At 36.1% G+C, this 144,179-nt stretch overlaps 10 protein-coding genes, 3 long non-coding RNA genes and 2 pseudogenes across 20 annotated transcripts; 9 read left to right on the top strand and 6 right to left on the bottom strand.

Annotated features, from left to right (window-relative positions):
* Positions 1-1,901: 1,901 nt before the first annotated feature.
* Positions 1,902-3,644, top strand: LOC123920203. 2 transcript variants are annotated; one of them, XR_006813584.1, is made up of 4 exons: positions 1,902-2,010; positions 2,103-2,512; positions 2,878-3,080; positions 3,184-3,641. It is a non-coding gene; the product is annotated as an uncharacterized LOC123920203 (long non-coding RNA). The 2 variants fall into 2 exon arrangements; XR_006813583.1 differs by having other exon boundaries at positions 2,103-3,080; positions 3,184-3,644.
* An 8,789-nt stretch (positions 3,645-12,433) lies between these two features.
* LOC123920202 lies at positions 12,434-14,618 on the bottom strand. The gene is made up of 2 exons (XR_006813582.1): positions 14,443-14,618; positions 12,434-13,572 (listed from the first exon to the last, which is right to left on the bottom strand). It is a non-coding gene; the product is annotated as an uncharacterized LOC123920202 (long non-coding RNA).
* Positions 14,619-15,893: 1,275 nt separating this feature from the next.
* On the top strand, positions 15,894-17,871 carry LOC123920204. The gene is made up of 2 exons (XR_006813585.1): positions 15,894-16,017; positions 17,593-17,871. It is a non-coding gene; the product is annotated as an uncharacterized LOC123920204 (long non-coding RNA).
* Positions 17,872-24,860: 6,989 nt separating this feature from the next.
* Positions 24,861-34,607, bottom strand: LOC123920198 (E3 ubiquitin-protein ligase RNFT1-like). The gene is made up of 9 exons (XM_045972397.1): positions 34,315-34,607; positions 33,347-34,198; positions 32,472-32,548; positions 32,185-32,350; positions 30,748-30,836; positions 30,503-30,667; positions 30,351-30,428; positions 27,009-27,112; positions 24,861-25,406 (listed from the first exon to the last, which is right to left on the bottom strand). The coding sequence occupies exons 2-9, from the start codon at positions 34,038-34,040 to the stop codon at positions 25,301-25,303; spliced, it is 1,479 nt and encodes a 492-aa protein (XP_045828353.1). The 5' UTR covers positions 34,041-34,198; positions 34,315-34,607; the 3' UTR covers positions 24,861-25,300.
* A 1,215-nt stretch (positions 34,608-35,822) lies between these two features.
* On the bottom strand, positions 35,823-41,485 carry LOC123920199 (hydroxyacylglutathione hydrolase cytoplasmic). The gene is made up of 7 exons (XM_045972398.1): positions 41,185-41,485; positions 40,974-41,096; positions 40,047-40,208; positions 39,195-39,273; positions 38,852-38,965; positions 37,412-37,588; positions 35,823-36,198 (listed from the first exon to the last, which is right to left on the bottom strand). Exons 1-7 carry the CDS (start codon positions 41,229-41,231, stop codon positions 36,124-36,126), a joined length of 777 nt encoding a protein of 258 aa, XP_045828354.1. The 5' UTR covers positions 41,232-41,485; the 3' UTR covers positions 35,823-36,123.
* Positions 41,486-54,774: 13,289 nt separating this feature from the next.
* LOC123922414 lies at positions 54,775-55,995 on the bottom strand. Its single transcript, XM_045975133.1, has one exon. The coding sequence runs from the start codon at positions 55,993-55,995 to the stop codon at positions 54,775-54,777; it is 1,221 nt and encodes a 406-aa protein (XP_045831089.1).
* Positions 55,996-58,691: 2,696 nt separating this feature from the next.
* LOC123920200 (60S ribosomal protein L10-like) lies at positions 58,692-61,206 on the top strand. Its single transcript, XM_045972399.1, has 4 exons — positions 58,692-58,844; positions 59,969-60,470; positions 60,655-60,736; positions 60,934-61,206. The coding sequence occupies exons 1-4, from the start codon at positions 58,835-58,837 to the stop codon at positions 61,012-61,014; spliced, it is 675 nt and encodes a 224-aa protein (XP_045828355.1). The 5' UTR covers positions 58,692-58,834; the 3' UTR covers positions 61,015-61,206.
* A 2,274-nt stretch (positions 61,207-63,480) lies between these two features.
* Positions 63,481-63,850, top strand: LOC123922413 (annotated as a pseudogene).
* Positions 63,851-73,648: 9,798 nt separating this feature from the next.
* LOC123920197 (cysteine-rich receptor-like protein kinase 26) lies at positions 73,649-80,137 on the top strand. 2 transcript variants are annotated; one of them, XM_045972396.1, is made up of 7 exons: positions 73,649-74,548; positions 75,091-75,216; positions 75,364-75,497; positions 78,579-78,789; positions 78,906-79,143; positions 79,247-79,397; positions 79,500-80,137. In XM_045972396.1, exons 1-7 carry the CDS (start codon positions 73,750-73,752, stop codon positions 79,848-79,850), a joined length of 2,010 nt encoding a protein of 669 aa, XP_045828352.1. In that variant the 5' UTR covers positions 73,649-73,749; the 3' UTR covers positions 79,851-80,137. The 2 variants fall into 2 exon arrangements, with proteins under 2 accessions (XP_045828352.1, XP_045828350.1); XM_045972394.1 differs by having other exon boundaries at positions 79,247-79,955.
* Positions 80,138-84,615: 4,478 nt separating this feature from the next.
* On the top strand, positions 84,616-87,035 carry LOC123922412 (PKS-NRPS hybrid synthetase cheA-like). The gene is made up of 2 exons (XM_045975131.1): positions 84,616-86,014; positions 86,118-87,035. The coding sequence occupies exons 1-2, from the start codon at positions 84,620-84,622 to the stop codon at positions 87,033-87,035; spliced, it is 2,313 nt and encodes a 770-aa protein (XP_045831087.1). The 5' UTR covers positions 84,616-84,619.
* A 1,744-nt stretch (positions 87,036-88,779) lies between these two features.
* Positions 88,780-89,172, top strand: LOC123922411. Its single transcript, XM_045975130.1, has one exon. The coding sequence runs from the start codon at positions 88,780-88,782 to the stop codon at positions 89,170-89,172; it is 393 nt and encodes a 130-aa protein (XP_045831086.1).
* Positions 89,173-99,022: 9,850 nt separating this feature from the next.
* Positions 99,023-101,983, bottom strand: LOC123922410. The gene is made up of 3 exons (XM_045975129.1): positions 101,951-101,983; positions 100,319-100,828; positions 99,023-100,239 (listed from the first exon to the last, which is right to left on the bottom strand). Exons 1-3 carry the CDS (start codon positions 101,981-101,983, stop codon positions 99,112-99,114), a joined length of 1,671 nt encoding a protein of 556 aa, XP_045831085.1. The 3' UTR covers positions 99,023-99,111.
* Positions 101,984-102,006: 23 nt separating this feature from the next.
* LOC123920201 lies at positions 102,007-109,837 on the top strand (annotated as a pseudogene).
* A 462-nt stretch (positions 109,838-110,299) lies between these two features.
* Positions 110,300-130,202, bottom strand: LOC123920195 (probable inactive receptor kinase At5g58300). 6 transcript variants are annotated; one of them, XM_045972390.1, is made up of 6 exons: positions 129,861-130,202; positions 129,338-129,599; positions 128,937-129,144; positions 128,762-128,833; positions 122,778-124,061; positions 110,300-111,096 (listed from the first exon to the last, which is right to left on the bottom strand). In XM_045972390.1, the coding sequence occupies exons 5-6, from the start codon at positions 123,979-123,981 to the stop codon at positions 110,471-110,473; spliced, it is 1,830 nt and encodes a 609-aa protein (XP_045828346.1). In that variant the 5' UTR covers positions 123,982-124,061; positions 128,762-128,833; positions 128,937-129,144; positions 129,338-129,599; positions 129,861-130,202; the 3' UTR covers positions 110,300-110,470. The 6 variants fall into 6 exon arrangements, with proteins under 6 accessions (XP_045828346.1, XP_045828345.1, XP_045828344.1 ...); XM_045972389.1 differs by having other exon boundaries at positions 129,238-130,202; XM_045972388.1 differs by having other exon boundaries at positions 129,338-130,202.
* Positions 130,203-131,494: 1,292 nt separating this feature from the next.
* LOC123922409 (PKS-NRPS hybrid synthetase cheA-like) lies at positions 131,495-134,168 on the top strand. The gene is made up of 2 exons (XM_045975128.1): positions 131,495-133,159; positions 133,296-134,168. Exons 1-2 carry the CDS (start codon positions 131,495-131,497, stop codon positions 134,166-134,168), a joined length of 2,538 nt encoding a protein of 845 aa, XP_045831084.1.
* The last annotated feature ends 10,011 nt before the right edge of the window (positions 134,169-144,179 follow it).

Here is a 144,179-nt window from a genome sequence, read left to right as displayed (position 1 = left end):
GGGGGAGTGTCAGTCTTTACTTCTCACCATTTCCTTGCAGGATAATTCTTCTGATAGGTGGCAGTGGCGTCCTGACCCTGACACAGGTTATTCTGTTAGGGGAGCATATCAGCTTCTGACGTCTCATGATTTGGTTACTATGGATGTTGCGGATAATCTCATTTGGCATTCTCATGTTCCGTTGAAGGTTTCTATCTTCGCGTGGTGTTTATTGCGTGACAGGTTGCCCACAAAAGTAAATCTGGTTCATCGAGGCGTTTTATCTTCTACAGCTCATAGTTGTGTTTTTGGTTATGGAGAGGCAGAGACGGTTTCTCACCTTTTCCTCTCGTGCAGCTCTGTTGGTTCTATTTGGGATTTAGTGAGTTCGTGGATTGACATTCTTTTGGTGGAGTCCACTACTTTGCGTGATCATTTTGTCCAGTTTATATCTTTAGCAGGTGGATCTCGAGCGCGTCGATCTTTTTTGCAGCTTATTTGGCTTGTATGCATTTGGGTTGTTTGGACGGAAAGAAATCATCGTCTGTATAAAGGCTCAACAGATACGACTTATATTTTGTTGGATAAGATCAAGCTTTTCTCTTTTAGGTGGTTGAAGTCGACGAGTTTTACGTTAGCTTCAAACTACCATAGCTGGTGGTCTCGTCCTTTGCACTGTTTGGGCCTTGTTTGATCTATTTTATATGTGGTTTTGGATTTTTGACTCTATGTAAACATTTGTAGTCTACCTTGGTACGTCTTGTGCTGGGGGGACTGTTTTATATTAATATATCTCATTTTAGTTTGTTCAAAAAAAATTGATAAAGGTAACTTTAATTGGTTTGTATTTGTCTGTTACATTCCACACATGAACTATTCAAACTTTCAACTTTAGATTTGTTTTTCCGGCTACTATAGTGGACATAAGAGTGTAGATAGCAGCCATGTTTTGAAACAGTGATTATTTTTTAACCAAGAATTAAACTCAATAGAAATGTATGCATGCCTAAAGAACCAACTATTATTTATATACATGAATACATGGAGAGGCAATAAAATCACATAATTATAATTTAGAAAATATTAAATGAATAATGGTTACCAATCCCCTAGTCAATATAAAAAAAAATCGTTACCAATCCTAATCATATGATAATATAATAGTGAGACTAATCATATACCAATCCCATAATCTCTCATATAAAATCAATGGTGTAATCTGTTTAATTCTCTTGTTGAAAACCGTAACATCCAAATGCCAACATTAAGATGTTATTTAAAACTAAGTTTGAAAATTTACAAAAAAAAAAAAAAAACTGAAAAATTATCTATATAAATGTTATTGATGTAGGTATATGAAGAATGCATAGAAGAGTACATAAATATGACAATGATATAAGGAAGTGATGTGACATTGTTAAGTGATTTAATTGGATTAAGTAGCTGACGTGGATTAAGATTAGAGTAATGGTTCCACAACTATTTAGGAATTATATATATATATGGGGAGAGATCAAATTACACCGGTGTAACATTTGAGTAATATTACACCGCTCAATAACGCTTTAACGAATTCAAATTTTACAAAATCCATCGTTGGATTGAAAGCTTATATCGTATAGATCATCCATGTTGAGTTTTACAAAAATCTAAAATCGTTTGATATGTTATTGAGACCGATGAAGATTAATGGTTTATGCGTTTTTATTGAATACCGTTAATCTTGATCTATCTCAAAAACATATCAAACGATTTTAGATTTTTGTAAAATTCAACATATATGATCTATACGATATAAGCTTTCAATCCAACAGTGGATTTTGTAAAATTTGTATTCGTTAAAGCGTTATTGAGCGGTGTAACATTACTCAAATGTTACACCGGTGTAATTTGATCCCTCCCCTATATATATAATCAACACTTCAGGTCTTCATCTTTGTTGTTGAATCATGATTTTTGGTATATGATCTCTGCAAACAGCTCTAACGATAAATGATCAGTTTCACCAAACACAGAAATATTTCAACCAAGGTAACAAAATTCTAAAGATGGCTTTTTTGAATATAATTTTACCAGCTCAATGGATATTATTCATGTTTTTTGTCCATTATCTCTTCAACCAGCTCAAATTACATGTTTGAATGGACCAGCTTAGAGTTCGCTATATCAAGTGGGACATTTGCTTCAAGTCTTGATGCATCGTCGCAACTGATGGCCAATCTTCTGGACGGTCGCAGTACACTTCTGAGCAAAAATTCGGTCACAATGCTGAAATAATGCCGCTGTAAAAAATGATCTTTCTTACAATGGTAAATTTTTTTAACTATTTCTAATTAACAATGTATTGAGGTGCAGTAAAAAAAACAATGTATTGAGGTCCCCCATTGGATTTCTTAAATTGAATTGGATTTGTTATTATGTGATCCAATCAAACTTATCTACATGTGTCTTATAGAGTACAAGATGTCGCTGAGTTGCTAGGCATGATGGTCGAAGATCATAAGCTCATCCAGCCAAATGTGAAGACCCATGCGTAAGACACATTATTTATATTTTTCTTTTACAAATTGGCCATTTTAGCATATTGAATGTCAAATAATCTAAATTCATTGGTATATAATTTGAAATTTTTATTGGATGTATTCTTTAGTATTTGTAGCTTAAGATATGTTATACACAACCTCATCCAAGAAGTAGAAAAATTCAAGTGAACTTTAATCTTATAGGCCTTAGGTATGGTCTGTATATGCTTCTTATGGGTCCTAAAGAGTTATATAAAGGCTGACATGATTAACATGCTTTTATTTATGTACTTTAAATCTCAAAATTATACACTCTGTATATGCTTAATTTACTTTGATGTCACAAACTCAACTATATTTCTTTAAACCAAAACAGACAGACATAAATGACCCACTTGATTATCCGTTGATCATTGACACCATTGAGGGTAGAACTTTAGTAGCAAAAGTTAAGTGGCAGCCTAAATGGGAAATGCATCTGTTAATGATGTTCATGAGGGTAAAACCTTCATTGAAGATATTAAAGGTCAAATTCAGGAATCCAAATCAGTTGTTCAAGTTCTATCTCCTGTTGTTGAGGTTTATTTTTGTTCTATTTGTGTGCATTTCTTTTCAATCTTACTTCACATACTGATAATTGAATAATAACTTAACTTATGTCTTTTAATTTTGTCTGCTACAGATGAGATTGACCCTGATCACGTGTCATTAAAGACACCTTCTAACAAAACTGGAGCTTCTCTTATTTCTCATTCTCAAAGTGATGAAGTTGAAGATGTCATTGATTCGAAGTTATCTTCCACCAAAATTATGAAGTGCCCAAAAAAGGAGTAAACCAACCTGACCAACTATTTTTAAGCTTTGATTTTCTATGTTTCAATCGGTGGTTTCTTATATGAATCACTTAGAATGTTGCTTTAAGTATGGTTGTTCTTAAAACAAAAATACACTTTTGGTGTGCTTAAAATCTGTTATTATGTCTTAATTGTGTTCCAGTACTTTAACACAATTTGAGTTCTTTATGTCTTAAAACCTATAATGTTCAATATAATGCAATCTCTACCATCTTATCTACTACCATGTTTATTTTTAATGCAACTTACATACAAATGAGGTTACCATGTTTATTGGAAGATTATAAAAACTGAAGGAACAAGTGGATTCATCAAAATTGAACATGGTTGGAAATAGAAAATTGTTTTTACTCATGGGGATGTTCTGATGTTCTGAATTGCAAATAGAAAGTTTAGAGTAAATGTTAATAGAGTTTTTAATTTAAATTACCATAAAGTCATTTGTCTTAATATGTTCAAGTCAGATCATGTCAATATACAAATTTTTCTTCCTTCCTAATTGTAGATTTTTGGAAAAACATCATCACCGTTACTAATAAGTTTTTATATCTTACTAATAAGTTTTTAGAAACCTCTATTGTCTACCGGTACAAAAACGTCATCATTGTTACTTTCAAACTCATCTTTATCCCTTTGATATAGTTGTTTTGCTTTGGCTACTTCCATTCATTTCAATTAAAGTATTGCTAAACAATTGAACAAATACAGAAGCATTAAATGCAAATCTTTCTTCTTTTTTGACAGCAAATGCAAAGCTTTCTAAGCAAGTCAAAATGCCACTTTAGAAAGTTGAAAGACATAAGTAGATGTGCATTAAATGCTACAAGACCTTAACACCAATTTTTCATTCATTTCCCTAGAAAGAAACTGACATTACTTGCACAAGGAAAAGAAAATCATCATCATCCAGCTGCATCCAACCAACACTTTCAATATAGCTCCTATTAATATTAATATAATTACTTCTGATTCATTGTTTAAAAATGAAATTCGAACATTCCACTCAATTTGAAAATTTGAATTTGGTATATGTTTTCAAAATTTTCCCACCATTGGTCTCCTATTTTGATGGAATGAGAATTTCAGCAGCAACTGGATTTCCAGATATATTTACAATTTTCTCAAGCAATCTATTGTCAATGTCTTTCTTTATTTATCATGTTGTTTGTAACAACGTGTTGTACGAATCTTTATTTATTTTAATTTTGTTTATTATTTTAAAGAATCTAACTTCAAACTATTTTTTTTTCAAATTTATTTAGCAAGGTGTAACTTCTTTAAATATCGGCATAACGTTACGACCCGTGCGATATGCTACTGCTATTCTTGGAACTCATAACAATCTCAAAATAACTATCATATATACTAAATAAATCATATATGAAATAAATTATGCTACTGATTCATATAACTGGTTAAATAAATTTAACTTCAATAAGCAATTTTTTAATTTTAATTAACAAAGTGTAACTGAGTTACATCTGTTTAGGTGTGGAGTGGTTAGTTTTTTTATATTTATTTTATGGGTTGGGCTGGTCATTAAGCCCAAATTAAGGCATGCATTTTTTGTCTCAAAGTACAAGTTTGATTGTATTTTTATACCGGGAACAAATTGTTGGTGATGAAAAATTTAAATTAACTATTATACGGGGAACAATGTATTTGCTGATGAAAAACTTAAATTAACTATAATATACGGGGAACAAGTTGTTGATGAAAAAATTATTAACTATTATATAACAAGTTATTGTTGATAAAATTTTTTAATTAACTATTATATACGAGGAACGAATTGTTGCTCATGAAAATTTTAAATGATTCGAGGAACAAGTTGTTGTTCATAAAAAAAATTATTAACCATTATATACGGAAAATAAATTGTTGTTGATGAAATTTTTTAATTAACTCTTATATACAGAGAAGTTGGGAAAAAATTAAATTATGCGGAGAACAATTATTGTTGATGAAACTTTTTAACAAAATATTATACACCAAGAACAAGTTGTTACTCAAAACCTTTAATTACAATGGTACGCGGGGAAGCTAATAAGAAAATTAAATAATCCGGAGAACAAATTGATGTTAATAAAAAATTTACGGAGAACAAATTGCTCAAAACTTATAGGGGGAAATTATTCTATTGTTTCATAATACTGATTAAATAAATCTAACTTCAAAGATTAATTTTTTTCAATTTTAATCAACAAAGTGTAACTTCAAAGATTGTTATGTTACTGATTCATATAACTCATAACAATTTTAAAATAACTATTATATATACTAAATAAATCATCAATGAGACAAATTATGCTACTCATTCGTGAAACTCATAACAATGTCAAAATAATTGTCATAAAATCTTAACTTATTTGGAAATCTTTGTATTAACCATGATTTGTGTCTATGTTGTAATTGGTATTCACGGTTAAATTACTATTAATGTTAATCATTTTTGAAATAATTATATTACTTAATATATACATGAATATATAATTTGATTACTTTTGGAATGTTGACTTAGGAAAGTGTAACTTAAAAAAAAAAAAAAATACGCGTAACGTCGCACGGGTCTATTACTAGTTTCTATAAACTCTCCACAAAATATGTCTGTATTCAATATGAATATTAATATTTATTGTAAAAAAAATATATGAATTTTAAAATAACTACAATCAAAATCAATCATTCATACCCCAAAATATATGCTACTTACCGATACACTCCAATAACACAAAAAACTGAAATTTCATACCTAAAATTTGCCTCTAACTACCAACATAGTGTGACACAAGTGGTTGATATTTGAGCTCCTTAACTATTTGGTCACGTGTTCAATTCTCGGTCGGTGCATATAGAGAAGCATCTGTTAGGAGAGGTCAATCCCTTAAATGAATCTTAGTTACTTCGAAGGAATTAGTCTCTGCAATTGCGTGCGGAAGATATATAGCTTCAGTTTACCCAAAAAAATTTTTGCCTCTAAATATGTTTGACATCACATGATTCCCACCCAACATTCTATTTTCTAACACCATGAAGGCATCAACAAAGAAAACAACGTAAACTCATGTAATTTAATCATAAACTCCCTCATATGACCCTATGTATGTACGTCTTCTTTATTAAGTACAGTTAGCTATGGCCAGAGTTTTAGAGAGAAATAAAAAGGGTTTTTTCTTTGTACAACTCTAGGAGTTTGACAAATTAACTTTGTGGTTTATCTTGGTAGTCTAAATCATTGAGTCTCTTGGTCACCGGAAAAAATTCGGAAAAATGGTAGAATTAGTATTGAAGACTAATTCTTGTAATCGCCTTTGAATCTTGTTGTAACGAAACTCATTGATATAGTGGAGCAGAGGGCTACTCTCTCCCCCAGAGTAGGTCATCTTTTGACCGAACGGGATAAACAAATATTGTGTGTTCTTTCTTTTCTTTTAATGTTTTTTTCTCTTGTGATTATTATTGTTATTCCATTGTATTTGATTGTTTAGCTCCACACATCAAAGTATTATTCGTGTGATTATCAAGAATTCACGACATCTTCCATATGATGGAAAATCATTCCTTCAAACTCTCCCTAGTGTATTTTGTTGCTCTTCACAAAATTAAATGAAAAATGATGTTGTTTGAGCCTCTACTTATAGGTGAGAAAAACCATTTCCTCGTTGGGCGAGCTCCCGTTTTCTGAACGAACTTAGCTTTCTTCAAAGGACGGAAAGGACAACTCAGAGACAACTTGCCAACTTGTGTTGTTGCCTCCCTTGCTCGCTCAACGAGTGATATGCTTGTCGGGCAAAGACTGTTGATACTCCGACCTAGGACTTATGACGTGGTTCGCTTTTTGGTTGCTGGAGCAAAGTCATGGCAAGTAGAACTGGGTTGTTCCTGACATGGTTCGCTCTTTGGTTGCTTTGGCAAAGCTCAAGGGAGTGAAACAGCGCAAGTTCGCTTCAAGTTCGCTTCATGCTTGGTTGAGCGAAAGGTTCTTTGTATAGATTTTCTTATTCTTTTTGCTTCAAGTCCTTCCAACTTCTGTTTTCATATAAAAAAATGATGGGATTTAGGTAGAAATGCATAGAAATGACTGATTTAACATTTCAAACCAATATTTACATTTAGTTGGGTTTTTCAAATGAATTACTTAAAAACAAGTTAATAAGTACGAAAAATGGGGAATGGTTATGATGCATAAGCTTTTTCCTTATGCACCATGCGCATAAATAATGAAAATTGTTTAACGCGACCCCAGATTGCTTAGTGCGCCCCCCAGATTATCTCGCACGCCCCCTCCCCCAGTTTTCTTTTTTCGTTCCCTAGTTTTTTTTTTTCATCCCCCAATTTTTTTTTCTAGTGCACCCCAAAGTTTTTTTTCCTCCCCAGATTTCTAGCGCGCCCCCCAGTTTTTTTTCCTCCCCCAGATTTCTAGCGCGCCCCCCAGGTTTTTTTCCTCCCCCATATTTCTAGCGCGCCCCCCATTTCCAATTAAATAATTACTTTTGTTCCTTTGAAGTACATATTATAATAACTCATTTTAAATTAATTGTGTTGGATGATTATATAGCCATATTTTAATTTAAAATTACATACTAAAACATGTATTGTAATTATGGTTTAATTTATCACAATTAACATAAAAATTATTAAGTACATCTAATGGTTTTGAAATACAAACCTCTGAAACTATTTCACAGCAAAATGATTTTGGCATGATTAACTACATCTAATGGTTTTGGAGTACATATCTCTGAAACCATTCCACAGCACAATGGTTTTGACATAATTTTAGTTTAAAACTAACTACTAAAACATTTAACCATACATAATACTCTGAAAATTATCCATAGTCAATAAACTAAAATTCAAATTAATCAAAATTAATAAAAAAAAATTAAAAAAAATAATTTGGGGGGCACGCTAAGTAATCTGGGGGCGCTAAATAATCTGGGGGGTACGCTAAGCAATCTGGGGTATTTATGCATGATGCATAAGACTATGCACCATAACTTTGCCCCCAAAAATGTATATGAAAATTAACACTCCTTTTATACTTAGGAGTTATGAAGAGTAGTCTATAACATGCTCTCTTGTTCATTTCTTTTATGTTTTGGTTAATTAGGATTAGTTCTATTCATAGTATAATATGTTATCATTTTCATTTTAGGACAAAAAGATGAAACACCAAGGTGAGAAGTCAATGACTCAATGTATGTCCATAACATGCCCTCGTCTTGATAATCTCTTGTTTTGTGTTTTTATATATTTTTCTTTTCTTAATAATAAGTGTCGAAAAAATCTTTTATATTATAAGCTTGTATACACAAGTAAATCCTAAACTTAATTTGTTTTTCCTCCATTTTTATCTTGCAATTTTTATTAAAAAAATAATACAATTTTGTATTGACTGAGATTCGAACCCGAGACCTTCAATTCAAGGCAATATTTTCAACCACTATGGCAAGTATACCAATTGTGATCTCTTATATATTATAAGCTTGTATACACAAGCAAACTCTAAACCTAATTTGTTTTCCCTCCACTTTTATCTTGCAATTTTTATTAAAAAATAATACAATTTTGTCTTGACTATGATTCAAACCCACAACCCTTCAACACGTACAAAGCAATATTTTCAACCACTATGGCAAGTATACCAATTGTGATTAAAATTATGTGCAATAATTGATAAGCACCATCGATTTTCATGGGAAAGATTTCATACAACAATTAAATGCCATCAAATTACATTGCACAGTTTAAACAATTAAAAGCCGGTAATTCGAAATCTAGCAAATCATAAAATCATACATTTTCTTAGTGTTTTATTTTTCGAAAAAATTTACATTTTTTTATCCTAATTCAATATATTTTACTAATTAACTAAACATGTTAACCATTTTCTTAGTATTTTTCCTAATTCAACGTGACTATATTATTAATTACGAAAAAAATCACTGATTCGCATTTGTTTCTTTTGCTAACAATGTATCTTAACCTTTCCGGATCAAAGAAGATTGTTTTCTGAATGAGTTTTGGCGATGGAGAAATTGAAGATGACAACGACGATGATTTAGAACTTGACATTCCATCAGATTTGTTGATTTCAAATTCATGTGATCCTCTTGCTTTTATCGTTGAAAGCACATATCCCAAACTTTTATAAAACATGAACGATATAGCGTGTTTCCAAAATAGAGTTATATTAGCTCCTAAAAATTCAATAGTCGACACAATAAATGATTATATGTTGGATTTAATTCCTAGTAAAGAAAAAATATATTTGAGTTATGATATTCCACTCGCACAAAATGTAGATGGTCAAACAGTGGATGATGTTCATATTCCCGAATTTTTTAACACGATTTGTACATCGGGACTCCCAAATCACAAGTTGAGACTTAAAGTTGGAGTTTCTGTTATGCTATTAAAGAATTTGAATAAAAAAATAGGATTATGCAATGGATCAACAAGACTTATTATTACAAGATTGGGAAAACCTGATCTTGAAGGAAAAATTATTTCATGAAGTAATATTGATGATCAAGTTTTCATACCTAGATTTTCTCTGACATCATCTGACGTAAGAATTCCTTTTAAATTTCAACGGAGACAATTTCCTTTAATGATTTCTTTGCGATGACTATTAATAAGAGTCAAGGACAATCTTTAAAGCATGTTGGGATATATATCTTCCGTCGCCAGTGTTTTCACATGGTCAGCTGTATGTTACGATTTCAAGAGTTACTTCTAGAGAATGATTAAAAATATTGATCATCGACGATGACGGCGAAGATACGACTAAAACTTCGAATGTGGTTTATAAGGAAGTGTTCCGTAATATATCTTCCTTTGTATGAATATTTATTTAAAATTATTATTGAACTATCGTTTAATGTCACTCAAAATTTTTCATATATCTTATATTATTGCAAGTATCATATCGTAATTTATAATTACATATTTTACAGCTAATTAGACCCGTGCACCGCACGGGTCGATGTTCTAGTTTACTTATAATTTCAGACGAGAGATTAACATTAACTAACTGATGAGTTTGGGTTTCCTCCATTTGTTATCCATTCATTTATTCTCCATTTAGAGAGATGGACACAAGTGAAGATTAATGAGATCCACAAATTAGTAGAACCCACTTTTAATTAATGAGTCTCACTAATTCTTAATGTGTCTATCTCTCTAAATGAAGAATAAATGGAGATAACAAATGGAGAAACCCAAATCCAACTAACTGATACCTTGGAAATTGGAAGCGTTGGTACTTGGTTCATAGAAACAAGATACTACACTGTCACTTCTTTTAAGTTGGCTCCATGGAAATATGCATACATGTTCCCAACGACATATTTCTCCCAACGACATATTTCTGAATTGGGTCATGCTAACCGGTGCCTCCGGGGTACTGGTTAAGGAAACCAAAAAAGGAAATTTTAAAAGGGTTATGTTAACTTGTGCCCTAAGGGCACATGTTAAGCTACCTAAAAATAGAAATATAGCATTTAATGATACAAATAATTTAATGTTTAGAAAATTGAATACATCACAAGTTCAATAAATTTTTTCTACATTTATCTCCTTAAAATGTGCCCTTAAGGGCACAAGTTAACATTCTCCATTTTAAAATTGAAAATAACACTTTTTAGACTTTTGAGGCGTTGATTGCACAAATTTCAATATAATATTACTATATTTGGTTCCTTAAATTGATTTAGCATTTTCCTTCTGATTATATAATTGATTATGAATTAACTTGATTTGGCATGTTATTATGTAGTGGCATGGTACTTAATTTGGGATGGAACAAATTGACACACGCAAGTATTACCGTTGTTCATAAACTCTATTAAAAAAGAAATATGCTCAACACTAATTTTTCGTAAAAATATCTTATAACTAAAATATCTTATAAGTAAGCCATAAATTGTAAAGTATGCATGCATCTAACCATATATCACCATATAATATATTTATTCTTTCGTGTATTAAACTTTTAATAATTAATGAAATGCAGTAAGTTTGTTTAGTTCAAACAAAAAAAAACATAACAAATTGAAGGGGTCTAATTCCGGACACTTGCATGCATACAGAGAAAATCAGTTTGAAAGATGAGAATTTATTTTTCTGTACAACAAATTTTTCGACGAAAATTAATTACCATTGAGAGATGTTTACCGAGTAGATTTATCCTTCTTTTTTTTTGAAACCCGAGTAGGTTTATCCTTGATGGGCTATCATGGCAGTTTTTGACTCTCCTATACTTTGCTTTTGTTTCGGTTGTATAGTCTTGTTGGCGGTACTCCCATCCCATTAATATATTTGCTATTTGCCTTTAAAAAAAACAATTGTGATTCATATACTTTGTAATTTATTTTTTTAACGGCAAAAATATAATATATATATATATATATATATAACAAAAGGAAAAAACAACTGCAAGGGGACACACTGCCAACAAAACCAATAAATTAACTTATAATTGTACTTTGTACTTGTACTTATAATTGTACTTATAACATAGTTATAAAATAAACACAATAAATTGAGATTACAATACAATTTGATCAGGTATATGTTAAAAAAAAGTCTTACACTTGTGAATTATAGCAATTAACCTCTAAACCCTAATTTCATGAATCTATGAATTTTAATGTAGCACTTTGTATAGGTGACATATATAATTTTTGCATCCTTAGAAGAAAAGTGATAGCTTATACAATTTATTATGTATCTACATCGGATACAAGTAGTGTTTTTGGGATTGAGATTCACTATACGGTAAAAAATCACAGAATTTTCATGCAGTTTTTAATCTCGGCCGTCAATTATTGATCAAACAGTTCTAAAATCATTTAAAATAATCTTATCTATACGTGTCAGATCGGACGGTCTAAAATACTACCGTAGAAAAACTGTATCAATGTTTATAACGGGATATCTGCTCGGTGTTTTAGTATGTGTATTATAAGAATAAGAATATAAATTTATATTTATTTATTTATACAAAAAAAAAGAAATTTTTGAATAGGGCTAAACTTCTGGCAAATAAGTAAAAAAAAAAAAGTACGAAAGTTGGTCAAGAAAGTATTAAATTCACATGGAAACTGTTCAGATATATGTTTCCTGAATCTTGTGCAGCAATAGTAAAAAGAGTAAATACTTACAAAGAGCTAGAAGACGATATGTAATGTAACATCAACAACAGTACCTGTACTGTCTTTACCTTTTATATGCTAAAGCTTACTATATAGAAGGCAATAAGCTGAGACATGCATATTAAAGCCATTTCATCATACATAATGCTTACACAAATGGTGCCAACAGAAAGAAAGAAAGAAAGAAAGAAGGAGCTCCCTTCAGTCCAACCCACCATAGAGAAAAAGTGGGTGCAAAAATTACTATCTTCATCTTCAATTCATTCACATAATTAATTACTATACCAAATTATAATATTGCTTGCTTGGTCACTCTGCAGCTAATGACTTGTTAAAATTGACTTATTTGAGTTTATATGTAGGATAAATAATTGAGATTAGAGTGTTTAAGAAAGTTTATGAATACACATTTTTTAATTTCTTTATCTATATTCGCCGAACAAAAGATATTGTTTTTCGACTTATATAAATCGAAGAATTGCTTATGAAGATATTGTTTTTCAACTTATACAAAATATATTTAAATAAATCGAAGAATTACTTATGAAAATAATTTATAAATTATGAGTGTGTACGTCTAATATAGACCTCTTAGAAGTAGTTCAAAGAATTTTTTTTACTATTTTACAAAAAATTAAATTAATAATAATAATAGTTGGAGAACAAAAATATTTTATTAAAATTTATTATAAATAATATTATTCACCTTTAGAGAGAATCTATATTATACAAAAATAACCTTACTTATATATAATTTTTTTTTATATAGAAATAATTTATACATAAGTACTTACTATTTTTTTTTATTAAGGAACATAAGTACTTAGTATGATAAGTATTTATACTAAAAAAATGTTTAATTAATTTGTTTAATCCAAATAAAGCCTAAGTACTTAATTATATGAATGAATCAAAAGTTAATTTAGCAACCCTTAACTTTGTTAAATTTTCCTCATATATCCATATATATGGTTGGGCTGTAGGAAGCTCCTTCACTCTTTTTCCCTGCCATAGCTTTGTAGAATCAAATACCAACATGCAGATATATACTCCTTCCTGAAAAGCAGAGAAATCATTGATGAGCAGAAGGAAATTATTATTCTTTATTGTTATTATTATATTATTAATTTAATTTATTTTTTGGGGTTATATATAAATGATTGCAGTCAAATAAATACTAAAATCAACCAATATATTTTCTCTCTTTTTTCTTAAAAGTTTAAAATAATTGAGATTCAATAAAACTGTAGGATAGGAATATATAACCTTAACTAATTTAAACTCAAATCTCATGATATTGCAAAGCAAACTAATTAACTATAACTACTTATAATTAGTGCAAAAATAAAACTAATGGTAATTAGATTAAAAAAGGAACCTGTCATGGCACAAACTTTCACAAGGTAAGCTTCAAATAAAAGAAAATTAAACTTTAAACAAGAAAAAAGGATGACATACTTGAAAGGGGGAAGGAAGGAGGGAAAAAAGTACCACAGAAGTAAGGATACCATGCAAGATTATTTATTTATAAATAGATCATGTAAATTAATTAATTAATTAATTAATTAATTAACAGTTTTCATCACTTGAAAATTAAAGAAAAATATATCACACATATCTTCATAAAACAATTATACCTATAGGCTATAGTTATAGACTATATACTAATTTGATGGCTATAAAAATTAAAATAATTAGCTGCACAGATCACTAAGAAAAGGAAACCCTACTGTTCAAAACTAGAGGACCAATTATTGGAGGGGATGAAGAAAATTAAACAGACAAATCCAACATCATACAATATATATTTGCAATAGTTGACCATAATTACAAAAGATAAATTTAGATCTATGGATATATATGAGAAAATAGAACCTTCCTTATTAGAGAAAAGGATCTTGGAGTTGAGCAAGTAGGAAGACTAACCTTATTAGCTTAGACCTAGCTATTGCTCAAAAGTATGTTGCCAGAAAACCCTAAATCTGGTATGTTTTTATTGATACTTGAGCTTAGTAGAAGCAAGACAATGAGAGTTTATAAAGAAAGAATTAGTGGAAACTGTAAAGACTAAAAGGGACTTGTAGTTGCCAAGAAAGAGAGAGAGTCAAGAGATTCTTAATTAATTACGGATCTGGAGTGAGATGGGTAACTCAAGTACTGGTTGAATTAGTTGAGTTAAGAGTTAAATGAGTTGGTTGTCTAGGGTTTAGTTCTGAAAGGTGTAAAAAAACTAACATAACAATTAACATACTAACAATATATAAGTTACGGATTTGACACCTCTAAAATGAGCAACTCATTTGGCAAAACTCTGCAACCCTTCATGAAAGGTGGATAGTTTCTCCGCAATGATGATGGGTTTGAACCTCTCTCTTTATATGTGGGTTGGAGTACCTCTTGTACTCCTTTCAATAATATATTTTTGTTTATTAAAAAAAAAGTGAGCAGCTCATTTTTTTAAAATATAAAGTGAATAATATCAACTTTTAATTACTATATATATATATATATATATATATATATATATATATATATATATATATATATATATATATATCATAACAAATAAATATATAAATTTGTTGAAATAGTAACCTTTAATTGTTTTTATTTTATGCTCATTTGTACTTCTCTATTTTTTTTTATCTAAAGTCTCACTAGAAAATCTAGAGACTGAATTTCAAATTTTTTTGACAATAAAACTGAATTTCAATTTAATCCCCAGAAAAAAAAATTGAAAAAAATAAGCTGAAACAACTTTGTAATCTACCATAAGAAAATCTCGGTTTTTTTTATAAAATTTTGAGATATAATATATATTGTTTCAAAAGGGACAATTAATTAAGTCCTGACACAATTTTGGGTATCCACCCTACATTATGCTGAAATCGGTAGAGTTTATTGCGATCTCGTTTTGGGTCTTGATATAGCTCAAGAGGATTGGAGGGCCTCTTGTTGTTTTGTTTTAACTATGATTGATCCTTTCCTATTTTTTAGTGAGGGGTAGGGATATTGTATATCTAAGTGGTACCTCGTGTGTGTTCAATGAGATACGGTGTGGTATAGTGTTTGTAGGTGGTTAGTTTGGGAGTTGGTTTTTCCCTATTCTTGAGATATGATTAGAATTAAGTTGGGTATGGATTTGGTCTAACATGTACATTATGTTGTGTGGTTCATTTGGGAAGTCTTGTAATGATCTTATTTATTTGGTTTTTTTGACACAAATGACAGTGTTTGAACTTTTTTTTATATTTTTTTTTCATTTTTATATTTATATAATATATTTATCATTAAAAGAAAAAACTTTTATATGCTTCTTTTGTTCACTCTTAATTCTTTATAAGTGCTTGTTGTTTTAATTATTTATAAGTTTTTCTAGTAAATTTCTTTATAGGACGATGGGTCGTTGTCTTCATGGGTGTCACACACATAAGAAAATGAATCCAATATGTAAAGATCGAGATATTCTGGTGAATGAAAATGGGAGAGCGACATGTGAAGGTAACTAAATTTTACATGAAGCATATGTCGGATTGGGTAAAATTTCAAAGAATCACCACCATGTGTCATTACAATTTTGGCACAAATTATAGGATTATTATAAAGTTTCAACAAAATTATGATGTCACTGGGTCAATTCAATCTTATGATGTTATTTACTCAGTTTTTAATTAGTTTTTACTCAAATACGTAAGAGTTTCCCAACAAACTTTTTTGTTCCACTCACAAATATATCTCTTAAATATTTCATATTCTTTCTCCCACTTTTTCACTAATACATAAAGTGATATTTTAATTTTATAAAACTCTCTTTTAAATAAAGTTACTGAATACGATTTTTGGGTCTTTCTAATATTTTGATTTCGATAAAATTGTTTAAAAGTGGACACTAATTTTTTTTTCAAGTAACCTAATAGCTAGAAATTTCATCTTAAAGATGAATAAGTGGAATGTCTGACGTTCGAACCACAATTCATGTACATAAAATACGGTGTCCCTACCAACTAAGTTAAACTCATGAGGATGGTGGACCCTTATATTTATTTAGTAAAATAGCAAGGGTATGTTTAATTTGCAAAATAGTAACTATCAGAAAGACCAGTAAAGAACAGGAAAAAATAGTATAGGACAAAAGAGAGATGTACAGGAAAAAAATAGAAAAATAATATATGTTGAAAAAGAAAAAAGATATTTTGGTATTTTTTTTTGTCCAATAGATGAAAGTGCCATATTCAAATTCTAATTTTTATATATTACATATAATGTTGTTACCGATTAAGTTATACTCATAGGAAAGAAAAAAAGAGTAATAAGTTTTATAAGTAAGAAAAGAAGAAGAAATAGATAAGTACTCCTATTTTACTAAAACAGCCACAATTTTTTTTTGATTGGTCAAGAAGCGGCCACAATTTTTTTTTTATTAAAGTGTATTGGTATTGGCTTGGGACCTGGGAGTGTGCTTCTCTTGAGGTCTGAGGTTCGATTCTCTTTGGTGTCAATTTGAGTGGACTAATTTAGCTTCTTCAAAAAAAAAAAAATTAAATATTTATGAGACTCAAATTAAATTACATTTAGTAAATCGATCAAAATAATGTTTTATTAATTGTCACCTGCAAACCTCTGAGGAGATCCAAAATTCCTATTGGAGTGAGTGGATATGTTATGTTCTGAGATTTGTACTAATCTTTACTTTTTTTGTACTAATCTTTACATAGCGTTCGGTTACCATGTTATAAATATATGAAGGTTTTACCGTTGTGTTAGTATTGACTAATCTTTTTTTAAACAGTTACTAGTATTGAATAATCTTTTGTAAAGGAATTTATAGTTTCATTATAAAAAAAAAAAGGTATTTATAATTTTAAATTGAACTTTTTTCATACATAAAAATTAGAAATTGAAATTTGATTATTTACCTAAATTAATGACTCAAAACTCTTATCTAGTGTTAAAAAAAAAAATATCTATACACTTATCTAACTAATTAGATAATATATAGATTGATTTATGCACATTTTTTTGCTTATATGCTACATTATTAAATCTGATATATATTATATTGGTCTGAGACTGCAGTGAGTCAACAAGTTAACACGGGACAAACTGAACGTCATTATCGAAACTACTGTTCAAACGTGAGCAGCTCTCAACAACTTGTAAGTTGTAACCACATATCTATTTTTCAAATCCAGTCCAAACAATCACAATAATTGAGGATTCACAACAAGGTGAGAAATGAGTCACATGTGTCGTGCTAAATTTCAGGAATGTAAAAATATTTGCTCTTGTAATAATAATAATAATAATAATTAGATTAATAATAATAATAATATGGGTGAGACTTTTTGCCTTTTATCCCTCTTGTTTTTGGAAATGGATCAAGTGAATTTGGTTTTCGTGCAGTCAAGCTGCAGTCATGATCTGTCATCCGTCTGATCAAAATTAGACAACTCAGAATTTACTACAACCCTGATTTTTTTAAATATAATAATTTTGATACTAAATTATTAACTGTCTGATTTTGATCAAACGATCATGATCTAACTGATTGCATGCAGTCATGGGTTCTGACTGCACCCAATCTGGTGCATAGGGGAATATAATGTCAGATTATTTCAATTAATCTTATGTTTCTGATAAACAAAAAAAATAACAAGATCAATAAATTACATGCGAAAAATAAAAACTAATGTTACCTTCGGTCATTGTTACAAATGTTAGTCCATAGGATCTAAATCTAATTATTTGGCTAAATGAGTCATCAAATACCTTTCTTAAGAAACAAATTTAACATGCAAATCATGACGATAGTTCCTCTAAACACGAGCATTATCATCTATGTATTACGACATATTTAATTACTCGAGTATATACTTAATGTGATAACAATAAAACTTAATGAATAAACCATATGTTTATTCTTGATCCAAAATAAAATATATTTTATCAAAACTAAAGTGTGCATGAATATGAGAAAATACCGTAATATATAAGAGGTTTATTAATAAATTGTATGTATACAATCATAAAGTGGGCCCAAGTCTCATTTTCTCTACATGATCCTTAAATTTTAATGGTGGCATACCTTTAATCAAAGGATCGGTGATCATTATATTAGTGCTAATTTGCTCAATGACCACTACTTTATCTTTAACTCTTCTGCTAATGGTTAAGTACTTAATGTCGATGTGTTAACTACTTCGACTTGTGGTTCTTAGCCATAAAAATAGCAACTGAATTATCGCATAAAATTGTCAGATGCCTAGAGATAGAATTCATGATTTCAGTTTCTAGACTTGTACCTTTTGGATATTCCTTTAGTTTTAAAGACACGTCATTTGAATTATTTTATAATTTGGAATGTGTTGGGAATGGTCTTGTCTCATAGTCTTTATCGTATTAATTTACAAAATGAATCCATTTATAGTTCAATGCATGTTCAAACTGGCATTAAGCGGTGTAATATTAATGATAATTCTTCTATGTTATGGCATCAGAGATTATAACATATCTCCACAGAGAATTAAAAGGCTAGTAAAAGATGGAGTACTTAATACTCTAGATTTGGCTGACTTTGAAACTTGTGGTGACTGCATTAAGGGAAAGTATACCAACATTTCTACAGAAGAGTGTCAATAGAAGTTCAAGCATATTAGAAATAATTCATACAAATATATGTTGTCCAGATATGGCTGCACATGGTCAAAAATATTTTATCAACTTCATAGATGATTACTCACGATATATGAATATTTATTTGCTTCATAATAAAAATGAAGCATTGAATGTCTTCAAAGTCTTACTCTCTACTATATAGATAGTGTATATATTCTGAATAGTAGAATGAGAGCAAGCTTACGTATCAAATGTTGTTTATAACCGACTCCATTGAGCATAGAATTCAATAATGACACCGACTTGTTCGACACTATACTTCAATTCCGCCCTTTAAAGAGGAACATCCGCTCAGTACCATCTTCAAATTCTACTAATTCACCTGCCATTCCTTCATTAAGACCATAAATACGAGCAATAGGGTTAATTCACCATCAAGAATTAAAAAATCATTACTACCTAATATAATTATCATTAAACTTGCGACCCATTAACAAGCAAAACCTCCATAACCTATGAAATATTAAAAGTGAGTTTTTTATTAACAATAATTCATAAAATATGACTGACACATTATTACATAATAATATTACTAAGCAACAACGTAATTAAGCAAACAAACTATCAAGAAAAACATAAGAGTTATTAAAATATACTCCCTCCATCCCGAATTATAAGAGAAAATAAAAAAATCACACTTATTAAGAAAAAGTAAATCATGAGAATTTGAAATATGTTTTTGTGGGTTTTTCTTGGAATAAGTTGCATAGGAAGATGTAAAAACAATTTTTATTGGTTGTTGTTTATTGAGAAAAGGGTAGAGAGAGAAAATTAAATGCAATTTGCATTTAATTTTATGAGAATAAGGGAAAAACATTCTTGAAAATGATTTTCTCCCTTATAATTTGGGACAAAAAAAATGGGTTTTTTTCCCTTATAATTTGGGACGAAGGGAGTATGTATATATATATATATATATATAAGTCAAATATTGTTAGTTGTAGATAGAGATACTAATTTGTAGGGGTGGACAACGATCCGTGTCGGGCGGGTTTGGCCCAAAATGTCCACCCGGACCAAACCTCAGTTAGTGCATAAAAGCTCATTTCGACCCTATTTTGCTATACTTATTAGGACAGGTTATTTGGTTTTGCGGGTTTGCGGATCGGTTTTTGTCGGTATACCTCTCAATCATCGAACAACAATTTTTGAACAAAGTAAACTGGGAAAAATGAAAAAAAAAATCAGAATTTAGAATACAACAACAAAATTTGTTTCAACTATCATCAATCTCAGATATGTGGAAATAAAACATAAGAAAACAAAAACATCCATCTTAAGATTTGAGAAGAAAATAAAGAAGAGTAAAAAAGTAAGAGGCAGAAAGTCAAAACTTCATTAAAGGTTTCCTACGATGTTATGTTTGAAGAAATAATGAAAGAGATTGAGGCTTTCGTTGCAATGTTGTATTAACATGAAGAACCAAATGAGAGAGTAAGTTTTTGCATGAACTGAATTGGAGAGAGAGAGAGAGAGAGAGAGAGAGAGAGAGAGAGAGAGAGATAGAGATTGTACCTGCATTTTCCAAAGATTTTGTCGATGAAATTGAAACGTGTGATAAGTGCATCTCATGATATGTGAAAGTAGGCACATCAGTGTGTTTCAGAATAACCATTGTGAACAATGTCCAAAAAAATATATTTAGTACTAGATACATAAATGACTTCAATCATTGTTAATAATGTTAATAGGTTACAAATCATCATGAATTTAGACCAACTAGTAAAGAATAAAGTAATAATAAGACTGATAATGTATTATGAGATGATAAATGTTGTTGCACCAATATTTCTGATTGAAAAAATGTTGGTGTACAATACCGACACATATTAAATTCTTTTTGTCAAATTATTGACGGTTAAAGTTAAAGTTGATGCCGCATCTAGTATCCATATATGTGGTTCATATAAACACGTGAAAATAGAGAAAATAACCTCTTGAAAAATTGAAGGAACTTCACAACAGAGTACAAAAGCTACTTTTAAACAAGAAAACATGTTTTCAACATAAAAATGATGAATTCTGTAGAGAAAAACAACATTTCCCAAAGAAAATTAGTTAGAAAATAATGTTTCTTAATTAATATCACTAACACTATAGAAATATAAGATAAAATATCAAAATAAATATATAAATAACATTTCATATAATGAAGACTTCATTATTTCAATTACCTCAAAAATGTAAAATAATGGTATCTTAACGAATACCAGCAAAGATTATATATTAATTTCGCTAGTTCTATTGATAATGTATCATTATCAATAGTTTGTGCAATCAAATCATTGATGATTTGTTTACGTTTTCCATTGTATTCGACGTTGCTAGCAAAATACGATAAACGTTTGCCCATGTGTTCGTGTATTTGTTGAATTTCCCCTCTCTTTGATTTGATTTTATCTGTCAATGAACAATATTAGATAAAAAAATTAAAAAGAAAATGATTTTATTTCGCAAACAAATAAGGAAATAATACCTATTACGATATTTAGGTTGAACTGGAGCTCACGTAAATACATTCTCATTTAAGACTGATGCAACTTTTTAAATATTTATCTGTTCTCCATTGATGGCAAAAACGGCGCCAACACTCCATTTTTTTACGTATCCCTTTATGTTTTTCATGTTTTTTTCTCAAGTCTTTAAAAAGAAAATGATTTTATTTCGCAAACAAATAAGAAAATAATACCTATTACAATATTTAGGTTGAATTGGAGCTCACATTTAAGACTGACGCAACTTTTCAAAGATTTATTTGTTCTCCATTTATGGCAAAAGCGGCGCCAACACTTCATTTTTTACGTATCCCTTACTGTTTTTCATATTTTTTTTCTCAAGTCATTACATAAACAGTTCAAATTCATTCACAAGCTTAGTGTATTTCTTTTAGGTGATTGTTTGATTGCCCGTTTCAAATTCCTTTCAGCTTCACCCAAGCAAGCAAACTATCAAGAAAAACATAAGAGTTACTAATATATATAAATCAAATATTGTTAGTTGTAGATAGAGATACTAATTGGTAGGGGTGGACAACGAGCCGAGTCGGGCGGATTTGGGCCCAAAATGTCCACCCGGCCTAAACCTCAATTTGTACATAGAAGCTCATTTTGACCCTATTTTGTTATAATGATTAGGCGAGTTCGGTTTGTTCGGGTTTGCGGATCATTTTTTGTCGGTATACCTCTCAAACATCAAACAACAATTTTTGAACAAAGTGAACCGGGAAAAATGAAGGGAAAAAAATCAAGATTTAGAATACAACAACTGAAGAAAACCGCCTCTTGAAAATCAAGCAACAACCCTAATGTGACTCCTCATGCCGACGGCAGAATCGAGGTCCCCGGAACACCTGCCACGGCCACAGATGCTGTCGGAGGATTTAGGCAAAGGGAGGGGAAGCAAGTAGTTACCAGCTCAATTGCCAAAACAATCGAGGAGTATCAAGCCGAAAATGCTGCAATGAAAGAGGAACTAGAAATGTTGAAGAAGGCAAAAGGGGTTGATAGAGACTGGTCGAATATGACTGTTGGCTTGATAGTGGAGAAGAAGATGAAGAAGGTGGTCAAAATGTTGGGAGATGAGCTTGGTGGTGATTTTAGAAAACAAATTGTTGATGAGGTGATCTAGGAAGTGATAAAGCACAATTAGTTTAGTCATTAGTCACTCATATGTTACTTTATGACTTGCTATTAGCAAGCCACCTGTCACACCACTAGATACAAAACATAAGAGTTACTAAAATATATATAAATCAAATATTGTTAGTTGTAGATAGAGATACTAATTGGTAGGGGTGGACAACGAGCCGAGTCGGGCATATTTGTGCCCAAAATGTCCATCCGGCCTAAACCTCGGTTGGTACATAGAAGCTCACTTGGACCCTATTTTGTTATAATGATTAGGCGAGTTTGGGTTGTTCGGTTTTGCATATCGATTTTTGTTATAAAGCTAGTGTTGTATAGTATCCATATATGTGGTTCATAGTACAATAGAAGGAACCTCACGACATAGTACAAAAGTTAGTGTCAACGCGTTAAAGTTAATGTTAGTGTTGTATCTAGTATCCACAATCACTTTAAGATAGAAAGTCACCTCTTGAACAATAGAAGGAACTTCACCACATAATACAAAAACTACTTTTAAACAGGAAAACATGTTTTCAACATAAACATCTTGAATTATGTAGAGAAAAACAACATTCGCAAAAAAAAATTGTTAGAAAATTATGTTTCCAAATTAACATCAAAATAGGGGGTAAAAATGACACATCCCTAATATTGGGAGACAAAATGAAGTGTGAACCAAAAGTGCAAAGAAAAATCAAAATAGGGGGGTAAAAATGTTTATTTTAAAACAAGGCAACCAAAATCTTGGATCTTGTAAAATAAGTGGATCAAAAATGCAATTAGGATTTATTATAATAGAAAAATCAAAACTGCATTAAAGGACTATTCTTTATGGTCACTATTATTATAAGCAAAAAACTACTTTTTAAGTTTATTGAAAAGCTAATACATCTAGTCAATATTTTAGACCACATACATTAATTTTCCAATAAATCTAAAAAATCGTTTTTTTACTTATAATAGTGACTAGAGGGAATATGTTACAAACTTTAACTTAAGCCCCTAATTATGAACAAATTTAAATATTACGTTATAACTTCTTATTTTCATTCAAAAATCAAATTTTAATATCCATTTGAGACCTCCAGAGTAATTATCAAGCATTCTCTATAATTGGACATGTATTAATATCTAAAACTAAAGGTCTCTAGGTTCATTAATGCATACCAGTGCTAAATGATGGCCACTGGCCAGTGGCACACTTCAAATTGTTCCCTCTTCAGCAACTCACTTTCTTTTGTTCCGAACCAACAATTAATTCGAACTAAAGTTTTGGCCAGAGCCAATACGAATGGTAAATTTAAAGAATTCGGCATTAATACGACATGCTGCTTTTTTCATTCATTCCTTTATGGATGAGTTTCATATACCATTTTGCTCCAATGGTACAAAATTATGAAACGCTTAAGCAACTTATAGTTCTATACAAAATAATTTAAATTGACCCAAGCCAACATTAAATGATGATACAATAACCTAAAAAAGATATTTGAACAATTTTTTGTTATCCACTCTACCATATCATAGTTCCACCAATGAGAAGAAAATGAGATATACCCATTGGAGAAGCTCTCGCCAAAACATGTTTGCAATTTGTGTTGAACTCATCTCCGGTAACTAAACATTTCCAAATGAAGTGAGACATATCCATCAAATAAAATAATTTAAAATTATTTAAGATTCTCTCTATTTTTTATCCTCTCTTTTTGTCATTTTTTAATGTTTTGAAAATATAAAGATATAAAGATAAACACTCCGGTACATATATCAATACACTATTAAGGTGTACAATTCTAATAGATTCACAAATAGTATTTAATATAAAAAAAATTAATAAGCACTATTTATAAACCTATCAGAATTATCTACTACTCGTCAAATTAAATAAAAGGTGTAATTCACCAAAATAAATGCTATAATGTGACATGGATCCAACTATTTAATATATATTTAAAAACTATCTAAAATAGAGGATAAATTGAGAGGATTCCAACTCATGCAATTTGGGATAAAGTTTCAAACTCATGGACAAAAAGCAAAAAGAAAAGAAAAAACATGACAATCATTTTCAGCACGTCCAAAAGGGATTAATTTCTTATATGTTACATATGGTAATTTCAGCACTTGCAAGTGCAACAACGTAGTTAACATAATTGAATAAAGCCTGTGCAAATACATATACAAACCTTAAAGAAAAAGGGATTAATGTCAAAATAATATAACATTATGAACAAATTAGTGTTCAACAGCTTAGTATATGAGGAATATATAGGTTAGCAGGTTCCCACGATGTTGAGTATCCGACAGCTGAGCAAAGCCCTTAATTTGTACATCTGACATCGTTGCAACTGAACGCGAACTTTTAATCCATAATCATGCCTTTGATGAAAAATCTTACCGAATCAACGTAAGAAAAAAACATGATACTTTATAAGTAGAGGTTGGTTTAAAAACTATGATCCAACAAAAAGATCACGAGTTTATTAAAACAACTGGAAAAACAAACTTGTTGATCCATCTCCAAAGGTCCGAAGATCAGCTGCTTTAACCAATGCTCTGCATAGAGGGCAAGTCCTTTCTCTCTCAAACCTGAAAAGAAAAGTGTGTTTGTTACAACTTACAAGAGAACTTGTTACTAAGAGAAAATAATAATACAATCCAATTGCCTTTTAAGACCCATTTGTTACACTAAAAAAGAGACCCGTTTGTGTTTGTGAGAACTTTTTGTGAGAATCTTAGATAGCCATTTTTGGTCCGAACTCTTAAAAATATTCGCAGGGGCCTTAAATATTATCTGGCACCTAAGAATACTTTAGGCTATGTTTGGATATGTTATAACTAATGGAATGGAGCAGGGCGGAATGGAGAGGAATAGAAGATTGTTCCATTCCACCATTCAGATATTTTATGATGGAGTGAGACTCCTTTCATTGTTTGGATAGTGAATGAAATGAAATGACTTGTTAATTTTTATTTCTTTTTACCTTTATTTTAAACACAAAAATATAATTTTTTAAATCTTGTTATAAGAGAACTAAAAAATATATAATAGAATGATGTGTTCAACATCACAAAAAACATAAATTCCTTGAAGTAGTTCAACAAGACAATAGTTAAGGACATATGCACAGAAAAATCTTATAAACAAAAAATCTAGGGATGTAGTGTGAATATAAAGATGGACAGATGAATCTAATAAACAAAACAAAAGATAATACCACATATGAAGAAGGAAAAAAAATACACGGATACAGGGACAAGAAAATCCAGCGAACGAAAACGTAGAAGCTAATAATACAACATGGAGAAAAAATACAATGAAGTGCAAGTCCATTCTCGACGGTTGTGCATGAAGATTGCGAAAGATAAATGCAAGAAAGGTAATAAACAGCGAGGGTAATACAGTATTTTAAAATCCAAACAATGGAACATAGATCCATTCAGTTTCCCTCCATTCCATTTCATTCCACCAATCTAAACATAGCCTCAGGCACAAGAAATCCATTTTACACATTCATATGTAACATTTTTCCCATACATCAACATAGACTCCACATGCCGTCAAAACAATAAAAAAACATAGACTCCACCTAACAATTGTCAATGACCAATGGTTCAAAGTCCTACGGAACTCTATCTCTCTCTCTCTCTCTTGTCCATTCATACATTTCATGTAACTAAGTACTTAACTCACCAATTGTTAATACTTAAATATGATTAGATAGAATACAAAGAAAGGAACGTTAGAAGTGAATTTTTTTCCCAGAACATATCCTAGCATAAACTAATATGCAAATGTATAATAAGTCAGGTTACAATTGTATGCAAGAAAAAGTAAAAAATTAGCTTCAAGCCATTAGCCAAAATCAACATATTGCTGAGAACCTTCTATAAAAGTGCAATATTCTTAGTGACTGATAAGGTGGTTTGGTGGTTTATGGGGCAAGATAGGGGTTGAAGTGGGAGGACATGGATTCAACTGTGTCCACCAACAAAATAACAACACTAACATTTTCTATTCAAAAAAGTATGAAATCATGTGAATCAATCTTTTAGCTGATTACTAGCCTACCCTAGAACAATTATTTATAGGCTCTCAGAGAGGACCTGCCTATAAAATTTTCTTAATATATTGAGAACTTTCTACTTTGAAATTAAACCTATAAATGAGGGATGAAGTTATGGACTCACCACTCAGATACGCAATCTTCGCAGAAAATGTGTTTACAACGTAGCAAGATTGGGGAATGCATCTTCTCCTGGCATATAGCACATAGGTCACCAGCAGCTGTTACCTGTGTTTCAAATACATAGAATTTAGAATCATATTGATAAAAGTAAAAAATTGCACAGTAAAAATCTTCAATAACATAGTATTTATGTAGATTTTCATCCTTAAATATAAAGAAATGCCGTTAGAAAGCAATAGATGGAAAATAAAAAGACAGACAGCAATATCCAATAACAAAATTCCTAAAGAAAATATAACACAGAAATCCACATAAATGTAACAAATCTCTCCAGCACCCTGCATAACACATAATGAATTTCCCACCAAAGTAGCCATCAACCGAACACTATCCATTAATAAATTTAAAAGACAGATTTATCAGTCAAATTTAAACATTTCTCCACTCAAAGATACAATAAAACTGAAAATAAGGCACATTGTCATAAAGCTTATCGATAAACCCCAAAAATAAATGGTAGGATTAGCTCCAAATTTAAAATAAGATTCTCAAAAGAAAGAAAAAAAATATGACTGTGTGCCCCAACAAATAATGGCTATAGAGAGTAGAGAAAGTCCTATAAACAAATAAACAGTCATTAACAAGAATCTTATACTCCTCATTTCGTAGCAAATTTTGATTTCTGAAACTTTTAAGGAATAAAATGGGGACAAGACAAATATAACAAGCTACCATAGCTTTTTTTACAAAGATCCTGTTAGATATGGGCCTAAATTAGGATAGAAATAATAGTGGGCCTTGCTTATTAATATTAGTAGGCAGTTTAATCATTAGTAGGCAGTTTTAATTATTAATAAGCAGTTATTATAGAAAATAACTTCCGTTAGAATAGGAATAGGTAATACTTAATAAATAGAAGGGGTGATTGAGAAAGAGGGTATCTTGGGATTTGATTGGAAAGGGGCCAGTTTGGCATTAGGGAGGTGCAGACCCTCAAAGTTCTGCGGTATCATTCTTGTAATCAAAGGGATTTTCCCTACTTCCTTATTTTATATATATATATAGAGTTTAATTGATATGCACTGACGGTGTAAAATAGTTTTACACGATCGTCCAATAAATAACCATCATTTTGCCATGTCATGTCAAGAAAGTGGGGTGAAGTGGGGTGATGTGGCGGAAAACATGGTTGGTATTGGTTGACTGTGTAAAATTATTTTACACCGTCGGTGCATATCAATTAAATCCTATATATATATATATATATATATATATATATATATCAGTTGGTTTCTATCACTGGTATCAGAGCACTTTGATCCGGGACAAGAAAGATAAAATAGAAATGGAGTCGTCATTGAGAACAGAAGGAACGCTTGATATTTTGCATGAAGCGTTGAAAGTACTTAGAGATTGGAGAAGAGAACTCAAAGAATTACGACTATCTATACCAATCTTTGAGGGAAGGGATGTTGCTGGGTGGATGATCAAGGTTGAGAAATATTTTGATGCAGGAGGTGTGTGCAAAGAAAAAGATCAAATACCGGCAGTTGCGCAATGGATGAGTGGTGGAGCCATCACATGAACCAAGATTGGTTTTGAAATCAAGAAAAGCATCAAGGAATCAGAACATCCATGGTCGGAAAACAGAGCGCAAAGAAGAGAACTCCAATAAAAAAGGAGGCCGAAAGTTCGCTGGTGAAGGGGAAGGTCAGTGGCCGAGAAGAGAAAAGCAACTTCTTGCATATTGGCTGTATTTCCGCCGACAAAACCACCAGACAAGGGTATTGCTGTATATCACGCAACAATGACAAAGAGGTTCAACACGTTCACCAACTTACAGGGGAAGGCCAACAAATGCCACTGCAATAATTCCAAAATGTTTTGTGATTTCTCCTCCCAACCGTGGGACCCTGGGGGGTGAAATTAGGCTGCAGGATTGTGCAAACATTTCTGTTTTAACGCCAATGTCAGTAAAGTAGTTTTGTAATTGTTTTTTATTTTAATTGCCTTGAGGACAAGGTGACAGTTTAGGAGGGGAGTATTGTTAGATATGGGCCTTAATTAGGATAGAAATAATAGTGGGCCTTGTTTATTAATATTAGTAAACTGTTTTAATTATTAATAAGCAGTTATTATAGGAAATAACTGCCGTTAGAGAATAGGGATAGGTATTAGGTAGAGTTGGTGATACTTAATAAATAGAAGGAGTGATTGAGAAAGAGGGTATCTTGGGATTTGATTGGAAAGGGGCCATTTTGGCATTAGGGAGGTGCAGACCCTCGAAGTTCTGCGAGATCATTCTGTAATCAAAGGGATTTTCCCTATTTCTGTCTTATATATCAGTTGGTTTGTATCAGATCCCTCTTCACTTCATCCATTAAAATAACATACACAGCCACCATGTGCAAGTACACAAATAAATAAATTATAGAAGATACTTGAGGACAAATCACATTATTTTGATCAATGCCATTAAATTAATTGATGCATGAAAGCTACATTTACAAGACATTATCCATGACTTTTATAGTTAGAAATCATTTTGAAGGAATTTGATAGAAAACAGATACATTTACATAGCTTTATTCTCAGATTGATGAAAGATATTACTTCGAGGAGAATAGCTAACAACGATTTATCTCATACATTTAACAATTTCATACCCAATGTATTTTATAGATATGTATGCATTTACAAAATCAGAAAACTACAAGTTCCAAAAAACACAGAATCAGAACCTTGTAACAAGGGTGTTTGTTTCATGTTTAGAAATAATATTCCTGGGAATATATGAGTAGGAATAGATATACCCATGTTTGTTATAAGTTTGACATAAAATTGTTCCTGGATATGAAGGTTCTTTGGAATAAAATAACTTCCAATAACTTCTTTTGTTCCCATGATTTTATTCCCGGGGAAATGGGTGGGAAAGAAAAGTTTCCATGAAAATGGGAATACATTTTAAATAACTTCTAATAACTTCTCTTTTACCCATCTTTATCAATAATTCCAAGGAATGTGGTTAATAGTAACCAAACATGATTTTTTTAAAATACCCTGGAATAAAGTTCCTGTTATTATTTCCTTGGAATATTATTCCTGGGACTAAAATTAACTACCTTGAAACAAACGCCCCCAAACAAATGGAATTTTCTATTTAAACTAGTAATAAAATCCCATGCAACAGTGGGTCAGCAAAAAAAGCTTAGGAGGAAATGGAGGGTCTAGACATCTGCCACATGTCATTGGAAGGCCATTGTTTTATGTTTTATAATATAGTTATAGAATTAGGGAACAGATTGATTAATAAAAAAAAAATCAACTAAAACTACATTATTACCTGTTCCGCTGTGGCATAGACCCCATAATGAACTTCCTTTCTTGATAACGCTTTCACGGCCGAAATGAAGCATTGGACCTAAACAGCACAAAGATGATAATTTAGAATTTATAGATCTACACACTAATAATGTTGAAAAAGTGAAAACAAACCTTCTCAACAACGGATGTTAGCTTGAAAGTTAAATACAATCCTGTGGTCAGTGACGAAAAGAGACTGCCATATTCCCTATTCAAGAAAAACCGGTACCAAACTGGTGTTGGCAACAAGGCACGATACAAAAGCAGCGTGTACTCAACAAGAGTTAACATTTGAGCCTAGAAAAGTTAGACAATGTCAGCCGTTGCAATAGCTACACACGAAAATTGCACACTTTTGTATGGAAAGCATTAATCACCTGTCGACGAAAGTTATGACCTTTCCCCTTTTTGTAATATATAAGTAGGATACACTTAAAAGCCATTGCAACTTGCCGCATTAATATATCTGAGAGTCAATAAAATGGTGATCATTAATAACAACAAAAATTAGAATGACTAGAGGTCACAAATACAATTTAAAGGGATATATGACACACAAAAACAATAAAGCAAGATAAAAATACAGTATATTAAATATTAATAAAACAAAATGAGATCCAGAAAGATATTGCTCATTATCAATCGAGATATTTTACAGATAATTGTAGATTTTTTTGTATGTACTTATTATACTCTTTCGTAGTTTCTTTTTTTAGCTTATTCTAACCCTTAAAGGGATTGATTTGATTAACCTCGTGTATAAATGTTTTACATATTATTCAAGATTTAATACAGAAAAATCATTATTATTCACTCTTTTTTTTGGAAAAGATTATTATTATTCACTCTTAAATTGGTACTAGAGCCGTTCAGTTCAGAAACCTAAGCTTTTGGGGTTCACCAAATGTCAAGGAGGCTGATCCTATCTCATTTTGTCGGATGTCCAAGGAAACACCACCATCTAGTACAGAGGCCGACGGTAGTTGTCTCCTCAAAGTGTTCGTGTCATCACGCACAATACAGCAAATATATACAACCAAAGCTACAATATATCTCAACAACAAATATCAAACATAAAGTTAACACTGTCCTAATGCTACAAGAAGGAAAAAAATAAAATAAAACAGTTAACTTTATCCTCAAAGGTTCAAACAATTTTGAGTCAATTTCTATCCTATCCAAACTGATAATTAAACATAGAGAACCCATTTATTGTGCCCTGTCTATACATGAGACAAGTTTTAATTGATGAAATATCTCAATAAAAAAAATGAATCATGAAACAACTACAAAGAAGGTTCCAATTTCACCATTAGTGACCAAAAAAACAGCTTCAACATTGTACTGAAACTATAAAATTCCTTGCATGTATATGTCATGCATTCAGCGTTTCACCTGGAGTCTGTAATTATTTGTAAGGATCTCACTCGAGTCTGTAATTATGTGCAAGGACATTACTTTTTTCTAAGGGTCTGCTTGGATTGCCTTATCTTTTGGCATAAGCACTTGTTGTGAGACTGTTTGGTAGAGCTTAAGAAAACAGCCATGTTATAAGCTGTTTCCATAAGCTATCTGGGATAGCTTATATAAAAACAATTTAACTTTATTTTATCGTTTGTCATTAAAACAGCTCATATATATAAGCACTTATATGATAAGCGCCTTTGCTATAAGCACTTCATTATGTTGTTTATCCAAATAGGGACCAAATCATTGACATACATTTGTCACCATGTAAAGAAGAAGAAATAAAAGTTCTAGCATATATCCACTGCAACAATGTAACATCAAATATTGTATGAATAAATCCATACCATTGACCAAGATGGTGAATATTGCATGCCAGAAAGGTGTTGGACTTGGAGGTAACATGACCAGTGGATATAAAATATCATCATTTCGATACCACCAGTAAATGCATATCACGTGAAGAATGAAAGCAATAGATATACCAGCAAGCAAAGAGACTTTCCTATCTCCCTGCAAAATAAAGTTTATTCCACTCAATGTTATGGTACGAGGGTGAGTAAGGAGTTGACAGAATAGAAACTCGGTTTGGGAACGTAAATGTTAAAGGATTGGCAAAGATATAATAAAGTACCTTCAAAGCTGTCTGTTTCTTAACAATTTCATTTGACTTGAACATCACAGCTGCTATCCAAATTGTGACAAAGAAACCTGCAAGTTCTCATAAATGATTACCAGGTAATGTGGAAAAAATAGCAAGTTATAAATTTAAGAGGAGGCGCATGCTATAAGTGTCAAGCAATGAACCTTGCACCTATCCAAAGAAAGTGATTGTGAATAAGAAAAGCCACACTTGAAACTCACAAGAAAATAGAAATGTAGAAAGCAAATCAATCATCCCCTTAGTTAACTCCACAAGATTCGTTTTTAGCTTACAATTAGTGAGGTTGCAATTTTCTTACTAAGTAGGACACCACCAAGAGGGGAAGCGGTAAATAAAACAAAGGTGCGACCGTTGTGATCCTCAAAAAAACTTCTCACATGATATATTTTCTTTTTCTCTAAGCCCTTAACCCAGAAACAACGGGAAGTGTTGGATGCTGCACCAACATTTTCCAGTTCAATTTGGGATCAATAGAAAACATTTAGCAACATGGCACGAGTGAAAGACCAAACATGTTTAAACATGATGAGAAGTAAAGATGTTAAGTAATACTACTTTCAGAGTTTTCATCATTCCAAAATGCAGGCAAGCTTTCTCTGTCATGCCACTATTCTACCAAGCACATTACATCAGAACAAGCAAGCCAGCTTTTAATACAACAAATAGCCAAGTTATCAGAAACAACTTGGAATTTTCCCAATATTTGTGAAATGGGTGAACTACTAACAATGGAAAAGTAAATAAATGAAAATTCAAAATGGCCATCTATGATTATTTTGAAGCCAATATTAACATCACAAACATGATATAATGTAACCAATTTATCAGAACAGAACTAGTTATACCTTGCAAATGCTGTCGGATGAAAACAACCAATAACAATAGCGAAAAAGGAAGAATCTGCTCAATCCACTTAGCAACCAGCTGAATATCATATCTCTGATAAGAAGACGAATCCCTGCTGTTATTTTCTGTTCCATTCCCAGAAGTATCACCATCAACCTGTCCACTACCAGCCAATGACGACGATGAAGGCGAAGACACAAGGGGAACCCCCTCACTAGTCTCAATTCCACCACGTCCCTCGGCTTCACCATCATCCAATGCAGGAATTCCACTTCTCTCACCAACCAGATCCTCACCACAATCATCATAACCCACTTCTCCAACCTGATTCTGAATATGCTCTCCAGCTCCAATTATCCTTATCGCAACTTCACCTGCACTGCTCTCACCAACAGCCGCAGCGGAATCAACCCGAGGCCGTATTTCCGAACCAGAAACTCCATTGTTGACAATCATAACCTCAGAATCATTGTTTGATCGGAGAATTCCAGAATAATCCAATAAAAACGAAAGTGGTGACAAAAAGGGATTAACAGAAGGTAACCTCATTCCGTACCAAGTTACACTACCATTATTATCATCACTATTAACCCCTCCAAACGACGACGACGAAGAAGATGATGATGATGATAATGATGGTGAATTAGAAGAAACATTAGCATATTGGTCTGAATTACCATCCAAAGTTGCCATCTTTGGCACAAATTAAAAAACCCTAATCTTCAATTCTTCACTGTATAATACCTCTAATTATTTGATCTTTCTTCAATCCAAACTATTTTCCAATTTTGGGGTTAATTATTAATTAAAAATATCAAAAAACGTAATTTTTGGGGGTTTTAATCCCTACCCTGAAAAGGGAATAAAAGGTAATCGTTAGGGAAATAGATAAAACAACGAAAAGGGGTGAAAATTAAACACAATAGAATACAAAAAATTGAAGAAAGTGATAAATTTTATGCCTTACCTGAGAACTTACGGATTAAGCAATTAAGGAAAGAAGTTTATGATTTGGGAAAAATGGAATTGAGAAATTGGGAAAAAGGAAAAAAGGGTTTGAAATTTGAAGTGAATTAACAATGGTGATGGAAGAAGAAGAGGAAGGTGATGATGAAGGTGAGATAGAATAGGAGAAAAGTCAGAGTCAGGAAGCTGAAACCTTCGTTTTCGTTTTTGTTTCTTTTTGAGAGTGTTGAGAGCGTGTGAATGCGATAAAGAACAATGTGCAAACATTTTATTTTTTATTTATATATATGAATCAAAATATCTAATGTGCCAAGATTTTTATTGATGATACCTAATTTTGTCTCGAGTAGGGCCAAATTTTATCTTCAGCTTTATTTTTTTATGACTGAATTAAATATCTTGAATTTCTCTTTTTCTCTTTTTGACTGAATTAATTATTTTGAGTTACTTTTATATTAAGAAGAAGTATTTCTATATTTATTGTTCTTTTCTTTATATGTAAATTCAAATAAAAATTGGTAGAATTTTAAATTCTTTAATCGAAATTGAACTGAATGCATATATAAATTTTAATACTTATTTTTTTTAATAAGAATATTTATTTTATGTTAGTACATTAGAAGGAAAAAAGGGCAAAAGTAAAACTTGCTCTCTAAGAAAAGATATGTATAGATTATTTGCTAATAATAAAGTTGATGATAAATTAGGATAATTTCGTCAAAAAAAAAATTAGGATAAGTCTCTTGAATTTTAACCGGAGGAATTGAGATTTTGACTCTCATCTTAGCAAGGATGTTTGCATACTCACTTTCTTCTCAAAAACACATTGAAGTAAATATCTCCTATCTTTTTCAGAATGTCTCTTATAAAGCCTAATAGATTAGAATAGGGTGAAAATGTGTTGCCCATTTTGCACCAGTTGGATCACATGTAAAGAATTCGTATAAATCTTTTCTTGTTGAAGAAGTTACGACAAGTTGTAGCAGTTTCATGACATGTTTGACGATTATGTTGCTTTGTTGCTGTTTTGTGGGTTTGGGGATACAGTTTCACGATTCTTCCCCAGAAATTCTTCCCGGTTGGTTTTTATGTTTTTAGGTACACTCAATAGCTCTCGCAAATCTCTCTCAAATCTGTCCTTGGGGGTTTCTCGACCCCAACTCATCTCTCGCTTCGGCAACCACGCCTCACATAAGTCACTTGATTCCCTTTCATCAACAAGGTAGGCATTTTTAGCACGATTTTTTATTTATTTAATAGATAAGAACAAACAGCAGCAACCAAAACATATTCTACTACTAAGTACTAACACAGTACTGTACCATCTTTTATTTAGTAATAAAAATTGTGAATTTCAAAGCAAAGCTATCATCCTTCAGTCGGCAATATTTTCTATCCCTTTCCATGCTTGATTTCATAACAGAAGAAACGAAGCATCGACAAATTCTTCCTATTTTCACATATATATTTTTTGGTAAAATTTTGATGGAGAAAGTTACTTTCCAAACATAAATAGAAAGGAGAAAATAGTTTATTTTAAGTTCACAAGTAAATGACGTGAATGAAATGGGACATCTTAGTATTTGGACAGACCAACATTAACATACATGTATCCCTTAACCAAAAAAAAAAAACATTAACATACAAGTACTAATCACAATCCATTTCCCTAACATGACAAGACTCTGACACTTTCATTTTAATTTCAGGCAAACCAAACTGTTACAGAATATACATAAAAGACCTTTATTAATTTGGATGGATCAAAAGAGGAAAATGAAAATAGGAGTGAATGAGAAGGGTAGTTTCATTAGCCCCTCCAATTGTCTTTCAACTTCCGTAATTCTCCTAAAGCTTCAACAGGCGTCTTGAACCCCACCTTCTCCTGAAAATGTTCAAATTTACTTTAGCTGGTTCTGTTTGGATAAACAGCTTAATTATTTGCTTATAACATAAGAGCTATCATATGAATGTTTATGTATAAGCTATTTCTATAATTAAAGGAAAAAATATAATCAAACTGTTTTCATATAACCTATAAGTTGTTTTCATAAGCTATCTTCGAGAGCTTATGGAAATAAGTAGAAAACAACTTATCGACATGTCATAACTCATAAGTGATGATGCTAATAAATAAGTTCAAATAAGCCATCCAAAAGGGCCCCATACAGTTTAAGAAAACCCTTCACATTAGGCTTTGTTTAATTTCATATTGAGTTAAATGGGTTCAAAAAAATATGGTAATTTTCAAGGTTGTCAGAATCGGACCGGTCATCGAACCGGCGAGTTCACTGGTTCAAGGTTCAATTGGTCGGACCGGGTTCAATCGGGGTCGAACAGTTTTTAATTAAATATATAAATAAATATATATGAATAATTGCTCAATATTTCATAATTTCACACATTAAAAAGATAAAATATCACAAGTCAAAATAAAATAAAATTTATAATTGAAACCAAATGAAAAATAGATGAAAAACAAAAACCTTTCCTATTCCTACGACGTCGTTGTTTTGTTTCAGATTTTTTTAAAAAAAAAAAATTAAAACGACGTCGTTTTGCCCTTTTTTTTTTTAAAAAAAAAAACAACTGCAAAACCGCTTGAACCGCCCGACCGGTTCACCGGTCCGACCCCGGTTCACGCGTTTTTTTACCGGTCGGTTTCCTATCCGTTTTTTGCTCAAAACCGAACCGTTTTTATGACCGGTTCACGGTCCGACCGGTCCGGTCCGGTTTTGATAACCTTGGTAATTTTTACTTATGTTCACTCATTTTGAGATCTCGTATTTTACAATGTGTCAATTTTGGTCCCTGCATCCGACTCCACCGGTGTTAAATGAGGGACCAAAGAGTTAGCTCCCTAAACCAAAATTGACATATTTAAAATGAAGGATCAAAATCAAACGGAAATTTTTTGGGGACTAAGTTAACATTACCATATTTTGAGATCTAAGTAAATATGTTAGAATTTTAATTATACAAAGCTCTAGTACCCCAGAAGGAATTGCTAAGGATATAGTATTTCTTTCCTCCTTCCCATCAACAAGGAATCATCTATTTGTATCACACTTAGAAGAGGAGTTGAAAAGGTGACAAACCTGGATAACAGGTAGATCAACCCTCATAAATGGATTGGTTTCCAGCTCGTCCTCAATAGTTGAGGGAATTGTCGGTTGGCCAGCTTGCCGCTGATTCTTAGCCCAGGTTAATTTTTGCTGTATCTTCAAATTTTCTGGCTCAACTGTCAGAGCAAATTGCAAGTTCTTCGCAGAATACTGGAGAAAAAACAAACTCACTCTTACTGTGATTGATGATATAAGAGGGGAACAGCATAAAATGCAAGTCACTAATGAATATAAGCCTTTATAGCAAAAAGTAAATCTATAGAAAAACAAAATACAATTCCCCTTCTCCCGAAGTTGCATCGTTGAATTAATCAAAGTGATAAATTTTGTATTTTAAGCTTAACTGCACAACCAGAATTGCAATACACCTCTTCCAAATCAGAAATTTGCATCTAAATATCTCAAAACCAAATACATATTTTTCCAGCAAACCAAAAAGTGTACTATAAAAAAGACTTAAATATGTTTTCAGTCCACAAAAATATGATAATTATTGCTTTTAATCCCTCACAAGTTTTTTTTTCAGCTTTTGGTCCCTCTTTTATGAAATGACCACACAATTAATCTCTCTCTCCTCTCACTACTCTTTTGGTCCTTTTATGATTGAGAGGGACCAATTGTAGTCATTTTCAGAAAACATAGATCGAAAGCCGACAAAAAAATTCGGAGTCCAAAAGAAATAATTATCCTATTTTGAGGGACTAAAAAATATACTTAAGCCTGTACATAATGATGGATTTTGGATTTTCTTGATCAGGGTTGCCATAACAGAATTCCAATTTTTAACCACAAATTGAACTTAAAGTTCTAGGCACATTGATAGACAAACTCCAGCAAAGGTAAGGAAACAGTATTCATGAACACATAACGGCCCTGTTTCAGCACTATTTATTTACAGGAAGTGAGTGTCGATCGGTTTCAACTTCTTGTATGTTATATTCATATCAAGCTGACTATTCTATGCAACAGGAATTGAAAATAAAAGCCTTACGTTTCCGGGATTTTACATAAATATTGCATGCATGGACTAACCCAATATGTGTATTTAGATTGTTTACAACTTAACAACCAACAATTCTTGTAACAACACACCACCACTAACATCTCAAGAAATTAACTATATTTTGCAGATTGACCCAAGATGCTAAATGAACTCAGGGAGCATACACGGTATCTTTGCAATCAAACTATTTTATCATCATCAACTGTAGAATGAATGAGAACACAAAAATATCAAGTCATTTTCAAATTCTGCCATCTCCATCAATAGAAATAGAAAATTTACCATGAGCTGTCGAAAGTAGTTTTGCGGATCAATCAATCAAATTCATCATTTACAATTATAAGATCAATCATCAATACACTCCCTATGATACCTTTCAATTCAATGATGGGGACTTAAGTATGATTTACCTCATGGCCACAGTAAACTCGAGTAGGCTTTGGTAATGAACCTAGTGTTACAGAGAGTGACTGATACATCTGTTCTGCAGTTCCTTCAAAAAATTTCCCACAACCAGCAATAAACTGCAAAGAAGAAACACAATAAATAAATAAGATTTAAAAGTAATAGCTTTTCAAAATTCATATTCATGGAAACTTCCATACATAGAGAATATAAGCCAAAATAAAAATCTACATGCCTTGACTTCAAGCACTTAGCCCATCTTTAAGATTTTACATGCTTTTGAAAGAACTATTTTACAAGAGATGTTTCAAAACAGCTCGTTAAAATGAAAAATATTGATAAACTTACCAATGTATCTCCAGTAAAAACAGCCGGGTCTTCATCCTCTTTGCCAGTAACATAATAACTTATGTGACCTTTGGTGTGGCTATGAAAGTCAGCGAAATGGTTTTATGTTAACAAGAGAGATAAAAGGGTATGGAGAAAAGTGAAACTTAAACTTAGGTTGAACCGCTACATAAAAGAGACAATATAAAACAATACCAAAGGAATGATAATTATTAATTATTAACAACTCATAATGCACCAAACAAAATTATCAACAGCAGAAAAGGCCAAGCAAGCAAGACAATGCATTCTGAGTACACAACCATGTAATTTAGGTTTTAAACTTATATCATCATATAATCAGTACATAATTACTCTTTTTACACAAAGCTCATTGTCAAAACAAGTTCATCAAGCAGTACATATTTAACTCTAGCACAAAGCTTCATTGGCAAGAGAAACACAATACAGAGGGTATAGCTCCGCTCTTCTTGTAAAAGAATAACATAATATTTACCTGACCTAGTTCCTTACAAAATACCGGCATTCAAATATTATTATGCGTGGCAGTTATCACTTAGCAAGATCATGATCTTCTCAAATATCTCCCATCATTTCACTATCAGTGATATACAAACGTGAGCTAGACTATTTCTTTCTTTCTCTCTTTCACTATTCTTTACTATGGAGATTAGACTAATTTATTATTTCATTTGAAATGAAGCAAAGACATAGACAAAACAATTAAGTCCCGATTTATAAATAATACAGTGCACTAATCACAAACCCTGAACTTTTGGGAAAGGGGAAAGGGGAAAGGGGAAAGCAAAGGGAGACAACAAGAATCGTAATTGACAAGTTGAATTACCATACCAAGGTGTGTGAAGCGCCAAAACATTAATATCTGCTCCAAGATGCACCTTATCACCGTTTTCAACTGCATTAGTGCAACCTTTTACATTATCAATTGAGCCACCATATACCTTGACTCCAGGTACCAATTCCTTTATCTTCTCATTTCCACCAGCATGATCCCTGCCACATAATCACACTAAAATTAGAATATTTTCTTTTCATCCTTCAAAACTCAAAAAACCTAACAGTAACACCAAACAAAATAACCAAGAAAATGCTTTACAACTTAGAGTTGGTCAACAAAAGATGACTTCAGTGTATTTCATTACGACTGTATTGTGTTTGAGAGAGCTTATCATATAGCTCATCACATGTACATAAACTGTTTACAACTTATTACAATAACCTTTCCAAGATAGTTTATAAAAGCAGCTTACAACTCATGAAAATTGTTTAACCACGTTCTCTCTTGGATTATAGAAAGCCATAATTGGAAAAACAACTTAATAAAACACTTACCAAATAAGTTATTACTATAACAAAAGATAAAATAAAGTCAAATTATTTTCATATAAGGTAGATATCCAAACAAAATTATGGAAATAAGCTGAAACTAACTTATGGACGTGTCAAAAGTTGTTTGTTTCCATTAGCTGTACAAAACAGTCTCACAAGTGGTTATGCCATTAGATAAACTCTAATAAGCGCCTGTTTGGATTGGATTTTATTTAAGCTTATCTACTGGCATAAGTTTTGTGAGGTAAATCCAAACATACATTAAATAACCTATATATAAGTGCTTATATAATAAACGATTATTTAATAAGTGCTTAATTAAGTTGATTATCCAAACAGACTCTACTTTAGCATCACATCACATGAACATCGTCCATCGGCACTTAATAAGTGTAACCACGCTTTGAAAAGGAAGAGAAAGTAACGAACCAGTGATGATGAGTGGTGAGGACGAATTTGAGAGTGAGACCAAGTGAATTTGAAGCTTCTAGAACCTTGTCGGGTTCAACAGGGTCCACCGCCGCAGCTTGTTTGGTGGTTTCGTCAACGATCCTACAAATAATAACAAACCCAGAATCATTCAGAAATTGTAATCAAAAAGCTCATAATAATCAGAATCGAAAGAGTAAGAACAAGTTACAAGTAGGAATAATTGTCTTCGAGGCAAGGAACGTGGTAGATTTTCATTTTTGTTTCCCGATTCAATTCAACGAACACACTCGTAATCGTGTCGTGGACACTTCGCTTTCTCTTTGCCCACAATGATCGGTTCGGTGCTACACTTGGAAACTATCGATCTATCTATAAATGAAAGGAAACAAAATTCAAAGGTTCAAAGCTTTAATAGACTAATTATTTTAAGGGCTAAATATTTTTATTTTTTTTATACTTTCTTAGAATTTTCATTTTAATTTCTAAAAAAAATTCCACACTTTTTAGTCATTTCTTCCGTCAATTTTTTAGGGGGTTATATTCAATTAGAATTTCAATTGATTTTAAAAGACTTTTTTATGATGACAAAATTATGTGGTATTCAATTAAGATTTTAAAAAAGTCTAGTGATATTTAATTAAGATTTTAAAAGACTTTAAAAAAATTTATTGGTATTCAATCAAAACTCTTTACAACTTACAAAAAGTCTTGTGGTATTCAAAAGTATTATAATTTCGATGGATTGTTTTTTTTTGAACCAAACAAACTTACTGCATTTCATTAATTATCAAAAGTTCAATACATGAAGGAATAATCTCAAATCTATGGAAACTAGTCCAGGAATTGGCCGCCCTAGCTAAATTGTGAGCAACCGAATTCACTTGTCTCCTAATAAACTTAACTTCAAAGTTTACACATGATAACATAACAAGAATAATTTCATTAACGATTGAGAGAAACTCTGAATTGCCTCGCCGTTTGGTACGAATAGCATCAACCAACACTTGAGAGTCACTTTCAAACTGGACGCTTTCAAAACCTCTACTCTTAGCTTCATTCATAGCTTGCAATAGTGCCCATGCTTCACCCTCCTCTGTTGATAAAGTCATTTGCTGCCACTGCGTAATTCCAGCCATAAATTCACCAGAATTATTACGAAAACAAGCACCCATCGCGGTCCTACCTGCACCGACAAAAAATGCTGCATCTACATTGCACTTTAACCATCCTATACGAGGCTTTTCCCACCGAATGGTGCTGACAGGCGAATTGTAACACCCTAACCCATACTACCCTTAAAAACGTAATTTTAAAAACTTTTCAACAAGTGTAAAGGCAGAGTGCCACACGGTAATTAAAACACAAGCATACACACAGAGCGTCATGAAATTTAACATGAAAAGCAACAGCGGATTCAATCAAACCAAGCATGCATATATATACATATATATATACATAAGCCATATTCATCCCTAAGGATGTCACTTATACAAGAACTAGCATATCAAAAGGTAACACCGATATACGATGAAATCCAAGCGTAATCCCCGACTCGATGTTACATTACCAGAGCATTTACTATTTACAAACTCTAGCCAAAAGCTAGTACTAAGAGGAGTAATCTATGCTAAGTCTCCTCACCAAAAGGTACTTCAACACCCAGCTAAAACAGCAGTCTAAACGTCGGCACAGTCCTCAGCCTGAATATCTGAACCCCCAAAGGTCCAGCAAATAACACAAAGCAGAGAGTTAGAAAACATAACCGCATATCATACGAGTATAAGAAAGGTCTTACACTTTCGAACTACATCATACATATTCTAACTCACGTCAAAACATTGCACTAAACAATTATCAAATAATAAAGTTCAACACAATTCAACCAAATAAATGTCACATACCATTTATCAAATATATGCGCATTTACCCTAAGGTATCTAATGCCAATTAATTCACTGTCATGCCATCCCTAGACATAACTAAATGCATGTGGTACCAAGGTGTCTCACCAACGGTGGACCAAGAACAGTTTTATATCATGCTGGATATGTCGGAACTTACCGAACCATCTTATCTCCCTTGGATAAGCCAACACAGTTTTATATCCTGTTGGATAGCAACTCCGGACTCATGGATTCATCTAATCCGATCCTCGGCTTCATTATGGACACATAATCCATTTTCGTTATTGGAACCCAAGTTTCCAATGTTCACATACAATCATGAATGCATGTATGTATACACATATCAACCATATGATATTCTCTAGCTCGAAGCTACTCTTTTATGAATGCGGGAACACAATCCTAACACATTCACTTAACATTACAAATTAATGCCAAAACATAACATTGCTCACTTTAAGCTACAACTTATTGCATACACGTTTATCAATCATATAACGATTAACAATAAGCATTAACAGTATCAACATGTATCAACAATCACGTAAGGATACCATTAAACCATATTACAAGTGCCTAATCACACTTAGAAACATCAACAAAAATTGCTGTCACAGAGGCCTTCGCTAAGCGAAGCCTCAGCGAGACATGGCGAACCACGATCCAGGAAGTCACCTGCTCATGGCGAGCATTGGCGAGCTTCAACGAACTAGTCGCTGAGCGAAGGCTTAGCGAGCCTACGCGAACCTCACCCGGAAGTCACCTGCTCATGGCGAGCATTGGCGAGCTTCAGCGAACATGTTCGCTACAGCGAACTCCTGGTCGCTTAGCGAACTATACCAGAAAAATATCTGTTCTTGAGTTTCAATAAGGCGGTTTAACCTCAAATCAACTCAAAAATTCATTCAAACATGTTATAAATTCTTATAAACAGCTATTTCAAGCATATATGGTATCAAGGAACATTAATCATCCCTTCCAAACATCCAAATACCTCAAACAATCAAAATCATGCCAATTTCTTGGGTTTTAAGCAACTTTCATAAACTTTTTCAACATGATCCAAACACATGCATATTTTTCATGAAATCAAGCTAGTGATTAACACATACAAAGTGATGATGAAGAACATCACACTCACATACAAAAGCTTAATCAAAAGTCTAAAAGAAATTGAGTGGGAGAGTTCGGGAATGGAGACATAGACAATCTCCCCTCTCCTTGCCACTCAAGAATCATGAATTCTAATCTCTTACCTTAAGCAAAGATGATGATCCAAGCCTTCTCTTGCTCAAGCTTTCTCTCTTGATCAAACCCTAGCCCTTGCTCTATGGTTTTGCTCTTGCTTCTAAGACAAAAGGTCATGAAATGAGCTAAGTCTCATGACAAGGTTTCCTTAAATACCTCTCCCTAAAAGTCATGAACCAAGCCCAAGTGGCTTAGGCCCAATGCCTCTCACGCCCATTAAGCCCAAAACAAAGGTTCTCGCGTCTAATAACTTACGCTCGGCTAAATAATTATTCGCCGCTCACTAAAATAATAAAAGCCAATTAATAAATAAAATAACATTTAATAAAATACTCGAATACGAAAAATGGGTCGTTACAATCCTACCCCCCTTAAAAGAATTTCGCCCTCGAAATTACCTAGAAACAGATCGGGATAAGAATCTCTCATCTTGCTTTCCAACTCCCACGTCGCATTCTCACCAGCCGGTCCTCCCCACACGACTTTCACGGATGCAATCTCTTTGTTTCTCAACCTCTTCACTTCTCTTCCTTCGATTCTCAAAGGCACAGTCTCGATGGTCAAGTCATCCCTCACTTGAACATCGTCCGATTCAATCACGTGTGTCGGATCAGACACATACTTGCGCAACTGTGATACATGGAAAACATCGTACAAATTCGCCAATGATGTCGGTAATGCAATCCTATATGCAACTTTCCCAACTCGCTTCAAAATCTCAAACGGTCCAATAAACCTCGATGTCAACTTCCTTGACTTCAACGCACGTCCTACTCCAGTAGTCGATGTAACTCGTAGGAATACATGATCCCCTTCTTGGAATTCAATGTCCTTCCTCCTCTTATCATGATAACTCTTCTGTCGACTCTGAGACGCTTTCATCTTCTCACGAATCATCCGAATCTTTTCTGTTGTCTCTTGTACAATCTCTGGTCCAAGAATTGCACCTTCTCCAGTTTCATACCAACACAGAGGTGTCCTACACCTTCTCCCATACAAAGCCTCAAACGGTGCCATTCCGATACTAGAATGGTAACTGTTGTTGTATGTAAACTCTACCAACGGTAAACAAGAATCCCAATTCACGTTTTGCTCCAAAACACAAGCTCTCAACAAATCCTCTAAGGATTGTATCGTCCTCTCCGACTGACCATCTGTTTGAGGATGATAAGCTGAACTCAACCTCAACTTCGTTCCTAAAGCTTCTTGCAAGCTTTCCCAAAATCTGGAAGTAAATCTCGGATCCCTATCCGAAATAATACTTGTTGGAATACCATGTAGCTTCACAATCTGCTCCACATAAATCTCGGCCAACTTAGGCACCAAAGTACCTTTCCTGATAGCAATGAAGTGAGCACACTTCGTCAGACGATCTACCACTACCCAAATCACCTTGTTACCTTTCTTGGTCTTCGGTAAACCTCCTACATAATCCATTGCAATGCTATCCCATTTCCATTCTGGTATAAACATTGGTTGTAACAAACCAAACGGCTTCTGATGTTCGATCTTCGATTTCTGACAAGTTAAGCAGGAATAAACAAATTCAGAAATTTGCCTCTTCATTCCTGGCCACCAAAATAACTTCCTCAAATCCTGATACATCTTGGTTACTCCAGGATGAATACTCAAACCACTTCTGTGACCTTCTTCCATGATCATTCTTTTCAATTCGGGTACATCCGGTACACAAACTCTTCCTTGAAATCTCATGACTCCACTTTCGTCAATCTTGATATTGGTCTCCTTGCCTTCACTGATGAGTACCATCTTCTCCATCAATTTCTTATCCGATTTCTGACGTTCTTTAATATCTTCAAGAAAAGGATTCGTCAATCTTAACATTCCAAGCTTCACACTTGAAGAAGTAACCTCACACACAAGACTCAAGTCTCGGAATTCTTCAATCAACTCTAACTCTCTCACCATCAATGATGACATATGCAAAGTTTTCCTACTTAATGCATCGGCCACCACATTGGCTTTTCCGGGGTGATAACTCAATTCAAAATCGTAGTCCTTTAAGAATTCGAGCCATCTTCGTTGCCTCATATTCAACTCCTTCTGGTCGAATAAGTATTTCAGACTCTTGTGATCACTAAACACTTCAAACCTCGATCCATACAAGTAGTGTCTCCACACTTTCAAAGCAAACACCACTGCGGCTAACTCCAAATCATGCGTTGGATAGTTCCTCTCGTGAACCTTCAGTTGTCTTGAAGCATATGCTACCACATTACCCCCTTGCATAAGCACTCCGCCAAGTCCTAACTTCGAAGCATCGCAATACACGACGAACGACTCTTTGGCATCAGGTAAAATCAACACGGGTGCAGTAGTCAATCTTCTCTTGAGCTCTTGGAAACTCTTCTCACAAATACCATCCCAAACAAACGCTTGATCTTTCCTCGTCAACTTGGTTAACGGTAAAGCCAACTTCGAAAAACCTTCGATGAATCTTCTATAATAACCGGCTAAACCAAGGAAACTTCTAATCTCTGAAACAGATTCCGGCGTTCCCCACTGTGACACAGCTTCAACCTTCGCAGGATCTACCGCGATTCCTCCACTTGAAATTATATGCCCTAGGAAACTCACCTCTTTCATCCAAAATTCACACTTCGACAACTTGGCATACAACTTCTTCTCCTTCAAGACTTGCAAAACAATCCTCAAGTGCTCTTCGTGCTCTTCCTCGGATTTTGAGTAAATCAAAATGTCGTCGATGAACACCACCACGAATCTATCCAAAAATGAATGGAAAATTCGGTTCATATACTCCATGAAAACTCCGGGTGCATTGGTCACACCAAACGGCATAACTGAATACTCGTAGTGCCCATACCTCGTCCTGAATGCAGTCTTAGGTATGTCTTCCGTCTTCACTCTAATCTGATGGTATCCAGATCTCAAATCGATCTTACTAAACACGCAAGCTCCAACTAGTTGATCCATCAAATCATCTATCCTCGGAAGTGGATATTTATTCTTGATCGTCACTTTGTTCAACTGACGATAGTCTATACATAATCTCATGCTTCCATCTTTCTTCTTCACAAGCAATACCGGCGCTCCCCACGGCGAAACACTCGGTCGAACAAACCTCTTCTCAAGCAGCTCTTCAAGTTGCTTCTTCAACTCATTCAACTCTGACGCTGACATTCGATACGGCGCCATCGATATCGGACTAGTTCCAGGTACTAGGTCGATAGAAAACTCTACCTCTCGCTTTGGAGGCACGTCAGATATATCATCCGGAAACACATCTGGGAATTCACAAACGATCGGTAACTCTTCTATCTTAACTCCTCCTTCGAGTTTCAATGATGCAAACATCATGAACATTTCGGCATGCTCTTTCAACGCTTCCGATACTTCCTTCCCGCTCATCAAATGCAAGTTCTCCTCCGGCTTCGGAAAAACAACGGCCTTCTCACGACAGTTGATATGAATTCGGTTGAAGATTAACCAATTCATACCAAAAATCACATCCATACCACTAAGTGGAATACACACTAAATCCATACCAAAGTGCCTACCAAAAATGGTTACGGGGCAATTACGACATACTTGTCGGGTAATCACTGAACCATTAGCAGGAGTTTCTATTTCCATCCTACCCGTCATATCCGTTAAAGGAATACTAAGACGCTTCGCACAATCCAAAGAAATAAAAGAATGCGTCGCTCCCGTATCTATAATCGCAATTAAAGGAGTGTCATAGATGAAACACGTACCTCTAATGAGATTGTCCTCAAGGCTAGCATCCTCTCCACTCAAAGCAAACACCTTGCCCATCACCTTCTTGGGCTTCTTACAAGTCGGACTCTTGTGGCCTTCTTCACCACAATTGAAACACACCACTTTTACTCTGCAAGCCTCGGTCTTGTGGCCCAGCTTTCCACAATTCTTACACCTATCTCCCTTCTTCGGGCAATCATAAGACATATGACCCCTTTCTCCACAGTTGTAACAATTCTCATTCACCGGCTTCTTACCACCACTTGTATTCCCTTTACCGCGGTTGTCATAAGGTTTTCCGCGCTCTTGTCCTTTCCCTTTTCGGTCATTCACAGCTTTGTAGTAGTTCACCTTTGCCCTACCATCTTCATCACAGATCCTACTCTTGTTCACAAGGGTCGCAAAATCCCTTATCTGTGAAAATCCAATCATATGCTTAATGTCTGGACGTAGACCACTTTCAAACTTCACGCACTTGTCGTTCTCCGCTTCCAAAGTGTTGTAATGCGGACTAAACGCACACAAAGTCTCAAACTTGACGGCATAGTCAGCTACCGTCATATTTCCCTGTTTCAACTCCATGAATTCCACCACCTTCTTATTCTTCACATCAACAGGAAAATACTTAACCAAAAATTCTCTTTTAAACATTGGCCATGGTATAGCCATACCACCGGGTCCTAGCCTCAACTTGGCGTTCTTCCACCACACGTTCGCTTCCTCATGCAACACATATGTCCCAAGGGTTGTCTTCCCTTCCTCGGAACAATCCATTGCTTCAAAAATTATTTCAAGTTCCTCCAGCCACTTGTGAGCTCCATCCGGGTTGTAACCTCCGGTAAATGTTGGCGGTTTCTGCTTCATGAACCGTTCCAACCTCATCTCTACCTCTCTTCCAGGTTGATGATCTCTAACCACTATGTTGGTGAGTGCGGCCAAAGCCTCCGCAATCTGGGCATTCGTTCTCGCAGCAGCCATGATTCCTGAACGAATCACAACTAGACGTTTAGAAAGTACTAACAGTGTTCCCTACACATGCTCATACGGGGAAAAGAAAAGTCCTAATTGGTTCACACGAACCGACCTGCTCTGATACCACTATTGTAACACCCTAACCCATACTACCCTTAAAAACGTAATTTTAAAAACTTTAGGCAGAGTGCCACGCGGTAATTAAAACACAAGCATACACACAGAGCGTCATGAAATTTAACATGAAAAGCAACAGCGGATTCAATCAAACCAAGCATGCATATATATACATATATATATACATAAGCCATATTCATCCCTAAGGATGTCACTTATACAAGAACTAGCATATCAAAAGGTAACACCGATATACGATGAAATCCAAGCGTAATCCCCGACTCGATGTTACATTACCAGAGCATTTACTATTTACAAACTCTAGCCAAAAGCTAGTACTAAGAGGAGTAATCTATGCTAAGTCTCCTCACCAAAAGGTACTTCAACACCCAGCTAAAACAGCAGTCTAAACGTCGGCACAGTCCTCAGCCTGAATATCTGAACCCCCAAAGGTCCAGCAAATAACACAAAGCAGAGAGTTAGAAAACATAACCGCATATCATACGAGTATAAGAAAGGTCTTACACTTTCGAACTACATCATACATATTCTAACTCACGTCAAAACATTGCACTAAACAATTATCAATTAATAAAGTTCAACACAATTCAACCAAATAAATGTCACATACCATTTATCAAATATATGCGCATTTACCCTAAGGTATCTAATGCCAATTAATTCACTGTCATGCCATCCCTAGACATAACTAAATGCATGTGGTACCAAGGTGTCTCACCAACGGTGGACCAAGAACAGTTTTATATCATGCTGGATATGTCGGAACTTACCGAACCATCTTATCTCCCTTGGATAAGCCAACACAGTTTTATATCCTGTTGGATAGCAACTCCGGACTCATGGATTCATCTAATCCGATCCTCGGCTTCATTATGGACACATAATCCATTTTCGTTATTGGAACCCAAGTTTCCAATGTTCACATACAATCATGAATGCATGTATGTATACACATATCAACCATATGATATTCTCTAGCTCGAAGCTACTCTTTTATGAATGCGGGAACACAATCCTAACACATTCACTTAACATTACAAATTAATGCCAAAACATAACATTGCTCACTTTAAGCTACAACTTATTGCATACACGTTTATCAATCATATAACGATTAACAATAAGCATTAACAGTATCAACATGTATCAACAATCACGTAAGGATACCATTAAACCATGTTACAAGTGCCTAATCACACTTAGAAACATCAACAAAAATTGCTGTCACAGAGGCCTTCGCTAAGCGAAGCCTCAGCGAGACATGGCGAACCACGATCCAGGAAGTCACCTGCTCATGGCGAGCATTGGCGAGCTTCAACGAACTAGTCGCTGAGCGAAGGCTTAGCGAGCCTACGCGAACCTCACCCGGAAGTCACCTGCTTATGGCGAGCATTGGCGAGCTTCAGCGAACATGTTCGCTACAGCGAACTCCTGGTCGCTTAGCGAACTATACTAGAAAAATATCTGTTCTTGAGTTTCAATAAGGCGGTTTAACCTCAAATCAACTCAAAAATTCATTCAAACATGTTATAAATTCTTATAAACAGCTATTTCAAGCATATATGGTATCAAGGAACATTAATCATCCCTTCCAAACATCCAAATACCTCAAACAATCAAAATCATGCCAATTTCTTGGGTTTTAAGCAACTTTCATAAACTTTTTCAACATGATCCAAACACATGCATATTTTTCATGAAATCAAGCTAGTGATTAACACATACAAAGTGATGATGAAGAACATCACACTCACATACAAAAGCTTAATCAAAAGTCTAAAAGAAATTGAGTGGGAGAGTTCGGGAATGGAGACATAGACAATCTCCCCTCTCCTTGCCACTCAAGAATCATGAATTCTAATCTCTTACCTTAAGCAAAGATGATGATCCAAGCCTTCTCTTGCTCAAGCTTTCTCTCTTGATCAAACCCTAGCCCTTGCTCTATGGTTTTGCTCTTGCTTCTAAGACAAAAGGTCATGAAATGAGCTAAGTCTCATGACAAGGTTTCCTTAAATACCTCTCCCTAAAAGTCATGAACCAAGCCCAAGTGGCTTAGGCCCAATGCCTCTCACGCCCATTAAGCCCAAAACAAAGGTTCTCGCGTCTAATAACTTACGCTCGGCTAAATAATTATTCGCCGCTCACTAAAATAATAAAAGCCAATTAATAAATAAAATAACATTTAATAAAATACTCGAATACGAAAAATGGGTCGTTACACGAATCATCCTGATCATCGTTACTTCGCAGCTTATGGACGACAATCCACTCGTTCCACTGATCAAACGCAGCCCGGCCAATTTGGATTGGGCTTCTAAGATTATCGTTCCAAATTTTATCATTCCGGTTCTGCCATATACTCCATAACAGCATAGCCACTCTACCTATAGTAGCGTAATCCTCATTCCGACACACGGCAAACACTCTATCTGCCGCACTACCTTGCTGACAAGCTGCGGAACCCAAGACAGATGACAGTCCAGCTGCTTGCCAACTGGATTGAGCAGAAGCGCAGGTGAAAAAAGCGTGTACATCATCTTCTACCTCATCTTCACATAATGGACAATGAACATCACAATCAACATGACGTTCTAGTAACCGACGCCTCGTTGGAATACATCCCCTACATAACCGCCAAAGAAGATGACACGCTTTATGTGGAGCATGCGCTTTCCATATTTCTTTCCAATTACCTTTCACATGGTATTTATCATTACGGAAAATACACTTCATAGCAAGCTTGTACCCGGATTTGACAGAGTAACACCCATTTCGTTCCTCCTCCCAAACCATTTTATCCACATAAACTGACCCAATAAGAGGTGTCGCAATAATCCTCTCTGCCACCTGGACTGGGAATAACATGCGAATTTTAGACACGTTCCAAGCTTTATAATTATCTACCATCAGGTCCCTAATAAATAAGTTATACATTCCTTCAGGTTGAGGCGAAGGAATCCAGCGTTCTCCATTCCCACGTAACCAAGGATCCGACATGACGTGTATCTTGTCACCACCACCAATCCTCCACCTACACCCAAGTAACAGAACCTGTCTAGCTTTCCAGATACTACGCCATGCAAAACTAGGATTATAGCCCAGGGACGCCTCCAACAAAGTAGATCGTGGAAAATACCTTGCTTTAATAAGTCTAGCCACCAATGTATCTGGATTTTGTAAAATTTTCCATGCTTGTTTCGCTACCATAGCCATATTAAAGGCTTCAAAATTCCGAAAACCCAAACCCCCTTTATCTTTGGGGCAAGCAAGTCTCTCCCATGCTAGCCAATGAATACCTTTACTATTACCATTGCCACCTCCCCACCAAAAGGCATTTATCATTTTTTCAATATCATCGATAAAAGAAGAAGGGAGGATAAACATCATAACATATGCTGGGATGGCTTGAAGCACTGACTTTATCATAATCTCTTTTCCAGCTTTCGATAAGGCTCGTCCTCTCCATGAATTTATCCTCTTCCAGATACGATCTTTAATATAGGAAAAAATTGCCTTCTTACTTCTACCTACCATAGACGGTAGGCCGAGATAAATACGTGTGCCCAATACATGTCGCACACCAAGTATACCGGCTAAATCTGCTTGAGCCGCCTGTGACATATTGCGACTAATGAACACTTCAGACTTAGACAGGTTAATCTCCTGACCCGAGGCCTGTTCATAAGTTTGTAGAATACTTAAAAGTTGGGTCAACTCAGCAACATTAGCTCTGCAGAATAAGAAACAATCATCTGCAAACAAGAGATGAGACACTTCAGGGGCGCCTCGACAGATTCGCACACCATGAATGTCTCCTCTACTAACAGCTTGATGTATTAGAGCGGTCAGTCCTTCCGCCACAAGAATAAATAAATAAGGGGACAATGGATCTCCCTGCCGTAAACCTCTTCCCGGAGTAATAGGACCAACTTTGTCAAAATTCATAAGCACTGAATAGTTAACAGAACTCACACACATCATCATCCATTGTATCCATTTCTCTCCAAACCCCATTTTGACTAACATACCACGAAGGAAACCCCAATCCACCTTGTCATAAGCCTTACTAATATCAATTTTTAATGCTAACTCACCTCTATATCCTCTAGTCTTTCTCTTCATAGCATGTATAACTTCAATAGCAATAGGGGCATTATCAAGGATCGACCTACCCTCGACAAAAGCTGACTGCTCCTGGGAAACACATTTATCCAAACAAAGCTTCAACCTATTAGCAAGCACTTTAGAGACTATCTTGTAGAGGACATTACAGAGAGAAATAGGTCTCAAGTCTTTCATCGAAGTAGGATTATCACATTTAGGGATGAGACAAATATTAGTTTCATTAATGCTAGAAGGGAAATACCCCCTATCTAACCAGGAAGATGCGGCTACAAAAATATCATCTCCACAATGTTCCCAGAACCTTTGGTAGAAAGCTGGGTTGAAACCATCAGGACCTGGTGATTTATCCGGGTGCATCTGAAATAAAGCTTGTTGTAATTCATTTTTGGTCAGGGGTGCCATAAGTGAATGATTATCCTCCTCTGTCACCCTTTGCTGGATAAGATTAAGCACAGGTTCATGAATACCACTTATATTTCTGAAGAGAGCATTAAAATAATTCTTAGCTACCCCGCACAAATCCTCTTGAATATGAACTATAGTACCTGCGTCATCCATAAGATTGGTAATCTTTTTTTTCTTACTACGAGCTGAAGCGGACATATGGAAAAATCGAGTATTCAAGTCACCCTCTTGAAGCCAATGCATCTTGGCACGCTGCTTCCAGTACCCCTCCTCCTGAACCAGTAAAGTAGCATGCTTATTAGAGCATTCCTGAAACCTCCTACTCTCTACCTCCCCCTGATTATCCCTCAACGCCTCCATCTCACGGACACATTCTTCAATCTCCTGTTTAAATTTCACTCTTTTCCCTTTGCCCCACCTTTGTAACTTGTTAGCACACCGAGCAACACGATCAACTATCGCAACATTGTCATTCGCACCCCAACCATCAATCACCGTCTCTTCCAAATCCGGTTCCTTCAGCCATTTATTCTCAAACCGAAAGGAGCCATTGAAGCGGCCTGTTATAGTAGGAGAGCATTGAAGTAAAATTGGACTGTGATATGAATGTGAGGCCAAGAGGTTAGATAGTCTTATGTCAGGAAAGAGATGCAGCCAACTCGTACTAGCCATAGCTCTATCCAACCGCTCTTCAATAACATGAGGTGTACCTCGACTTTTGATCCAAGTAAATGGGTGTCCTGCAAGAGGAATATCGATTAAATTACAGTCAGCGATGGCTTGTCTGAATCCCATACACAACCAATTGGGATGTGGGTGAATGCCCTTTTTATCCTCCTGCGAAAGTAGATCATTAAAGTCACCAATTATACACCAGGGTACAGGGGACACATTAACTAACTCTCGCAAAAGATTCCATGCATGTCTCCGTCTACTACGCTCCGGATATCCATAATAACATGTTAACCTCCACTCCCCCTTCTGCTCATCCTCCACTAGCATATTAATAAAATTTCTCGAATAGTTTAAGACGCTACACTTACTATTATCCTTCCAGAACACCGCCAGACCTCCACTCTGCCCCTCCACATCAATAGCCAGACAAGAATCGTAACCTAACGTGACCCGAATAGGTTCAAGGTGTCTAGCATGAGATAATGTTTCAGACAAGAATAAAATATCCGGCTTATGTTCTCGGGCAAGCTCCCGCAAATTAGGAATTGCACTCGGGCCGCCCAAGCCCCGACAATTCCAACTAAGAATATTCATGAGTCCCGGCAGTCCTGGGAACTGCCAGGACCTGCCGATAAAAAATGCTGGTTAAGATGCTCATCTGTCGCTGCTGGAGTTATGCCTTCAGCACGTCTGCGCTTTTTCTCCATATGAGTTTCCATCTGCTCAGGGTGAACGACTTCAGTCAACAATGGGGTAATTTGTCTACTTTCTCTCAGATTGGATCTAGCCGAGAGGGCTAAACGCGGTGTATCCACAGTCCTAGTAACACCCGGTTCATTGGGACCAACTGAATTTCGTCTGTTAGCTACCATTGACGGGGTAGATATTATGTTATTGTTGTCATGAAGCACCACAGAGTTAACCACTGGTTCACTTTCCCTTTCTGTAGCATGTGCACTTGGGCGTTCTGAATGGGACTGGGAAGAATGCGAAGAATTCGGTGCACTTCCCCTTGACTGGCTTCCAGTAAACGTATCAGCCCTACCTCTCCCTTCCTCATGCAACCATCGCGAGTCCATACGACCACCAGGACGGCGGACATCTGCTCTAATTTCGCTAGACCAACTTCGCCTCCCATCGTCCCTCTCCATGGCATATCTAACATCACACTTATCTTCTGAGTGGCCAAGGATACCACACACAAAGCAAAAGAGTCCGAGTTTTTCATATTTAAATTTTACAACACCTCCCTCACCACCATTCACATCAATCTTCTTCTCGATTTTTAATGGTTTTCTAACATCTACCCGAACCTTCACCCTCATATACTGTCTCCATAAGCTCGTATTATTATTTTTATCATACTCCAAAAATTCTCCAATATAGTTTGCCAACCCTTTCCCTACCTTCTCAATCATCATTCCTACTGGAACGTTATGAATTTGCACCCAAAAGTTGACATGAAATAGCGGAATATCATATAGTGAAACTCCCACCTTCAGCCTTTCAACAATCAGTGTGAAGTTGTCAAAAGTCCAAGGCCCACCCTTGATTACCGCTTCAATATCCAATGGATGAAAGAATTTGAACAAATACAGACCATGTGAAGATTGCTTTACTGACATACCCTTCACCGGCCTCCATACCTCAGCCAATCGCACCTTCATGACGTTGAACTTAATAGGGCGGTCATGGACAAACCGACCTACTAAGCATAAGCTAACATCATCTTGTTCAGTTTCATTCTCCTCCAACTCGAAATTTAAAACCTCCTCCTCGCCTAGACTAAGGTTCTCTAGATTTGCTTCCATGGTGAACTTAATAGGATTTTAATAGATTTTGATAGATTTTTTAGTGAATTTTGAGTTACAAAAAGTCTTTCCTCATATCATGAGATTTCGATGGATTCTCATTTTTTTTATTTCTTTCACATTCCCTCGTGTTTCTATTTCATGTTTCCTGATTATCTCATGTTTTTTATAAATCACTTATTTTCTCTCTACCTCTCTATCATGTTTCCTCCTCATGGTTGACGTGCTACCATATATAGTGTCACCTTTATATTAGTATTCTCGTCATCAATAAAAAAAATCTATTAAATACTCATTGTGAATCATGTTTATGCCTTCTTCCACCGTCAAAACAGGGAGTACCGATAGAGAACCTCCATGACTTCATCTTTGATAAAAAAAAATCACTACTAATAACAAAAAAGAGAAAAATTTAGGATTTTTTTAAACAAAATTGCTGCATTTAATTTAAAATTCAATGTCTTTTAAAATACAATAAATCCATGAAGTCTTTCAAATCCTATAAAATCTTACCATATAAATCCATTGAAATTCAAATTAAAAATCTTAATAGTCTTTTAAAATCCTAAAAGTCATTAAAATCATGCACAATCTTTTAAAATTCACAAGACTTTTTTATGCAAAAATTGTCTTTCAAAATCATAATCCAATACACCCCCCTTAGTCTCTACTTTTCATACCAATTTAAATTTTAGCGATCATGTTATACATTATATGAATCTCTCATGTTACAAAAGTTTAATTTTTTTTAACAAAAAATGAATTAAATATGAATTTTTTAGTTTTTCACATAAAAGTTCATAAATAATTTATCTTATATTAAAAAATTCTAATTTTTTATCGGAAATGTTCTTATAATATTATAAACATGAATACAAAAATTCATTCAAAAATGTGAAAGTATACACGAGTTGAATGAAAAGCATGGACTATAAACATTGACGGAAAAAACTTCATGGACTAAAAAGTGTGGAAAAAAATTTCAGGAACTAAAATGAAAATTCTGGGAAACTATAGACTATGAAGCACGGACTCCGACACGGACACCGCGACACTGCTAAAGTAAAAAATATAGGACATCGACACCGCTACATATTTATAAAAGATATAAATTAAGAATCAAAATATATATGAGGTTTGCTAACTTAGACCCACCTAAAAACATGAAGGTCTAAGTTAGCAAGGTGCACATTTTCACTTTGGACAAAAAAATCTTGATATTTAATTATTTTACACTAGAAAATTGAGGGTTAGTTAGGTAAATTTTATTAAATATTGGTGCACTCATTTGCTAATTTACACCAACTTAATTATAAATTTATGCAATCTAAATAAACAACATAGTAAATAAAAAAATGACAACTTAAGAAAACATGTTACTCAACTTTAAAAAGGTGCACCTTGCTAACTTAGACATTCATGTTAAAACATCAAATTAGTTTTACTAAACTACCCTTGGCTTGAAACTATATTAAAATAGTAAAAAAATGTGTTTTGGTCTAAAGTGAAAAAGTGCACCTTGCTAACTTAGACCTTCATGTTTTTAGGTGGGTCTAAGTTAGCAAACCCCTATATATATAAATCTAAGTTCAACAAGTTATTTATTAAGAAAAGTTTTAAAACAAGATATGATAATATTTTACCTTTATTTATCCATTTACTATTGAAAAATCTAAAAATATTGTAATCAAAATGTAATCTCTTCAATCTCTCATTGATCAATATTGTTGTTTCGACACATCTTTAACTCGTATAAATACGTGTGACATGTGCCTAAGAAAAGTATAAGCAAAGAAAAATAGTTTTTTTTGGGACACTTGTCCGACACGTGTCGTACGAGTGTCTTAGAGGTGTCAGACATCGATGAAAGAAGTGTCGAAATTGAGTTTTTTCTGGACACCGATGAAAGGGGTTTGATTATGTGGAAAGATAACTTGATTACGGTCATTTTGGCACTAGTTTGGTGAATTATTGATCCAAATTGAGTTTTGTGTGAAGCTTTGAAGTTGAGGCTCAGAAGCAGATTTTGTGCATAATTTTGGCGGGGTAAAATCCAAAAAATTATAAAATGAGGGGTGGGGGTAAAATTCCGGATTTTAAATTAGGGGGTAAAATTCTAATTTATTCAAAATAGGGGGTTAAAACTGTATTTAAGCCATAAATCAATTAAAAAAATTATACAAGAACAAATTTAACGAGTGCTTAGATATGAATATTCAAACCAGAACGAAGTGTTTAGATATGAATATTCATACCGGAACACACACATACAAAGTATGTAGGTATGAATATTCATACCTGAACACTCATACAAAGTGTGTAGGTATGAATATTCATACCAGACCAAAGTGTGTAGGTATGAATATTCATACCATGTTCCAATATATTTTTTTATTTATTTATCATTGGCGATTATTTGAGGACGAGATGGTATGATTCGTTGATCCGTAAAATGTATCAGACCATAACAATTTAAGCGTACCGAAACACTGTAATGGAGGGGGTGCACAGAGATCCCGAAAAAGTTGAATAGAATAAAGTAAAACAATTTTTTTTAAAAATAATATAATTAAGGGTAAAATTGGAATATAAAAAAAATGTAGGGGTGAAGAGTTAATTGTAGGGGTAGAAAAAACAATTTCTGGTAGGAAGTTTTGTAGCATTAAGGGTTGTAAAAACCAGCCCATATCAAGAAATAACGAACTTGAACCCAAAAAAAATAAAAATGAGTGGTTGGTCGATTAAACACGTAAGCCCTAATCGTCAATAAGTATATATTGTTAACATTTTCAGCGCAGCCACAAATCTTGCATAGGAGAGAACAAACAGCAACGCAGCCATGGGAAGAAGTAAGCACTAATCACCTTCCAATTTTTCATTTCAATCTCATTTCTGATTTTTTCTTTTTCGGTTGTGAAAAAATTAGGTTATTAGGCTATAGTTTATGTTGAAATTTGATTTAGTTTTCTGTATTGGTTTGATTTTTTGTCTAAGTTGAATCTAAACATGATTTAATCGTTTTAAATAATTTGAGATTGGTTGAGGATTTGATGATGATGATGATGATGCTAGTATGAATGATTTATTTTGAATTTATGTTTGATTTGGTTACTTAATGTGTCAAATTCAATTTTTTTCCTATGTTTCATTTTTTGATGTAATATATAGTTTACTTCAGATGATCCTCTCCTACAACTCTCACGTCAGTATAGACATAGAGAAACAAACAATTGTGTACACAATTTTGTTTTTGTGTATTTTTTTTATCAAAATTATTTATCTTAACATGGGGTGAAATGTTGAGATGAAAGAGAAAGGTTCTAAATTGGATTTTAAATACGTTTTTGATGCTGTTTTGGTTAACTTTAGGGCTATATTTAATCTTGTGTTTATGCTCATTGTTTTTTAGTTCAATTGCACTAGAAATATTTGATTTCTGTGGGAGGATGATGTGGTTTTATTAATTGATTGTCTGTTTGGATTGTAAGGTTGGTTATTGATGAATTCAGATAATTTACCATTAATCATGCATTTTTATTGATTTATTCAGTAACTTTACGTGTTTTTATTGATTCATTCAGTAACTTGGCTATTCTTCATACCTTAATGCATTTTTTGTTAACCCTTTTATTTTATTTTTCTTTTAGTTGTAGTGGTTGCTTTTTGTTCATCAATACTTTGAGAAGCCATTGTGCGTCAATGCATCATGCTTTATGTGATCTTATACTTGATGAACTGCTTTGTATTGTCGCATGCTTTATGTGAACTTTTTTGTGTAAACTTTATAGTATTCATATACATTATGCAGTCTATTTTGAATGTCACTGGTTCCGTCTGGAATTATAATCTACTGTATTGTTTTGTGTTTATTTGTAATAATTATTGAATATTGAATAAGGTTTTGAATGAAATGACTCAGTTTTGTCTATTGTACTATTTTATTGATTGTAATTGTGTTTGGTGTTTGATTTAGGACCTGCAAGGTGTTACCGTCAAATTAAAAACAAGCCATACCCTAAGTCACGTTTCTGCCGTGGTGTTCCTGATCCCAAGATCAGAATTTATGATGTCGGTATGAAAAAGAAGGGTGTTGATGAGTTTCCTTTCTGTGTTCATCTTGTCAGTTGGGAGAAGGAAAATGTTTCAAGTGAGGCACTTGAAGCTGCTAGGATTGCTTGCAACAAATACATGGCTAAATTCGCTGGAAAGGATGCTTTCCACTTGAGAGTCAGAGTTCATCCATTCCATGTTCTTAGGATTAACAAGATGCTTTCATGTGCTGGAGCTGATAGGCTTCAAACAGGTATGAGAGGTGCTTTTGGAAAGCCACAAGGTGTTTGCGCTAGAGTGGCTATTGGACAGGTCCTTCTTTCAGTCCGCTGCAAGGACAGCAACAGCCACCATGCACAGGAGGCCCTCCGTCGTGCTAAGTTTAAGTTCCCTGGCCGTCAAAAGATCATTGTTAGCAGGAAGTGGTAAGTATTTGTTCTATCAGCAGCTTCCAATGCACCTTTATATGACTAGTTGCTTCACTATACCTCAATTTGAATAAAGAATTATTACCGTATATCCTTTATAGATTTGCTTGCAGTATGGGATTACTTTGGCCTTTTATTTCAATGTGTGATTTAACCCTTGATGTTTTAAATTCTTGTTCAGGGGATTCACCAAGATTGACCGAAATGATTATCTGAAATTAAAGTCAGTGAACAGAATTTTGGCTGATGGTGTGAATGCTAAGGTAACATTAAGTTGCATGTGAATCATATGTACTGCTTATTCACATATATGTATATTTCATCCTACTAAGGACCATGGTAGTTTTGAATATATTGGGGCATGTTTCTGATTTGTGAATAAATTCTGTTGTGTACTATCAATTATTATTTTCATATTAGTAATCGGCCTTCCATCTTACAAGTTTGTGTGGTTTTGCAGCTCCTCGGATGTCATGGACCATTGTCTAACCGTCAACCTGGAAGAGCATTCATTAATGCCAGCTGTAATGAGGAAGCTTAGGCTTGTCTGTTACTTTGAAATATTATAGTTTGGATCACATTGATTTTGCAAGAGTGAATTTGTTGTTTCGTCTACACATTAGATTAAACCGAGTTCTGTTAATTTCTGTTTTGAAAACAACCTTGAACTGATGGTTAATGTTATATTTTGTTTTTTTGATAATGGGTTAATGTTATATTTTGTTATGGTCCACTTACTATTCCTTTTAGCATTTGATATTTACTATTTTTTTATATTTTAATTTCAATTTCACACTTTTTTAAATTTCATATTTGAGGAATGTTAACATACTACTTCTGATCTATCTTCAGATCTATGAAGTACGGACACATACACCGGATACGGACACTGACATGTCGACACCGATAAAAGTTTGAAAAAATGACATAATTTAGTGTAATCATAAGTGTCGGTGTCCGTGTCCGACACGGACACACCTAATCTGAGAAGTGTCGGTGCTTCCTAGCTTATGATAAAGCTGACATCATACCAAAATAAAAAAAAAAAAGGCCATACAGTTGGATGTGGCTAATGCTACTAGTCCCGTGTGATTGATTCATATTCATCATTTTCCGGAAAAAAATGAATAAAATAAATTACAATAAAATTATTTAGAATTAAATACTAAAACATTAATTTTTAAAAAAGATATTAGGTTGTACTTCCTCCTTTCAGATACGTTGATCAATATGGTCTCTGTATAGTTGCAATATAGCTCTATATTGTTAAAGCGTCCTGGATATGTATTTGGCTTAGGCTAGTGTTGTGGCTCTGGTTGTGTCCATGCATCTGAGTATCCTCTCACTCCTCCTGTTGCTTAGGTTGAGATTGAGGGTTCTCTGTCTGCATGGTGTTTTGCCTCATGCTCTTGCCTAATAGAGATAGTATCTAAAATTTTATTCGTTTAATTTGGAAAACAGAGTATAAACATACTGTTCGAGTTTTACAACTCAAGCAAAAACTAGAGAAGTTTAGAAGAAAAATAAACACATTCAAACAACTAAGATCTGAGCAAATGAAGACTAACATCTTGTTTAGTGTTTGGTTTTTATTTTGAGACTTGTTTAATGTTGTTGGATTTTTATTTGTGCTCTTCATTTCCTTCTTATCGAATCCAAGAGGGACTTCTCATATTTAGAATCTTTCTGCGGTGTGCATGTTTTAAAGAATTTAAATTAACACTCAAGTATTAACTTGCCTCGCTGATCCATCTCAAAGAATTTCCTAACTTCAAGACTTGTTACATGGTAAGCATGTGTAAGACTGTCTTTGTATTCTTTCTTGTTTCATGTAAAGCTGCAATAGTGTTGTTTTCTGCTTCAATAAAAATATCATCCACATACTAAAAGTGCAAGAAAAAAGACTAGATTCTTCAATATTTTAATTGATCTCTTCACATTTTCTAAAACAAGATTTGTAACCAATCATATACAGCATTGACATTTCAAATTTAAGGTGTGTCTGATGTCTAATGCCTGATATGTGTTAGTTTCTGACATTTACATGACATTGACACATTTAGTTACATTCAATCACATATATTTTCTTAAAAGAAAAAAAAAATTATTTATGTGTCAGTGTAGTTTTTGACGTCTATTTTTGTGCTTCATATATCAAAACACTTATTTCATGTTTAGTTGTAGATCACTTTCCAAATACCACAATTACTGATTAAGTGATTATATCTATGTTATCAACTAACACTTTTTCATGATTTTTCAAACCCAAACCAGGAAATGAAGGTCAACTAAAGTCATAACTTGGAGCTACAACCTACCAACAAAACATTTAGCACCAAACAAGCAATAGTATCATCAATGGAAATCCAATTCTTCAGTGTTCTATTTCTTCTTCTAACCTAATATATCATCTCTTTTTAATTGAGTCTAGCTGACTTAAACTATAGGACAGAAAAGCTCTTCAATTTGCACTTGACTGATTGGTATAACTTGCAACCAAAATGAAACTAATGTCATAAGCATCCATCTTCCAGGAATTGGACTAAAGGGCACCATTCCAAACAACAGCAGCCTAGAAAAAATTGATTCCCTTAAAATCCTACCTTCTAACATTCTATCTATTCCTTCACTCCAATATATTAACTTGCAACACAATAACTTCACAAGCCTAATCCCTTCTTTTATCTCTACAAAACTCAATGCATTAGATCTTTCCTTTAACTCTTTCTTTGGAGCTATTCCCGTATTCAACCTTCGAAGCTCAAATACTGAAATATTAGTTACAATAACTTGAATGGTTCTGGTTCTATTCCATTTTCCATCAATCAATTCCCTTACACTTCTTTTGTTGAAAACTCTCTCTTGTGAGTAAATCTCTCAGTCATTGTTCAACAATCTCTCCCTTTCCTTCTCCAACTCCTTCGTCGTCAACTACTCAAAATCAAAAGGCTACTTCAAATGAACACCTCAATCAACTTGCATAACTGATGTAGGACTCACTCCCCTAATGAACACCTCATCAACCATGTCAAGGTCCAATGGCTACCTCGCTCCAGAAGCTTCCGAGTCAAGACTCAGAAGAGTGATGTATACAGCTTTGGTGTCCTCCTTCTTGAAATGCTTACCGGGAAGACTCCACTTGGATATTTTGGTTATGATCATGACATGGTTGATCTTCCAAGGTGGGTTAGGTCATTGGTTCGTGAGGAATCGATGGCTGAAGTTTTTGATAAGGAGAATATGTTGAAGAGGAGATGGTGCAGATGCTTCAGATTGCACTGGCTTGTGTGCCAAAGGTGGTAGATAATAGGCCAACAATGGATGAAGTAGTTAGAAACATAGTGGAAATTAGGCACCCTGAGTTGAGAAAAGTATAAACCCAATGACATGAAGTTTTGATTGCAAACTTTTGCTGCAACTGATATAGTACAATACTAATCTTTCAGCTGTTCTATGTTATGTTGGCCATTCAATTTTTCATGTTGCTAAACTTTTGTCTAATTTTTCTTAACAGTTAATGAAAGGAAACCATTGAAGGTTTTATTTCTTTTCCCTTTCAGGTCCTTTAATGTCCCAGGAAAGGATGGTTAAGACGAGAATAAAAAAAACTAGTTGCATAATATCTAAGGTACCAAAGCTTACACTCTAAGACAGATTGAACATGATATTATAAATTTGATATGTAGTCTGTTTAAGAAAAATACTTTGCAGGATCAAACCAAGAGTTGGAAGACATTGTGTTTGGTTGAAACATTAAACTCATGTATCAGAATCTAACGAGGATAAGGATTAGTAAATGACTTCTCATTAACTGATTCTCGAGCTGATTTCGTCGTGGATTGACTTGATCTTGTTGTCCCTGAATTCTCTTCCCACAGCCTCATTTTTGGGAGGCTAGTTCTACTGTCCATAAAAAATGCAGGTTCTGAAGGTGTAGAGAGAGTGAGAGAACAACAGTAGACATGGTTGGTCTTTTAGTTACATTGTCTTGAACACAAAGTAAACCAATATGAATGCATCTCAAGATTTCATTTCTTGAACTGTTGTATAGTGATGGATCAATAATACTTGCAGCTGTTCCTTCCCTCCAAATTTTCCATGCCTGCAAGTATATAAGAGGGGATTAATGTAATTTTCTCTACTTTTAAAAGAACTTACATGAAGTAATGATGAGAAAAGGAAGACTTACAAAGCTCAATAGATCTAATGAATCTTCCCCGTGACGAATACCACTATTCTTTTGGCCACTTATAATCTCAAGAACTAGCACACCAAAACTAAAAACATCGGATTTCACTGAAAATTCTTCATGCATTAGTGCCATAAATCCACTAACATACCGAATATAAACAAGCTTAATTAGTCAAAAAAAAAATTATGCCTGTTTTCATGTTAATAACATTTTCACTATTACAGATTTACAGTGGATAACTAAGAAATAAAGAAACAAATATAACCTGATTTATATTAACCTCTTCGCCATAATTCGGTAAACTAAAAAATAATCTGATACTTACTAGTTCCAACAACTCTACTTGTATTTGCTTGTGTTTGATCCACCAAAATTAGTCTTGCTTTGCCAAAATCGGATATCTTAGCATTCATATCTCCATCTAAGAGAATGTTGCTTGCTTTAAGATCACGGTGTATAATGCGAAGTCAAGAATCCTTATGAAGATAAAGAATGCCTCGAGCCAAGTAATATATTTATCATACACACATAATTTTATATGTATAGGGGTATCCAAGTAATTTCCATTTTTTTGGGGTGGGCCATGACTGGCAGAGCCACTCCTGGCTGTGCCTCTACCTTCAACTACTATAAGAATTTTAGGTAGCTCCACAAGTTTCCACTACAACATCTTCATCCCCGGAGTGTTCCTCTCCGTCCTCCCGAAGAAACGCTAGACTCCAACTATCCTTGAATTTTGGGATAACCCTACAAGCTTCACCATGCCCTCTTCAGCCTTCGGATTGTTCCTTTCCGTCCTCCTAAAGAATTACTTGCCGCCAACTATCCTTGGAATTTTAGCCATACAAGCTGCACCATCCCCTCTCCAACCACCTAAATGCCTTATGTACTCTTAAAAGAACTTGCATCCAACTACCTTTGAATTTTATGGTAGTTCTACAAGCTGCAAAATCGGACTTTCCTTGCATCCAACTACCACCAGTAGTTCTAAAAGTCTCTAAGTTTGATCATTTTTCTCTCAATTGCTTCCTAAGTTTTGCACTTCTTCAGCCTCAATTGGAACATAAAACACACAAGGTCTCCATACTCATATTTATTTGGTGCAACAATACCACTCCCTTTCCTATCTCTTACTAGATAGCTAAGAGCTAATGTTGATTGTCTTCTTCTAGTCCACTTGTAAAAGACTTCACCTCAAACTGAGTTTTTTTCACCAAAGTCTCAAAACAAGTGTATCCACTATGCTTTTCAACTTGTAACATGCAAAACTTTTTGAACTGTTCTGAAACAAACTTCAGGCCATTATTAGTTTCCAACAATTTTAGTTTAGTTTCATTACATAGTAAACCTTGTTTCACTAATCTAACTAAACTCATGTCACTAACAAGTACCATCCCGAAATCCCATAAATCAACAACATCATAAGAGACAAGAGTAGCATCAAATGCATGACCAATAATAGTAGAATCATCTAACAAGTATAAACCACACTCTTAGGTACCTCTACCTATTATCTTTGCATCAAGCGAAATTTCTATAATCCCATGCTCTATTCCAATTTCATAACCTAGAGCCTCAAATACACTTATAGACAACAAGTTTCGCTTAAGTTCAAAAACATACCTCACATCATGTAAAAGAACCTCACGATTGTCAAACATTATTAGACAAATTGAACCATCTCCAAGGTGAACATCTCCACATTCAACAATCATATCATTGTATACATCTAAAAAAATGACATTATTAACGTCAATTCAGTACGAAGTAGATCTTTATTATATGTAGTTTTAATCAAATTGATGTCAATTAAGTTATTATTTTATTCATAGAAATAAAAATAACCATTAAGTTATAGTTTGAAACAACAATGTATATTATCAATAATATTTTAAATATTTTTTAAATAATGGTTCACCATGGACCAATTGAAAGTGGCCCATACTCTATAATATTTTTTAAAGAATGAAGTGCTTTTAATGGCCAAACTTCAACACCGGAATTTAGTTAGACTACTTGGTTTTACAATTGAAGGGAGAGAAAGACTACTTGTCTACGAGTTTGTTCCCAATAAAAGTCTTGACTACTTCATATTTGGTATAATTACAATATCATCATAATTAGATTGTTGCTCTATTACTTCAATCATGCTTGAAGATCTATTAACTTTCAAGATAGCTAAAATGCGCATGCCTTTGCTGTATATGTAGATCCAATAAATAAAACACAATTAGATTGGGAAAAGCGCTTCAAAATTATTCAAGGTACCGCTCGAGGCGTTCTTTATCTTCATGAAGACTCTCGACTACGTATTATACATCGTGATCTTAAAGCAAGCAACATTCTTTTAGATGGAGACATGAATCCTAAGATATCCGATTTTGGCATGGCAAGACTTATTTTAGTGGATCAAACACAAGTAAATACAAGTAGAATTGTTGGAACATAGTAAGTATTAGATTTTTTTGTTTGTTTTTGAAGAAGCTAGTAAGTATTAGATTTACTTTTGAACATTATGATTATCGTAAGAGCTTAATTTATATCATGTAAAAATTTAGTTTTTCTACTTTTAACTAATTAGGCATGTTTCTATATATGTAGTGGATATATAATGAACGGAGAATTTTCTGTGAATTCCAATGTCTTTAGTTTTGGAGTACTGGTTCTTGGGATTATAAGTGGCTAAAAGAATAGTAGTATTCGTCAAGGGGATGATTCGCTGGATCTATTGAGCTTTGTAAGTCCTCCTATTCACATCATTGTTTCTGATAAGTTCTTCTTTCAAAACTAATTATAAAAAAAAAAAATTCTTCTTTCAAAAGTAGAGAAAATTACACCCATCTCCTCTTATATATAGGGTATTTCTTTGTGTTTTAAGTACACATGTTAAAAAACCCAAAATTAGAATAATCTATTATTAATATATTAAAATCAATCAATTAGCACCAAAGTCGACAATTTATCCTTATTACGTTTAACCACGTTTCAAGTTTTATATCCTTCATTGAAATTTAACTAAAAAACTAAAAATAAAAATATATAGAAAGAATATAAGATAAATACGAAAAAAAGATAATATGCTTAAAAATAGAAACAAAACAGATTATATATTGGAACAAAACATAACAATCTATACTCATAAAAATAACAACAAAACATATTAATACGGTCAACTCAATAATCTACTAAAATAAAAAAGAGAATAAAATAGGCAATAAAAAAATTATAGAAAAAATAAAAGCTAATATTTATAGTTTTATGATTAAAATAGCTTCTACACCTAAAAAACAGCTGGGCCAAACGGTACCTAACTATTAATAATAATATAGCTTCTTAAAAAAAATAAAAATAATAATACAATAAAGTTAATTATCAAATTAATAAATCATCCTAAATATTCCTAATCAAATTTCTAACTTTTTATTAAACAATATATACAGGACTATTATTTGTAACGGATACATAAAAAATTGGATAATTTATCATTGATAACTATAATCAAATTTATTCATTTAATAAGTTTTACAAAAAATAGTACAATTTTTCAAAAAAAAAGTACAATAGTTTCACTTATATTTTAACAATATTATATAACAAATTTTTAAATATTTTTTCTAAATAAATTTTATACCATAATATAATGACAAATTTAAATATCGAATAAAAGTCAATGACCCGTACGAATGCACGGGTCTTTAAACTAGTTATATATTGAAAATTACAAGATTTGACTTTTAAAAAGTTGAATGCACAACTGTTAAAAAGAATATTTCTATATTAAGTTATTTATCATGTGACCTAAATACGCATTAGCATTTGCTATTGCTATATATATATATATATATATATATATATATATATATATATATATATATATATATATATATATATATATATATATATATATATATATATATAGCAAATCATATAAGTGACTTTGAATTAATACTCGCACGAAGTTGATTATTAGAAAATCATATGTTTTATTATATTACACGTATACTAAAATGAAAATCATTGTTTTTAATTGAAAATAGATGTGGTTTTTTATTTTTATTTTATTTTAAAAAATAAAATAGAAATTTTGCATTTTTTGTGGTTTTAGGAATATGTGTTTGCTTTAGTGGCTTGAGATGTTTTGTCCCCAAGGGCATGGGTTCGAACCATTTGTATTAAAATTGATTTTTTTTACCAATCGTTAGTTGGTTCAGTGGTGATTGACGCTGAACTTGGTAGGGAGGACTATGGTTCGATCCTCCGCAACTGCGATCGGGAGGGGACCGAAATCACTTGATGTCAGAACTGACCCCCGAACCAAATTAAACTGGCATGAACGAAATAATTTTTTTGAACAAAATATATAAGTAACGCATACATATACTTGCAGGCATGGAGGAGGGAAGGAACAATTGCAGATATTATTGATCCATCACTATACAACAGTTCAAGAAATGAAATCATGAGATGCATTCATATTGGTTTACTTTGTGTCCAAGAAAGTGTAGCTAAAAGACCAACCATGGCTACCATTGTACTCATGCTAAGTAGCTCTTCTCTCACTCTTTCTATACCTTCAGAACCTGCATTTTTTATTGACAGTAGAACTAGAAGCCTTCCAGAAATGAGGTTATGGGAATAGAATTCAGGGACAACTCAATCCACAATCAAATCAGCTCGAGAATCAGTTAACGATACTTCATTTACTGATCCATATCCTCGTTAGGTTCTAGCAATGAGTTTATATTAATTAGTACCATCAATGTTCTTAACAAAATACAATGTCTTAGTTTCTTAGAATTTATAATGTCTTGCTTAAACAAAAAACTACTTAGCATATCCTATTTGTAAAATATCGTTCTATTTGTAAAATATTTGTCTTTGGCATCATGGCTATATGCAACTAGAGATTTTTTTTGTCTTAACACTTCTTTCCTAGGACAAAAGGTCCTAATGATCCGAAGTTCGGCTTAGAGGTAAGTAAAATTGACTAAGGATTGTTCTAGCCAAGGATCAAACTCTGTTATTTCCGATCAATTCAACCTTATTTGCAACTCATTAACTACTTTAGTCCAACCACTCGATTTATATTAAAGTTCTTTATGGCGTTGAGATGTGGGGATCATGTACTTGGGTTTGGGTATGCAACTCGCTTGGAGACAAGGTTTCCACCATCTTCAAGTGGAAAATAACTCAAATACTGATCAAGGCGAATGCCAAAATCAATGGTAAATGCTCTACGTTGGTACCTTGCAACTTTTAAAGTTGAATTGGCAGTGCAGGTCAATCATGACATAGGGAAATAACAGTGTCGATTGACCGACTAATTTTAGTTTTTCTTTGAATTCTTTTCAAGTTCATGTTATAGAGACTTCTTGGGGTGAGATTTTATAAGTCTCGTTTTTTATGACATTTCCGAAACTTACTTGTCTAAAAATATTCGTATAACCTTGTAGTTTTATTTCTTTTGAGCTTTGGCCTTCTTTCCTTAACCAAAAAAGAATTAAGATAATCTTAACTAAGATCTATGCTTGGTCAAAGATAATCTAATTTTAAATTAAAGACTTAACTACACATTTGGTCATTTATGTTTCAATTTGGTCCTTACATTTAAAATGTATTAATTTGGTCCCTTATGTTTCTACCGTTTGCATTAACTAGTCCTTTCCGTCAATTTGTTGAGTAACTCCGCTTGTAATGTCCACGTGGCCAACGGAAATGCAGACATGGACACATAGCCATCCAATTTTGTACATGTAGACGCCACGTCAGTAATTAATTTAAAAGGCTTTAATGCAGTTTTGATCCCCCTATTTTGAAAAACCTGAACTTTTGATCCCCCTATTTTAAAACTCAGCACTTTTGATCCCCCTATTTTAGCTTTTTGTTAGTTTTAGTCCCCCACCTCAATTTGGTCAAACTTTTGATCCCCCTATATGCTCACTGATGACGTGACATTGTACATGTGGACAAACAATTTCCTTAGATAGTGTCCCGAGCCCCAATCTTTTGCTTCTTTGATTGCAGTGATGTAAACACGATCATCTTTAAAGAATCCCATTGCAAAACATGCATCTCTATAGGTCAAATATTGTGTGTCACCAATTTTTCTGACATCATCATAGCAAGTTGTCCACATGTACAATGCCACGTCATCAGTGAGCATGACACATTAACAAAAGTTTGACCAAATTGAGGTGGTGGACTAAAACTAACAAAAAACTAAAATAGGGGGATCAAAAGTGCTGAGTTTTAAAATAGGGGATCAAAAGTTCAGATTTTTCAAAATAGGGGGATCAAAACTGCATTAAAGCCAATTTAAAATTAAATTAAAATTTCATAACTTTTAAATATTTTACAAATCTGGAAAATCAAAACACTGCACCTTCAAACATTCATCTTTTTCATTGAATAGAAAACAACCCCAAAGCAACATGGTTTACAACTAGAATCAATAATCTTTCTCTAGCCGGCCCTATTTTCCTTTTCTCTGAGTTTCTTCTTCCTCTACTAGTTAGGGGTGATTTTAGGTCATATTTGGCCTAAAATCACCCCTCTTCACCTTTTTTCTTGTTGTTTTCAATCTAAATAAGTGATTTTTCACATAGATTAAGTTTTTTAGTTGTTTTTCTTTTTTATTTGTGTGATATCGTCGTCTGAGTGCGGCGTTTGTGTTGATCGTCGTCTTGGTACGACGTTGTTGAATTCTCCGTCTTGTTACGGTGTTCGTTTAGTTCATATTGAAAGATCATCTTCAATCAATTGCAGATTCAATCAATGATTTGGGCATCAACGTTGCAGATCCGGAAGCATGGATATTTCGGTGACTTTAGTTTTATCATATTATTATTTGTAGGCATTTTGCCGTTGTATGCTATTAACACGGATGCTGTGAGTTTGTTCGCAGATTCATTCTTTTTGTTTTTAGCGATGTTGAATGTGTATTTGGATATGATGTACTATATCAATTGTTGGAATGAATGAATATGGTTATCTTTTTAGTCAAAAAAAAAAGAAAACAACCCCAAAAGAACTACAGACCAGGACTTCGATATTTTTTTTTTCTTTTTCAAATCATCAATTTCATCATCCGCCATCAACAAAAACATAAAAATTGTTAAAAAAAATAAATTCATAAAATGAACAAAACCCATATTGTTGTTCGTCCCCTTTCTTTTTCTTTAATCTTCAGAGCAAGAAACGGTGTTGGAGACAGTCGTGGAGGAAGAGACAGAGCGTGGCGGCGGCGATTGTCGGTGATTGGATCTGTTTTGATGTTACTGTTTGTTGAATGATTTCATCAAATTGTGGACATGTTTGTTTGTAAAAGTCTAATGATTTCATCAAGTTGGTTTTGATTTTGTCGATGATTTGATGATTTTGTTGTTGTTGCCATTGTTGATGATGTTTTGGGGTTTGGAAAGTGAAAGGAAGAGAGTGAAGGGTTTTTGTTGAAGATGATGAGGTTATGCTGCGTTGAATCACACAACATAAAATAGAAAGAAAAAAAATTAATTTAAATATTTTTTAATTAATTGTTTACATGTGGCACCTACATGTACAAAATTGGATACTGTATGTCCAAGTGTGCATTCCGTTAGCCACATGGACATTACAAATAGAGTTAGTCAACAAATTGACAGAAATGATCAACTAATGCAAACGGTGGAAACGTAAAGGACCAAATTGATATTTTTTAAACGTAAGAAATCAAATTAAAACATAAAATAAACATAGGGGACCAAATATGTAGTTAAACCTAAATTAAATTAAAACATAATTATTTTATTTTAAATTAAAAAAATATAAAAATAAAAACAGGAGAAAAATAATAAACTATAAACTCCAAAACTATTTGAAATAACGCTTAAAAAATAAATAAATTATTATAAACTTGTTGTCATCCCTAAAAAAGGTGCATGGTCATTAGAATTTGCCCCAGTCTTTGCTTCGCTGTTCATTCCTCTATTGGGGTCTCAATCAACAACTATCACTATCATCAGCAACCCATATGTCACGGTAATAAATAAACGACTTGGTCATGCCATTTAAAATACGTCTCATGTCTTTCCAAAAGACCTAATTAGATTTTTGGACGTTTTTTATGAGATTTTATTTTGATTTATTGACAAAAAGAAATTCATCGACGCAATTGATTTATTATTTCTCCCACTTATTTTAATTTAGTAAAAAGTTAACATGTATTCTTAAATTACTTGTTAGTATGATATAGATAATAATCTTATATTGAAAATCGTGCGTTTTATCTTTTTAAAAGTAAATAATTATTTTATTTAAAACATAATTATTATTTGAAGTATTTTAAGCTACAATTAGGAACATACGACCTAACCAGATCTTTAAACTCAATTTAGTTAAAAAATAATTAAAGTCTTTTGGATCTATAACACTAAGGTGAAGATTCTCTCTATTAATATAATAATGATGTGGTGGAACTTCAACCATGATTCACTACTGATCCAATGGATTTCACTAAATTGGATAGCTATGATCAACCCTGAACACTCTCCATTGAAAAATCAGCTGGAAGGATCTCTTTCCATCACACTGACATGCTTTAATTAAATATGAATAATATATTTATTGTCAATCATTATTTATCGCCAATCTTATTTTTAAACATTGTTTCACCCAAAAACATTTGGATGAGATGATGTAGGTTTTTTTTAGCTTAATAAAAGTTCTAGGTTAGATCTATGCTTTGAATATATACGCAGCTGCATTAATATTTTTGGGAGTGTTATCCATTTGGAATTCAATACAAGTTAGATGAATTAATCTCTACAGTTATGCACAGAGGTTAGAGGATCTAATGGTTGATGATAAGTTTAATGCAAGTGAAATATTTATTGATCATAAGTTAAGACGCTGATCTGATTAATGTCAATTCAATACAAGTTAAATATTTATTTTCTGTTGTTTTAATTGAACCGGTATAAATTAAACCATAATATGGTATGAAAATGTTGAGGAACCAAATTCCATTTAGAATTTGCCTCAAGTTTTTGGTTATAAAAGTAACAGTACAACAAACAACATTCCAAGAGCTTAACCACATTCCATACAATGAAAATTTCTCGCAGTTTCCTCTTTATGATCATAACCACATCCCTATGCTATCAAACCATAGCTCAACCAGACTTTTACCCATCATGTTACACTGATAATGGAAACTACACAACAAACAGCACATATCAACACAATCTTAACAAACTTTTATCAACTCTCACTTCCAACACAGAAATCACCTATGGTTTCTACAATTTCACCGATGGCGTAGACAACGACAAAGTATACGCCATAGGATTATGCAGAGGAGATGTTAATCCACAAAACTGTCGTAAATGTCTCAACAATTCAAGATATCTTCTAACACAAAATTGTCCAAACAAAAAAGAAGCAATTGGTTGGATTGACGAATGCATGTTGCATTACTCGCATCGATCAATATTCGGACTGATGGAAACAACACCTGGATTTTCTATGTGGAGTCCATATAACGCAACAGATGTGGATGAATATAATAAAGTGTTGGGAAAATTGTTGTATGATTTGAAAAATGAAGCTTCATCTGGTGATTCTATGAAAAAATTTGCTACGGCGAATGTTTCAGGTCCGAATTTTCAGGATATATATAGTCTTATGCAGTGTCCACCTGATGTAAGTTCTATGGATTGTAATCAATGTTTAGATGAAGCTATTGCTCGTCTTCCATCTTGTTGTGAAAATAGGATTGGTGCCAGAGTTGTTAGAGCAAGTTGTACTCTTAGATATGAAAAATATAGGTTCTATGAACTTACCGGTCAACCGCGACAGCCGCCACCACCACCTAATTCACCATCCACTAATAACACTTCCTCTCAAGGTATGTATGTAATATTTCAATTTCATCATTATTTTCTTCTCTAATGCACGAGAGTAAGTAAAGGAAAATAAACTATTTGAACAGCTGATGGAGTTCCTAAAGTAAAAAGGGATTTGGATTACATGCAATTTTAATTTGAGTGCATGCTATCAGGACAGATCTGACCGTCCAATTAAGATAAGACAGTTTAGATTTAAGAAGTCATACAATCTTATCAAATATTCTTTGGATCTGTCCTAACTGCATGACTACATGCAATCCGGATTCGTTGTCTTATAGATTAGGCGATGATTTATGGTTGAAAAGTACAAAACTTTATTTAAAAATTACTGTCTAATTTATCCCTCAACCATTGCGCGGAGTATTTGATGAATCATAAACTTGTAAGGGCGAATAAGCTCGGTATATTACATATGCTTTAGAGTTTCTTTGTATAACAATAACTATATTTTTCATTATACAACACAAGTTTAAATTTAAATCCGATTTTTACATTGATTGATATTTTATTAATCTTAATAAGAATTTCATGATTTGTGTAGGTAAAGCTCATACACCAAGAATTATAACAATCATAGGAATTCCGGTTGTTATTGTTGTTTTGGTTCTCTGTTTCATCTGCATCTATTTACGACTACGATTGAAGAAGCCCAATAAAACTACTAAAAGTAAGTTTAAGGTCAAAACTTGGATTAGTATTGTTTTGTTTTGAACATGATATCTTTTCAACTATCTATGCAAAATAACTAGATTATTTTTGTGTTAAAAAGAAAACTAGATTATTTTTGTTTTTACAAATTATGGCTATATCTCAGTTCCGTCAGACGCTGAGGATGAAATTACAACCTTTGAGTCATTACTATTCGACTTTGACACTATTAGAGTTGCTACGAATGACTTCAATGATTCTAATAAACTTGGAGAAGGCGGATTTGGAGCTGTTTATCAGGTAAGATAATATAATTGCGTTCAGAAAATTAAAACAGTGATATTTTATATGAAAATGTTGTGAATTCGAACCGAAAACCACATCAATAACCAATAGTAGAACCAACTATCTTTAGTGTGTGGGACAAATGAATTGAAGCAACCAAACAAAATGAATGAGCAATTAAACACAAAAGCTAAAACTATGAAAGCGATAAAGAACACCATGAAAATTGTTTACCCAGCTCAGTTAAAACCAACCTACTCTAAGAGAGAGAGAGCTCTTCGTTCCACTATCAACAAAATACTTGATTACAATGAGATTCACCACAAGAGTTACAAGATTTAAAGTTTTCCTAAATCTACCATCTTCCCAGATCTCTTCCCGTGACCAAGAGATTCAATCAATAAGTGTTTCTAAGGTGTTACAATTACTTCCCCAACCCTAGAGATTACCCAAGAGAAACCCTCTAACACTCTAGCCTTCATGTTGGAGAAAGAACCCTAAAAATTACATTTTTCCTCTCTCTTGCGGCTGCAAAACGCAGAAAAAATCATATATAGCAGGACACCTGCGCATGGCATAGGCCAGGCTGCGCATATCGCAGCTCACAGCAGCAAAACATCATTTTCCGTTTTGCATTGCGCATGGCGCAAGAACCACTGCGCATGGCGCAATTCTCTGTTTTCCATCCCTGTTTTTCTGCTTCTTCCATTTTAAAGGCAATTCCAACTATCTCCACCTTGCCTTTAAAATGATGGCAGTGCCAACTTCCCACCAACCACCGTGCAACTCCACCTTGAGCTATCGTCCAAGTCACCAGATCAAATTCAAGTCCCACTCGAATCTTGACCTTGACACCAACCTTCACTTGCTTCCAACAACCATTGCTAGACTCACAAGCTTCCCGGTTTGAACCTCATCCCTTCATACCTCGGAATGCCTTCCGCCCCCATGAAGATCTTGCCTCCCACTACCATAGGATTTTTAGGTAGCTTCACAAGTTTACACCATCACTTTTCGAACCCCGGAATATTCCTTTCCGTACTCCCGAAGAAACACTTGCTTCCGACTATCCATGGAGTTTTAGAATAATCCTACAAGCCTCACCACACCTTCTCAATCCCCGGAATGCCTTCCGTACTCTTGAAGATTTGCTTGCCTCCAAATAAACCTTGGAATTTTAGGTGGTTCCACAAGCTGCAACCTAACTCTCCTTGCATCCAACTACCTCAAGCAGTTATACAAGTTACCAAGTCCGTTCACTGTTGCTTTCAATTGTCTCCCCGAAGATCTTCCAAGTTTTGCACTTCTTCGGCCACAATCGAAACATAACCCACATGGTCTCCATAGCTATACCACTTTGGTGCAACAATACCACTCTCCGCCCTATCTCCCATTAGATAGCCAAAAGCTAATGTCGACTGTCTTCTTCTAGTCCCACTAGTAAAAGACTCCACCTCAAACCGAGTTTCTTGCACCAAAGTCTCAACCGGTATATCCACTATGTCTTCCACCTTGTAACGCACAAACTTTTCAACTACTCCGAAACGCACTTCGAGTCATTGTTAGTCTCCAACACTTCCAATTTAGTTTCAACCACCTAGTAAACTTCATTTTACTAGACCTACTAAATCCAATGTCACTAACAATTACCAACCCGAAGATCCACAACTTAACCATATCATGAGAATCACAACTAGTAGCAAATGCATGACCAACAGTAGAACCATCTATCTTTGCATCAAAAGTTCAAGAATATACCTCACATCATGTAAGACAAATTGAAAACCATACCTTGAACCTTAAGCTTTCCCGTCTCAAAGATGAACAATCTCACCTTCAACTAGCTCTAGGGGTTTCAAAGTACTCCTTCAAAACACATGTGATCAGAGCATCCAAAGTCCACGATTTAAACTCCATCGATTCCCAACTTCACCACACTAGCACATCCGCATTCTCACAATAATAAAGTTGTTGTTTCAAACGTAACCCCGAGTATTATTTCCCCGCCTCTCCAGGCCGAAGCCGAGTATTGTTCCACCGCCTCTCCAGGCCGATGCCGAGTATTGTTCCACCGCCTCTCCAGACTGACGCCGAGTATTGTTCCACCGCCTCTCCAGACCGATGTCGAGTATTATTACCACCGCCTCTCCAGGCTGACCTTCATCGCAATCTCCATTAGCTTTTCACCTCCAAGGTACCGGATAACAACACGCCATGTTTTATCCATCATCCCGAACCTTAAAATTGCTCTTGCTCCCATCTCCACTTTCCACAATTCCCAATTGTTTCCGGAAAGTCCCTCGATAACCCATTTTGAACTCATGGTACTTAATCCAATTAACCCTTTGCCCCACGGTGGGCGCCAATTGTTGTAAATTCGAACCGAAAACCACACCAATAACCAATAGTAGAACCAACTATCTTTAGTGTGTGGGACAAAGAATTGAAGCAACCAAACAAAATGAGTGAGCAATTAAACACAAAAGCTAAAACTATGAAAGCAATAAAGAAAACGATGAAAATTGTTTACCTAGTTCGGTTAAAACCAACCTACTCTGGGGAGAGGGAGCTCTCCGTTCCACTATCAATAGAATGCTTGATTACAATGAGAGTCACCACAAGAGTTACAAGATTTAGAGTTTTCCCTAAATCTACCATTTTCCCAAATTTCTTCCCGTGACCAAGAGATTCCATCAATAAATGTTTCTAAAGTGTTACAATCACTTCCCTAACCCTAGAGATTACCCAAGAGAAACCCTCTAACACTCTAGCCTTCATGTTGGAGAAAGAACCTAAAAATCACATTTTTCCTCCCTCTTGCGGCTGCAAAACGCAGGAAAAATCATATATAGCAGGACACCTGCGCATGGCGCAGCCAGGCTGCGCATAGCACAGCTCACAGCAGCAAAACACTATTTTCCGTTTCGCATTGCGCCTGCGCAAGAACCACTGCGCATGGCGCAGCTCTCTGTTTTCCATCCCTGTTTTTCCGCTTCTTCCATTTTAACAGAAAATATGAAATTCGTCTCTAATTTCATTACTAAAATATGAAAATAAAATATTTTACGATACTGACAACTAGTCGTGTTTTTTCAGGGAAAACTCTTGAATGGACAAGTGATTGCTGTCAAAAGATTGTCCATGAATTCTGGCCAAGGAGATATAGAATTTAAGAATGAAGTGCTTTTAATGGCCAAACTTCAACACCGAAATTTAGTTAGACTACTTGGTTTTACTATTGAAGGGAGAGAAAGACTACTTGTCTATGAGTTTGTTCCTAATAAAAGTCTTGACTTCTTCATATTTGGTATAATTACAATATCATTGCAATTAGATTGTTGTCTATATTACTTCAATCATGTTTCAAGATAAAGACTGACTTTCAAGATAGCTAAAATGCGCGTGACTTTGTTGTATATGTAGATCCAATAAAGAAAACACAGTTAGATTGGGAAAAACGCTACAAAATCATTCAAGGTATATCTCGAGGTGTTCTGTATCTTCATGAGGACTCTCGACTCCGTATTATACACCGCGATCTTAAAGCAAGCAACATTCTCTTAGACGGAGACATGAATGCTAAGATATCCGATTTTGGCATGGCAAGACTAATTCTGGTGGATCAAACACAAGCAAATACAAGTAGAATTGTTGGAACTTAGTAAGTATTAATTTTACTTTTGAGCTTGATTCAAATAATGTAAAAAAAATCCTACTCTTTTTCTACTTTTAATTAATTAGGCTTGTTTGTAATCGGCATGTAGTGGATATATGGCACCTGAGTATGTAATGCATGGAGAATTTTCAGTGAAATCCGATGTCTTTAGTTTTGGTGTACTAGTTCTCGAGATTATAAGTGGACAAAAGAACAGTGGTATTCGTCATGGGGATGATTCATTGGACCTATTGAGCTTTGTAAGTCTTCCTTTTCTCATAAGTTCTTCATTCAAATGTAGAGAAAATTACACTCATCTCTTCTTAGATATGTATTTAAGTAACACATACCTATACTTGCAGGCATGGAAAAGTTGGAGGGAAGGAACAGCTGCAAGTATTATTGATTCATCACTATACAACAGTTCAAGAAATGAAATCTTGAGATGCATTCATATTGGTTTACTTTGTGTTCAAGACAATGTAGCTAAAAGACCAACCATGTCCACTGTTGTACTCATGCTAAGTAGCTATTCTCTCAGTCTTTCTATACCTTCAGAACCTGCATTTTTTATGGGCAGTAGAACTAGAAGCCTTCCAGAAATGAGGCTGTGGGAAGAGAACTCAGGGACAACAAAATCAAGCCAATCCACAACCAAATCAGATCGTGAATCATTTAATGAGGCTTCATTTACAGATCCATATCCTCGTTAGGTCTTAGAATTTATAATATGTTCCTGCAAAATCTTGCTTAAACAAACTACTTGGCATATCCTATTTGTAAATCATCGTTCTATTTGTCTTAAAGTGTTATCTTTTGCACCATTACTATTTGCAACTATAGTGATTTTTTTTGTCTTGACCCTTCTTTCCTAGGACAAAATTAAAGGTCCTAATGATTTGAAGTTCGGCTGAGAGGTAAGTAAGACTTGACTAAGGATTGTTCCAGCCAAGGATCAAATTATGTTATTTCCGATCAATTCAACCTTATTTGCAGCTCATTGACTACTTTAGTCCAACCACTCAATTTATATTAATGTTTTTTTTTCACCACCGGTATCCGGTCCATTGACCGCTTAATCTAGTTCGGAGGTCAGTTCTGCCATCAAGTGGTTTCAGCCTCCTTCCGATCGTAGTTGCGGGGATCGAACCGTGATCCTGAACCTGAACCATATATTAGTAAGTTAGTTTTTATGATCGTTTTAAGAGTTTGAACTTGAACCACATGCTTAAAACTATTCCTGCGCCCATTAATTAACTCACTTACCAAAGTGCCAATTTGGGACAGTTTAGTTTCTTAACATTACCCTTAAATTTACATTATCATTTGGGTAGGTTATTAAAAGGGGGAAAAAATTGAACTTTTTAATGGCCTCCTTTCATCGACTGCTGACAAAAATTACACAAAATTTTAGCAACATGAAAATTTGAAACAGGTGAAACATTAGTATTTTCAAAAAGAAACATAATCCTACATAGTGTTCTTTCTTTCTCTTCGTTGCGGCAAAAGTTAACAATCAAAACTGCATGTCAGCCCCAAATGAAGTACCCATCCAACGGTCAAAAAATATCTAGAAAACGTAACGCCACACTCAAGTATGGCTAGGCACGTCAGCCCTAACCTACGTGCGAGTGAGACATCTGTCAAACATCAATGCTCAAGCGTCCTTTCATTAATACACGCCGTCTCATCAGTCTTGAGGCGTATTTAGACAAAAGAATATATATTTGCTCACAACATTACTTTACCTCAAAACAGTCATTCAAAATGCACATTTTTGGTCTTCTTATTTTACAAAATGCACAATTTTGGTCCCCCTATTTTAAAAATTCAAACATTTGGTCTCTCTCTTTATTTTACTTTCAAGTTTGATGTCATGACACATTCTTAAATCACATGGCAACTGATACATGATTATGTGGCTGTGATGACAATCAATTATATGATATTTTTAGTATTAGTTTAGAGTAGTTTTAGTAGCAATTGAAGACCAAATGCAAGCAAATACCTAAAGTTACGAAGTTTCTTGTCCAAGAATCAAGAAAAATGGAAAATGCACAAAAAAGGGCAAAAAAGGAAGAAATACGCTCAAAACTACATCATTCCAAAAACACCATAACTGGAGCTACAAGTGTCGGATCGAGCCATGTGACCATGCGTTGGAAAGCTAAGACAAAGAGCTACAACTTTCGTGTTGAAGTAAAAATCAAATTATGGACGTCATCGTGGCTACGATGGGTTACATCGTGGCCACGATGACAATCAAACATGGCCGAAAACGCACAAACTATCGTACCTACGATGAGATTGATCGCATCACGATGAAAGAAAGTTTAACAACAAAGAATATCTGAAGCAAATCTTTCATCTTACCACGATAAGATCCATCGTGGCCACGATGAGGCGAATTTGAACGCCATCGTGACTATGATGATACGATGGGTCGCAGGAAAAAACTCAAACCCAGCTGAAAAACTATAAATAGCGCTCTTCTCCTTCACAATTATTCATTAAAAAGTTTAGAGAGCTATAAGCCTTTAAGGAGCAAAGTAGGGCTAAGGAGCTCTCAAGGCATAAGGTTTTTCTTTATGCTTATTCTTTCTTTCTTTTCTTATTATGGTATTTAGTAGCTAAATCCCTCTAGGGTTAGGTCAAGTAGATGAACTCCCCTAGGAATGCTTGAGATCATGTAATTTGGTTCGAACAAGACTATTTACAATTGCTATTCAGTTATTATCGGTTATTATCTCTGTTTATTTATACACTTTCATATATGAATGTACACATATTTTGATAGTAACTAGAGTCGAAGTGAATCCCGTGACACATCTAAGACTACGAATCAAAGAGATAATATAACCAACTAATACGAGACCATTAAATTCAGTATCTGAAATAGGTTTGTGATTAAGAATTACACATAGTTAAATTCTGCATGATTAGAATTAATCAATCAAGGTAAGTGAACACGTGACAACTTGTTAAACGTTGAACTCGAGGGTAGAGATACTATAAAAACATAACTTGTTAAACGTTGAACGTAAGGGTAGAGATACTATAAAAACAAGGTGGAAACTTGACTAAACCTTAATCAAAGAGGAATAGAAATAAGGAAGGGTAGCACTGAACTTATCTTAATAGAAATTAATCACAAGTTATTAACTAAATAGTGAACAGATATAGCGTCAATTACCAAACATTAATAGGGGAGGAATTCGAAAAGTACTTAACCATTGTTCTCATCTCAAACTCAAACCTTTACTTTAATTGCTATTTATTTTCAACTGTTTAAAACCCTTTCAAACAAACAAAGCTAATTCAATTTTTTTTATTTTAATTTACTTTTATAGCATCAATTCCTAAATCGAACTAATAGCTTTGACACGATCCCTCTGGATACGAACTCATTCTAGACACCTAGAGTGTGAATTATTACTCGACGACAGACTGATCCACTTGCCAGACTGCACTCAGGCTGCACGTTAGATTTAATTATAATTAAATAAAAAACATATTAAAAAAGTAAAATTTAAAAATAATAAAATAGAAATTGAACGCAATCAACTTCATCGTGTTCTTTCTTTCTCGCTGCCAAACTAGTACTGTTGAAGTTCTGCAAACCCACAATAATTGTTTCATCTTTGCTCCTTTTTATCATGTTCGATTTCTATATTATTTTGTAATTGTATTTTTAAATTATTTTTTTAATTTAAAAAATAATTAAATCTAATTCAAATAAAAAAAAATCTAACGTGATAGCCACATAAACATGTATCAGGTGGCGTGCTACACGTCATTTAAAGAAGAATATCACATATTATTAAAATTGACGATTAAATAAAGAAGGGCTCAAATGTTTGAATTTTTTTGAAGGGGTTAAATATGTTTTTGGTCCCAATAGTTTCACAGAATTTTTGTTTTAGTCTTTGAAGTTTGTTTTCACACTTTTTAGACCCCGAAGTCTCTTCACTCAAAGTTTTTAGTCCCTATTTTTCATTCAACTCGTGCATATCATTCGAATTTTTTTTTCTGCGGTCATGTTTAGTACATTATATGAATCTCTGTTACAAAAGTTTAATTTTGTTTAACAAGAGATAAATTAAATATGAATTTTTTAGTTTTTTGCACATAAAAATTCATAAATAATTCATCCTTATGTTAAAAAAATCTAAATTTTTATCGGAGATGTTCTTATAATATTATAAACATGAATATAAAAAGATCATTCAAAAATGGGAAAGTATACAATAGTTTGATTAAAAGTATGGACTAAAAACCTTAAGTGAATAAACTCCAGGTAGGGGTGTCAAAATGGATGGATTGAATGGATTTGGATCAGATTGTTAATGGATGGATCAAAGTAATCAATTAATCCATTAACAATCCATTAAAGAAGTTTTCTCTCCCGACCCCCCCCAATTCTTTTATACCCCCCGAAAATCTCATTTTGCCCCTTGCGGTATAAAAAAATTTTGCCAAACGACTTCGGTTTTTAGAAACTGCAGGCCTAGGACTTCGGTTAATATAACCCGATCGCTGAAAGACTTCGGTGAACGTTAACCGAAGTGTTTCTGTATATAAATACTCTGCTGTCACTTCTTATTCTACACAAAACGAAATTTCAAAAAGGTTACGGAAAGAAGAACGGTTTTTGACGCATTTGAGGCTTGAAATCAAGATTGAAGCATCATCTAATGGATTCAACACGCACCAAAGCACAAAACTCAGGTAACCACCGATTTAAATTCATTTTTTCTTGCTATCATAGGCTCTGTTTTTCGCAGGTGTTCTGACAGTAACCCTTCGGGGAATATAAACCGAAGTCAAGTTATGTGACCTTCGGTTTATACGAACCGAAATGTTGATCCTCTGCGTTAGGCTTAGGCTTGGCTTGACTTGACTTCATATTGACTTATAAACTGTACTTCATATTGACTTGGCTTTATTTTGGCTTCATATTGACTTCATAGTGTCCTATGTGTTTAATTAGTGTTGTAATAGGATTGTAAATATTATGTGTGGTTGATTGATTGTTTTTTCATTTGCGTATGCTGTAGTTACGGAAGGCGAAATTAACGAAGTTGTCGAAGTTAGGCGACCTGTTGTGCTTGGCCTTTTTGCAACGGCCATTGTTCCATCTGGTCAACCAAGAAGTCCTCCTAATGTGCCGCAACCGATAGAAATTGACACAACGTCTCATTTTGCGACTGATAGGGAAGAGAACGACAGAGATGAGTTGATCAAATGGGCTCGAAGCGTGTCGCAAAGTTTAAGGTTCGCAATTATAGTTAGGCGATCCGATTCGGGCGAGAAGAGAAAGGCTCAATTGGTGTTAGAGTGTGAACGTAGTGGGAAGTATGTTCCAGCCAAGAAGAAGTTGAAATCCGATACCTCCGGAACAAGAAAATGCGAATGTCCTTTCCGACTCCGTGGGTATTACAACAAGGCAACAAGACTATGGCGTTTGACTGTTGTCAACGGTATGCATAACCACGAGTTGGACAAAGGGCTTGAAGGGCATCTCGTGGCGGGGCGTTTGAAACCGCAAGAGAAGGATTTTATGGACGAGATGACAAGGAATGCGGTGGCTCCAAAAAACATATTGTCCACATTAAAGGAGAGAGATCCGGAAAACAAGACCTCTGCAAAGCAAGTGTACAACGCTCGTCATAGGTACAGAGTTAAAATGAGGGCGTCCATGACTGAGATGCAACACTTATGCAAGAAGCTTGATGATAACAAGTACTACTACAAGTATCGGACGGTTGTTGAAAATGGAGTAGAACATCTTCAAGATATATTCTTTGCACATCCGAGGTCCATAACTTTATTGAACTCTTTTCATACTGTGCTGATGATGGACTCCACATACAAAACCAGCAAGTACAAAATGCCGCTGTTTGAGATAGTCGGATTCACTTCGACCGAGAAGACATTCAACGTTGCTTTTGCCTGGCTCAGTAACGAAAAGGAAGACAACTTTATATGGGCTCTGCAACAACTACGTTGTTTGTTAAGGCGTGAGACAAATTTGCCGAATGTTATCTTGACGGATCGAGATTTAGCTTTGATGAATGCTATTCCGGCTGTGTTTCCAGAAGCGGCGGCGTTGGTTTGTCGGTTCCATGTTAAGAAGAATGTGAGGACCAAGGCAGCCGAGCTGGTCAAGGTGAGGGATGGGGAAAAGGTCAAGGCGGCGGACATGAGGGAAAGAGTCTGTTTGGCGTTCGAGGATGTGTTAGATTCGTCTACTGAGGCCGAGTATACTGAAAATGTTATGGCTTTTAGGAAGTTATGTGAGAGGTGGCCAAAATTTGTTCGGTACGTTGAAGAGACAATTTTGGACACCGACAAAGAGAAGCTCGTGAGTGCATGGGTGGACAAGTATATGCACATGGGCAACCATACGACAAATAGAGCCGAAAGCGCACACGGTGTTTTGAAAAGTTACTTGACCGACGGTCTCGGTGATTTGGTGAAGGGTTGGGAATCGATTCACAGAATGTTAGGCAATCAATTCACCCAAGTGCAAACTGAATTTGGCCAGAACATGTCTGTGTATGGACACACATACCGGAAGAAAACACTTTACTCGACTTTGATGTTTAAAGTCTCTAGACGTGCAATGAGATACATCCACACTGAATCAAAAAGAGTCGAGTTTACTGGTATGGATAGCATGAAGTGTGGTTGTCTGATGAGGACTAACTACGGGCTGCCATGTGCGTGTTTGATTGCCAAGAAACTGCACCACAATAGGCCTATTAGACTCGATGAGGTTTACAAACATTGGAAGATAATTTGTTTCCAAGATGAAGAAGTTGGTGGCGACGTCGAGGACGATTATGCGTGCACGGCAGAGTGGCAAGCAATTCAGGTGCGTGTTTATTAAAGGCATAATACACTTATTTTACGATTTTACGATCATTATGCGTTGGTTTTTAATTTTTAATGGCATATTTTTTTTTTGTTTGTTTTAGGAACGATTGAGGACAGCTGATGTAAGCATGAAAAATGAGATCCGAGATCAACTCCGCAAGATTGCGTATCCTACAACCACCGATGTGGAGCCTCCGACCACAAATGTAAAATCAAAAGGGGCTAAAAAGAAAAAGGTGGTCCGTGGAACAAGATCCACCAGCAGAGATAAGTCTCGATGGGAGCATGTTGAAGAATATTTCACGGAGACACAAGCGTCGCAATCGTCAAAGCCATCTCCGTCAATTCCGTCCCACTCAAGGCCATCATCATCACAACCTACCGCATCAAACCCTATGCCTACGGTGTCTGAAGCTCCGCTCACTGTGTCCAACCCATTGCCACTAACCTCATCATCTCAAATTTTTGGAATTAACCACATGCCAAAATTCATGCATCCCTTCATTGAAGATATCATCAACGTGGACGGCGACGGCTATTATGGTTACCGTGCCGTTGCATTGGCTCAGAGAGGCAACGAAGATGATTTTGAACTGATACGGTGCAACATGAGCAGGGAGTTGCGATTGAATAAGGATATGTATGTTGCTATATTTGGTTGCGAGGAGCGTTACCAATATATCTGTGATGCACTACTCCCACCCCCGAGGACGAGACAACGTACTAGTATTAGGAATAGTGTTGCACCGATGGATAAATGGTTCACGTTGCCGGATATGGGACATATCGTGGCCACCATATTGGATAGAGTAGTTGTTCAGCTCTCCATACTTCAAAACGACCCTTGTGAAACTTTTTTCCCATTGCGTTCCATTCCGTCACCAAACCCGTCTTCAAGGGTTATTTGCCTTGGCGCGTTACCGGATCACTATGTTTTGGTAAAGCTTAAAGTTGGGTGTCCGATACCCAAATCAAACAAATCGTGGAAGCAATATTGTGCTAAACAAAGTTTGGGCTGAGAAGCTTCATTCACATCTGCGCAGCATAAGTTCGAGGAGATGATGAGCACCGAGAACGTTGTCACCGTCAAAAAAGTTGGTGCAGGCAGTAGAGAAACTCCGTTGGTGATTGACTGATCATTTGGCCTATTTTGATGTATTTTATGTTGTTATATATTTTGATGTAACGAACATCCATTTTGTAATGAAATGATTCGAGATGTAATGACATCCATTTTGTTATGAAACATATTGGAGTGATTTGGTGTTGTTTAATTGTTTGTGTCGATATAATGATATTGGTGTTTGAAATAATTTTAATCTTGTATACTTGTATGAAATTCTTTTCCAATATGAATGTGTCTGGATGAACAGCATTAACAATGGATTTCGCGTGGATGTCATTCCAAGGAAGGTCGTGAGTTACAATATCATTGGTTGTCATGAAAATATATTTCGGTAACTAGGTACCGGAATTTACCCAGATTTCGGTAAATATCTGCCGAACCAGCCTATTTCCAGTGAACAACCGAAATTTTTGGTAGATTGGTACCGAAGTATGCTGTTATTCCGGCAAATAGTTACCGAACTAAATATTTCGGTAAACATCTGCCGAATCCTACAAATTCCAGGGAACCACTGAAATATTTGGTAGATTGGTACCGAAATAAGGGGGTATGACAGTCAACTTCGGTGAATATTAACCGAACTCATAAACTTCGGGGAATGCGAACCGAAATGTGTTTAAATTTTCAACTGTTTACTGGGGGTATAAAAGAAAACTGGGGGGTAGAAAAGATGTAAGCATATGCCTAAAAACTTGTTAAAAATCATATAAATAACTTAATCGATACGAACCCGTCAAATAATTTATTGTTGAGATTACACCGACACTTTTTGTGGTCGAGATTGGACCGACAATTTTTATTTTTTATTTTTTATTTTTTTTTGTGGTCAAGATTACACCGACATTTAGTTGTGGTTAAAATTACACCGACGAAATTATGTGGCCGTAATTAGATTGAATGTAGTATAAAACCGCCGTATGTGTATAGTTGTGAAAAACACGTTTTCACAATTTCGCAAAATGAGTGCTTCAAATCGGTCTGATAATAACAATAGGGCGACATCTCATGCATTTTCAGTTAAGTTTCGCGGTAACGACGAGTTGTTCTGCGTTGACCTGTCGAACAATTTGACGACTATTCAAGCTCTTAAACTCCAGATCGAAGTCATGTATCGCTTCAAATACGGCAGACAAATCAAAATAGAAAAAATTGCGTATTACGAATCGACAATCGATCTGGCCAGTGATAATGTCGGTGGATATGATGAGCAACCGCGAAAATACGAGTGGAAGGAGTTGAAAAATGATGACGATGTGAACGACATGTTCAATGGGGTAGAAGTGGATCCGAAGTATCCACGTTTGTATGCTACCTTAGTAGTTACAAACTGAAATTTGGTTATTCATGTTGTTGAATTCTCAGTTATGTTGTCGTTGCATTTTCGTTTACGTTATCGCTGATTTTTCAGTTATGTTGATGTTGACTTTTTAATTAATGAATGCTTTTATGTTGCACGTTTTTTATGCTCCATCTAAATTTTCTAAACGCCCACCTACCGCATTTAAGCCCACCTAATTCCGTTAACTACCAATCCACCTCATTAACGCTCACCTACCGCCATAATGTGCACCAAACCCATCTTTAAATTTACGTGTTTTGTTGAATTCAACACTCGACAGAAAAAAAATAACGGGAAAATGGATGTCTCACTCACACAACGAATGAGATCTACTCTTGCGGCAGTTTACTTCGGCGATGGAAAACCGCATTTGTTTCGAATCAATGACGGTGAAACGTTCGAAGGTCTGAAACAGCAGCTGTACCAACTGAATCGCACCGTCAACAACCCGAACGACAATAGAACGGTATCAAATCTCCTGTATCGAAAGCCATCAATTGGTTCTGACGGACGCGTTGCTTTCACTCGTATGGCTGTTGAAAACAACGATGATGTTGAAACTATGTTTTCAATCTTCGAGCAGTACTCCTCCACGGGGCCTATCGAGCTAGATGCGACACTGACAAGATCAGTTGAAGCCATCCTTGCTTGTCTTGTTGGGCCGGAAGACCCAAATAGGCAAACTAAGTGATGTGACCGTGTTGTTATCGTTTTGTTTTTTAATTTGCCTAAGTGTGTTTTCCTTTTCATCTTTGTTGTGATTTTTAGTTTGCCTAAGTGTGTTTCATTTTCTTGAAGTTATAATTAATACTAGTCGGTGTAATTTCAAAGATTTCGGTGAGATTGAATACCAAATTTTATTTCGGTAAAAGCATACCAAATTGTTCCCAGATTTCGGTATTTAGGTACCGGAATTTTGACTCGCTCACTGGAAATAGGTAGTTTCGGCAAAACTTTACCGAACTCGGTATTTCGGTAACTGAAACCCGAATATTACTCAGATTTCGGTAATATCCTCCCGAACTTTTCTCTGGCTCACTGTTTTAGTATGTTTCGGCAGAGTTTTACCGAAATATATCTTTTCCCAACAAATGACTTTAAACTATGTATCACCCGTGGGATCATATCCACGCGAAATCACCTGTTCGGATATAATCGTATTTCAAATGAAATTCATACATTCCAATCCAAATCCAATAAAAAAACAAATTAAAATGGAAACCGCATTCAATATAAATCCATGTTCATACATCCCAAGCAAAACGAAATTATACGGACAAATTGTTCCATTGTACACGGTAGGTTTAAAAAAAAAATAAAACATAGCGAAAACAAAAAATAAAAAACTACAAGCTGCTTGTTCCGGCATCTTCCGTTGTTGTCTTCTTCTTCTTCTTCTTCTTCCTCTTCTTTGTTCCTTCACCCGAGTCTCTTTTCCTCTTCCGTCGCACCAAATATGCATCTACAGGCTCCAAATCAGTGTAGGCTTTTTCAATAACCACCAAAGCATCGGCCAAATTGAGTTGACCATCGAGCGCTTTCCTCAAATCCGCTCGAACCTTCTTAGTCACTTCAGACACGTCGCATTCACCGCTCACGTTGTCCTCCTCAAGGTTAGCATGTGTTGGTGGATCCGCTTCAACCGGTGGCAATATCTTCGGATGAGAAACACGGTATAACCATGGAATGTATCCGGGTACGGTATCAAATGCACGCACAACTTTTGGTCCTCGCATCTCCTCTGTCACATAGTTGGCAGTCAGGTAGGAAGCAAATGCATCAGCAATCGTAAACCGATTCATACCAGCCTTTGCAGATACATCAGGGTGCTTAGGGATAGACTGGACATGTCCGAATTGTCGGAGGACACGCTCTGGCAAGTGTGGATTGATAATAGCACTTCCACACATAATCCAACCAGTGTACCAACTGATATCTTGAAAGGGTCTAGTTTGCCGGTGCTCCTCATATGGGCAAAACACCACTTCATCCATGCGCATTGTATCCAATGCGGACCTATGCTCCCATGGAAATTTTGGTCCTTTTAAAGGCAAAAATCTTGCCGCATAGGGATTGTCGTGGATGTATTTTGGATCAACAAAACGTCCACCAAAAGTTTTGAAATGCGCCATAATCCAGGCCTATTGAAAACACATGATATGGGTAAGTAAAATATTTAATTATAACAACCGATATTCAGTTAAAAGGCAAAACGCATTTTGAGTTTGTATATATACCTGAAATAGACAATTATAACCACCATGATTTCCACATCTCGGGCGGCTTGCAGCATCCAAGTAGTTGTACAGATATGCCAGCCCAGAAGCACCCCAATTCCATGTGTTAACTAAACTGAGGTCTCGCAAGTAGGTAAGAAAAATGACGTCCACGTACTGCATACTTTTGTTGGTGAAAATGGTTGCACCGATCAAGTATAGCAGATAGCATCTAATGGTGCATTCCCTGAGGAATTCAACATCTTCAGCAGGCTTCTTTAACCTTTCAGCTTTCAAGGCATCCCTCAAATTATCGATATACAAATCCTTCAACGTCTTAAACCCTATATGTACCCATATATCGATATATACCCATATATCGGTAAATGGATACCGAAATGAATTGCATAATTTTTATTTTTTTTTGGGTCTTGCACATTTATGTAACGTCATAAAATATCATAACATAGCTGAGTATTAGACACATCACATTAACGGAAATTAAAAAAAGGTAACGGATAATTAAACGTAGTCAAATACACCAAATTGTTGAAATCAAACTACATCCAAATTCGACAAATTTAAATAATAAAATTACATTAAACAACAACTGAGTTACAATATTAGCTAAGCCTACTCTCGAGTGTTGTATCGTCTCCCTCTACCCCGCTTAAGTCGCCGACACGTCAAAACAGGGTTAAGCAAATTCAAAATCCTCCGCAAAGTACCATGAACAGGAGTTCCTTCCACCGCCTCACCTTCGCGAAGTGACCTCTCCACCTCATCCCTAACACCACGGCATACCTGAAGCATATTAGGGTCATTCCTTGCTTCCGCGGCCTCTATCAACACCTCTAAGTTAGGTGGCCTTGGTGGTGACGCCGGAGCTTGTACGGGTCGCATAACTGGATGTGACACTTTGTAAAACCATGTCATGTATCCAGGTTCATGGTCCCATGCGCTAACCACAGCCTGACCCCTCATCTCTTCAGCAATCATCCTCAAATCCAACTCCTCCATAAAAACGCGATCAATCTCACATAGGCTCATCCCCGGAGTCGCAGACAAATCCGGTTTTCTTGGAATGCCTTGGACATGTTTAAATTGTCTAAGCACGCGTTCAGGCAAGTGCTTTGCTTTCAAATTACCACATCTCAACCATCCAGAAAACCAGCATGAATTTATCAAAGGGCGGACGTGTCGGTGATCATCATATGGACTGAATACGCAGCCGTACGTCTGAATATTATCCAAACTGTTTCTATAGCTACTTGGTTCCCTATGTCCAGCTCCGGGAACAAACTTTGCATTTCGAGGCATGCCCTCAGAATAGATAGGATCCTGCGCCCACACACTAAGTCCCGGAAAATGAGAAATTATCCAGCCCTGAAAGCATGACAAACAAGTTTCATTATATTGACGGACATTACATATCATACATGTTGAATAATTTTCGTAAGCGCACGTTTATGTTACCTGAAGCAAAGACATGTACCCAGCCATCTGATTCACTGTCACCAAACACGCATCATCCAGATAATGTTGCAAATGAACCAGAGCAGCAGCACCCCAATTCCATTCACGGACAACCGACAAATCCTGAAAATACTGCAGGTATACTACGTCCACGTAGTAACTGCTTTTGTTGCTAAATATGGTACAACAGACCAAAAATAGCAAGAAAGCCCGTATGGACCTGTCCCTATACAGCTTAATCTCATGCGCCGACTTACCTTCAGCAACAACTTTATCAGCTAATCCGTGGTTAACACTATAGATATCCTCCACGTCAGAATGCTTCAGATGGAGCCCGTTCATTTTGGCAAAATGACCCATAACAACATTCCGATCAACTCCTAGAAATGAATTAACCATGTCAGCCGCTTCATCCCTTGACATTTTGCCATGGTTCAGAAACTTTCCCTCGATCGGAATATGCAGCAGACACTGGACATCGTCCAATGTGATGGCCAGCTTACCCAATGGAATGTGGAATGAACTCGTCTCCGTATGCCATCTTTCAACAAATGCCCAGAGGAGCCCGTAGTCAAGCACGCTAAAATTAGTCCGGGTAAGCGGCTCCAAACCCGATGCTTCAACCACATCCCAAAACCACCTGTCCGTGCGGCGGGACGGTTTTTGTATATTAATAACTTTTTTTCCGCTGGCGATGCAACGTAAATTTACCGCTAAAATCTGAAAAATTCCAATAACACAAAAAATTATCGAGCTAACGTAATCACAACATTTTTAATAAAATAATCGTCGTATTTTAAATTGGTTTACCTCTTTGTCATTTGGGTCTGCATACCATATCGGAATAGCCATATGCTTATCGTACTCCGTTAACAAGGACAAATCCGTCGGTCCTCCTCCAAAACCTACTTCATCATCATTACGTGAACACTTTGGTGGTTTTCGGCGTACTGGTTTGCGCCGTTGTTGTCGAGGTGGTTGTTGCGGTGGGTCTTGCGGTTCATCTTGCGGTGAGTGTTGCGGTGAGACTTGTGGTGAGACTTGTGGTGATCCAAGATCATCATAATCAAAATACGCATTTAAAAATTGGTCGACATCAAATTCATCTTGCACCACCAATGATTGTCCTAGACGTGTCCGTCCACGTGTATGCGACCCACCCGCCTCGGCATCATGTGTACCTTGCCCCGGAGTTGGTCCTTTGCGACGACCTCGTTTGGACGGATGATTTGCAGCAAGCTATCTACAAGCGGAAGCATGTGCATTGATTGCCTTTCCATGCCTACCCCTAGGTAGATTTTCTTCCATATCTATACATAGATAAATAAATTCACAATCAATACAAACAATTAATCTATGATAAATTCATACTTATAATTCAATCGAACACATGATTCTTGCAACAATGGAAACATAATTCAAATGGAAACATGCATTCATATTCACTCGTACATTTTGACAAACACTTAGAGTACACTATAACTCAATTAGCTTCATATTCACATTTAACTCAATTAGCAACATTCATTCATGCTAGTATGTAACCAATCTAACAACTAACCAATAATCAACGATTCAAACAACATAATCAACAATTTAACTCAATAATCAGATATTGAAATTTTGGAATTTTTATAGGGAAGAACAAAAAATGAATTTGAAATGTCATGGTGATGAGGAATGCATAGAATGACAAATAAAGGAAAGAAACTTACTTGATGAAATGTGATTTGAAGTTGGATGTTGAAGTTGGCCGCAAATGTGTAGAAGAAAGGAAGAGAGGAGTTTTGTGGTTTGTTTTTCAAAATAAAACGAACTTACTGAAATTGTTCATATGTAAGACAACTTCGGTTAATATCAACCGAAGCAACCCTACGGTTAATATCAACCGAAGCAACCCTACATTCGGTTCGCAGTTACCGAACGATGTCAACACCACGTTCGGTTCGCAGTTACCGAAATGTTTCAACATGTCAAAAGACTTCGGTTTTTATAAACCGCAGTACCCCCCAAGGGTAAAAACGGAAATTCAGGGGGTATAAAAGAAATGAGGGGGGTCGGGAGAGAAAACTTCTCCATTAAAACTCATTGAAAAAAATCTAATCCAATCCATCCATTAGAGATAAAATCCAATCAAATCCATCCATTATGGTATTTTAATGGATGGATATCCATCCGATCCATCTACTAAATTATTTTTATTTTTTAATAGCATATTTATTTATTAATTAAATAGATTATTTCATATTTTAAAAACAATTTTTTTTCATCTTTAATAAAAGGGTGTAAAAAGTAAAACAACCCAAAGACTAAGCCCAAACATTATTTAGGTAAGCCCAAATCTTTTTTTCCCCTTTTTTTGTTTATTTAATAAATAATAATTTAAGGTGGTGGTGGCTGCCGGTCAACGCCGGACCTCCGGCGCCGGCACGACGGTCCAGGCGGCATGTGCAGATTTTCCGGCAATCTCACGGTGGCGGTCGGCGGAGCTCTGGTGAACGATGCATCGGTTGGTGGTGGTGCTCCGGCGGCCGGCCACCACCTTCCACCTCTCTTTTTTATTTAATTTAATAAATATAATATTTCAATTATTATTTTGTTTTAAAATTTTTAAAAAACCAGTTTTCTTATATTAAAAAATCTGTTTTTTGGTCCCCATGAGCTTAGCTCAATTGGTTGGGACATCAGCATTTTATATGCAGGAGCCAGGGTTCGAACCCTGGACACTCCACTTATCCATCTTTAAAGGTGGAATTTCAAGCCACTAGGCTACCTGACCAAAAAAAAAAAAAAAATCTGTTTTTTGGTTTTTTTTTATAAGAAAAAATTCTGATTTTTTTTTTAATAATTAAAATCAGTATTTTATTTTAAACAAATAAATTATTTTAAAAGTTAATCATTTTTTAAATAATATATTTTTTTTAAAATAAACCAAATTCCATTGGATTTAAAATTAGCATAATTAGTGATCCATTGGATTTTAAAATTAAGGTGGATGAATCCAATCAATTAATTAACTAAATGGATGGATTTAATCCAATCCATTAACTAATTTTTTTACTTATGGATGGATTGGATGAATCCATTAGTGAATGGATTAGATGGATAATAGATAAATGGATTTTTTTGACACCCCTAACTTCAGGGACTAAAAAGTGTGAAAGCAAACTTCAAGGACTAAAATGAAAATTCTATGAAACTATAGGAACCAAAAACATACAAAACTGCTAGTTTTAAGCAGAAGAAATTTGGGAAACTTTATGTAGGGTTAAAATGAGAAGTTTTCAACTGTCATTGTCATCCCTAAAGATGTTTTCTCTCCACACCTCCTGTGAATCTTTTATACCTTTCAATATTCAAATTTTGCCCTTGCAAAAAAAATTCGGTTCGCAGAAACCGAATTTTTACTAGTGCAAATTCAGAGTAAATTTCGGTTTTTAGAAACTGAAATTTATTTTCAAGGCAAAAAAAAACTTCGATTTCTACGAACTGAAGTTTTTTCAAGGACAAAATTGGAAATTCAAGGGGATAAAAGATTCATGGTCTCGTGACCAAAAAATCTTCCATGGTCTCGTGACCAAAAAATGACATTTGGTCAACCAACCAAAACTTGACAACTCATATTAGGTGAGAGAAAATGGCCAATGAAAAGCAAAGAGAGAGAACGTATACAGTTCCATTTTCTCAGTGTTTGTTTTTATTCACAACTTCCATCTTCTTCAACCTCTTTTTTTTGTTTTTTTGTTTTTTAATGGAATTCTTCAACCAATTGAATATGAAGCATTAACAATGTAAGAAAATAGAAAGTAACACATTGTACTGTACTTCAAAACTATCTAATAATTTGTTTAACACCAATATAATAAGTGATAAACCAATTCTATTTGATGAAAAAACGTGACAAACAATTCAATTTGAGTATGGAAACCATTAGTCCACTCAAAGGTGAAAAACTTTTTATCACTTCTTGCAAAAGTTTCTAAGAATTTCTAAGAACCAAGCTCTATTTAATCAGGAAGGAAAAACAACGTTTTGTCTTTATGATTTGCAAGAAAAAATTGTCACGGCGAGAAACATCTTCAGATCAGAAAAAGATAGTGCAGACAGTGATTTTGGAAAGTGTTGTTGTGTTTCCGCCTGGACGGTGGATCTGGGTTGCGGTTTATCTGGATTTGATGAGAAACATCTTTCTCTCTTTCAAGTAAATAAAGATTTTTTTTTTTAAAAAAATATATAGACTTGAACATGTTATTCTATGTGTACCTTTTTAATTGGTTGGGACCAAAAATGATGTGTTGGTCCAATGACCACACAACAATATCTCGAGAAAACATCATCCCTAAAAGATGGTTTCTCTCCCGACCCCCCTCATTTCTTTTTTTGTCATGCTAAAAACTTTCGGTTTATATAAACCGAAATATTGTGTTCCATATTTTTTTTCAGCTTTCCTGCATAAATTCTGCATTAGACCCTCAACTTTCACAATTTATTTGAAATACTAAACGATGTCCGATTTGAGTAAACGACCACTCGTTGGAAAGATTAGGGTGTCAAGAATACAAATATAATTTTGGTTTAATTAGTAAAATGGTCCCTTAAAGACATTTTTAGTTTCAGATTGGTCCCTTAAAGAAAAAAAGGTCCAAATAGGTCCCTTAAAGAAAAAAAAGTCCGAATAGGTCCCTTAAAGACATCTCCGTTAATCAATTTGGTCCCTAAAAAGAGGTCTAAATAGGACCAAACTGATTAATGGAGATGTCTTTAAGGGACCTATTCGGACTTTTTTTTCTTTAAGGGACCTATTTGGACCTTTTTTTCTTTAAGGGACCAATATGAAACCAAAAATGTCTTTAAGGGACCATTTTACTAATTAAGCCTATAATTTTTGTTTTGAGGGTTAACTATCCAATGAGTTCAGTTTGACCAAATAATGGGTACTGGTATAGAAACAGAGCATAAACTTTTCTCAAACTTGTAGGTAGATTCTATCATTCTATACTTAATGAAATTTAACAATTCCGGTGTCAATATTGTACTAAATTTTGTCTTCTTTACACTGGATTAAAAATCATTAGCATACGACTTATATTCAGAGAGTTATGATAAATTTACCACAGGTATCTCTACAATATTTTGCAGAAACTTTTCGCAAACTTGTAGGTAGATTTTCTCATACTATGCTTAATGAAATTTAACAATTCCGGTGTCAATCTTGTAGTAACTTTTGTCTTCTTTACACTGGATTAAAAATCATTAGCATACGACGTATATTCAGAGAGCTATGATAAATTTACCACAGGTATCTCTACAACATTTTATAGAAATTTTTCTCAAACTTGTAGGTAGATTCTCTCATACTATAATTAATGAAATTTAATAATTCCGGTGTCAATCTTGTAGTAAATTTTGTCTTCTTTACACTGAATTAAAAATCATTAGCATACGACCTATATTCAGAGAGATATGCTAAATTTACCACAGGTAGCTCTACAAGAATTTTCACATAAAATTTCCTTCTTTTTGGGGGGTATATGTTATTTCGGTTTATATAAACCGAATTTTTTTTCCATGTTTAAAAACTTCGATTTATATAGACCGAAGTTTGTTGGCAAAAAATTTTCATACCGCAAAGGGCAAAATGAGATTTTTGAGGGGTAGAAAAGAAATGAGGGGTCGGGAGAGAAAAGTTCTCCCTAAAAAGGTGATTGTTACATTAGAAATCGGCCCACTTATTGCTTCTCTGTTCATTCCTCTACTGGGGTCCAAAACCTCAATCAACTCTCAGCAACATATGTTACGGGGATAAAATAAACGACTTGGTCATACTCATGCCATTTAAAATTAGTCTTCAACGAATGTACCAAAAAAAAAAAAAGTCTTCAATGATAATTAATTGGTTCAAGTAGTAAGGGTCTTAATCCCCTTAAGTATATGGTCAGTGATTCAATTTCTTCTTCTTGTTTATGAGAGAAAATTCGATTTGAAAGGGAAAAATCCACCTCATGTATCCACAAGTTCTCTGACAGACAGAAACTTCGCAGCGTCTTATTTTTTCCACAAGCTTTAATTATTTGTTTTGGTTCAGAAAAAAAATAGCTATACTTATTTTTTTTGCGCGAACTAGCCTGTCTATAGTTTAGTTTACCCCATTAGACAGGGTATCAACTAGTGAATTTTATTTTTAATGATTTATTGACAAATAAATTCATTCTCACTTATTATATATTTAGACAGTGGAAAATATATAATTTTATAATAGCATCTAATAATTATTTTGTATTCTATCGAATCACATGTATATCTTGAAAGTAATTGTATAACATGGTAGATTGAAGGCTTCTTGTTACATGAAACAGGTTCCTATTCAAAGGGTGCATAATTACATGAATAAGCTCACACTAACCCGTCAATTTCAGATCCAATTGTGAATTTTCTTTGGGAGATATTGGGAAGGAATTGGAATAATATGGATGATATTGATATTGATGATTCATACAGATACATGACCGTGTAAAACTATTTACATCGGTGTATACATGTTAAACTCTTAATTTAAATGGTTGTATACATTAAAAAAAATTATAAAAAAAATTGTTGTTAAAAAAAAAATTATAAAAAAATTTGATCTTATGATTTTTTTTTTTTAGTACAATACTCTTATGATTTAATAAGTAGTTAAAATAAAATAGTAATTCTAACAATATAGAAATTAGTCTGTACATTAGTGTTATTTGAAATTTTTATCACGATATTCATCAGTTTGTTGATGATTTTCAAAGTTTGATTACACATAGAGATAGAGATGTAGAGAGCAGTGGCGGAGCCAGGAATAAGAACTCGGGTGGGCCACTAAAATAAACTACAATATATTTATATATTAATTATGAAACTTATAGTGCATACAAAAAGTTGATCATATGTAAATTTAACTACATACCTTAAAATAATAATCTACGCGTACCAAGTGCCTTGAAATCATCAATTATAAGATCTGAACTAATACTTGCACCGATTTCCCTTTCAATGTAAACAGTCATGCTATCGGCTAGAAACCGACCCTCCATCTTGTTTCGCAACCTAGTCTTAATAATTTTCATTGCTGAAAAACATCTCTCGGTTGTAGCCGTAGAAACTGGAAGAGTCATGATAAGACGGAGTAATCTATCAATCAAGTAGTAGATTGTCGCCCTATCAGTTGCAACCAAACATGAACATAACTCTTGAATAGTTGATAAATTGTTCAAGTCTTTTGATTGGCGAGCAACAACGAGAAATTGCCGAAGTTGAAATTGCAAAGTAATCTTCTCTTGCTCATTGAAATCCATAGGATAATATTTTTCAACTAGAGTGCATATAGTATCAATGTTAAAAGCTTTATAATTACCTTTGGGATTCAAAGCACAACTTAGAGTTAACAACTCCATTACTTCCTCACTAAATCTGCTATTCAACTCTTGTAATTGTTGGTCAATGATAGCAAAAAATATCTCAACTTTAAAGTAATGCTCTACTGTGACCTGATTCTCTTCAAGACGAGAGCGTCCTAATCTTGTTGCTGAATGAGTACACTTAAGATCCGGAATCTCAATATCATGTCTTACACAATAAGACGTCACATTAGTATACAATTTATCCCAACCATCTTCTCTCAGTTCTTGAATAAGAGTTTTTGTTGCACGAACTAAATTCATAGCATTAACCACATCTTGAGATTGTGATTGCAAAGCTTGACAAAGCACATCTGTTATCCCCATAATTTCTTTCATCAAATGCAAGATCAGTATGAAACCGAATTCCTTCAAGTAATTGTAACCACTATTACCTTCCCCGCGTGTAATATAACTTAGTCCTTCTTTTGATAATGTTTTTAAAACACGGCAAGTTGCTTCATACATATTCATCAAGCTGCAAATAGACCTGAAATGTGATCCCCAACGAGTAGTCGCAGCTCTTGACAAAGTACCAATTTGATTTTCACCTTTACCGGTAATGATCTCATCAATCTCCAACAAATGCTCAATTTCTAATAGTTGGGCTTCTTGTAACTCATCATGTCTCTTGACAAGCTTTCATTGCATTGTTGTGTGACGAGCAAGGATCTTTCCCTATATGCTTAAGAAAAGCACATTTCTTTCCATCTCTCACTCTTTTCCAACCTTTAAAACCTGTAGTAATAAAGACACTTGGTTCTTTGCTAAAAAGATAACATGGTAAGCAATATGCGGCATCCTTTGAAGGTGAATATTCTAGCCAAAAAGGAAAGATGTCGAACCAAGTGTGTTGAAACCGTCTTAGATGATTCTCTTTACCGGACAAAGGATATTCTTCTAAAAGGATTCGATATGAACCCCATTTCAAATAAGCTCTCCGTATTTGATCGATATGATTTGGTGAATATGACCATATTGGGGAACGCTTTCCAGGATCACGTTCTAAAGAATTCAAAAAATCATCTACAACTTCAACTCGTTGAGGCATAGAAGTTGTCACTTCTTCAATTCTTGAAACTTGAACCGGCGTAGAAGTTATCACTTCTTCAATTGTTGGAACTGGAATCGGTTGAGGCGTAGAAGTTATCACTTCTTCAATTGTTGGAACTTCAATTCGTGAAACTTTAACATGTTCGGATGTAGAAGCATTCTCACAAGTTTTCCTCTTAAAAAATTGATTAATTTTTGTATTCTTCATCTTTATTTTTCTGTTTTAAAGAAATCAACAACAAATCAATCAACTAATCCATATTTAGCAACAAAAAAATACAATCACAATAAAAAAAAAATCACAAACAAATCAGTAATCAAACAAATCACTTTTGTTTTAGTAAAAAAAAAAAAATCACTATTTATTATATAAATACCATCTTGTTTTTCATTCAAAAAAAAAAAACATTCAAAAACAGCAACAAACAAATCAGTAATCAAACAAGCTCTATCCTAAATCCTAATTCCTAATGCAAGGCAAGTTATAACCAAGAACCACAACACAAACACACAGTAGCGGAGGAAATTGCAATTTGCAAACACAACACTCTCAACAGTCAACACACAACAAAATCATTCATTCAAAACATTCAAAATCATTCATTCAAGTCAAAATCATTCATTCAAAATCAACAAAATCATTCATTCAAGTCAAAATCACTCATTCAAAATCAACAAAGTAACAATACCTTTAAGAAAAACAGAGTAACGTTGTCGTTCGCGGAGGTAACGAAGAACTGATGAGTCGCCGTTGCCGCCGGTGACCGTCTCCGTCTTAGATCCTAGAGGGAAAGGAGTTTATCGCGTTTCGGAGGGGAAAGCACGAAGCGAGACGATTGAGACTTGAGTTGAGAGCGATGGTGATTCGATGAAGTCTTAGAGGAAAAGGGTTTTTGTGTTGTTCGTACGCAACACAACACCAACACGCAACAACATAGTGACAGAGGGAAGGTAGAATTTTCAATCATAGGGGTATAATAGTAAATTCCTCTATATAATTTTTTTTTTTTTTTTTTCTTGGGGTGGGCCGCGGCCCAGCCGGGCCACCCCTGTCTCCGCTAGTGGTAGAGAGGATAATTGTAATTTATAGAAGTTTGTGTATTTTGTTTTTATATTTTTTATTTTTATAAACAAAGTTTATAAATATTAGAATTCGCCCGAAGTTACCAATATAGTGTGACACACTCGGTACATACTAGAGTTTCTTAACCATTTGGTATTAGATTCGATCTCTGGTCGGTACATATGGAAAAATATTTGTTGGGATAGATCAACCCTTTTAATTGATCTCAATTACATCGAGAAGATTAGTTTTCTCGGTAGTTCCCATCATTCCAAGAGCCAAATCAAACAATGAAATTTATAATTTCTTGTAGTTTCCACTTTATCTTCATAACCACATTCCTATGTTATGAAACCATAGCTCAACCAAACTTCATTCCATCATGTCATATTCATAAAGGCAATTACACAACAAACAGCACATACCAACACAATCTCAACACAGTTTTAACAACTCTAACTTCCAACACAGAAATCACCTACGGTTTCTACAATTTCACCTACGGCGTAGACACCAACAAAGTATACGCCATAGGATTATGCAGAGGAGATGTTAATCCACAAAACTGTCGTAAATGTCTCAACAATTCAAGACTCCTTTTAACACAAAACTGTCCAAACAAAAAAGAAGCACTTGGTTGGATTGACGACTGCATGTTGCGTTACTCAAATAGGTCAATATTCGGGCTAATGGAAACAGCACCTGGAACATCTATGTGGAGTCCATTTAAAGCAACGGATGTTGATGAATATAATAAAGTGTTGGGAAAATTGTTGGATGATGTGAAAAATGAAGCTGTATCTGGTGATTCTATGAAAAATTTTGCTACCGCGAATGTTACAGGTCCTGTTATGATAGAAAAGAGAGGGAAAGATTAAAGGAAAGAATCATCTTATTGAATTGAATGAATCTAATACAAGATCATAATCCTTATATAGGCTAGATTAGGATCTATCATAAGCTAGTGTGTATCTACCATACGATAACTTGTACTACAAGTTAGTTACAAAACTAAGCTAACTATGTACATTTACTTTGATTCCTCATTCCTCTGATCACATCTATTGATACTTAACATCCTCCCACAAGCTGAAGCTTGATATATATCAAGCAATCCAAGCTTGGACATGAAATAATTGAACTTGGGCACTGGTAGAGCCTTTGTCAAGAAATCTGCTAGTTGGTCCTGTGTTGCTATGGGAAGTAATCTCATCAATCCATTTTGCACCTTTTCCCTAACAATGTGACAGTCTATCTCTATGTGCTTAGTTCTTTCATGAAAGACTGGATTTGAAGCTATATGCAATGCACTTTGATTGTCACAAAATAGAACTGGCTGTTTTATACATTCTATCTGCAAGTCTTTCAACAAGTATAGGAGCCAAGTCAATTCACAAGTTGCTGATGAAAGAGCTCTATATTCTGCTTCAGATGAAGACTTGGAGATGGTTGACTGTTTCTTTGCCTTCCATGACACAAGAGATGAACCAAGAAAGAAACAATAACCACTGGTGGATCTTCTAGTATCTAAGCATCCAGCCCAATCTGCATCTGAGTATCCAAGTATCTGCAAATCTGAATTTCTGTGAAAGAGAAGGCCTCTTCCTGGATTATGCTTGAGATATCTAATAACCCTACATGCTGCTTTGTAGTGAGTAACAGTTGGATTATGTAGAAATTGGCTCAGCTGTTGTGTAGCAAATGTGATATCTGGTCTGGTGTTGGTGAGGTACAACAGTTTACCAACAAGTCTTCTATACAAACTTATGTCCTCAAATGGCTTACCATTATCTTGATGCAGTTTAATGGATGGATCTAATGGTGTGGAAGCAGGTTTAGATCCAAGCAAACCAGAATCATGAAGCAAATCCAGGCAATACTTTCTCTGAGATATACTTATCCCTTCTTTGGAGTGAGCAACTTCTAAACCAAGGAAATATTTCACAACACCTAAATCCTTAATTTTGAAATTGTTATCCAAGATAGTTTTAATTCTAGTTATCTCTTGTATATCAGTACCAGTCAAAATCACATCATCAACATATATTAACAATGCAGTAAAGTGACTTTGTTGATTGATTGTGAATAGAGAATAGTCAGATGTGGACTGTGTATATCCCTCCTTGACTAACAAGGATGTGAGTTTCTCATACCATTTGCGACTAGCCTGTTTCAAGCCATATAAGCTTTTGAGTAACTTACAAACTTGATTAGGCTTAGCACACTGAACACCATCTGGGACTTTCATATACACATCCTCTTGCAGGTCTCCATGCAGGAAAGCATTGTTGACATCAAGTTGATGCACAATCCATCCCTTAATTGATGCTATGGCAAGTAACATCCTGACAGTAGTAAGCTTTGCAACTGGTGAGAAAGTATCAAAAAAATCCAGTCCCTCTATCTGATTGTAACCTTTAGCTACAAGTCTGGCCTTATATCTTTCAACAGTTCCATCAGACTTATGTTTGATTTTGTACACCCACTTACTCCCAATAGGCCTGACATTGGGTGGTAAGTCAACAATCTTCCAAGTACCAGTACGAGCCAAGGCCTCTAGCTCAGAATTCATAGCTTGAATCCAGTGTTCTGATTTACAAGCCTCACTATAGGTCTGTGGTTCTGTGTGTTGTGTGAGAGACAAAGTGTAGACACTATGTGAAGAAGATAAATGATCTAAAGAATGAAAAGAGGAGATAGGATAGAGTGTACCTGAAGATGAAGATTGCAGTGAAGCACTTGATGAATTGCACACATAATCAGACAGATGAGTTGGCTTATGTTTCACTCTTGCTGGTCTAACATTTGGTGGTGAAGGTGGGGGTGAAGTGTTTTGTGGTGAAAGTGATGGTGATGAAGGGGAAGGAATGTCAATAGGTTGAATGGCTTCATTGGTAGTGAAGTCAGTTAGAAGTGTGGTTAATGGCCTTATGGATAATTCATTAGGAGAATCAGCAGGTATATGATTTTCTGAAGGTGTAGAATCAAAAGTAGAATGATAATGCCAATGAATGGGTGAGTTATTGGCAGTATATGGTAGAATATGATCAAAGTGGGTGACATTTCTAGAAATGAAAATGGTTTTACCATCTAGATCAAAGAGAATAGAACCCTTGACACCTTGCTTGTAGCCTAAGAAAACACATTTTCTGCCTCTTGGTGACAGTTTAGATCTGTTGATGTTTAAAGTAGATGCATATGCAAGAGAGCCAAAAACCTTTAATTCATGCAAATTTGGTAAGGATTGATAAAGCATTTCATATGGAGATTTATTTTGAAGAACAGGGGTGGAAATTCTGTTTATGATATATGTAGCATGTAAAACTGCATATGACCAAAAATTTTTAGGCAAATTTGAATGGTATAATAGAGCTCTAGCAATATTTAAAATGTGCTGATGCTTTCTCTCTACTCTACCATTCTGCTGTGGGGATTCAACACAGCTAGTTTGGTGTAAAATTCCTTTAGAAGCATAAAATTCATTCATAAGAAACTCAGGGCCATTATCTGACCTTACTATTTTGACTTGATGATTAAATTGAGTCTGAATCATTTTTATCAAATTTATAACATGATTCCTTGTTTCAGCTTTGGATTTCATTAAAACAATCCAAGTATATCTGCTATAATCATCCACAGCAGTAAGAAAATAAGAATGATGATGAAAAGATTTTATTGAAATAGGACCCCAAATATCAAAGTGAATTACATCATAAGCATGAGCTGCTTTATTAAAACTAGTATTATAGGGAAGTTTCTTGTGCTTAGCAAGGTGGCAAACATCACATATTCCATTTGGATCTGCTGTTACATAGGGAAACTTATTGTGCAAGCTAGCTAGTCTAAGGTAGGAAGGGTGTCCTAATCTAAAATGCCAAAGGGCAGACTTAGGGATAGATTTGTGGTTAGAACCATCAATAGATGCCACATGAGCCACTTTATCTGTAAGCTTCAGATGATACAATCCATCATGTTCATCAGCTGAACCAATCATCTTCAAATTCTTCTTGTCCTGAATGATACAGTGTGTATTAGTAAAATTGACTATATAATGAGGTGATTGGCACAATTTTGAAACTGCTATCAAATTAATAGAGAAATTGGGAACAAATAGAACATTAGTAATGACAAATTGTGGTGAAAATTGAACTGTACCAGAGAGCTTGGCAATAGCAAAATTTCCATTTGGAAGAGTAATATTGATAGGATTGATTTCAATATATGATTGAAACCAAGATAAAGAACTACATATGTGGTGACTAGCACCTGAATCAATGATCCAAGTGCCAAGAACACATGCATTATGAGGGGAATGAGATATACCTTTGTGAATCACTGATGTATGATCAGTGACCATAGAAGAACCAACCTTAACTGAGCTTGCAGATGCAGAAGTGGAAGCAAGGTTAGAATGCTGAAGTAGTGACATTAGCTTATCATACTGCTCTTGAGAAATTGAAGGAGGAGTAGCTGCAATTGGCTCAGAGGAGGCTCCCTCAGTTGCAGCATTAGCAGAAGCATACTTCTTCATATGTGGAGGAACACCATTCTTCTTGAAGCAGTTTTCAACAAAATGATTATCCTTACCACAGAAAGTGCAATTACGAGGAGGCTTGGAGCCAGAAGTAGGTTTATTGGACCTAGCTGCATTGACAAGAATCTTAGATTCATCAGGCTCAGTGAAATTACCTTGGCGTTCATGCTGAATCACCATATGAAAAACTTTGTTAATTGGAGGAAGAGGATCAAGGAGCAGGATCTGTGACTTCACAGTAGAAAAGTGATCATTCAAACCAGTAATGAAACGAATTGTTTGAAGGAGAGTGTGATTCCTGCGTGCGGAACGCATAGCCTCACAAGCACATCGTTGGCGACAAGTACAAGTAGGAAAAGGAAGATACAACTCCAATTCTTCCCAAAGAACTCTGAGTTCAGAGTAGAAATCAATAACTGAACGATTTTCTTGCTTCAAAGCATGGATTTCTTGCTGTAATTCAGAAATGCGAATCAAATCACCTTGAGAGAAGCGTTCGCGAAGATCATTCCAAATGTCAATGGCGTTTTCAAGAAAAACAACCGATTGAGCAATTGAAGGTGAAATTGAATTCAAGATCCATGAAGAAACTAGTTGATTGCAACGATGCCACGCGCGAAACGCCGGATCAAAGTCATCTTCCGGCTGAGGAAGTGAACCATCAACGAATTCAAGCTTCATTTTAGCTCCGAGCGCACGTTTCATTGAACGAGCCCAAGACTGATAGTTGGAACCGGTGAGAAGTGGCGTAACAACAACGGAACTCGGTCCATCACCAGGGTGAACGAAGTAGGGAGAAGAATTATCGAGAACGGGATCGGTAGCATTGCGAGGAGGCATGATTCCGTCGGAGAAGGCGATCGGAAACAGCTAACAGAAAACGGTTATGGCAGCGGAAAAACGGTTACGGTGGATCTTAAGGCGGTTGATACCATGTTATGATAGAAAAGAGAGGGAAAGATTAAAGGAAAGAATCATCTTATTGAATTGAATGAATCTAATACAAGATCATAATCCTTATATAGGCTAGATTAGGATCTATCATAAGCTAGTGTGTATCTACCATACGATAACTTGTACTACAAGTTAGTTACAAAACTAAGCTAACTATGTACATTTACTTTGATTCCTCATTCCTCTGATCACATCTATTGATACTTAACAGGTCCGAATTTGCAGGAGATATATTGTCTTATGCAGTGTACACCTGATGTAAGCTCTATGGATTGTAATCAATGTTTGGATGAAGCTATTGCGCGTCTTCCAACTTGTTGTGAAGATAAGGTTGGTGCTAGAGTTATTAGAGCAAGTTGTACTCTAAGATATGAAAAATATAAGTTCTATGAAATTACAGATCAACCGAGACAGCCGCCTCCACCACCACCTAGTTCACCATCCACCAATCATACTTCCTCATCCTCTCAAGGTATTTGCCTTTTCCATGCAGCCGTGCAGTCACGACAATTTTGGTTTAAACAAAATGCATATTTTATGATTAAGATCGGATGGTCCACGACATCTAACTGTTAACTGTATATATACAATACAAGTTTAAACAATAAATACTGTGAAAAATTTATTCATATACAGTATCTCTTTTTAATCTGGTTTTTATATTGTTCGGTATTTTATTAATCTTAATAACGATTTTATTAATCATCATAGCAATCCCAATTGTTATTGCTGTTTTGGTTCTCTGTATCATCTGTACCTATTTACGACTACGAATGAAGAAGCCGAGTTTAACTACTAAAAGTAAGCTTAAGGCCTCAAAACTTGGATTTACAATTTTACATTCACTTTGTTTTGAAGATGATATATTTTCACCTTTCTATGCAAATTATGGCTATATCTCAGTTACTTCAGAAGATGAGGATGAAATTACAACTGTTGAGTCATTACAATTGGACTTTGACACTATTAGAGTTGCTACAAATGACTTCAATGATTCTAATAAGCTAGGAGAAGGCGGATTTGGAGCTGTTTATCAGGCAAGATAATATTGTTGCGTTCATTACTAAATTTTTATTGTTAATTATATTTTTTTAAAATAGTGTATTACTTTTTTTCAAAACATGATACAACTTGGCTAAATTAAAATAATGGTCAAATGCATTCAGAGATCCTTTAAGTTTTGCGCTTGTAACAAGTAGGTCCATTAAGTTTCTTAGGTAATAACAAATAAGTCGTGTTTTTTCAGGGTAGGCTCTCTAATGGACAAGTGATTGCTGTCAAAAGGTTGTCCATATGAATTCTGACCAAGGAGATCTAGAATTTAAGAATGAAGTACTTTTAATGTCCAAACTTCAACACCGAAATCTCGTTAGACTACTTGGTTTTACTATTGATGAAGGGAGAGAAAGACTACTAGTCTACGAGTTTGTTCCCATCAAAAGTCTTGACAACTTCATATTTGGTATAATTGCAATATCATCATAATTAGATTGTTGCTCTATTAATTCAATCACGTTTCAAGATAAAGACTGACTTTCAAGATAGCTAAAATGCGTGTGACTTTGTTGTATATGTAGATCCAATAAAGAAAACACAATTAGATTGGGAAAAACGCTACAAAATCATTCAAGGTACTGCTCGAGGTGTTCTTTATCTTCATGAGGACTCTCGACTACGTATTATACACCGCGATCTTAAAGCAAGCAATATTCTCTTAGATGGCGACATGCATGCTAAGATATCCGACTTTGGCATGGCAAGACTATTTCTGGTAGATCAAACACAAGCAAATACAAATAGAATTGTTGGAACTTAGTAAGTATTAGATTTACTTTGAGCTTCATGATTATCGTAAAGTCATGTATAAAATTTGTTTTTACTGTTTTTCTGGTTTTAACTAATTAGGCTTGTCTGTATTCGGCATGTAGTGGATATATGGCACCTGAATATGCAATGAATGGAGAATTTTCAGTGAAATCCGATGTCTTTAGTTTTGGTGTACTAGTTCTTGAGATTATAAGTGGCCAGAAGAACAGTGGTATTCGTCACGGGGATGATTCGTTGGATCTATTGAGCTTTGTAAGTCTTCCTTTTCTCATCATTGTTTCTGATAAGTTCTTCATTCAAATGTAGAGAAAATTACACTCATCTCCTCTTAGATATATATTTAGGTAACACATCCCTTCTAAAATTTAAATAGTGTAAATGTATACTTGCAGGCATGGAAAAGTTGGAGGAACGGAACAGCTGCAAGTATTATTGATCCATCACTATACAACAGTTCAAGAAATGAAATCTTGAGATGCATTCATATTGGTTTACTTTGTGTCCAAGACAATGTAGCTAAAAGACCAACCATGGCTACAATTGTACTCATGCTAAACAGCTATTCTGTTACTCTTTCTATACTTTCAGAACCTGCATTTTTTATGGACACTAGAACTAGAAGCCTTCCAGAATTGAGGCAGTGGGAATCTGTTAATGAGGCTTCATTAACTGATCCTTATCCTCGTTAGATTCCAGCCATGATTTTATATTAGTTAGTACCATCAATGTTCTTAACTAAATACAATGTATTGGAACTTATAATATGTTCCTGCAAAGAGACTATATATAACATATCCTATTTGTAATATCGTCGTTCTATTTGTCTTAAAGAGTAAGGTTTATCTTCGGCAGCACGGCTATAATGCAACTAGTTTTTTCTTTGGCTTAACCCTCCTTTATCAGGACCCTTTGTCCTGGTAATATGAAGTTTGGTTGAGAGGTAATAAAGTCTGACCAAGGATTGTTCTAGTCACGGATAAAATTATGTTATTTCCTACCAATCCGACCTTATCTGTAGCTGAATAACTAGTTTAGTCCAATTACTTGATTTACTTCAGCGTGTCTATAATATGTGGTTTCTTGTTGTATTTTCATTTTCTTTGCATAATATGGTTCAAATCTCCTATATTCTTTTTATAGGCAAATGTTAGAAAGATGGTTGTTATGTTAGTTCTAAAGTTCAAACATGGATCTCCTTCCGAAAACTCTTTCGGGTTCACCTTAGTTCACTACCCGAAGAATCTACAGTTTCATAAGATTATCCTTAACTTGACCTTATCATTGTGTATAGATTCCTAAATTGTATTAAAAGTTGTGTAACTTGAAAACTCAAATGGCCAACATAACATGGACCTGAAATATTAGTATTGTCACAAAGAAACAATTCTACTTTGGCTTAGTTTTAGAAGAAGTTGGCAACTAAAACTTCATGTCAGTGTTTATACATTAAACTCAGATTCTGAAGATGTACTTTTCTTCAACTCAGGCTGTCTAATTTCCACTATTTTTCTAACAACTTCATCCATTGTTGGCCTATCATCTACCAACTTTGACGCACAAGCCAATGCAATCTGAAGCATCTGTACCATCTCCTCTTCAACATATTCTCCTCCTCTAATCATCTCCTCATCGAAAACTTCAGCTGTCCATTCCTCACGGACCACCGACCTAACCCACCTTGGAAGATCAACCATGTCATGATCATAACCAGAATATCCAAGTGGAATCTTCCCTGTAAGCATTTCAAGAAGGAGCACACCAAAGCTGTAAACATCACTCTTCTGAGTGGCGGTCCTCCTTGACTCGGCCACCAATTCTGGAGCACGGTAGCCATTGGATCTGGACATGATTGAACCTGATGAGGTGTTCATTAGGGGAGTGAGTCCTACATCGGTGATGTAACCATCATGTTCTTGTGTTATGAGTACATTGGTTGACTTTATGTTGCCATGAATAAATTTTGAACCTCCTTCTGTGTGGATGGAAGCAATTCCTTTCGCAGCTCCTAGTGCAATCTTCATTCTAGAATTCCAGTTTAATGGAGTTCTTCCTACTCCCCTGTTTCCTATGTTGTTTAAAATTTGAAGATACTTTAGAATAATAGAACAATAGGCCTTAAAAGTCATGTTATGTTTCACATTATTGGTTTTATCTAATACTCACCCAAGGTTTTAAATCCAGATAGCAATTGAGTTGTGATTATGTCGCAATCCTAGATATATTGCCAAAAAAACTGCTATCAAATATGTTAGTTCAGCCAAAATTGTTGTCACAATGCAGTCACACAAACATAAAAAACCTTGACGTCGCACCAAGAACTGCTCCTTCAATGATTTGAATAAACTTTAAGTTTAACATTAGTTTTTGGTTTTACTTTTCACAGGATTAGTTCAATAAGCTGTCTCTACCTTATCATAAAAGTGCTTATGTATAAGCTATTTTTATAACAAAAGGTGTTCTGGACTAGACTAATGCTAGTCCACCTAGACCCTCACCAAGTCCACATGGCTTGCCCAATCACCTCCATGTCAGCATAGCACAACCTCTCAACCAAGATAGGGTAAAATTACTACTCAACCCACTATCTAAGGGTAATATCTTGGCAGTCCCTCTTAATGGGCCTTGGCTAGTCCAGCCCATTAAGAGGACCTTTGGCCCAGAGCTGGGGGCTATAAATACTCTCCCTCATGGGAGAGCAAGGTAGAACACTATTCATTATCACAATTACTCTCTCTCTCTAACTTCTCTCTAGTATCTCTTTTGCTCTCTATTCCTTGTCTGACTTTGGCATCGGAGCACCTGCAGGTACAACCCCCCCCCTCCATGGATCATCCGCTTGGATTGCTGCCTACCACCTGCTCAACGGACTTCCAGCTGGCCTTCTACCTGTTCTGATCAACAGTTAAGATCAGTGGCGCCGACTGTGGGGATCTGAGTTCTCCCCTTCTTTGTTTCGAGCAAGAAAACCAAAGAACAAAACCAATCAATCACTTTTTCATCATGGCCAGTTCATCTCATTTCAACAATGACGTTGAGGACGCTGCTCCTCCATCTTCTCCCCGTCTGTCTCCTGTTCTCATCACTGACCTCCAGGCCCTCCCCGAGTCAGACCCTAGAGACGGGCAGGAAACTTCCTGGACTTCTGAGGATGGCGACTTGGTCGTCTTGACTGAGAAGCAGGCAGGGAAGCGCCCCCAGTCCGAGCAGGGCAAATCAGCAGAGACCGACTTGTCCGCTGCTTCAGTTACCAATGCTGAACTAGCTACGCTCATAGCTGCCCTGAAACAAACCACCGAAGCTCTCCAAGGCCAGAATCGCCGAATGGACGAGCAGAACCTGAGACTCGATCGCTTGGAAAGGAATCAGCGACTCTCAATGAACAACTCTCCCCCGAGGAGAACTCCTACTTCTCAATCCCCTCCTCGTCAGGAAACTGTCAGACAACGACGACCTGCCCTTGAGAGGATTGAGCAACCTGGCAAGAAAAGAGACCATGTCTCCCCTCCCCGCGAGGGTATATCTTCTCCAAATGTGAAAAAAGGAAAAATTGTGGACCGAACACCTCCTCGTCGCCATTCTCCCCAGGGACTCAGCTTGATGACCAAACAAGGGCAGCCAGTAAGCCGCAGCCATCACACTGACCAATTCTCCAGGAGCCCAACTCCTGATCGTGAAGGCTCACCTCCCCTAAACTCACAAGAGAGTGACGAGGAGGATCCCCGCTGCCCTTTATCTCACGACATCCTTCAAGCACCCGTTCCAAAGGGATGTGAGCGACCACCCCATCTCCCAGCTTATGATGGACTTACTGACCCAGATGAACACATCGCATCAGTCAATGCTACCCTGAACTTCTTAAGGGTCAGCGGAGCAATTAGATGCAGAATCTTCCCAACCACGCTAAGAAAGGGAGCTATGGCCTGGTACCACAGCCTAGCTCCTCGCTCCGTTATCTCATGGATGGATCTGACCGACCAATTCTGCAGACACTTCACTGCTTCCCGCAAGCAACCAAAGACTGAGGCAGTCCTGGACGCCATCTTCCAAGCTGATAATGAATCTCTCCGCAGTTTCATAGAGAGGTTCAACAAGGAAGCCGTCCAGGTAGAAACAACTGATGACATGAAGAAATACCTGCTACAAAGGGGCCTTAGGCCAAACAGTGACTTTGCAAGAGCCGTGGGAATTGAAAAACCACGCACCTTTAGCGACCTCCTCCTTAAATCTCAAGCCTACATCCAATATGAGGAACAACAAGCTGCAGATGCTGCCCGTTATGGGCGAGCAGGAAACAACCAGCCTGCTCCTCATTCAAATGCTGAACAGTCCAGCCGAGGAGGAGGAAGACGAAGAGGCGAAAGGCCTAGAGAACCCCGTGGACCTCCCAGCACTTTCAGCAACTATACTCCCCTTAGTAAAACTCGGGAAGAAATTTGGAAAGAGTGCAACTCAGCTGAGTTCACTAGAGCAGGAATTAAATTTCCAAGACAACAACCCACAAAGCCTGGCCAAGACAAGAGCAGATACTGCAAGTACCACAAAGGCTACGGCCATCTGACTGACGACTGCATCCAATTGAAGGATGCCATTGAAATTTTGATTAGAAATGGGCAAATCAAACAATACGTGAAGAGGGGCAATGCTCCCCGGGCAGAAGCTGCTGAGACCAGCAACACTGAAGAAGCTGCACCAGAAAAATCCGGGCACAAGCCAGTTGCCCTTGCCATCTCCAGACCTGAAGACTTCTTTGTCCCTGACTACTTGGACGACACCTATGTTGCTCCCACACTGAACAAATGGGACGCACTTGCCCAAGCTATGGTTATCTCTGGTGGAGGTTTTGACAAACAGACTGTGGGATCCATCAAGAGAAAGTTTGAAGAGTTGATAGATGGCTCCTCCAACCTGAGCGCAACTTTAGACAAACCGAAAGGGCAATCAAAGCCCTTAGCCTTCTATATGGAAGAGCTGCCCGGTGGAGCTGCAAACTCCCAGATACCCCTGCTCATCAGAGTGGACATGGCAAACATGGACGTCCGCAGGGTACTGGTCGACCAGGGAAGCTCCTGTGATATCATGTATTCCCAACTTTTCAAGACTCTGCAACTAGATGAAACCTACCTCACTCCTTATTTTGGATCTGATCTCTCCGGATTTAATGGAGCAACAACTAAGCCATGGGGCTATGTAGACCTGCTAGTCACCGTTGGCTCTGAAGAAACCTCAAAGACCATCAAAGTGAAATTCCTGGTAGTAGACTGCCCTTCTCTCTACCAGTGCATCCTGGGCCGGACAGCTATTGCTGACTTAATGGCTGTCCCTTCAACTGCCCACCTCAAGATGAAGTACTATACTCATAAAGGCCAAGTTGCGACACTGCATGGAGACATTGAAGCTGCAAGGAGAGTCTTCAATGCCTCCTCCAAAGGAAATGAATATATCGGGCAGCTCCCCGAGTCCAAGAAGTCCAAGGCAACAACTTCCCTGCCCTTGCCAGAAATCAGCTCCATCGACCTCGACAGCCGCTTTTCCAAACAGGAAAACAAAGATGAGAAGAAGCTCCGCAAGGAGAAGAAGGAAGACGACGAGGCAAGCCAAGAGCACCGTCGTCCGGTTCCAGACGGGGAGTTCGAGCTGATGCCCTTCGGAGAAGACCCGAGCAGGGCAGTGAAGATTGGGACTGGGCTCCCCGAACTTGCTAGGAAGCAACTTGAAGCCTGCTTGAAGGAAAATGCTGACCTGTTCGCCTGGCACGCTTCCGAGATGCCCGGCTTGGACCCCAACGTAGCATGTCACCAGCTGACTATTGATCCTACTGCACTTCTCATTGTACAACGTAGGCGTAGGCAGTCTCCTGAGAAATCGGAGGCTGCAGAAAAATGTGTAAAAGACCTCTTAGAGGCAAGTTTCATTTCGGAGGCCAGGTATACAACCTGGCTGTCCAACGTTGTACTTGTCAAAAAATCTAATGGAAAGTGGAGGATGTGTTGCGACTATACCGATCTTAACAGGGCTTGCCCTAAAGACTCTTATCCCTTACCTTGCATTGATAGACTTGTTGATAATTCTTCTGGCTTTAAATTATTGTCTTTTATGGATGCTTATTCAGGTTATAACCAAATTCCAATGGTAGTAGCAGATAGAGAAAAAACAGCTTTCATGACCGAGTCGGGCAACTATTACTACAACGTAATGCCCTTCGGTCTCAAAAATGCAGGAGCTACATACCAGCGAATGATGAACAAAGTCTTCCGAGGACAAATAGGAGACATGCTCGAAGTATACATGGACGACATGATCGTAAAATCCCCCGAGGAACTCGACCATGTCGTGCACCTTCGAAAGGTGTTCGAGCAGGCCAGGAAATACAACATGAGATTCAATCCAGAGAAGTGCACCTTCGGGGTCCGAGCAGGAAAATTCCTGGGGTTTTACCTAACCGAGCGAGGAATTGAAGCCAACCCTGACAAGTGCAGAGCTTTTGCCGAGCTCCCCACTCCGAGCGATAAGAAATCCATACAAACTCTTAATGGAATGCTAACATCGCTTTCCAGATTTGTATCCAAATCAGCACAACATGCACTTCCCTTTTTCAAACTACTAAAGAAAGAAGCAGTCTTCGAATGGACAGATGAATGCGAGCAAGCTCTCCAACATCTGAAAAAGGCATTATCAGAGCCACCTGTCCTCTCACGACCAAATGACGAGGAGGTATTATACCTGTACCTTTCCGTCGCCTCAGAGGCTGTAAGTGCAGCTCTTATTCGTGAGACAAACGAAGGGCAGAAACCAGTATACTTTACGAGTAAAGTCTTGCAGGGTCCTGAACTAAGGTACCAACAAATTGAAAAAATAGCCCTTGCACTAGTTTATGCTGCGAGGAGACTAAGACATTATTTCTTGGCCCATACAATTGTGGTCCGAACAGACCAACCAATCAAGTCTTTGCTTGGCCGACCAGATATGGCGGGCAGGATGCTCAAATGGTCCCTCGAACTCTCAGAATTCGACATTCGTTACGAGAGCAGAAAAGCTCTAAAAGCCCAAGTCCTAGCTGACTTCGTCGCAGAGATGACGAGCTCCTCCCCTACAGTGGACGGAGCAGATAAATGGACAATCTTTGTGGATGGAGCATCAAGCGCCACAGGAGCAGGTGCAGGTATCATTCTTGAAAATGAGAATGGCTTACTAATCGAGGTGTCCCTAGCACTATCCTTCTCAACTTCAAACAACCAAGCAGAATATGAAGCATTCCTCGCTGGACTACGTTTGGCCGAGGACCTGCAGGCCAAGGAGATAAAAATCTACACAGATTCACAACTAGTCGCCTCGCAGGTGCTAGGAGAGTATCAGACCAAAAATGATAACCTCTCTGAATACCTAGTGCTAGTAAAGGAAAAGATCACAAAGTTCAACTCTGTTGAAATATTACATGTTCCCCGCGAACACAACAAAAGGGCAGATATCCTGTCCAAGCTGGCAAGCACAAAAAGGAAGGGCGGAAACAAATCTGTCATCCAAGAGATACTCCCTCGACCAAGCATAGAAAAACCAAGCAAGGTTGTGGACATAAATGTCATTGGCGACAAAGATTGCTGGATGACTCCAGTATACAACTTCCTCGAGCACGGAACTCTCCCTGACGACCAGAAACAAGCAGCTATAATTAGACGAAGAGCCTGCTCCTATGTCATCCTTGATGGAAAGTTATACAGGAGAGGATTTTCCATTCCTCTCCTAAAATGTGTGGACGAGGACACAGCAGATTACATCATGCGCGAAGTCCATGAGGGCATTAACGCCCAACATCTGGGAGGAAGGTCACTGGCCAGGAAAGCTCTACGAGCAGGGTACTATTGGCCTACTATGCAACAGGACGCCAAAGACCACGTAAAAAAATGTGACAAATGCCAAAGGCATGGGGATATGCACTTAGCTCCCCCTCGAGAACTAAAATCTTTGTCTTCCCCCTGGCCCTTCGCCTGGTGGGGCATGGACTTACTTGGTCCTTTCACCAAAGGACTTTATCAAAATCGTTACTTAATAGTAGCAGTGGACTACTTCACAAAGTGGGTGGAAGCCGAACCCCTCTCCGACATAACGTCGCTCAGAATCCTGCGCTTCTTCAAAAGAAATGTGCTAGCTAGATTCGGAATACCACAGGTGGTAGTCACAGACAACGGAACACAGTTTACAGACAAAGATTTTCAAGCATTCCTTGTTGCCCTGGGCACCAAGCAGCACTTCACATCGGTTGAGCACCCCCAAACCAACGGGCAAGCTGAAGCAGCCAACAGAGTAATCCTAAGAGGATTACGAAGAAGACTTGACCAAAACAAAAAGAAATGGGTCGAAGAGCTTGACAATGTACTCTGGGCCTATCGAACAACCCCACACTCCACAACTGGAGAGACCCCCTTCCGAATGGTATATGGAACGGAGGCAGTTATCCCCGTAGAGATTGGGGAACCATCTCGTCGGACGGAGCAACCTCTAGACGAGGAACAGAATGACGAAGCACTTCGAGAGGAGCTTGACCTCGTCGAAGAAATTCGAACAGGAGCTTCCTTAAAGGAGGCCACCCTGAAACAGAAAATAGCTGCCCGACATGACACCAAAGTCATCAAAAGAGAATTCGAAGTGGGCAGCCTCGTCCTAAGACGCAATGCAGACTCCTAGGATGGCAAACTTGCACCTAATTGGGAAGGTCCATACCGCGTCATTGACAAAACAGAAAATGGTGCATACTATCTCGAGGACCTTCGAGGAAAGAAACTTCCTCGACCTTGGAATGCTCAGAAATTGAAACAATATTACAGCTAAGTTATTGCCACACCAAAAAAAAAGGCTGCTCGCACTTCAGAACACAACGAATCGAGCACCTTAAACAACGGAGGGCACCATGGCACACGTGCTCATCTAAAACCATAGCAGGGGAACTAATTCACCATAAGGGAAATAGAACTCCTGCTAGACGAGGATAACTCTCGAAACGAGCCCATCGTCCCCGTGCCATGACCTAGCACCCAGCCCGCGATGGGAGGTTCAGGTTGCGAAGAAAGGTACACTACCGTGCTCGTATTCGCGTAACTTAGAAACAACTCTAAGTGCTTATACAGTTCCCTAAACTGTTTAAGTCAAAATAGAGGAGACTACCCTCAATAAAACATGCTCACTATCAAGCAGGGGAAACCTCCCCGGCAAAATAACAACGAGCGCAGCATTCATACATGCAAAAATATGATAAGTATACAAAACAGGCAAAACTTAGCACACCAACTTGCTCGAATAAGCATACCAGCATGCCCAAACGAGCACCTCAATAACGGGGAGGTAAACTCCCCGGCACGAAGTTTAAACAACAATTTCGTTAAGTTAAAAATGGGGACAAGCTCCCCGGCTCAGATTTTGAGCAAGAAATTAGCATAAAATTTGGCTAAGTTAAAGGTAGGGACCAGACCTCCCCGGTTGAAATTTTAAACAACAAGATTTCATCAAAAATTTTCTAAGTTATTAGACGGGGAGGCTCCCCGGTTGAAATTTTAAAACAATAAAATTTCGTAAAATTTTCTAAGTTAAAAAATGTAAACATACATGCGAGCAGGTATAGACGAGCAGTTATAAACAAGCATAGATAAATAAAACGGGCACCTGCCCGGAATTGTCATAAAAATCAAACGGGGACAAAAGCCCACTTGTTCCAGAGTTACAAATCATGGCTCAAAGGCCCCAGAAATTCAAAGAGACAAAATAAATTACAAAAAGAAGGAAGGGGACATCTACTCCTCGTTTCTATCTTCCTGCTCGTGCCCGTCACCCTGCTCGTCTTCATGACCCTCCTCGAAAGCCACTTCAACATCATCCTCCTCTTCGTCAGAGTCGGCCAGACCAGCCGGGATAACAATCTGCCCATCCTTGACCTGTCCGTTCACATGCATTCCCCGGGTCACCAACTCCACGTCAGGATTAAGGCACTTGATTTGCTGCACGGCATTCTCAAAAGCGTACTCAGTGCCCTCTACAAAGTCATGGGACAGCTGAGCAATCACCTTGACCAAGTCTGCTCGGGTGGTCAAGCCCTCGGCAGCCTTGTGCTCGTTCTCGCCCGGCGCCATAGCAGCAGTAAGCCTTTCAATCTCAGCCCGAGCAGCTTCCAACTCCTCTCCCCTTTTACGGTGCTCATCCAGCTGGTCACCCCAGCGTTTTTGCTTCTCCTTGAGGTCATCCACAACAATTTTGAGCTGGTTGATCCGACCTTTGGCCCGCTCGTGCCTGGCCTGGGCAGTGTTCAGCTGCTCGACTAAGGATTCCCGCTCGTCACCAAGGACAAGGGAGCTCGAGACCATTCGCACCATAGCAGCCATGTCACGAGCATGCTGCTGCCTACGGACCTCTGGTTCATGGTCAAGAATAGCAGTCCTTTCAGCTTCAAAGACCTCCGGAGGGTACTTCTCAAAAAAATTTTCCACCGTATAGCACCGGGGAACTGGAAACTTGCTGCATCCTCCCATGCCCGCCTCCTCAACCGGGGGATCATCTTCTCTTATCCTCTTAGCTGGAGGAGGCCGGGGAGCTGATGTAGGGGTGCCCGAACCACCCCCCGAGGTCCCAATAACCTGCACGGAAGGGGTCCCCGACCTCACCTCCTGGGAAGCTCTGGCAACAATTTTCTTTTTTCCTCGGCCAGACCTGCTCGCCTTCTCATCCTGCTTGGCCTTCAACATGCGCTCGGCAATAGTTTCCATTTCGTCTGCAAACAAGTGACGAGCAAGTTAGTAAAAGACGAAGAATACATACAATAATAACAGAAATTTTTCTAAGTTAAAAAGAAAGGAAACAATACCCAAACACAATTTGACCTCCCCGGCATTTCTGCACTTGAGGAGGGTCCTAGTATTAATAAGACGAGGAGAGGCCTTAGGCACCCCGTGTTCATCTCTTATTGTAACTCCCTTACGAGTCGTCCAGACCCCGGGAGTAAAACCGACCACAAAGGCCTTCAAATCCTCGAAAGCAGCCATGTCCTCGGGAGACAAATCTGCGTCCCCGGTTGTATATTCCTTAGGCTCCTTCTGGAAGTGGGTGTACGACCAGCTTAACGGGAACTTAGGAACTGCCCGAACTATAACTTGCCCGCCAGCATCCTTACGAGCAACACCTTGCTCGTCCCTATCTTCCTCCAGCTCCATTAAACTCTCCCGGGCAGATGGAGACTCTGGCCGGACGACATAGTACCTCTCCTTGAAATCCTTAACGGAATCCACAAACATCTTAAAGAGTTTAACATCCTCGTGATGCTTCAACGAAACCCAATTTTGACGAGGTGCTCGTCCTACTTCCTTCGTCGGCTTGCGCTGAATCTTGAAGATCCTAAAGAAGAGGGGAAGGCTGGGACGAACACCTTTATATACGCAGAGGTGCTCGAACGCCATTATAAATGACCAAGAGTTCGGGTGCAGCTGTGACGGAGCCACTTGCAAGGCTTTAAGAACACTGGCCGCAAAAGGGCTGAACGGCAGCCTAAGCCCCATCTCCTTGAAGACGAACTCATACATAGCAAAATCATGCCCGCCAAAAGACGAGCACACCCGTTCATTCTCCCCGGGTAGACGAGTCGACCACTGTTGGGGCTCGTTTGCCCTCCGCTGCTCGACAGTGGTATATAACCTAGGATCCTTGGGAGTAAGCGCCGAAGCTATTCCCCGGGGTTCTGGAGCAACCCAATCCAGTGCAGGATCGGTTATACAGTCGACCAACATATACTTCTCTGCACCCTGCGCTTCCACAACCTCCTCGGATTCTGACATTTTAAAACCTGAAATGCAGTAAAAACAAAGTGAATTCGATGACCAAATCCACCCTTTCACCGCAATTCAAGTGAAAGGGCGCAAGATAGGACGAGGACGCTGTCCCCGACCAAAGCCCTTTTCAAATGGCAATCAAAATCAAACCGAGGAGGGTAAGCCAGGCAAAAACGGGGAGGTAGGCTCCCCGGCACTGAAGCTGTATAACGAAATTTCCTCAAAACTTCTAAGTTAAAGACGGGGAGGTAAGCTCCCCGGCATGAAATTTAAACAACGAATTTCATGAGAATTCTTAAATTGAGGACGGGGAGGTAAGCTCCCCGGTTGAAATTTTAACAACAAATTCTCAGCAAAATTCTCCAAGTTAAAAAAGGGGGAGATAGGCTCCCCGTCACTTAATAAACTATCCAAAGCTTGAAACGGGGAGATAGGCTCCCCGTCACTAGTCGTCTAACCTAAAGTTTTAAAGGGGAGGAAAGCTCCTCGGCACTAAATTCATATGGTGCCCGGCACATTCATATTAATGTTCATAAATTCATACAATCTTCATGAAAAAACGCCCAAAGCTGGGCAGGAACAACAAAAAATGGATCTAAAGAACAAAATTTGAAAGAATTACCTTGAATATGAAGAAAATCTGAAGAACGATTTGACTAGTAAATTGGAACTTCAGAGAGATTCACAATTGAAGAGAGAGAGTGAAAAGTAAAAATGAAATTCACTCTCCTCTATTATATAGACCAAGCCAGGAAAGTGAAGAGACGCTTTGATCCAATGGTCCTTACACTCCCTCGTAAAAATCAAAGCAGTAAATGCACCCTTTCACATCCCCAATGAAAAAGGATGCTCGAATTTCACTCGAGCAAGTCCTCAACCAAAAGGCTGCGCTTTACAGAAAACCTCCTCGTTGCTAACTTCTTCGTCATAGCAACGAGCAACAATTCCTTCTTATAAATTATCTCCTCGTCATAAATACGAGCAACAAATCCCTCTCGTAGTTATCTCCTCGCAGTAGATACGAGCAGAATACTAAATATCCTCGAAAAACCACTTCGAGCAAAACATTGCAGATACTTGCTACGAGCAAGGCTTTGACGAGCAACTTCCTCGTCCACTTTTGTTCAAGAGAGGTTGCAAGGAGATTTCCTTCTGCACTTGGGCACACATCTAAAGTCATCACTCCTATGCCTAGGAGCAACGACTTGGGGGGCTCCTGTTCTGGACTAGACTAATGCTAGTCCACCTAGACCCTCACCAAGTCCACATGGCTTGCCCAATCACCTCCATGTCAGCATAGCACAACCTCTCAACCAAGATAGGGTAAAATTACTACTCAACCCACTATCTAAGGGTAATATCTTGGCAGTCCCTCTTAATGGGCCTTGGCTTGTCCAGCCCATTAAGAGGACCTTTGGCCCAGAGCTGGGGGCTATAAATACTCTCCCTCATGGGAGAGCAAGGTAGAACACTATTCATTATCACAATTACTCTCTCTCTCTAACTTCTCTCTAGTATCTCTTTTGCTCTCTATTCCTTGTCTGACTTTGGCATCGGAGCACCTGCAGGTACAACCCCCCCCTCCGTGGATCATCCGCTCGGATTGCTGCCTACCACCTGCTCAACGGACTTCCAGCTGGCCTTCTACCTGTTCTGATCAACAGTTAAGATCAAAAGGTAAGATAAAGTCAAACTGTTTTCATACAAGTTATACGTTGTTTTTATAAGCTATCCTAGAGAACTTATGGATATAAGGAGAAAACAATTTATGAACATGCCATAAGCTGCTTCCAAAAGCTCTCCCACGTAGTCTCACAAGTGTTTATGTCAGTTGACAAGCTCAAATTAGTCGATGCAAAAAACTCAAAGTGTTTATGTCAGTTGACAAGCTCAAATTAGTCGATGCAACAAACTCAAACAGACAATGAATGAATAGAAAACATACCATGAAGTGAGGAAAACAAGCTTCCTCCATGCATGTAATCATAAACAAGAAGTTTCTCATTTTTTGAATAGTAATAAGCTCTAAGTGGTATGACATTGGAATGTCTTCCAATTCGTCCAACATCCTCCATCTGTTGCTCAAACTCCTTCATTCCAACCACAACTTCCCTTAACCTTTTAACCACAACTGTTATTCCTTCCTCCAATGTAGCTCTATATGTTGTTCCACCATAGCTTCCTTTTCCAAGTACTTCAGCTGAAGCCTTCAACAAATCTTCAAGGTCAAAACAATATGAACAACCTTCAAAGAAGAACAACTTGTTCCTCTCAGCCTCCATCACACCACTTCCAAAACTCTTTGATATTGAATCCTCGGTCTCCGCCTTTCCTTTCGGTATATCATTGCTTCTTTTACTCCTTCTCTTCTTCAAACAGCACACAAAGATCACCAAAACTATGAGAGAAAGAAACGCTATACCTCCAATTGCAAAAGCAAGTATAGAAGCTACTCCAAAGAATTTCTTTGAAGTTGTAGCATTTCGGTTTTGAGTAGTTGACGGCGAAGGAGATGAAGAGGGAGAAATTATTGAACAATGATTGAGAGGTTTACCACATAAAAGTGAGTTTCCAACAAAAGAAGTGTAAGGGAATTGATTAATAGAAAATGGAATTGAGCCATTCAAGTTATTATAGCTCAAATTCAAATATTTGAGCCTTGAAAGGTTGAAAACAGGAATAGCTCCAAAGAAAGAGTTAAAGGAAAGATCCAATGCAATGAGTTTTGTGGAGATAAAGGAAGGGACAAGACCTGTGAAGTTATTATGTTGAAGGTTAATATATTGAAGGGAAGGAATAGATAGAATGCTAGAAGGTAGATTTCCACTAAGCTCATTGGAATGAAGGCTTAGGATTTTAAGGGAATCAAGTTTTCTTAGGCTGCTGTTGTTTGGAACGGTGCCCTTTAATCCGATTCCTGGAAGATGGATGCTTATGACATTTGTTTCATTTTGGTTGCAAGTTATGCCAATCCATGAAGTGCAAATTGGTGTTGAGTTGTTCCAGTTTAATCTTGAGGTATGTTGGAGAGTAGAAGAGAATTCAAGAAGGGCTTTTCTGTCAGAGTTTAAGTCAGCTAGAGTCAAGTTCAAAAGAGAAGATATGAAGGTTAGAAGAAGAAATGGAACAATGAATAGTTGGAACTCCATTTATGATGCTTGTTTGGTGCTAAATGTTTTGTTTTGGTAGGTTGTAGCACCAAGTTATGACTTTAGTTGATCTTCATTTCCTGGTTTGGATTTGAAAAATTGTTAGTTGATCATATAGATATAATCAGTAATGTACCATTTGGAAAGTGATCTACAACTAAACATGAAATAAGTGTTTTGATATACACATCGCAGACGACGCTGACATTGACACATACACACCTATAATAAATTAAGAAAATAAAAGTGTTTGAATATAACTACATGTGTCAGTGTCGTGTAGAAGTAGATGTCAGAAACTGACACAAGCCAGACATCAAACACGCCTTAAATTTGAAGGTGTCAGTAGTACTATAAATGATTGGTTTTTACAAATTTTGTTTAAGAAAATATGCAGAAATCAATTAAAATATTTCAGAATATAGTCTTTTCTCTTGTACTTACTAGTATGTGAATGAAATTTTGTTGAAGCAGAATACATCACTATTGCAGCTTTTAGGATGTAAGAAAAAAATACAAAGACAGTGTTACACATGCTTACCATGTAGCAGGTCTTGATGGATCAGTGAGGTAAGTTGGTACTTTTAATTCTATGAGGTGTTAATTCAAATTCATTCAACTAAAAGAAAAAAGGTAAAGTCTTGCATCTGATTGGTGACTAAAGTGCACCTTTTACCAAATATAAAGAAATTCCAACATAAAATATGTTCTTATATATTTCAAAAACAAGTAAGAAGGGTGATGGGAAAAAAAGCATGGTGATAATTGAGAATCACAGATTCCAAGCCCACAAAAAAGCAAAAGCAAAAGTTTGAATTTGAATATCTTTGGTACTTTAAAAATAAACAGCATTCTTTGCAAAAAATAGGCTGCAGTTTCTTTTTTCTTTTTCCTTAGCACACTGATTTTCAAGAGAAAGGAGTATACTAATCCAAAGTTTAGTGAACAGGTAAGTCAAATATGGTCAAAGATTATTCTCACCATTGAACTCAGGTACTCCTAATTGATTTGACATTAATTAAAGTTTATTAACCACTTAAGTCCAATTAATTGTTTCACTGTCCTAATTTAAAAAGATATAATGTTAATCATTTCATTACTGTTGATTTCTATTCTTTTCCGGTGTATGTATAGCTGAAAAGGTGAATGTTCTGGACTAGACTAATGCTAGTCCACCTAGACCCTCATAAAGTCCACATGGCTTGCCCAACCACCTCCATGTCAGCATGGCACAACCTCTCCACCAAGATAGGGTAAAAATTACTACTCTACCCACTATCTAAGGGTAATATCTTGGCAGTCCCTCTTAATGGGCCTTGGCTAGTCCAGCCCACTAAGAGGACCTTTGGCCCAGAGCTGGGGGCTATAAATACTCTCCCTCATGGGAGAGCAAGGGAAACAGGATTCATTATTACAATTACTCTCTCTCTCTCTAACTTCTCTCTAGTATCTCTCTTGCTCTCTTCCCTTACTGACTTAAGCATCGGAGCACCTGCAGGTACCGCAAAAGGGCTGAACGGCAGTCTAAGTCCCATCTCTTTAAAGACGAACTCATACATAGCAAAAGCCTGCCCGTCAAAAGACGAGCACACCCGTTCATCCTCCCCGGGTAAACGGGTCGACCAGTGTTTGGGCTCGTTTGCTCTCCTCTGCTCGACAGTGGTATGCAATTTAGGATCCTCGGGAGTAAGCGCCGAAGCTATTCCCCGGGGCTCAGGAGCAACCCAATCCAGTGCAGGATCAGTTATACAGTCGACCAACACAAATTTCTCCGGACCCTGCACTTCTACCACCTCCTCGGATTCTGACATTTTAAAACCTGAAATGCAGTAAAAACAAAGTGAATTCGATGATCAAATCCACCCTTTCACCGCAGTTCAAGTGAAAGGGCGCAAGATAGGACGAGGACGCTGTCCCCGACCAAAACCCTTTTCAAATGGCAATCAAAATCAAACCGAGGAGGGTAAGGCAAATAAAAACGGGGAGATAAGCTCCCCGGCATGAAATTTTGACAGCAAATTTCATGCAAAAATCCTCTAAGTAAAAAACGGGGAGGTAAGCTCCCCGGCATGAAATTTCAACAACAAAATTCATGCAAAAATTCTCTAAGTTGAAAACGGGGAGGCAAGCTCCCCGGCATATTCGAACTATCTAAAGTTTGAAACGGGGAGAGAAGCTCCCCATCACCTAACAAACCATCAAAGTTCGAAACGGGGAGGTAAGCTCCCCGGCACTAATTATCTAACCTAGAGTTTCAAAAGGGAGGAAAGCTCCCCGGCACTAAAATTCATACGGTGCCCGTCACATTCATCTTAACGTTCATAAATTCATAGCGTTCTTCATGCAAAAACCCAGAAAAACACATAAAAAGCTGGGTGGGAAAGCAAAAATGGATCTAAGTAACAAAATTTGAAAGAATTACCTTGAATATGAAGAAAATCTGAAGAACGATCTGACAAGTAAGTTGAAACTTCAGAGAGAATATCCAGAATTACAATTGAAGAGAGAGAGTGAAAAGTGAAAATGAAATTCACTCTCCTCTATTTATAGATCAAGCCAGGAAAATGAAGAGACGCTTTGATCCAATGGTCCTTACACTCCCTCGTAAAAATCAAAGCAGTAAATGCGCCCTTTCACATTCCCAACAAACAGTCCTCCTCGTTACTAACCTCCTCGTCATAGTAACGAGCAATAAAACCCCCTCGTTCCTAACCTCCTCGTCATAGTAACGAGCGATAAAGCCTCCTCGTTGCTAGCCTCTTCGTCATAGCAACGAGCGACAAGACTTCCACGTCGCTATCTCTTCACCAGAGCAACAAGCAACATAGCAACAAGTAACAATTCTTTCTTGAAAATCATCTCCTCGTCATCATTGCGAGCAACAATACTTCTCGTTGTTATCTCTTCGCTATAGCAACGAGCAACTATTCCATCTTGTGCAATATCTCCTCGCAGGAGATACGAGCAACACATACTTCCTCGTAACCATAACTACGAGCAAGATATTAAACATCCTCGAAAAATCGATTCGAGCAAAACATTGCAGATGCTTGCTACGAGCAAGGCTTTGACGAGCAACTTCCTCGTCCACTTTTGTTCAAGAGAGGTTGCAAGGAGATTTCCTTCTGCACTTGGGCACACATCTAAAGTCATCACTCCTATGCCTAGGAGCAACGACTTGGGGGGCTCCTGTTCTGGACTAGACTAATGCTAGTCCACCTAGACCCTCATAAAGTCCACATGGCTTGCCCAACCACCTCCATGTCAGCATGGCACAACCTCTCCACCAAGATAGGGTAAAAATTACTACTCTACCCACTATCTAAGGGTAATATCTTGGCAGTCCCTCTTAATGGGCCTTGGCTAGTCCAGCCCACTAAGAGGACCTTTGGCCCAGAGCTGGGGGCTATAAATACTCTCCCTCATGGGAGAGCAAGGGAAACAGGATTCATTATTACAATTACTCTCTCTCTCTCTCTAACTTCTCTCTAGTATCTCTCTTGCTCTCTTCCCTTACTGACTTAAGCATCGGAGCACCTGCAGGTACAACCCCCCCCTCCGTGGACCATCTGCTCGGACCTGCTGCCTACCACCTGCTCAACGGACTTCCAGCTGGCCTTCTACCTGTTCTGATCAACAGCTAAGATCAGTGAACTTAAAATACTAAAAAATATTTGCCTCATGAAGCACATTTTGATTTTGTGAAGATGGCTTAAAATCAAGTAGATTTGTTCCTATTTTTAAGGCTTTTATATATGTTCTATAAATAGAGGGTGTTACATGCATAGAAGAAGTAAGATGTAAGAGATTCAATTAGGATTTTCCGCCAACAACAAAAGCTAGGGTTTTAGAGAGAGAACCAAAATTCTAGTAATAGCTTTTGGAATCTCTTTGTAAAAAAACTATTTGAATTAGTGGAACGGTGCTCTCACCCCGAGACGTATGTCATTGTTAAACCAAACTGGTTAAACAATATCGTGTGTTCTTCACCTTTATCTTGTTTATTGTTCGTAATTATTATTGTGTTACTTGATTATTGATTACTACTTATTTTGCTCCACGTACACATCAAACTATTATTGGTGTGATTTTTCTAATGAATTCACAAAAATAAAATTGGTAAAAATCAAAACACATAACCACATTGAGACATTAAAGTGAAAAATAAAATACATTTAAAAGACAATTGTTCTGGTACTAAAGAATTAACTGTTTTGCTTCACTTGTGTAGCATCTACAGAAGACAATGTACAGGAGACACAATAGTGAGATCCTTGTGCACCAGGCCACCCTTCAATCTTTAGAAGACAAATCAAACACTCGAGTGTTAAGTCCTCAACAACCTATATAGACACGTTAATCCCCCCGTCACACATAGAGTTGAACATACCCATCTAATCTAATATACCTTAAAAACAATTTAAGCTATAAGAGTATACCTAGTGGGATTAGATCAAAGAGTTGAGTGATTGCCCAAAGTCGAATCCATGGCTTGACACGGTCTTCTTAACCCAGGCTAACTAGAATAGTTAGTAGCTTATAGGATCCCCAATAATCACAGATGGAGGAGCATTTGTCTTTTTAACCAGTTTTCCCCAACCAAGATATCCTATTCCTACCTATCCCGCCCGAAAAGATGACGCTGATAGTGGAGGACAACAACGAAGTAAATGAAGTAGTTGTCAAGCCTAAACATATTATAAGTTCTCTTTAGTAAACATGTAACTTAAAATATAATAAGTATGTATCACTCATATAACTTGTAATGCAATTTTCATACCTTTAGAGTGTGTAATGGCATCCCATGTGGACCACCAACATCCACTGGTATTGGAAATGTGTAAGGACTATTCTGCAAAATGGTCATATTGTTGTGACAGATCATTAATTTATTAATTTAAGAAGAAAAGAAGTAGAGTGTCATTGAGAAAAAGAGGACCAAAACTAAAACATACCAATATACTACTCGGTGCTGCTCTGGAGGTAAAGGTTGTTGAAGAAAAATAGGATTCCTTCAGGAATTATCAACATTAGAGGGCTAAGAACCATTGCCCTTCCCAATATGAACTTACCATTTTATTTATGTATGTTCGCTGCTACAAACAAGGCTAAGAACCAAGTATAACTGGCACCAAAATCAGCCGAAACAAACTTTGATACTTGCTGCAAAAGAATGAGATATCTCAAACAAACCGTTTTGCTAAATAACATGTACATTGTCGAAATTCTGCTTGGTTATAAAATGCGTAAGCTTACCGACTAGGACACAAGAAATCCAACACAGCCTACAAACCAAAAAGTAAGAAAACATCTCCTTGATAGTAAAAAATCCAAACTAACCAGAATTGAGTTTCACCTTTCTTGAGAGAAACTGGTCATAAATAATGAGAAATTGGTCCATAACAGCATTCAAATTTAGTATGGCATGCAGTAAATGGCCTGGTCAAGAATCCTCCATGCCTATTGACACTAACTCAAATTGCACGCAGCAACCAACATCACTCAACTTCAACCACTGTATCACAAACAAACAGCCACCGTCGAACTTAAATCTCAGAAAATAGAACCAAATACTTCCATTCCAACCAAATACATCACTCAACTTCACTGATGTTTTCCTACAAAGAAAGTCAAAGTTTATTAGCCTGGTGAAAAACTACATTAGATGACAAAAACACATCTTCTCTCAATTTCAGTTCCTGCTACAGTTCTCTCCCATGAATGGCAACACCTTCACACTTCATTAAACCCCAAAACCTCATCTTCCAACTCACTTCAAACCACCACACCAATTCACCAAACGACTAGCTAATTTCACCCAACAATTATGAGTTTAAAAAAAAACAAAGGAAAAAAAACATTGAAAGAAGGAAACAAACGTTAAATTGGACTTGGTAAGGAAACAAATCCCTATTTCCGCAAAGCTTCGAACACAAGTTAGTTGAGTATTCTCTATTACCACTTGTACTTCAGTCTCTATTACCAGAATTGGACAACTATTGACGAGTATTCCTAATTGCTGGATGTGGGTATTATGGGAACAAACATAGTTTAAAACACTATTAAGGAGGCTTCCCATTCAAGCCAAGGGTTACGAGCATGATAGCTACTGTACACCTCTCATATTGAATATGATCTTGTACACCCTCATGGAGACCTTTGATTCATCTCAACGTACAACTCTCATCACCTCTAATGACAGTTGTTGCCAGCTGACACTGATGGTTATAACCACCTCCCCCTATATAAATACAAGCTTTGGGGCCAAGGTACACAATTCAATCACTTTTCATTTTCGCTCCTCCTTGATCACATACTGACTGGAAAGTTGGAGTGCTAACATGACTTGCAATACCTTCCCCACCGTACCTGAAGCCTATCACCACCATAGCCGTTTCAGATCTCATCATCGAAACCATTTAGTTGTCAGTTAAGCGGAACAATTTATGATTAATATTTTTTTCAAAAATATATTAATCTCGTGTGTTCTCTACTATCGTTTTTTTTTTTATGTATTCCTAGCACTTTTTCAAACTATCATTTTGGTCTGGGCTAGCTAAAGCCCAATATACTTAAAAGACGCAACACAATGGTTAAGAAGAAGATATTTTCTCTCCCCACCCCCCACGTTTCTTTTATACCCCCCTTAAATCCCAGTTTGCCCTTCCAAAATGTCAAAATTTTCGGTTAGCAAATTCGGGCTTTACGAATCGAAAAAATTAAAACTTCGAGTTCTAAAAACTACTCGCTTATTACTTCGGGCTTTACGAATCGAAGTGTGTTTATATAGAAAACAACCTCTCACATTCTTCATCACTTTCAATACTTCATCCCCACACTACCAAAAGAGATCCCAAAATCCAATCCGTTTTTCACTCAAATTGCTGCTTAAAATCAAGTTTGGAACGTTTGCTAAGGGTTGGAAGGCGATTTGAAGCACAATATTAAGGTAATCTTCCGTTTAATTTCTTTTATTTTCAACTGTCATATATGCTAAGTTCGTAGGTTTTCTGACACAATATCGTTCGGTTGATAGAAATCGAAGGAATCCTTCGGTTAATAAGAATCGAAATTCCGGGAACTTTTGGTTTTGTGTTGGTTTAAACGTGTTTGCTTGCCAAGCCTAACCGAAGGATTCGTTCGGTTGATACTAACCGAAATTCCTGGAAGTTTAATTTTTGCACTGTCTTTACTTGCGTTGCCTGTCTGTTTTGCTTGCATTGCCTTAGGTCTGTCTGTTTTGCTTGCATTGCCTTAGTTATGGATTATAGAATGTGCTACCAATTTTATATGTATTAAGTAATATTACATTAGTACTATATGTAGTATATGCGGCTTGTATTATATGTGGCTAATTATGTGTTTATCCCTCTTATATTATGTAGTTATGGCGGGCAAACGAGAGCTTGTGCTAGGTATCTGTGCCCCGGGAATTGTTGAGGTTCCGCCTGATAAACCTCCATCTAAACCTGTTGCATATGAGATTGATACATCGGCTCATTTTTACACTGAAATGGCAACCCCTGACCGAGATGAGTTGATTAGATGGGCTCGGGACATTGCCTTAAAGCTAAAGTTTGCAATTGTAATTGGCAAATCCGACAACGACAGCGATAAGAGGAAGCAATATTTCAGGTTGGATTGCGAGCGGGGAGGCCGGTACGTGTCAACAAATAAGAAGCTAAAATCTGATCAAACCGGCACGAGGAAATGCGGCTGTCCATTTCGACTCCGTGGTTATTGTCATGCCGATAAAACATGGCATTTGACTGTTGTAAACGGCAAACATAACCACGAGTTGGACAAGGCAGTTGAAGGCCATCTCATTGTCGGTCGTCTCAAACCGGAAGAAAGGCAATGTATGGAGGAAATGTCAAGGAATTTGGTTCCGCCTAAGAATATAATGTCCACATTGAAAGATAGGGATCCAAACAACAAGACAACGGCAAAGCAACTCTACAATTTAAGTCATCGATTAAAACTTAAAATGAGGGCATCAATGACTAAAATGCAACACCTCTCCAAAAGACTTGTCGAGAATGAGTATTTTTTCAAACATAGAACGGTTGTTGCAGACGGATCCGAACATGTTCAAGACATTTTCTTTGCACATCCTAGATCTATAAGCTTTTTCAATTCTTTTCCTACTGTTCTTTTGATGGATTCGACATACAAAACAAACAAATACAAAATGCCGTTATTTGATATTGTCGGATTCACATCAACTGGGAGAACTTTCAATGTTGGATTTGCTTGGCTTACCAATGAAAAAGAAGACAACTTCACTTGGGCTCTAGAGCAGTGTGTCAGTCTTTTAAGGAATGAGGACGTTAGACCGAAGGTGATTGTCACCGATAGGTATTTGGCTCTGATGAATGCAGTTGCCGAGGTATTTCCAACATCGGCTGCAATGGTTTGTCGTTTTCATGTAAAAAAGAATGTGAGCTCTAAGATGAAGGAAGTTGTGAAAATCAAGAATGGAGAGAATGAGAAGCAGACTGATGTGTGGGATCAAATCACCGCTGCTTTTAATGATGTGTTAGAGTCGCCCACGGAGAAAGAATATGCTGACAATGTTATGGTGTTTAGGGAGCTTTGTGCGAGGTGGCCAAAGTTTTTGCGTTATGTTGAAGAGACTGTCCTAGACACTGATAAAGAAAAGGTTGTCAATGCTTGGGTAGACCAACATATGCACATGGGGAATCACACCACGAATAGAGCTGAATCATGTCATGGTGTGTTGAAAGGTTACTTGAAGGACGGTAACGGTGACTTGGTGAAAGGATGGGAAGCGATAAATAAGATGTTGATAAGTCAGTTCACCGAAGTACAAGGTGAATTCGGTCGGAGTATGTCCGTTGCGGAACACAAATACGATGATGATCATCTTTACGCATACTTGTTTTATAAAATCTCTAGAAAGGCTATGGATCACATTTATGCCGAAGCAAACAGGGTCGACGAATGTGGTATGGATAGCAAAAAGTGTGGCTGTGTTATGAGAAGGACATACGGGTTGCCATGTGCATGCTTGATTGCGAAGAAGATAAAAAATAACAAACTTATCCGACTGGATGAGATTCACCCTCAATGGAAGAAACTGTGTTTCGAAGATGAACCGGCACCGGGCGACGTGGCTGACGATTATGCTTGCTTGGCTGAGTGGAAAACAATTCAGGTTATTACACTTTTATAAATATAATGTTACATTTCGTAGACTTTTTAATTATGATTTTAATTTTACATTATGTGTATAATGTTACACTTTGTATAAATTTAATTTTAATGAGTTTGATTTTTTTCTTTCTTTGTAGGAACGATTAAAAACAGCCGATGTTAGCGTGAAGAATGATATTAGGAATCAACTTCGTCTCATTGCATATCCAGAAACCACCTCTGTGAAACCTCCGCTTCAAAAGGCAAAAACAAAAGGTGCTAAAAAGAAAAAATCAGTTCGTGTCACAAGATCCACGAGCAGGGATAAGTCTCGGTGGGAGCATGTTGATGATCATATTGCAGCTACACAGGCATCTCAATCAAAACCAACAAAGTCAAAGCCGTCGACTTCACAAACAGTGCCTGGGGTGCCTAAAGAACTCGTCATCAGTACTTTGACTCCAGCTCCTCCTGAAATTCCTTTTATCAACCATATGCCGAAGTTCATGCACCCATTTATCGAAGATATTATTGATGTTGATGGTGACAGTTATTGTGGATACCGTGTGGTAGCTTTGCACCAAAAAGGAACTCAGCAAGATTTTGAGTTGATCAGACTGAACATGGAGAGGGAGCTGAGATTGCATAAGGAATCATATGTGGAGTTGTTCGATACTGATGAGCGTTACAAGTATGTCACAGATGCACTTTTCCCACCTCTGAGAAGGAGTAAACATGCTTTTGCACCAAAGGACAAATGGTTTACTTTTCCGGATATGAGTTACGTTGTGGCTACTCATTTTCAGAGGGTTGTTGTTCAACTGTCAAATATGGAAAGATGTGGAGCATCTAGAACTTGTTTCCCATTGCGTGGCAAACCTCCATCAGACGAGTCAGACTTGGATTCCAAGATTATTTGCATCGGCGCGCTCGCTGACCACTTTGTGTTAGTGCGGTTGAAAGAAGGATGTCCGATACCTCCAACGGCTCATCAGTGGAAAAACTATTGTTCTGAAGAAGCTGCAGAATAGGAGCCCATGTTTTTGGATAGAATGCAAAAGTTTGGTGAGCTGTTGACCATTGAAAGAGCAGGCGATGACTTAGCCACAATTGGAAAGGGTAGCAAAGACGATCCGCTTGAATTGTAGTTGATTTTCTCAAATTGTAGTTGATTTTAGTGGTTCCATTTTGAATTAGTTAAGCGCATTATTTTTTGAAATGGTAGCTAAGCGCATTATTTTTTGATGTATACCATGCCGATTATGCGTTGTAACATATTAACTTTGGTTACGCAATTTACTCATGAACTTTGGTTATGAAATGTGGTATTATTGTATATTGAACTTTGGTATTATTGTTATGAAATATGGTTATGAAACTTTGGTTATGAAATGTTGTAACAAATTGTATTTAGCTTGATATAATTTTGGAAATGAATTGAAAGAAAAAACAGGTTTTGACCTCGACGATTTTGAGGTGGTTCTGCAAGTGATTCTGCATAACCTGGCCTTGTTTACAGTTATTTCGAGCTTTATCAACCGAAATATACCAGTAATTTTGGGCTTTATCAATCGAAACGTAAATTTCGGTTTTTGCGGGTCGAAATAAATTAAAATTTTGCGAAATGCATGTATATAGGGGGGTATAAAAGACTTGATGGGGGGGGGGATTGAAGAATTGTAGGTATTCATGTGAAAATGATCGAAATTGCACCGACAATATTTTGTGGTTCATATTGCACCGACAATATTTTGTGGTCGATGTTGCACCGGCCTTTTTTTGTGTGGCTATTATTGATTTCTATGTATTATAAATACGTATAGAGACAATTAGAAAATAATTGAAATCGTTTTCTACAAAATGAGTACTTCAAAACGGTTTGTTAAAAACAATTTAGGGACTTGTTATCCATTTTCAATCAAGTTTCGCGGTAACGACGAGTTGTTCTGCGTTGATTTGAAAAACACTTTAACAGCTCTTCAATCTATCAAAAATACGATTGAAGTCATGTATCGCTTCAAATACGCCAGACAAATCAAAATAGATAAACTAGCGTATTCTGAGTCATACATCGATCTGACAGCTGACCATGTTAGAGGATTTGATGATGCACCACGGAAATACGAATGGAAAGAGTTGAAAGATGATGAATGTAACACCCAAACCCGTTATTTAATTAACTCTGCCTTTATAAAATCTTTTTCGAAAATACGCAGCGGAAAAATTGAAAATCTGATTTATAAAGCGCTGGTTTGAATATCACAAACTTCATTCAAAGATAATACTAATACATTTATCTAGTAAAATATTCGAATGAACTAAAAACAAAACCTCGCATCGAACGATGCGTTATTAGTTATACAAAACGGATACTTTTCAAATGAAAGCTTAAGACCAACAGAGTATACTAAGAGGACTACATGCATATACATATAAAAACCCCTTTTTCCCGTGTCTCAATCAGAGCAGAGCTTCACCATTGCACTCGGACGAGGCTAACACATAACCTGTCAACCTGGACCCCCAAAGGTCCAGCAATTAACACAAAGCAGAGAGTTAGAAAACATAAACATAAATATAAGTGTGAGTAGTATACTACACACTTCACACGCTATCATACATTTCTAACTCACGCACATACATCGTCAAATACGACTACCAATTAATCATTCATTTACAAACATACCAATCATATAGTTTCACGTCTTCTCGGACACTACCAAAGTGTTCATTTTATAGTCATGACGGACTCTACACTTGTTCATTTTATAGTCATGACGGACTCTGCTCACATACCAAGACATGGCAACAATCACAGTATTAAACAATTAGTAAATACCAAAGCTTAACACATACGGAAAACACATTACAATCCAATCAGATATTGTCACATAACAATTATCAAATACATGTGCATTTACCCTAATGCATCTAATGCCAATTATCCAATGTCATGTCATCCCTAGACACGACTAATGCATGTGGTACCAATTTTACATTGTTCAGATTTCAGTCATGACGGACTGTTCAGTTTTCAGTCATGTACGGACTGTTCAGTTTTCAGTCATGTACGGACTGTTCAGATTATAGTCATGTACGGACTCTACATCAGCAGTTTTACATCATGCAGGATAAGCGTCTCACCAATGGTGGACCAAACCAGTTTTACATCATGTTGGATGCTGCTATTCACCCCATTTAAGATGAACCCAGTTTTACATCTTGTTGGATGCGTCGGAACTTACCGAACCACCTTATCTCCCTTGGATAAGCTCAATAACAGTTTTATATCATGTAGGATATGGTTATCATCAACCATCTCTCCCATAAAGAGGAGTCACACAGTTTTATATCATGTTTGGATATGGGTTCCAGATCTCGGATAACATGATCCCATCTTCGACCACTTTTCATAAACATAAACCATTTTCATCAATTATTGGAATTCACATGATTCCCATAACACAATTATTCATGAATGCATGATTACTTTTAAACACATCAAATACATGACGCTATCTAGCTCGAAGCTATTCATTCACTGATGCGGAAACACAATTCCAACATCTAACACATTAGGATAACACAATATCCTATCACTCAAATCATAATTATTCACATGATAATTATCTGCATAACCATTTTTATACACATAAAGTTTCATTTACACTTATGTCATAAAACACACATCATTTCCTTAACATTGCAAATTAATGCTAAAACATAAACATAGTCACTTGAACTACAAGTCATTGCATACGCGTGCGAATCATATAACGATTAACAATAAGCATTAACAGTATCAACATGTATCAACAAACATGTAAGGATACCCTTAAACCATGTTACAAGTGCCTAATTGCACTTAAAACAATTATCAAAAAGTTGTTGTCACAGTGCTGTTCGCTAAGCGAATCCGTAGCGAACACGTAGCGAACTACATCAGAGGGTTACAGGTACATGGCGAACAGATAGCGAATCCGTAGCGAACACGTTCGCTGTAGCGAACAGGTAGCGAACCACACCAGAAAATATCTGTTCTTGAGTTTTCTAAGGCGGTTTAACATGGAATCCACTCAAAAATTCGTCTAGACATGTTATAAATTCTTATAAACAGCTAATTCAAGCATATATGGTACTTATGAACATTAATTAACACTCACAAACACCCACATACATCACACTTACAAATTCATACCAATTTCTTGCATTTTAAGCAAGTTTAACAAAACATGCAAATCATTGATCAAACATCTACATATACCCATTTTCAACTTCCCAAAGTTGTTTACCTCATCTATCATGAGTTCACTACACATGTTAGGATCAAAAGAATCCAATTTCCATTAAGAAAATCACCCACAAAACCCACAAGAAAATAGAGTGGAAAGAGTTTGGGAATGGAGGAATCGACATCCTCCCCTCTTTCGAATCACTCACGAATATGTAATCTAACTCTCGTACCTTAGCTCGACGAATCCACAAGCTTGCTCTTCTCTTTCTCTCCCACGAGCTCTCCCTCTCCCTCATGAGCTCCTCCTCTTGCTCTTTCTCAAGAATTGCAACTTATGAGACTATTCATGGTTTGACTTGGCTACTTATAGCTCTCTCTATTCTCATGGATCAAAGCCCAATTAGCCAAGCCCAATAACCACTTACACGCCCCAAGGCCCAATCAACACAACTTCTCGCTCATTAACTTACGTTCTCGCTAAACGATTATTCGCCGCTTAATAATTTAATTATAAATCACGCCCTCGCGTAATAAAATAATTAAATAACGAATACTAAATTTTGGGTCGTTACAATGAAGATGTGAAAAAAATGTTCGACTGGATAGAAATTGATCCGAAATATCCACGTTTGTATGCTACCTTATGTTGTTGATTTTCCGTTTATGTTTTGATTTTCCGTTTATGTTGTTGTTGAATTTTATATTATGTTACGTAATTTTCAGTTAATGAATGTTTGAATTAAAATTGTAAGTTGTAAGTTTTTTAATTAATCAATTTAAGGAATTTTTTTTTTGTTTACTTCAAGCGCAAAAACACTAATTAACCAAACTCATTTAAACCTCATCTACCACATTTAAACTCATCTACCACAATTAACATCACCTAACCCATTTAAACCCTATCTACCACATTTAAACTTCACCTACCACATTAACCATCACATACCACATTAACCATCATCTACCACAATAATGTGCAACAATATGATCTATAAATTAATGTACATTACCACATCATTTTTCAACACTCAACTCACAAAAAAAAAATCCTAACATGGAAAAATATCTTCACAATCAATACAATCTTATAAACTATGATAAATTCGGACTATAATTCAATCAACATTTAATCCTAACACCTATGGGAAACATTATTCATATGGAAGCATATTGAATTTTACTTACACATTTTGTCAAACACTTAGTGTACACCATAATACCAACTAATGACATACACAAATTGAACCTAATATCACATGCATTCATGTTAACATCTAACTAAACTAACAACTAACCATTAATCAACAATTCAAACATAGAATTTTGAGATAGAAAATTACTCAGGGAGGGAAAAAAAACCATAGAAAAGATGGAATGTGATAAGAAAAACATGGAATGAGAAAAGAGTGAATGTAAATGTATGGAACTTACTTCAGAATGGTTTGAGGTAGGATGTTGAAGTTTTCCACAAAATCGCACAAGAGGATGAAGGAGTAGTTTTGTTGGTGTTTAGAAGAAAAAACGTAACTGAAATGAGAAGTTAAGCTTCTGTTTCTATATCAGTAAACTTCGGTTTATAAAGCTCGAAGGAAAAAGCGAACGATTTCTATTAACCGAATTTTTTTAAAGTTCGATTCGTATAACCCGAAACACCGTGCAGGGGCAAAAACATAAGTAAGGGGGGTATAAAAGAAACGTGGGGGGCCTAAAGAGAAAATATCTAAGAAGAAATGTGGCAGTAAACGACCACAGAAGCTCTAAATGAGCAATGACTGAAGAACTATTACCCTAGATATCTCGTGGGATACACTGGATAAATAACATCCCATAACATACTTATGGTTGATCCTATACACATGGAGGACCCCAATATTATGGTTGATCCTATAATATTTCTCTATATAAGCATTCATACTCATTCCTAAGGTAAGCCTACTCTTACCCCAATTTAGCACATATTTTCTCACCTCATTAATACCAAGAAATCAGACCAATCATCGTCATACACAAATCTGACGGTTCTTCCATCACCATCACAATAATCCTCTCTGAGCATCCAATTCACATTTTGTTTCATACAACATACTCAAAACTAAATAAACTAATATAATTTCTTTTTTTTTTTGGTAAAAAAATATATTTCCATAAGTTGTTATACAAGTACCATATTAATTATTTCATCTAATATTTATAAAAATAGTATTAGTAAGAGGTTCGGTTCATCGATTTTTAAAATTTAAATATGAGAACCAAACAAAACTTGTTCAGTTTTTCGTTTTCTTCGATTTTATATCCGAACTAAATTAGATTGGTTAATTTTCAATTTGATTTGATTTAGCTGTTTAATCGGTTTTTTCTAATCCGCTTACACCCTACTCAATTCCATTGCTTCTTTGGGCAATTGTGAGTTTAGATGTGAAGTCATGAAGCTAGACAAGAAATAAAGGACATAATTTTTTTTTACAACTTATAGTGTATTTTGTTGTTTTGTAATTGTCAAACCTATTCAAACTGTGATGCTATGTCAGATGCTCTAGCATCTGTCACTGTGATGATTACCAGATGTTGTAACTTGTAGCATATGTCCAGTTAGTTGGTTACGTCCAAAGTTAGTTAGATGTAACTAATTTGTGTTAGTTAGTTACTTGCCTAACAAGTTAACTACCTTGTATTTTTCAGTTTCTATAAGTAGTGTTAGATAATGCTTATAAACAACTACAACTTCTTGTACAACTTTCATTCTTCTTAATCAATTACTTTTCTCTCTTCTCCTTCATCTCTCTGAAATCACTTTCTTTCACAAAGTGTACATGTGTGTGTATTAGCACTTAGGCCTGATTTATGCCTAGTGCTTCAACATTTGTTCCAACATATTTCACCATTAAAGTCATTTATTTTCACAATTCAATAATTATGATATATTTATTTTAAAAAAAAATTATGAATATATTTAAATGACGGTGATCTTTTTACACTTTTAATAATTGATGTATACTTATTAAATTTTAATTTAATTCATAGAAACATCACATTTCATATGTAGAAGTTAAAATGTGAACTTTATTTACTTTATTTATTCATTTTAAAGGTAAAATTTATGCATACTGAAGGTGTGAAAACAAACACAAGAAGGGGGGGGGGGTTGAATTGTGTTTTAGCAAAGTTAAAACTTTTCCCAAGTTCTTAACTCAACTAAATTAGCAGCGGATAAGTCACACAAATAAAACGAGATAAGAGAGAGAGAAAGCACACAAGCAATTCATACTGGTTCCTCTCACAAAACGAGAGTAGTTCAGTCCCCTTGCACTTCCAAGGGAGTTCACTATAATCACACAAGATTACAAATGCTCAAGCACACAAGCAAGAGACTTCACAACAATGCTCAAGCACACAAGCTTAAGACTTCTCACTTAAGCACACAAGCTTAAGTTTTCTCAAGTATCAGAAATAATAAAGTAGTTGAAAGTATACAACTGCTCTTAGGAGAACATAAAAGAGAAAATACAATGAATACAAAGTATTTGAACTACAAGTGCAAAAACACTAGTTCAGAGGTTCAGAGCTTGTATACAGAATTCAGAGTTTGTTCGAGCGCGTGTTAAATCCTTGATATTCTTGTTAATATACAACTGATACTTTGAGTTTGTAGAGAAGAGACTTGCCTTGCTAGTTGACCCATTTGGTTTTCGAGATGTTTGATGGAGGCTTCATGACGTTCGCTTGACACTTCTTGGTTTGCCTTCATCACCTCAAAATTGCTTTGAGTCATCTTCATGGCCAAGATAAGAGTATCTTCAAAAGATTCAAAGTGATCTTCAAAATGTTGATCTTGAGGAAATGCTTGATTCGGATTAGCTCCATAAGAACAATTCATGTGATTCTTCACTCCAAGATTGAAGGTGTTGAAATGAGGATTATTTTGAAAGGTTGCTTGCACCATACATTGAGCTTCTAGTTGTTTGGTAATGATTTGTAGAAACACATTATTGAACTTGCAACTAGTTAAAAGTGCCTCTTGATTGTATGATTCAAACATGTCTTCCTTCCGCTTTACGATCTGCTCGTGCTGTTTTCTCAATCTCAGAATCGAATTCCAGCTCAATTGGACCTGTTCTCCGCATGCACAAGGAAACACACAAGTAGAATGCTCCGGTAGAAAAATATAAAACAGAAAAATAAGGAAAACACAGAAAATATGAACACTATTGCCTCGTCGAATCAATCACAATCCCCGGCAACGGCGCCAAAAACTTGATGGATAATTTTCGCAAGTGAACGAATTACCACGTAGTAATAAAAATATCGATCCACAGGGATTGTGCGATTAAACTAGTCTAATAGTGTTCATAAACATTATGCAAGAAATACACATAAATTGGGGGTATGTTGAGTGATGAATTGTTAGAAAACGTGCTTTGATATAATGGAAAAGCGAGGTAGAATCATCGGAATCACCTAGTCTATAGCTAAACCACATGCAATCTACTATATCATAGGAATCTACTCAAGTGTTCACAACTAGATCAACAAATTAGTGAATCGCAATCTCTTGTCAAAATCCACTCTATTCGTTGTCGATACTCCCCCGATCTCTCGGGCGGAAGCTACCTACAACGAATGATATGAAAGCGCGTCGATCGTTCGCTACACTCTATGTCTCAATCTCTCGACCGGAAACACTCGAGTGCTCAATGCAATTCAGTTCAGAAATTAAATCAATACTCTCGCACGTGACTTAACTCGAAATCATTACAACACTAATGAAGGATTATAAAGCATTAAGAGACGAATTGCATTAAGTAAACACTGTTACAGAGTAAATTCTTACAATTAAGCAGATTACATGAGATTCATCTACATCCTAAGCTATCCTAGATCCTACCTCCACAAGGGATTTAGCTCCTCATGTTGCTTCGATCGCGTCCTCGCTTCAACTTCATGGCTTGAGAATCCATGCTATTGAGGTGCTCGGAGCTATCCTATGGAGTCCTTGATCTGGATCTTGATGCTTCCAAAATCAGAGAATAGATGAATATTGCAGAATTTTCCAACCCTCTAACAGAATTATGCAGAAACCATATATAATGAACGCAACCACGCCGCGCGCCAGATCTATCACGCCGCGCGTGGTTGCAGATCCATCAACTACGCCGCGCGTGATAACGGTATCACGCGGCGCGTGATCAAGTCAGAGAGCAATCCACTTCTTGAACAAGGCTTCACGCCGCGCGTGGTCAGGTATCACGCCGCGCGTGATCAGAGTGCAAAACTTGGCTCCCTGTGATCTCCATCACGCGGCGCGTGATGGGCTACGCCCCCAGCGTAGTGAAAATCAGCACTTTCCTGCAATTTTTCCTATTTTCTTGCAAAACAAGTAATCAAGCTTATGATTAGTTTTCTCTTATATTTATTGCTAAAAACCTACTAAAATGCATCTAATGTTGCTAAAATAGGCATGGATTAGAGAGTGTGACGATCCGTCATCACAACCCCAAACTTAAACCTTTCCTTGTCCTCAAGGAAACAACTTTTACCTCAAGCTTTTGTGTCAAGACCTTGGCATTTTCCTTAAATTCACTCGAATCATACATACGTGAGAATCACCTGATGATCAATGATCCACCTGCAAACAATGCTCAATCGCACAATCGTTCCCGCAAGACATTTTCAAGTAGTTCACACTTTTCGACCAAGGCTCTATGATTTCATCACACTACTTACATGCACTCTTCAGTTTTTGGTACTTCACTCAAATCAACACATCAATGCAATTCAACAATAATTTTGCAAGTAGTCTAAGAATTCATTCGGTTCACTTTGTGCACACACATTAGAGGTCTTTTAGGGTTATAACGTGGCTTGGCTAGGGTGGATGGTGACATTTTGGATAAGTAGTAGAAAAACTTGGAGTTAGATCCCCCTAAGGTCAAAGAACATTTTCATAAACCAACCCTTATTCTTTTGAAACATAGTGGACTAGAGAACATTTTTAAATCATCAACAAAGTTTTGCAATTCTTTTGAATTCAAGGCTATCACTTCTTTTAGTACTTCTTTTGTATTTTTTTTTTCACGTTCATCTCTTTTTTCATTTTTTTTTCATTTCTTTTCAACATATCTTTCTCTAAAGCCTTGAATCTTTGAACAATTTTCAATTTTTTTAACCAAAAACTTTTTGTAAGTTCTCTAGTACCCTCACCCCAAACTTTATTTGTTGCTAATTCCAAAGAGCAACCCCAAACTTAGTGGTGAGCAATGCGCATCAACCACTAATTAGGTGCCTAACTTCCAAGAAAGTCATTCCTTTTTTTTTATCAAAATTTTCTTAAGGTTGTGCAAAATAACATTTTCTTTTTCAGCTCAAATTGGTTAAGCAAAGGATAATTATATGTAGGGGTGGATAGAAAGGCTCAAAGGTACCAAGGAACATGCCTCGTGTGTGCTACAAAAGTACCAATCAAATAGAAAGACGACAAGCAAAATCGAGAGACAATACAAGAGTGGATATCACACATAGAAGAAAAAGGAGTGTTTGGCTCAATACCTCTCGGTTGGGTCGAATCAAAGAACCGGTCAAAAGGTGTGCGTTCCTTTCCTTTGCCTCTTGATCACATGAGTGCAACAAGCTATTGCACTGCAGGTTTCACATATCACACACGGAGAAAATCAAGCAATTGATACTCAAGTAACAAGAAGGAACATGCCAAAATATTGAAACAAACTCTAAAAGTAAAAACCATTCCACAATCAAACAAGACAAAGTTCAAATTTCAAGGTTAAAATAGTACATCCAGCCAAATCCAAGCACA

This window comes from Trifolium pratense, linkage group LG4 (assembly GCF_020283565.1).
Source record: "Trifolium pratense cultivar HEN17-A07 linkage group LG4, ARS_RC_1.1, whole genome shotgun sequence".
NCBI lineage: Eukaryota > Viridiplantae > Streptophyta > Magnoliopsida > Fabales > Fabaceae > Trifolium > Trifolium pratense.
Note: the sequence above shows the minus strand (reverse complement) of the source record. Positions and strands in the feature narration are given on the sequence as shown.

Coding starts and splice junctions, on each gene's coding strand:
- LOC123920198 (XM_045972397.1), bottom strand. CDS start 34,040: ATGGCAACTTTGGATGGTAATTCAGACCAATATGCTAATGTTTCTTCT. Junction 32,351..32,471: donor AGAAACAGACAGCTTTGAAG/GTACTTTATTAT, acceptor TTTATTTTGCAG/GGAGATAGGAAAGTCTCTTT. Junction 27,113..30,350: donor TCTATGCCACAGCGGAACAG/GTAATAATGTAG, acceptor TTTGAAACACAG/GTAACAGCTGCTGGTGACCT.
- LOC123922412 (XM_045975131.1), top strand. CDS start 84,620: ATGCATAACCACGAGTTGGACAAAGGGCTTGAAGGGCATCTCGTGGCG. Junction 86,015..86,117: donor CAGAGTGGCAAGCAATTCAG/GTGCGTGTTTAT, acceptor TGTTTGTTTTAG/GAACGATTGAGGACAGCTGA.
- LOC123920200 (XM_045972399.1), top strand. Junction 60,471..60,654: donor ATCATTGTTAGCAGGAAGTG/GTAAGTATTTGT, acceptor ATTCTTGTTCAG/GGGATTCACCAAGATTGACC. Junction 60,737..60,933: donor CTGATGGTGTGAATGCTAAG/GTAACATTAAGT, acceptor GTGGTTTTGCAG/CTCCTCGGATGTCATGGACC.
- LOC123920199 (XM_045972398.1), bottom strand. CDS start 41,231: ATGAAAATCTACCACGTTCCTTGCCTCGAAGACAATTATTCCTACTT. Junction 40,209..40,973: donor CTCACCACTCATCATCACTG/GTTCGTTACTTT, acceptor ATTATGTGGCAG/GGATCATGCTGGTGGAAATG. Junction 37,589..38,851: donor GAGTTTACTGTGGCCATGAG/GTAAATCATACT, acceptor TTTTTTCTCCAG/TATTCTGCGAAGAACTTGCA.
- LOC123922414 (XM_045975133.1), bottom strand. CDS start 55,995: ATGGAAGCAAATCTAGAGAACCTTAGTCTAGGCGAGGAGGAGGTTTTA.
- LOC123920195 (XM_045972389.1), bottom strand. CDS start 123,981: ATGGAGTTCCAACTATTCATTGTTCCATTTCTTCTTCTAACCTTCATA. Junction 111,097..122,777: donor CTTGTTTTCCTCACTTCATG/GTATGTTTTCTA, acceptor TAAACAACATAG/GAAACAGGGGAGTAGGAAGA.
- LOC123920197 (XM_045972394.1), top strand. CDS start 73,750: ATGAAAATTTCTCGCAGTTTCCTCTTTATGATCATAACCACATCCCTA. Junction 75,217..75,363: donor GCCCAATAAAACTACTAAAA/GTAAGTTTAAGG, acceptor GCTATATCTCAG/TTCCGTCAGACGCTGAGGAT. Junction 75,498..78,578: donor GATTTGGAGCTGTTTATCAG/GTAAGATAATAT, acceptor GTGTTTTTTCAG/GGAAAACTCTTGAATGGACA.
- LOC123922410 (XM_045975129.1), bottom strand. CDS start 101,983: ATGGGAACTACCGAGAAAACTAATCTTCTCGAT. Junction 100,829..101,950: donor AGAAAACTAATCTTCTCGAT/GTAATTGAGATC, acceptor CAATTTTTTAAG/AGGAAAACTTGTGAGAATGC. Junction 100,240..100,318: donor GTTTTAAAGGTTGGAAAAGA/GTGAGAGATGGA, acceptor ATGCAATGAAAG/CTTGTCAAGAGACATGATGA.
- LOC123922411 (XM_045975130.1), top strand. CDS start 88,780: ATGGATGTCTCACTCACACAACGAATGAGATCTACTCTTGCGGCAGTT.
- LOC123922409 (XM_045975128.1), top strand. CDS start 131,495: ATGGCAACCCCTGACCGAGATGAGTTGATTAGATGGGCTCGGGACATT. Junction 133,160..133,295: donor CTGAGTGGAAAACAATTCAG/GTTATTACACTT, acceptor CTTTCTTTGTAG/GAACGATTAAAAACAGCCGA.